The sequence below is a fragment of the Cololabis saira genome, chromosome 3, assembly GCF_033807715.1.
Source record: "Cololabis saira isolate AMF1-May2022 chromosome 3, fColSai1.1, whole genome shotgun sequence".
Taxonomy (NCBI): Eukaryota; Metazoa; Chordata; class Actinopteri; order Beloniformes; family Belonidae; genus Cololabis; species Cololabis saira.
This window is the reverse complement of record NC_084589.1, coordinates 22,701,907-22,837,009: the sequence shown is the minus strand read 5'-3', so window position 1 is coordinate 22,837,009 and position 135,103 is coordinate 22,701,907. Positions and strand designations below refer to the sequence as shown.

Genomic DNA, 135,103 nt, shown 5'->3' with positions numbered 1-135,103 from the left:
CAACGGAATCAGTAACAGTTTTCACACGATCATCTTGATTATTTTAGGTGAAAAAATACAAAAATAATCAAACAAATACAATAATTAACATAATTCTTACATATGACTCCCATCTTGCATGCAGATGATGTGATACAAAGATATTTAATTCAGTATCTAAATTTATTTGTTAACTAATTTGCATTTCACGCCTAAAACACATTCCAAATAAAGGTGGTACAGGGGACGTTTAGTTCTGATATGGATGACAGAGAGAAAATAACAATGGAATTGTGATACTGGTGATCTAAGTGACTGTAATGATGATTTGATACAAAAGCAGCATCCATAAATGGCGTCTTTGAGCGGTAATCTCCAATTTGTCTACAAAGGTTTGAGAGTGGTCCTCAAAACAATAAAAAAAATAAGAATAAAATGAATTGGCAGGGATCTACAGCATATTGTCCTTCATCATCCTCCATCACAAGATAATTATATAACATGAAGAGTCTCGAGGAATTTAATTGTATAATGGTGAAGGGTGGAACCCGAAACCAGACTGTTTTTGATCCCTCGGATGGCAGTGTATCAAGAATCGTCATTCATATAGTTGATATGGCCACATGGCAAGGGATTACCATAGGACATGCTTGTAAAGTACTATAATTCAGGTCTGGTATGGTCCAGAGGTGGTGTCCACCTTGAGCTTGTATACATCCAGAATGGACCATCAAATAGTGGAAACATATATTGTGGTCAGATCAATTGGTTTTCATCGATTGATAATTTGTCAGCATTCAGCTGTGTATATTCTGGCATTATTCAACCATAATATCTTTGTTAAACTGAGGCATGCAGGAATGCAATCAGATCAAGACCATAACTTAACTCAGAGTGATTAAGAGTCTCTTAACTAAATGTACAACAGATCAATTTAAATATCAAGCCAAGTTCTCAAAAATACAAAAAAATGCAAGTTTCCATTCTGAGATTTCCAGACCAGAGAAATATCAGCTGTCATGTTTTTGATATTTTTTGCACGTGCCAAACATTTTGATAAAATGGGACATGTTTATTTCTCCTCTTTATTCTTAATTCCTTTTACTTCTGAAATGCTTTTCTGCCAGTTTATGTTTCATGTCATAAGAGCTTTTTCATCAAAGACAGGTGCATTGTATTGTTTGCTTTCAAGTCCCACTCAGTGCAAAAATCACACTTTCCACCCACAGTCACGCTGTGTACTTTAAGCTAGTTTATGGTTGTCAAATGTGTCAAGCTTGTAAATGGGCGGATGATAACAATGAAACGAAAAACATCAAGTATTAAAATAACATCTCAGTCTAGTGGCAGTAGCTGGACCGAAAGGGGCGGATTCTGTTGGCTTTGTGCGCTACGCAAAGAATAACAGCATAGAAAGAAACAATAATTTATGGAGAGAAAGCAAATAGAGCTTGGCTCTCAAAGGTTTACATTCGTGTTTCAAACTCAAATATTTAATTGGTGTTCATAGAGTCTTGGGCAAGGCAGGAAGCCCTACCCTATTAGTTGTAGTTTTTACATAAATATTGATGGTATGGGTTTAGATAAAGGTGTGCCCTCTGCACTGTTTGTCTTACAACGCCTTTATCTTTGGCATGATAAATGCCTGAATTGCCTAATGGCTGTGTGGTTCCGGCGTGGTATATATATATATATATATATATATATATATATATATATATATATATACATACACAAGATATGTGTATGTATATATATGTATATGTATATGTATATGTATATATGTATATATAACAAGATATTAGGAGTTTTTTTCAGCCAGCAGCACTTTCAGCCACTGTAAGTAATGTAAAAAGACGTCAGTGCAGTGTTGTGGAGGTGGAACACGCCACTAATTTTACCACTGAGAGTCCGACCTGCATCAGAGTTAGCATAACATTAAACTGTGTGAACTTGCTGACCTGCAAAACTTGAGTAGGAAGCTGCTTAGAGAGAAGTGTCCTCCTGTATGTGTTTTCTACTCTAGTTTAGAAGGAAAGAAGGCTAGAGCATGTTGTGACTTTACACTTTTGAAACCAAATACCTATTAGTGCATTTATTTATTAAAATGTGAAAATGTATTTATTTATTTTCTACATTATTTATTTTAAAATATTTTTATTTGCAGCCTATGCAGACATTGTTTCCGATAATCATACATTAATCATAATCGAGGTAAAAAGTTCAATTCATCTTGATTTAGATTTTTTCCATAATTGCTCAACCCACTGATGCATTTTAGAGATGAAAATAAGGGAGAAGAAGGTGAAAGAGACAACCAATTAAGGCAATATATTACTCTTGTGGTGAAGGACAATGTAGGCTAACATGTAGTTCCATATATAGGTTAAGTAGTAGTTAAGAGATTAATAATAAGTTTGTATTTATTGTGTACCGTATGTTAATATAATTTAAGTTATGTTCAAAGATTGCAATTTAAATTGCTAATAAAATCCTGGAATATTCTGGAAGTTTTCAAAATGTTTCTTTAGTAGTTTTTGAAAACAAAGGTTTGAATCGAACTGTGTATCAGGTGAACCAATACACATGAAAGTTAGTATAAATCAATACAGATTTTTTTTTGCATTGATCATTTAGCCTATCAATTAATTAGGTTCATATTCTTGACAAATGTAGCCCTGACCCCCGTTCACCCAATCTGTTTGGTCTTATTAATGTCTCGTCCCCAGCAAAAAGTGTACATGCAGGTTATGCTGTTATATCGTCTCTACCAATGTTGAGACCAAACCTACGCCCTTGATGACACAGACAACCCGTGAGGCCAAATATGGAGAGACAAGTTGATTCACCGCGGGGATTAAACAATGAGTAAGTCAGGGACAAACACTGGTAATTTTCCTAATGTGATTCAGCTGATTACCATCAATATGAATATTCCATGTACCTAAGCTGTGTATCCTGTTGTTCTGACTCACTTGGAAGAGCAGTTTTCATTCAACCAGATTCTCCACACACTCCTACCAGCATACCTTTAGCCTGGTTGCTGCAGGATATTCTTCCAGTACAAGACATGCAGCGATGTGCTCCGGCCAAAGTGACCTGGGGTGAAAAATATCATGCTCCACACCACTGAGCCAGCAATGGTTTAATTCAGTTCCATCTACCAAGAGGATATCTCCGGCTGTGCTGTCATGTGGAGACAGATTGCACTCATCACTCTCTCCCACAAGTGTCATTGCACTGTTGTCCAGGAGATACTTCTGCCAAGTTGTACAGGAAGCATTTAAAAAGATGACCATTTCTCAGTTGAGAGATATCTTATCATTCTCCACTGAAGTTCCCACAGAGACCTGAAGTTGTGGTCATGTTCTTCTAGTACAATTAATAGTACTGGTTGGAGTCCAGAGAGTTGGGTCCAGCTAGACTCTAGAGAGTTTGCTGATCATCAGTCTATTGTCAGCTTAGGTACACTGCATTATTTTGTTCATCTGAAAGCAAAGCTACAACATTAAAGTTTAATAAAATCTTTACAAGCCAACTGCCTAAATTACAGAACATATTATTTAGATTATATTTGCCATTGTTATAGGGTTGGTAAACACTTTTTTTTTGTTAACAATTTTTTATTAATTTTATGCCAACTTTTGAAAAAAAAGGGCAGAGAGTCACAGGCACAACTCTATACATTTTGTTGTAGCAGCATGTCCACTATACATTTGAAAGATCAAACGCAAAAAACACGGGCAAAAATGTATTACAACAGTTAAAACAAAACAAAAACATATTTATGCTTGTCTGTCTCCTCCTTGACCCACATAAACGCTCTCACACAAACACACATTCACATCCACACGCACACCCTCGCATACACATCCCAATACTAGCAATTAATCAACAAAAAGAAAAAGAAAAACCCTCCCACCCCAGTGAGTGATCTGCACCATCCCCTCCCCGTTACCCCCCTTTATAGGAAAGACTTCACAGCTCTGATGGCTTCTGACCAGGATTTTAAGGTCTTTTCTTTTGCTCCATGAGACAGTGCAACAGAGAGCTCAAGGGTTAAAATATCCATCAGAGGATGCCACCAGTGATCCAGTGATAGAGTATGTGGCGGTTGGTAAACACTTTAATAGTTTCCCTATTTAAGTGCTAGTCGTGTCTTTGAAGGCAAACAAAAATGTGTCTTATTTAAGTTTACCAAAGTATAATTTGACCTTATCCACAACATGTTAAATTCAGTAATAGAATTAAACAATTAAACAGATATTTTCCCTTAATCTAAATGCAAGTAAGGCCCTCTGTTACCATTAAATGTTTAATATAAAGGTGGAAATGAAAAAAGTGATAAAGTGTTGCATATGGACAGCAGGGGTATGTAGTAAAGAATAACCATACCAACTGCCCAGCCACAGTATGCAGGTTTACAGTTCAAATCTCAGGGCCTTTACAGGTGGAGTTTGGGTTCCTCTCAAAACTTTTTCCAGGAAATGGAGCAACTTCTATAAATATCTGCCTTTACAGAGCACATGTTGATGTTTTTTGGGGCAATAAAAACAAAATTAAAGCTGCAAGCAGCGATGAACAGGGCCTCGCACTCATGGCCACAAGGACTCAAAATCATGTCCACCTACGAGTCTTTATGTCAAACCATTCAAAAGTTACTGCAGAAAATAGGAACTATAACAGATCGATCAGAAGAAGGGACGGGGCTAATTTGCACCAATGAAGGTCAAGTACTAAAAACCGAGTTTGATGACACCACCCACGACTCTCTATGTCAAACCATATAAAAGTTATGGAAGAAAATAGGGAAACCCAATCAGAAGAAGGGGCGGGGCTAATTCAGGCCAATGAAGGTCAAGGACTCAATACCGAGTCCGATGACACCACCCACATGTCTTTATCACAACCTGTTCAAAAGTTATGGCAGAGAAAAGTTTTCTAGGGGGCGCTGTTGAGCCGTTAGGCCACGCCCATTAATCCAAACCATGAAATATAAAATTTATCGCCAGGCCTGGCTTGCATGCAAAATTTGGTGACTTTTGGAGAACTATCAAATATGGACCAATCAGATGAAGGGGGGAGGGGGCACGCTTTTTGGCGTCTAGCGTCGCCACGGTAACACTTTTGAAAGAGAAAAGTAATGCTTGTTGTTGCAGGATGGAGACGCACATTTTGATGTATAACACACCTGGGTGCAATTACGGTTCAGGCCGTATTAACTGCCGAAGGAATGGCATAAATTGCGCCAAAATTACGCGATTAATTCAAAATCTTCAAAATGGCCGACTTCCTGTTCGGTTTCGGGTTTGTGGGACTTGAGGCACAAAGTTTTCTAGGGGCGCTGTTGAGCCATTTTGCCACGCCCATTAATGCAAACCATTAAATATCAAATTTTTCGCCAGGCCTGGCTTGCGTGCAAAATTTGGTGACTTTTGGGGCACGTTTAGGGGGGCAAAAAGGCCCTCATTTCGTCAGAAGAATAAAGAATAAAGAAAGAATTCCTACAGATACAATAGGGCCTTCGCACTGTAAGTGCTCGGGCCCTAAAAACCAGTATAGCCTATGACGTGTGAGAATGCATGTGTTGATTTGACTTCTAATTTAACTGAGGGAGTGAATGTGAACATGATTCTGTCAGTTGTTTCTGCATGATGCGGTGAGGGACCGCTGACCCGTTTCATGTGCACTGTTCCTCTCCCCACAATATGTACTGAAAATAAATGAATGAATCACGTTTGTGTGATTGCTGCCCTGTGTAACACGTTGAAGAAGGCACGTAAATTAACGAGTGCACCCTCATGATCTTTCCCTTTAGGTAGGACCCAGAGGTAAATACATTTAACTGATGAACAGAAGGACGTTAGGACCATGCATTCACAGAAAAATAAACCATCTCCTTCCTCACATTTATTTTACTTTCACAAAGGTCTCACGGTGTCGGGTTTACTGATGGCAACAATTCTTCTTCCTGGTTTTTACAAAGGGGATTAGCACTATCATTAGCACTGTGGTTAGCATTGTTCCCTGGCATCAAGAAGGCTTCTGCTTCCAATCACATGGAAACTGCCTGCTCACTGTGCATGCCCATATTTTCTCAAGGTACTCCTGCTTCACCCCACAGTCCAGACATATTCATATCAGGTTAATTGGCAGTTCTAAATTTGCTGCAGGTGTGAGTGAGGGAGTCTGCCTCTGTGTGTGTGTAAGCCCTGTAGTAAACTGGAAATCTGTCCAATATATAGCTGCCGCTTGCCAATGGTCCACAGGCATCTGGGACTGCTTCCAGCTCCCAAAGTGGGTAAAAAGAAGGGATGGATCGAACTCTTATTAACTATTTAAATCTTCATCTTTGTGAAAGCTCGTGATTCCATCTGCAGCTACATCACTGTGCAGTGGGAGGAATGAGTGTGTCTCACAGATAAGAGGCCCACAGGTGCAATTAGCAGGCCTGAACTGGAAAGGTTTGTTCCAATAAACCTAAGAATGGAAACATAAAAGAAACTCATAAAAATATTGGAGTGCATTCACCAAAGACGTAAATCAAGAGTATAAAATTTGAATTTGAATAAGATTCTTCATTACAGTATTGCAAATAAATGGCCCGATTCAATTCAACATTTTTCCAATCAGAGCACACGTAAAAACAAAAATAGTGGCCTCAAACCTTCTTCAAACCTGGACACAGCCACGGCCTAAAGACTGTGTGCTGCTGGCAGCCTTTTACAGTCCTGTCTACAGTCTTATTTCAGGACACAGTGAGGGACATGCACGGGCACCCTTGCAGTAGTGACTAATTGAGGATGTTGTTAAGCTGCTAAAAAAAATGGTGACAGTCTTAATCAGTATTATACTTAATATAATTTAATTATATAAAAAGTTCCAAGTCATTAAAACATCATTAAGCAGTTTACCAGGCGGTTAGGCTCACTACAGTCTGTGGTATTTATTCAGAGGGCAACCATTCCCCCTCCCACATTCGTGCATCTCTTTCAGACCAGAATTGTGTGCATTTTTGTCCTCACTTTAACAGGGACTGCAGGGGACTGTTCCACAAAAACAGGTGAGTTGCAGTTTCCACAATGGCCACAGGTTGTTTGCTGGTAAATATTGAGGATTTTCCCCTAGAATGTGTTTTTGTAAGCCAGAAATAAATCTTATTGAGAGGCCTTCATGGATATCAAGCAATTTTTTCTTAGGAACAGTGAAGTTGTTTTGGGAGAGTGGCAGGTTTGCACAAACTCCATTTAGCTGGGAGAAATAATTCACAGATATAATATACAATACAGTGGGTGTGCTGTGGGAGATAAATAAATCATATTGAAGGTTCTGAATTCATCACATAAATTACCTGGACTTTTTTTTTTTAAGAAAAAAATGCTTTTTATTTACTTGCATGTCAGTCTACCAGCTCTGACTTCCAGTTTCCAGTTTCCTGGGGTAGCATGTGTGCACGGTGGTGCAGCCATAAAATTCACATACTTCTGTCATTTTTTTTCTTTTTTTTTTCTTTTTGGGATCCATCAACAGAACAGTGCAAGGCTTTGGGTGATGGGTAGCAACCTTGAACACTCTGCGCAAGCTCATTCCTCTCTTCTCAGGAGCCATCATGTTATGTCATGCCTTCCCCCACTTTGATACAAACGACTTTGTTTGCACATGGATGTATCCCGTCCTGCTTTCCAGCACTCCCCAGGGAGAAATAGGACACAGTTTTACAGATTGACACAGTTTACAGATTGACACAAATGTTGCTTTTCCGAACTAAATCTGCACCACAAACATTTGGAGGCTTCTCCAATCTGTTGAACGGATGCAGAGCTCATCTTGAAAATGATACCGGAGGATCAGAACAGGTCTGCAGATACACATGAGTCACCTATAGGGCAGGAGCACAGCTAAACGTTGTAAAGGTTAGGGTTGACCAGTGATGCATTACCACCATCTAGTGGTCCGATAACACCTGAAAGGTTGCTGCCTCAATACTAATGAATTGCAGCACACAATCTGTTACATTCTGCCGTTTCTAAATATCTGTAAACATACAAGGAAAAGGCTTTACGTTAAATACCTACAGGCACATATTTGATTTGAATGCAAATCTCCATTCTCTATTGCTCAATATTTGTGATCAATACCAGCAGCATCAATATGATAAAATATTATCTGCTTGGAAAGGCATCTGCAGTCTCCATATTTCATTTGCTGTGCAATGACGCTGAACTCCAAATAGCACAGCTACAACTGTAGTGGATATTAATGTCATTCACTCCTTAAACAGAACCACAGGACTAGTCCGGGCATAAAGATGGGCCTTGTGGGCCAAGCAGACAGCAGGTTAATCTACCAGGGAGTGAAACAGTGCAGACCCGGAGACCTCCATGAAGATACAGGTCACTGGTGCAGTTCTTGTAAAAGCTGGAGTGTCCACCTTGCCATGACAGCGTCTGAATGGTCCATTACCTTCCAGAATCTTCCTTCAAGCCTCTGGCTCAGAGAGGCAGCTCAGACACTCAGATGAACATTTTGGACAACTTCCTGTCTGACAGTTTTCTTCACACCTAGGATTCTGCCTACTTCCTCTCAAGCTTTCAAAATTGGCCTTGAATGATGTGCGTGTCACAGGTTTAGAGGTCAATTTGGGGGTAACATCTTAAGTTATAAAACAAGACTCAAGCTGCATAAGCATATTTTCCACTTCTGCAGTTCCTGAGACTGAACTTGAAGCCTTTGTTTCAGAGGAAGTGTGCCGTCCGGACTGATGTGACAGGACATGTTCCTCTTGGCATCATCAACCTGTAGAGGGTGCCATAATTGCATTTGACAGGCAGTTCGGGCTTTTCAGAAGTTCTGTAATCCTTCACAAGTTTTGTTTGATGTGGTGATTTATTTCCAACGTAATCCTCTGACACTATATGAAAAAAAAAACTGGATACAAGCAGTCACCTTTAGACTTTTCTTTTCTTTTATCTTTGTTGTGGAAACTCACAAACACTCCACTCACCACTCACATTCACAAGTACATTCAAGGCTGACATGCTGACACCTCCTGTCTGTCTGCACATTAATCTGAGTTACATCAGGGCTTGGATGCTGTCTACACAAGCCCAGTAAGTGGCACTGCTAGATGCCAAGCCAATCACTGCTGCGTCAATCACACGTGATTATGTATATATATATATATATATATATATATATATATATATATATATATATATATATATATATATATATATATATATATATATATATATATATAACAAATTTATAACAGTTGCAAAATTTGTTCAGATTGGAGAAATTATGGCATGGACAAAGCAAGGAACTGAGAGGTTGCACAAGTTTGTATCAACTTAAGAAAATGTTTAAAAAAGAGAAGATAAGTGCCTACAAAAAAGAAGAGAAAAAGAATAGATAGAGTGGTATTTTTTGTTTGTTTTCATGTTATAAATATGTGATAGATAGATTGGTGTTCAGTAAGTCAACGTAACTGTATTGACAGAGAGGGGCAGGTATCATAAGTTTTCTTCTTCCTGCTCCTTTTCTTTCATGGTGATAATGTGTAATTGTGAAATTTTGTGAAATTTTGTACAACATTATTGAGAATATATACCATGAATGGAATAAATGAAATGAAATATATATATATATATATATATATATATATATATATATATATATATATATATATATATATATATATATATGTATATATATGTATATATATGTATGTAAGCCCAGGTGGAGCATTGCTCCAGCAACGGCCTTTGTAGGTTCAGCCACAATTTAAAAAAAAGTTCAGCCACAATGTGACAAAGAGACACAGGTGTCTCCATCCAGGATGAACTCGTCTGCACACAAGGCAGGGTGCAGTGGCTCAAAATGAACGGGGGCTTGCAGGTGGCAGCCCAGGCTGTGCCACAGGACTCATAACAGCTATTCAGTAACCAGGAAATGGCTGACAGGAGAGAAGGAAAATGGCCAACATTACAGAATGAAATTGCTCACATAAGCCTCTGAAATTGCTGACACCACAAACAGCGTACACGCTGCAGTCCAAGCAGCTGTTGGGATGTTAAGTGAAGTTCAGAATGAAAGTTTAAAGAGCCTTTCAAGCTCTCCTACTTTTTATGTTTGATTTAGACTAATCTTAAAATAGATTAAATCAACACCCCTCCTCAGTATAAAAATAATTCTGAACAATAGCACTTTTGGCAGAAATGATCCGAGGTCTACCGCTAGGCCATCACGGTGCTACACAAAGATAATTAACCATGAAAGCTCAAACACATCATGGTTAAAATCCCAGCATTCTTTTTATGCGGGACTTTAAGGGAAGTCAAAATAACCAGATAATTCTGGGAGAATAGATAAAGTCCAATCAGAAAGTTTTTGTCAGCAGTGTAGAATTTGAAAGATTCTACAAAGGCAGGCATGTGTGAAAGCACATCTGCCTTTAAAAAATAAGAAACCCTTGTCAACAGAAAATGACAAATAACAATTGACTTCATTTTCATAACAATTATAATAATAATTGTAACAGAAATGTACTGGTGGCAGATGATGCTAGTCTTCACTTCCTCATCAGAACTGCAACATTTTAGCAGGCAGCACCATCAGTCTCCAAGATCAAGGTCCCCCTGAGTGCAAGTATCAGAGCCAGCCTCAAGTATGCTGACAGAGGTGGCGATCTAGTGATTGTTAAAAACATCATAGAACAGCTGGAAACTGTTTGTGGTGACCAAAAGTACTAGTGAGATAGATCCATTTACCGAGCTACTCAGCTGAGAAATCATAAACTGCTGTAAATTAAAATTACTTGTTAGAAACCTTTAACTTGACGGATAAAATCATTTGAAAGTCACTGTCTTTGTTACCATGATTATACACACATATACTGTTGACATTTATTTCATAATTAAAGAAAAGGGAGACGACGATATGATAGCAGACACGATTAAGTTGGATTAACATGTCAGCGTCTACAACGACAACAACAATAAAGGCACCATTTTGATACCGCAGTAACTATGGAGTCACAGGCAGAAGCCTTTTCTCACTTATTCTTGCACAGACATGATTTGTTACATTTATATTCAAGCAGTTCATTTTATATATCGTTCGAGAACACAGAAATGAAGATGTTTGAAAAGCCGTTATTGCTATCTGGCAGCTTGTCCTTTATAAAGATATAGGATTAAGATATATCTACAACTGACAGTGAAACCAGAATAGGTCGACTGTTTGCATATCCACACTTTCTACAACAGAGTCATCATATATCATTGTCTTTAGCCACTTTGACTTGAATATCTTTGACAGAGTTAATTCTGCTGGGGGTCTCACCTGTCTGTCTGCACCCTGATTCAAAATGTGATATTTTATTTTGTAGTTATCACTTCATCTATGAACTACGAAGAAATAAAAAAGGACTTTCACTGAACAATAACGAATAGCATCAGATCAATAGAACGTTAGATAGAAGAAACTTGCAGACAAGCCTCAATAATAATGTGGTTATGGGCTTCATAAAAATAAAATTCATACAATTAGCAGACTGCTGAGTTTGGGTTTCTTCTGCAGCCGGAGAAGGAAAAAAAACCTTTTCTGATTAGCTCGATGGCATTAAATGTAAATATACAATAAATCTTTTGTGGTATGTCAAATTAAAATGTAATATAGGCTCCGGTGTGGAAATAACACCATAAATAGGTTCATTATTACTTAAGCCTGACAAGCAGTGCAATAATGCTGCAGCTCCGAGGCAAACAGGCAGATTTTAAGCACATAATGGACTTTTTAAAAAGGCATCATGCATTGTGGTAAAATAACAGGAAATGGGGGGAGTGGGGGGTTCTTCTTTGGGTCATTTGCAATGTTGTGAAAAGAACCAGAAGATAAAACCAGGTGAATTTGAGATAGCAAAAGATCAAGGATTTTGTAGTTACTCATTGGACACAGGGGCGAGCAGGTTTGGCTAAGAAATAAAAAATAGTAATAAAAAGGAATTTCTTAGAACAGTCAGAAAACTGTTGTCCATCATCAGTTTCGAGAAGTTGGCCTGCAGGTTGTGAACATTTCATTTGATGCTGTGGTTGTCGAGCTCTCAAATCTTATAATCAGCTGGCCGGGGAAAAGAGAAAATTAAATAATGAATAGCATCAGATCAATAGAACTTTAGATAGAAAACACTTACAGACAAGCCCCAATAATAATGTGGTTAAGAAGTCAATACAATTCACACAATTAGCAAGGTTCAGTGTTTGGTTTAGCTCGGCAGCCAGATTGCATTAAATCTAAATGTACAATACATCTTTTGTGGTATGTCAAATTAAAATGTAATACAAGCTCCCGTGTGGAAATAGCACCATAAATAGGTGCATTATTACTTAAGCCTGACAAACAGTGCAATAATGCTAGAGCTTTGAGGCAAACAGGTAGATTTTAAGCATATAATGGACTTTTTTAATAGGTATCATGCATCGTCATTGTAGGGAAAATAACAGAAAACAGAGGGGATAAATACATATTTTGAACATGTGCAATGTTGTTAAAACGAGGCTAGATGTAAAATGTGACACAAGGTGCCAAAAAGGGACAGTTCAGTTTAATGATGAAGCTGGATGGAACAACAGATAAGAGGATTATATTCCAGCAGAACCAGCTATTCCTGGTGCTCCTTGTGCAGCCGCAGGTAACGTTAAGGGTGCAGCTTTGACCCTTAGGGCGCTAGGCAAGCTCACTGCACGTCGTGGAGTGCTGGCAGTTTCAGCGCTTGGAGCATCCCTCAGCCAACAACATTGCTCCAGTCTGTAGAAAGCAGTGAGTCATTGTGTGTTACTCATCTGTTCACTAAACACAAACTACTGAAAACACAAAAGACCAACGATTTTCTAATTACTCATGTGACACATGTACAGGTAGGTTTAGCGAAGACTTTTATGAGTCACTTTAACTGAGGTGCGTGTCTTAGCTGAGTCATTTGTTTAGCCCAGCTTGGACATTAACTATGTTTACCACTCGGCCTGTAGTGTTTTTCTTTTCCAGTTAATTTGTTATAATGTGAACCAACAGGTTTGTCAAAGGTGTCACAAGTTTTGATCTCCACCATGTGGCGAAATTTACTTTTGTATGTAACTGACTTGATAATGGCCTACTCACTAGGGGCCTGATTTACTAAGATCCTAAATAATGAGTACTAAATTGCGTGTGCACTGAAAAAGTTTGCACGTGCTATTGTTGTGTGTTTTGCGGGTGATCAACTAAGAATGCTTGCGCAATTGATAACAGGTGCAAACCGCAGTATTTAAATGAGGTGTTGCGTGTCTTACGGTTTGCGCCATGGAGAGTTTGGATGGAAAGCAGGATAGTCACAAGCGCAAAATGAAATTTGACGAGTTGGAGTTAGAGATATTAGTGGAAGAGGCAAATAAACACATTCATGAACTACAGCAAAGAAATTTAAACATTACCAAAAGAAACGCAATATGGGAGAAAATCTGCGATAGAATAAATGCAGTTGGTAACACAAAAAGAACGGCAGATGAGGTTAAAAGAAGGTGGCAAGATATAAGGCGAAGAACTAAAGAAAAAGTGGCCTTTAATAAAACTTCGGCAAAGACTCTCTCTCTGCGTATTCTTTAATTTTGGCGATGTCGCCTCTGTTGTGCCGTATTCAGCACCCCTGCCGTGAAAAGCACCCCCTCGTCGACATATATTACCCACAGATCTCTTATTCACGAGTAAATGTCAAAAAGGACTAAATGCTCATGTTTAATTTACTACAAATGACAACGTACACACAATGACAAAAATTATATTCTCATTCCGTGTCACGTTCTGTTTAGCGTCCAGTTTTGTGTTAATGATTCATGTTTAAATGCGCTCATGGATTCCACAATAGTCATACTTTCCCACAATCACAGTCACAGATAACCAAAATCGGGTAAATGGTTATTGATGTCATTAATTAATAGCCTGCTTACTGTGTTGTCTTCCATAATATTTGTAAATATATATAATATAAACTCCTAAGTATGTGTTTGTGTGAGTGTGTATGAGGGGGTGCTTTTCACGGCAGGGGTGCTGAATACGGCACAACACCACAATAACAGCAGCCATCGGTGCGTAATGCTGGGCAGATTAGCACCTTCCTTTCAAACGTATTAAATACAGACGCAATCACAATCCCCGCAATTACTTTCGGGCTTGGTAAATCTCATTGCGTGTGGTAAATGAACCTATTTGCATTTTCCCCTCTCAGTATTTAGCGCTTTCTGGCGGGTACGCCCCATATTGATTATTCATCAGGGCAAAAGTACTAAATGAATAGCGTGTGCTATTTTGCTCATTTGAGAGGCGCAGTCCTCTTTGCACGCTGTTAGTAGATCAGCTTGCACATTGGTTTGCGGGTGATGTCAAGTTTGCACACGTTTTTACGCACGCAAACCTTTAGTAAATCAGGCCCTAAGTGTACAATTTTAGAAACGACAACAAGGCCTTTGGATGCACAGCACAGTGGCATTCACGGAAAAATCTTGGAGATTCAAGCAGCATGGCATTGTCAGATGCAGGTTATCAGATGCAGGTCCAGCTGTCAAGGTGAAACTGCGCGCTCAATAGAGATCACATTATTTCTATTCATTTTAGGAAGGGAAATGTACCAGGAAGATGCAAAGGTGAAATTATCGCTTGAAAAACTGACATTCAGGCTCTTGTGTCATTGGTCAGAACAGTGATGACATTTCTATGAGGCAAATGCTGTTCTGTGGAGGACAGATTTTGCATTTTTGCCAAATTAAGGTCACTATAAGTGATAACAATCCCTTTATCAACACTATGGGTCAAAGGCAGAAAGCTGGCTGTGAAGCTGGCCAGCATGAACCAGCACCATCTTGTTTGGGAAATATTATTTATTCATTTATTCTAACAGAAGTCAAGGCACACTAATCAGCCTGTGCTGTAAAAATGTAGCCTTTTCTTGAATTTTCAAATACTGCATTCCCCCGTGACGAATCTGCTCCATGGACTCCAGGTGACAGCAGGTGTTGCTGGCTGAAAACTATCTTTCTTCTCTCCTGTCACAACAGCATCTCCTGATGCTTTTGCCACCTTTGTACGCATCACAGGCTGTAATGTGAGGATTACCCTTGAAACATCTTCTATCCATCTCCTTTACTCAGACCATCTGGTTCAGGGATGGTGATGGACCCTGTCACAGCCCAGCAGTCACTGGGTTAGAAGTGGGCTACCGATGCCAATGCAGTCCCTCATTTTAGGATTACCAAACAACCTGCTATGAGAAGAAACTGTATGGGAAAAACCCACGCAGACACATGTGGAAGAAACTCTACAAAGAACGGGGCCCTGCTGGGATTTGAAAGGAAAGCTTCTAGTGGTGACGCGAGAGCGTGAACCACAGATCCTGCAGCTCCAACGTTATCTTTTGTTACACATTTGAAAGAGATGTCGTTGCCCACACGGAAAGTATGGCTGACAGTGTTCTCATGGATTTTATGTTAAACAGCACTGCTCACGCAACCAGAAAGAGTTTGCTTTTCATTCACAAGCACTGTAGGGAACAAAAACAGATTTTTAGAAAGACCCTGTCTCTTTAATGTGAGGAGGTTTGTTGTATGACTGGAACATAATTAATAAACATCCACGGGAGGGCTGAATGATCCACAATGCCGGGACTTTTATTTAACTGATTAAATATGAATTTTGTCTATTCTTTGCACTTTAAGAATCAAGATTTTGCGATGGTTACTAACTGCAAAGGTTGGAGCCCAGCTCAGATTTCTTTCCACCTGAAAACATGCGCTGGTTGACATGACTGAAGCCACGCGCTCAACTATCAGAGAAACCTTGTGGATTAACTCTTTTTAGATACATCTGAAACCAGGATCCCTCCACTGATTATTTCTTTCTATTGATAAACATACAAAAATAGATTATCTTCTGAACAACAGCCTCATATGTTCACAAGCCTGCCTGAACTTTCATGTTCAAAGCTGGTTTACCAGTATCTGAGCTGAGATATTAAATTAATCTTGGGGCATTTGATTGTGTGTTAACATTAAAGCTCTTACATTAGCCGGGGAAAGTACAAAAGAAAGTCTTTGGTGTTTGAACATTGGTTAGGTGAGAGCTGAAAACCACAGAAACACCAATTCATTTATAGATATTGTCTGGTGGAGCTTTTCTTCCTCCAGACTAAACCCAAGCAGATAATGCAGTCACCAACAAATTATAGTTATGCTTAGAATACAAACTGATACTACTATTGGTACTATACCATCACCATGTGTTGGTACAGTGGAGGTACTTTGGGTTTATAGGTCACTGCACTATTATTTGACATGAGACATCAGATGGAGGGAGGAAAACCCTGATAACATAGTTTATCATGTTTTCATGTGTAGGACAGAGAGAGAGAGGGTTCTTTACTGCATGTCACCTCCCCACCTTCTCCCTCTATATCTATCCAATAAAAGCTTAAAAGCCCCCCACAAAAATCTTAAATAACAAAAGTTACCATTCTCCATTTTTACACTGTTTGCACACAGAGGTGGTGCCTCCATTGACTTATTTGTTGTCAACAAAACCAAGATTAAAAGGCTCAGAGTCATTGCACCAGTTATGATTTGCTAAAGGTGCACCACTCCTCAGCAGCTGAGTGCATCTAACTTTGGAAAGAGTTTTGCTTTTGGTCTTTGACTGCATTCTCATTAGCAACCACAGTCGCCTCTAAAGTTCTCTACCACAGTCAACGTAATATAAGGAAATGGTTTTATCTGCAGATCCGTGGTTTGCATTTCTACACAAACTGGGTCCACTTCAACCCGTACATGACCTTTACAGTCACACTGCAGAGCCAGGCCAAGATATGATACTCAAGATAATGCTAGAGCCATTCAGATTTAAGCTAAGATACTCGGTCAGTTCATTTAAACTTTAGATTGTGTAAAGCTACATGAAGCCCATATAAAGATTTTAATGATTTATCAACAAATGACTGATGTTTTTGACCTTAAGTTGCTTAAGATGCTTGCATGAACTGTGTGGACAACGCATTTAAATATGCACCAAGTAAGTTAATAAAAAGAAATAAAAGTATTTTATACTTATACGTATAGTATAACCAGAGTGTGGTTTCTTGTAGCTGACAATCTTCTTGACAAAACTTGTGATAAAAACATCACCGCAATGTTTTTTTTTGATTCAGCATGAAACACTTGTGGCCACAGAAGCAACAGCCGGAAGATATATATAAAGATATATATCAGATACAAATATTGATATATAACCAAAAAGAAGTGGCTTTATAAAGTCTTTTTTTTCAACAGACTTGAACAGATGCAGTCTTAGCCATTTACATCCACTTGGCAAGAACATTTGCCAGCCTCTCGATCATAGACGTGCGCATGCGCGCGGTGCTCTCTAGTTTAGTTTGGGGAAGAGCGTTGCTGTGGCAACATTCTTGCTGCTAATGTTAGCTGTGGCTGCGCTTGCGACCGGGTGCTTTGCGTTTACAGTATGTGGTAGACTAAACTTGAGCTGCTTCAGTGATAAACAAAGTCCTTTCCACAAAGAGCACATATCACTCCACCTTCATCAATGGAGCGTTTAAGAAATGTAAATTCCCCTTTCACTGGACCTACAACTTTCACATGCTCCTCCATTTTCACTTCCCTTCTCCGCTACTTACCGCCATAGATATATATAAAAGCCTTTATATATATCTATGCTTACCGCCCCCTCATTCCTGTCCAGCTACAATGGGAGTCTATCAGCGTAGCTAACCACGCCCACACACAGGGACAGCCAATCAGTGTCCACTTCAAGGTGGGACTGACCTTGTTTTCCACCCAGAAATCAAGCAAAAGAAGCCCACTGCACAAACACAGATTTCATAATAAAGGCAACTCGCCAACAGAAAAAGTAAAATTAGAGATTAAAATATAGATTAAGCGATTAAAAAACATAACCTGCTAAATATGCCTGTAATTAATTAATCGCAATCAACCAACTAATTTGACACCCCTAATACATATATATATATATATATATATATATATATATATATATATATATATATATATATATATATATATAGGCGTTGAAGTGTCAAGTGTCCCCCATATTGTCCCAGGGACTAAAAAAAAGTCACCAGAGATTAAAAAAAAAACCATGTTGTACAAAAAGAAGTGTGTGTGAGTGAATAGGGTTAATGAGAAATATCAAAAATGTATGTCAACACAGCCAAGTTATTAATAAAAATAGATTTTTATGCCATTCACTTTCCTCACACACTGCTGGATATAACTGTGTTTACGTTGCTCAGACGGAGAGAGCTGAGCAAAGCTGGGTCACATGAAAAGTGTATATAGGTACAGCAGACGTCTACAGAGAACACCAGTCAGAGGTGAAGTATGCAGTCCACGCACTAATCAAATGAAGTACACAAGCTGTGGAGGACAATCTGACTTTTACCTGAACTGAAATGGCTTTATAGCAAGAGATACTTTTTTTTTTTTTTTTACACCAAGTTGGCAGCGGTGACATCAAGATCAGAGCTGATACAGTTATTCCAGTTCAGTAAATCTGTACAAGGAAACAACGGTTGAGTGTCGGCAGCAAGTAAAGCTGAACATCACGAAGGCAGCTTGCTGGGTGTTTTAACTTTGAGCCAGAGAGACTGGAGCTGCTCCAGGGGTGAACTCTCTACAGCACCCTTTAATGTACTGTAGCTTTAGGGCATTTCCCTGTGGTTCCCTTAAAAAAAACCTTACCCCTGAGGCGGGGATATCCACAGATGTCTTGAGGTCTGTACTGGTGATCTCCGTCTGGCTGACAGCAGTTTGGTCAGGGAAGTACAGGGAGAAGACAGAAAAGGCTTGGGTCACAAACATACTGAGTATTGATGCAAGTACTGAGAAGAGCTTCGTAGATATCACTCCGAACACGGGAGGAGTGATGACTGCTATTCCTCACTTACACTGGTGAGTGAATTGTCAGGCTGTAGGAATCCATTAAATCAGGGAATAACACTGACTAAGATTCAAACATCAGCAGCTGTTATGGTTATATCATGTGTAATATTTGCTATAGAGTCAAAAGATGAAGCAGCAGAAGCTTCCTGCTGACACCAGTTATGCCTGTGAATGAATAAATGTAATATTCCCAGTTACAATGTGCACCGAGACTGAAGAATATCGAAGATGAGCACAGTACATGAATGCAAACAGCACGTAAACACTAATTGATTGCTGTACATCTACTTAACAGAACACACTGAGCAAGTTTCACAGTATCCACAACAAGTCTGCAGAACAGATAAGAAAGTTGGTGTCATATTACAACAAGCTCAGCAGCCAATGAAGAACGCTGCTAGGTCGGGTCTGAGTACACCTGTATCAATGTGCACACACACTGGCAGTTTCCATGATAGGAGGGAACTTGTGAGAGCAACAACATACCAGCAGTGCAGAGAAACCACTCTGAACAACAGACCTTTTCACTGTAAGTAACTTTTCTGCCATTATTCTACATGCATGTTTCCTTCATGTCAGTTACGCGTGAACAGCAAGTTCTGTATTGTGTTGATTTTATTACTTGCAGAAGAAAAAGTTGCAAAAGTTGAAGTTTATGAAACAGTGTTACATGATCACATTTTAAGGAAATGTGTTGTGGCTACAGATGAAAAATTTCTCAAAAATCATTAATCACAGTTCTCTTAAACAGCACAGAGACCCAGATTTTCCATGGCTTCTCCTGGGTTGAAAACAGACCGCCTTAGGAGAACATTGATGAAGAAAATAATAATATGCTAAAAAACTCCCTAGACCTGGTATTTGTGCAAAAGTGACCTTTGAATCTTGACTAATTAAAGCCCTGCACCTATGAAAAGTGTGTAAACACTCCACTTACAGAGCACAGCTGGAGGAGCAGTAGGCTATAAACTTAAGTGCCTTAGTTTAAAAGCACAGAGAAACAATGTTGATTCTTTTTCCTTGTCACTAATAATCCGTGAATGATTCGGTTCCTTTAACGACAGAAAAACAAGGAACTCACTCATAAGTGAAACTTATCAAGCAAGCACACCTGTGCTTGAACCCGCAGTGAGCAGAGACAACACACTCATTTGTTAGTCAGGCTGCAGTCTCCTGCACGGTGCCGTCAACTACCGCAACTTTAACACCGTGGCATTTCTAGAAATTCTGGGGGACTGTTTTGAAAGCTGAAAAAAAGAGCAGGCACAAGTTAAGGTATTTTCCGCAGCAGCAAAAACACGACTATGAAACAAATGTCGCGGGCCATATCGTGCGCTTCAGTGAGGTGGCAGTGAAATCCCCTAGTGGGTGACAATAAAGTTCCCGACTTAATTTCACGCAGTCAGCACCAGCAATCAGCAGCAGCAGAAGAGAGTTTTTCCTGTTAACAACTCAGGACCGCAGTGGTTCCTCTGAACCTGACGCTCCAGCCACCGGTGAGTCTGTGCGTAAAGATGTTCCCCAGAAAGACGCGCTACGTGCTGTAAGAAAACCCCAACTTCTAATACACTATACTGAATACATACTGAATACAGTTTCAGAAAATTGTCTCTTTTTTGTACTTTAAATTAGTTTAGTAACTACCAGATATTCTCATAATCCATGGTTTTACCTCTGACTAGTAAATGTCAGTGTGTTGGCGTTCTAAAAAAAACCTCAAAAAACCGCACAGCCCCCAAGCTTCGCTTCCTGCAAGATTGTCATGCAGCTCAATGTACCTTTGACATGCATACATACATCTATACATGCATACATACATCTATACATGCATACATACATCTATACATGCATACATACATCTATACATACATCTATACATGCATACATACATACATACATACATACATACATACATACATACATACAGATGTTTGCAACCGTAACTGCTGTCACTCAGGTGGTTTCACAGGGTTTGTAGACGGAGGAAGAAGAAAACCAATTCTTGACAGTTTTTTTCTCAAGTGTTGTTGAATAATAATGCGTCAGTTACATACTCTTAACGTGACTGGGGTAAATGTGGTGATAGGTCACTTGATTAAACAAAGAACAACAACTTTGTCTGATAAAAATAACCTGACTTGTACCCACTCAGAGTCCCGTATGTTCCTATTCTGGTTCTTTGGGGGTTTTGGACACGTTGGAGTGTGTTTGTGTGTTCAAAGGCTGCGTAGTTGTACACCGGTTCAGAAGAAGGCAATTACAGGATGTGTGTGTGTTTTTTTTAAATAAAAGACGTCAGGGTGTCATTTTCAAGCGCACACTCACATCCTCTTAGTTGTCTCACTGTTGGCCAGACTGGTCCAACGCTGAAACTCACCCACAGACCCTTGTTCCTTTTGGACTGCTTACTGGCATGCACAACAGCAAAACATGGTGAGCTTAGCTTTTTTTTTTTTTTAATCTTTCTCTTTTTTGTTCTTCAAAAAAAAAAGCTTTCTATTTCACTCTGTGAGCAGTTCCGTGGGTTAGCAGATTCTAAACTGAATTTGCATTAACCTTGCTTAGATAAACAGCAACTTTATAGTTGGCATGGTTAAATAAACATTTGAATTAGAATATGATTTTGTTCAGTGGAGTAAAAGCATCACAGAACTGTGCACTTTCTTTTTATTCTTTCTTTCTCAAGTTTGATTTTGTTTATCTCAGTCCTCTTTTCCTGGTTGATGTCTCACAGTGATTCTGATGATGTTTAGACATGTTGTGATCGTCCCTGCTTGTGGTGACCACTGTTTGAGCAGATCATCTGTGGAAGCAGATAAGCCGTAGTCCTACCAGTGCAATGACACAGTACACCATTCAGTGTACTTTCAGTTATATTTGATTGGATGGGTTTGAAGGAGTGGTTGTGTTTTAGTCCAAAATTAACCCTGTTAAACAGGATTTAGGTGTTTTTAGGTCTGCTAACATTGCCAGACAGGTGAGAGGTTCTGCTAATCCTGTTAGCAGAAAACTGCAGTGCAGGAACTGGAACAGAAACAGACTCAGCCCCCCCACTCCCCCACCTCCACCTCCTCTTGCAACAGTATGCTGTTGTCTTGCAGCAGAGCACTATAGTTTCATTATTTGTTGATGCCTTCATTCACTGTTTAGGATCTCCTATCCATAAGACAGCTGGCGTGTTTGTTTTATGAGCATGCTGCTGGTTATTATATGTCGCAAATTAGGTTTTGGTATGAAAGAGCAAATATATTACCCAATTTGAAAAATAATACAGGCGTCAGGAGCCATTTGGATACAGAGGCAGTGGACTGGGTTGATAAATGTTTGCAAATTGGATCAGCTTATTATTTCACCCAAAGCAACTCTGAAAAGCAAATTGGATACAGAAGCGGCTTTTATTTGCAGCTTCTTAGGTCGGTTACATTTGCAGATTTACTTCAGCTATCCAAGAGGCCAGAACAGCCTAATATCTGCTCCCCAATAAACTTGCATGATTAACATCTTTTGCTCAATAAAATCGAATTGTTTCTACATGCCATTGTAGTGTGATGATAATCTTGTAGACTGGCGTGTGCAGCCCTACATGGCGGAAATTTGTCTTGGATGAGGGATGGTAGACCTCAGCTACAGTAACAGTATTTAAGGGATAGAGATTACAGTAAATTTCAATACATAAAGATGCAAAAGAAAACAACCTTATCGCAGGAAGGATGGGGGTAGGAAGATCTGGGGGTGGGGGATGTCAATTTGGCGCCTAGTAGTTTAATATCGTCTCGTAGAGCCCCATGTTATCTGCAAATTAGTGGTTTCCTCATAAGTCGTCAGCTGCGGAGGGGAAAAAAGGACACAATGGCCCAGGCTAACAAAGAGGAGGTGTCCACGGCGTAATAAGTGGCACAGAGGTCAACAGGAGAGGTCCTTTGTTCAGTATCGAACATGGCATGAGTGACTTGGGTCTTGACTCCAAGCCAACTTTAGTCTGAACAAGGAGGCTTCATCCGGGACCTCAACTAGAATAGAGGTCATTCCCATGGTTCCCCATTTAGAAATATCAGCATCTATATTGTGTTGTTAACAGCTGGGGCTTTGTTTGACGTACTGAGAACATCTGTGTTTCACATCACACTTGCTGGTGCTGGTGGCAGAGTGTTGTATGTGGGACCTGTGCCATGAGGAAGTTATGAGATCTTTTTTAAGAATAACACACACACGCACACTTGCCCACAAAATCAGCTAGTGTGTTGCTGGGATACGGCAATGGAGTGAAGTTTAATGTTTAGTCCAATCACTTGTTCACTTTCTCTTTAACACAAATAAATTGGCACAAAAGTGGAAAGTTTTCTTACTCAACCAAAATACCACTCAGGCCTTGGGTACAGTGGGGAAAATGTTGATTACACATTTGTTGCCTGCTGAGGGTGACAGATTTTTTTTTTTTTTTAACTGTTTTCTGCTGAGCACTATGGGAAATGATTTGTCATTTTAACCCTCTTGCCACCACCCATCTCAGATTACAATCTAGATTTGCATGCCTGCTTTTAAACCAGTGAAAACATACAAGAACTGGTTGGCTCAGAATGTGTAGTTTTCCACTGACTAGGAGCAAGCGATGCTAAAACTTAAAGCGCCAGCATCCCTCATTTAATAGAGAGCATCTGCCTTCCATCACAGCCCGTCTCAAAATCAAAACGACAAGATTTCACCTGCATCAATGACTGAATATTAATAGAAGATATTTTTAACTTTGGTGTCTTTCCCCCCGCAGCATTTGAAGATGATGCGATCGCTGTTCCTGTGTCTGCTGCTGCTGCCAGTTGCCGTTGGTATGTTCTCATCTTTGACGCTTGCAGCTGATACACATCTAATCAGGGTCTATGCCAGGCTGTTTTAACTACCTACATCTCTGTTTTCCTTTTTTTGTGTGTGTGGCAAGATTAATGTATGCAACTCTCTTTGCTGAGTTTCACAACAGCCTAAAAGAGTTGCAATGAAAAAGAAAATACAAAGCAAAAATAACATTAAAGGTAAAACATGTACGATGAAATAGGCAGCTGTATACCTTCAGTTGTATCTCTGTACAGAAAGAGCCACAAAATCTTCAAGATCAACTAAAAGCAAGCATCTAATTCAGTGATATCCATGCCGTGTTTGTTCTGTCCAAGTCTAATGATGTTCTGCCACAAAGTTGCAAAGTTTTATATTGAGAAAATTCCAACTTTCCGTTGGTTTTGTGAATGCATTTTAATGCTATTATTCTTATTTTTGCAGTTGCTTTGGACAACTTTGAAGGCTCAGCTTTTGGTACGTAACATATCCTGGGGTAATTTAGGGGAGAAAAGTGTCGTTTTTGTTTTTTGCTTGTCTTTTAACCTTTCATTCACCTAATTAAAATGTTGTACACAAATGCTCCCTTGCCAAGATTATGTATTATGTGTTGTTTCATATGAGTAGGAGGTCACACTTGTGTAAAACAACACCCAAATACTTTGTTTTGAAAAGAATTCTCGTGTGTGAAGCTGTCACATTGCGGCATAATCACCTGATTGGGATTATTGGAGTTTACGGTCCTCATTGTTAATAATTGTTAGACCTGTCTCCATTTACTTATTAAACAATGGCTGAAGTTAACAGAATTGGCATTGTTCCATCTCCGGTTCCACCGTTTGCATTTCTCCTTTGTGCTGTAATAGCACCTGAAGGGAAGAGCAGCATCACATCATTTGTCTTCCTTCATTTAACTTCAGGATATTCCATGCACCTCATTTCTTTTCCACAGTTTGTTTTGCCAAATAATTACGCTGATCCCACTACCCTTTTGATTTTTCTGCCAGACAAAGGTGCTACAGTAGTAACATAAATGTATTTTCCTCATAAAGCTTAAATTCCTAATAATGCAGACCTTTCAATATTGTGTGTTCAATGAAAATTCTGTGTCCTTAAGGTGAATGTATATAATCACAATAAAAATAGGAATGGTAGTTATTAAATGTGTGGGGAAGTTCTGAACATGGGAACAGGGTTTTTTTCTAAATAAACTCCTGATGATGTAGCTTCAATGTAGCCTCCGGGTCTAAAAATAGATGATCCTCCTTGGTTAATTTTCTTCCATCTTAAAATTTCCACTCCATTTATCCAAGTTCACAGCAGGATTGTGTGAGGTGACCATCACCTACAGTACAGTCATTGCATTCCTTAATTGACTTCATGAAATCCCCAGTTATTTGTGTTAATAAATGACTTGCATCAGTCTCGTCGTCCCCTTCCACTACCGTATGAAAGTACTTCCCTCTGGTCTACAGTGTTCTTGTGTCAAGCATCTGGTTTCTTCTCATTTCACAGATGAAGAGGATGATGAGGATGCTATCAGAAAAAATGGTAAGTTTATTGCCTCTCAACCCTGGATGGGACTTTTCTTTTTCTTTCTCTAAGTCAGCATTTTGCTTGAGGTGTTCCAGTCCAGTGAGATGTATGGAGTGCTGCGGCTCTTGTTGCTGCCCCCGAAACATTAAGCTCCTAATGGAATCAATAGGCTCTCCGGAGGGGCCCTGTGGATGCTGCTGAAAGGGCAATGACCATGTTGACATCTCAGCCACCCTGGTGGCCATCTAATCATCATTGGCATTCTCATTCTCTCTCTGCACCTCTCTGTCACTCCTCATCTTTGCTTTGATGGACATTTGATAGAATTAGATCTTTTTAGTGCAGTGCTGCAGCCCACCTGCTGCCGGAGAAGTAGTATAAAAGCTACAGTTCTCAGCCCTTCCCTGATTTTAGACATGAGCAGATACGCTTGGACTCAATTCCAGTTTGGTTCTCCCATGTAGTATGCAAGACTGATTACACGCATGATTTAATGAAGATGCAGAGCATGCCTGCATGAAAATAAGTTATGTGGGAGGAAATGAGTTTAACCCTCTTCTCTTCTTTCTCTCTCAATGATCAGTGGTTGTTCCCTCACATGCTGACAAAACTAAAAATGGGCCTGAATCTGCAGGTGAGATTTACAATAACGATTAATAGAAATGATGAATTTGTTGCATTAATTCAACAATGACATTACATACCATGCCACACTGAATTATTTGTATTTATTTACATGCTTAGTTACAGCCAACTCTTCATGTTTATTGTCTTTTAGATCAGGTTACCATAATAGTCGTTGCAGTTGTGGCAGTGGTGGCTCTTTTAGCCATAATTGTGATCGGTAAGTGTTCCCACACATGTACCACCTTTCAGTGCTTACTGGGAATCACTTGTCCCTGTGTACTTTGTAAAGACATTAATACCTGAGCAAATGTGAACTGTTATCTTGCAGATTCATGACCTATTTATTCCACTTTCTTTTTTCCTTCTTCTTTGCAGCCATGTTTTCACAGAAACTGTGCAGGTGTAATCAGGAACGGTAAGAGCAAGTCACTTGTTTTTTTCCTCCTTCCCACCCCTTTTTTTTTTCCTGTTTTTGCGCTTAAGAAATTCCAGTTTCTCTGAACTCTAAGTTAACCTCCAGGTGACAGAACCAGTTTCGTGGGTAACAGTCGCTCTGACGTCATTCTACTCTGTACAACTTCAACCGAGTCATCAAAACCCCAGAGAGAAACATTTGGCACCAGCACGCACCCACTTGAGCCCGTCTGGACTTGTACAACAATTAATTTTACACTCCTTGAGTCCTCCACAAGTACCAGTGAACACTCCCCACCCATCCATCAAACAATTGCTTTAAGACATTATTGGGTCTGCATGACCGAATGGGGCAAGACCCAACCTGTTCTAAGGCTTGCCTCGCAGATGGAGTCAACAACCGTCCCTGAAAACTAACCACGTAAACAAGAAACTGTGCTCATGCCGGCCGTTAGCCAACGGCAATCTGACAGCCTAAACCAGTTACACAGACACAAACTTGTAGTTTGTGGCCTCCACACAAACCGCAATTTGTTGTTGGACAGAGTTTTGAAGAGTAATGACTTTCTTTTATCCTGAAGGTGAGATTAATAAAACAAACATGACTTGATTAAGAGGGGTTATGGAGGTGAATTTAGTCTCTCTCTAGATCAGGGGTCGGCAACCCAAAATGTTGAAAGAGCCATATTGGACCAAAAACACAAAAAACAAATATGTCTGGAGCCGCAAAAAATGAAAAGTCTTTTGTATGAGCCTTACAATGAAGGCAACACATGCTGCATGTTTCTATATTAGTTAGAACTGGGGGAAGTTTTTTTTTTCATTATGCACTTCGAGAAAAAGTCGAAATGTCGAGAAAAAAGTCAAAATGTCGAGAAAAAAGTCAAAAAAGGCAAGAAAAAAGACGAAATGTTGAGAAAAAAGTTGAAATGTCAAGAAAAAAGTCGAAATGTTGAGAAAAAAGTCGAAATGTCAAGATTAATGTTGAAGTACAATCTCGAGAAAAAAGTCGAAATGTTGAGAAAAAAGTCGAAATGTTGAGAAAAAAGTCGAAATATTGAGAAAAAAGTCGAAATGTCAAGAAAAAAGTCGAAATGTTGAGAAAAAAGTCGAAATATTGAGAAAAAAGTCTAAATTTCGAGAAAAAAGTAGAAATGTCAAGATTAATGTTGAAGTACAATCTTGAGAGAAAAGTCGAAATGTCGAGAAAAAAGTTGAAATGTCGAGAAAAAAGTCAAAATGTCGAGAAAAAAATCAAAATATTGAGAAAGAAGTCGAAATTTTGAGAAAAAAGTCGAAATATCGAGATTAAAAAGGAAAGGAAAAAGTAAGAAAAAAGATGAAAAAAAGGAAAAAAAGGAAAAAAGAGGAAAAAAATTGAAAAAAACGAAGAAAGAAAAGGAAAATAGAGGGAAAAAAAGAAGAAAAAAAGGAAAAAAAAAGGGAAAAAAGGTCAAACATTTTTTTAAAAGCTCCAGGGAGCCACTAGGGCGGCGCTAAAGAGCTGCATGCGGCTCTGGAGCCGCGGGTTGCCGACCCCTGCTCTAGATCTTACGGCAGGAGGTCAGCCAGTTCGGAGCTGGCACCAAAGTCAACATGCAATAGTTAAATTCCTCCGTAGCAATACTAGCTGCGACTGCAGTCAGCTCTGCCGGTGTGTGGTGCTGAATGATCGCTCTGTCGAAGAGAGCTTTAATCACATAGTAACCCCTGGCTTAGTGGATCATCAGTTCTCTGCCACGTTTTTAAGTCCCACCTGGGGATGAGATGTGTTTTGAGGTGATGCTATTGCCGTGGCCCTGTCAAAGCTCTACACCGTGAGGCAGACGCACAGTTTCCTGAGTGCTATCACACAGCGGTGCTCCTCGTTTTTTTGTTTCTTCCCTTCTAAAAAAACTGAGAACCTAAAAATATTTGACACAGTTGATCTTTTGCCCTGTCTCACCTCACTCCTCCTGTTGCCTTTTTTCTCTTTCTCTTCAGGAATTACGCAATGCCTGAGGAACAGAACAAGAAAGGGGCCGTCTAGTTCCTGGCAGACAAGCAGCCGTATACCGTAAAGCCAAGAGCAATCAACGCGTCAGGCTATGTTATCTCCTCCTCTGACTCAGGACACCTAAACTTCTTTGCACAAGCGCCTGCTTCTCACTGCTCGTTTCATCGCTCACTCCCACTCAATCTCATATACACGTGTATCGTATGCAGTATGATTTCTGCTGTTGTGCGTTCTTGTCTTTTGTCCCAGCCGCTTGTGCTTCATATAGACGGTTTAGCCGGGGACATTTGGAACACAGTCAATCCTTTTAATTGGATTCTATTTAAGGAAACCAAATCACAGACGGTGAACATGCTTGAAGTTTTGTTTGGTAAAATGGATAATTTAGCACAGCCAGAGCCCCCCCCCCCTTATTTGTCCATCCTCCAAATCAGTCCCAGCAGCTACTGTATGCAATGGCAGTGAATTTCTTTTTGCCTCTTGATTTGGTGTTCATTGAAAAGACTTGTCCAAAATGGTTGAGAGAGACAAACCGTGCCAATCCACACTAAAGCAGCTCAGTCATTCACTATTGACGTCCTCTGTCCCCGGAAGAAGAGGTGGTGGAGAAGGAAAAGTGGAACCTGTCCCATCTTCCCAACTTCTGTAAAGTGGAAGCCATTAGAAATGGTATGCTTCCATGCAATAGTGCATATCAATCAGTCACCATGAATGTTTTCAATTCCCCCTCTCTCGCCATCAAAGGCTCAGATTCTCACATTGTCTGGATCCCTGAATATTGCAGCAAGTTAGATTGATGCTTCACAAACCAGTGGAGTGAAGGTTGGTGCGCGGTAGGGGGAAAAAAAATCAGTTTAATAAAGAGAACTGATGAGCAAAATGCCAACAAAGTCAGTTTCCTTCATGTGGAAAGAAAAACATTGTCTTAAAGATGAGGCCTTCTGTAATATTTTGAAGGAAAGGGAACATAACCACTTGAACAGCTTTTGTTGCCCTTGAGAGCAAAAAGAGAAAAGTGAACTGTGTATCAGGGTGCACCATGTCTTAAAATCTGCCTCCCCAGGTGATACAAGACAAAGTAGCAGATTACAGTTTTTGTGTTTATTTAACTGTGCATATCTGAGCACAGTGCTTGCAGCGTGTGTTATTTCTCAAATTGAAGCCTTGCTCAGTAAGCGAGGCCAAGTAAACAAGAATCTGTGAATTTGTATGTGTCACTATTTAAGGAGAGGACAAACCTTCAAAAATTGCATCACCAAAGATTTTATTTCATTATCTGTGAGATCTATATTAAAATTTGCCAATTCAGATTTTTTTTGTTTGATGAGCTCTGAGTCTCTTTAAGTGCATTTTCAAAGACATAAACTGGAATAGAAACGTGCAGAAAGCCGCCACGTATTTGGTCTGCCCAGCTCTAAACTTGTGACTAAGTGACTTTATTCCTCCCTCTTGGAAAGCCTCTCTGTTGTGACACTACTCTTTACTACCACTGTAAATGCAACACGTGTAGCTATTGAATGTTTTTTGATTGGAAAGATACGTGGAAGATATACCGTTTATTTCCATGTGGGGCTAAAGGCATATTCTTGCTTTTATTAATTATATGTATTTATATTTAGTGAGATCTGCATTTATTTTCATTGTTTCTGTTGACTAAAGAGAACATGTTTTGTTATTTTACATATACTGTAACTTAAAGTATAATGTCTGAAATGGGTGGCAGTCAGTTATTACTCAAAACCTTTTATGTAAAATATTTGTATTTTAATTTTACCTTTGAGCAAGAAATAGTAAAAAAAAAAAAAAGTATTTTCATGACATTGACAAGGGTTTCTCATAATTTGCATATAATGGATTTGATGTATTACAAAAAAAAGCGGTTGCAGTGAGTGACTCACAGATTGGCTCTGTTTGCACAGCTGCAGTCACCTTATTTTGTTCTGGTGGCAATCACAGCAGTGAAAGTGCTGTATATTGTATAGCAATGTTGAACTCAGTGTTTATTTCAAGATTAAATGTGTTTATAAAAGGTTCTTAGTTTCTTTCAGCCTGTTGTTTGCATAATTTGGGTGCCATATGGATGCAAAGATAATGTGCCAGTGGTTGCCGTATAATCTGGGGCTTTACTCACAAGCATGGAGCCACTAAGAGGCTTAGACGTTCTTGCTAAACATCTGTTTTTGTTTAGATTGAGAGTGCAAAGATTGTGCAGGAAATTACTTTTTTTTTTTTAAAATTATTTTATTTTTTTATTTGTTATAATGATGACAGTGAAAAATGTCAGAGGCTGTCAAAAAAATGAGATGTGGAGTTATTCCTCATAGCCTTCAACGACAGTCCAAAATGAGACACTGCCTACAGCAAAATACAAAGGTCATTATGATCATTCTTGTTCATGGTTGAATTAAAACATGAATCACTTTGTCATAATTTGCCAAGACAAGACTTTTTAGTATACTCTTCAATTTGAGAACAGGTTACAGGACTGAAACGATTGATGGTTGCGCTGTTCTCCTATTGTCAGGTTGCATCATGTTTTCCATATTTATTCAGTTCTTTTTTCAAAGACATTTACCAAAAAAGCACATGAGTCTGTCAAACGACATCCTGCCAGGTTTTTGCGTGCTTTTCCTCCTGATGGACTAGTCTGTTCTTGGCAGCTTTTTGGATCCATCGCTGTATACGAGTCTCATCCATGGACCACCCGATACGACCTAGAAAAATAAACCACAATTTCAGAAGCCATTGGGCTTTTATGAAAATAAATAAGAGCTAAACAAAAGTGCTTCCTTGTACTGTAAGCATGTTACAGTTTTACAGAACAAATATATTGCAAGCGCGATGCAGATTTTGGTCAGGCTGATGGGGATGGGGTGCGTCCTGCTCTCCTTATCAGTCCAGTGTCTGTGACGCATCAAGGAGACGGGGTGCCGGAACCGGATGACAGTTTGTTATACGGCCGATTGAAGAATTCTGAGTTGCTCTGCAATTTGGACAAGTTGTTGTCTCACTTGCCTGAGCCTAAGAGTAGTGAGTTGTCTAGATTGTTGTTGAAATAGATCCAATAAGGAAGCTGTGTAACCTCACATCTGCCCTTATATCCTGGTGTGAGGGTTTTTCCTTTTTCATCCTCAGCCTAGTCAAACACTCTTGTTCATTACTCAAATCCATTATCTTAAAACTTGCTTCTTACATTCACAACCTAGTCTGACTTTCACACAAACCACCTCCTCCTCGTCTCATCAGCGTGAGCTGCCACTTCATAGCTTGGCTCGTCCACCACAACGCCTGATTTGGGCCTGATTGCCAAGCATTTTTTAAACAAATCTGTTATTCTAGAATTACTTTGTATCATCATCTAAATTGATTTGTCTTATTGAGATTAGCGCTGGCTAAACAAAAGCTTTGGCTGTAAAAAATACTGACTTTGATGATCTTTTGTGGCACCTGGGCAGCCGACAGACCTTGCCACCTGCAGTCAGAGATAACAAAAGGGTGAGAATCCCGGGTGAATGTCACAAGAGATTATAAAACATCATACGGCTTTCAGTTTTACACAAACTTACAGCTAATAACCATTATCCCCATGACGAAAAGCACCGCAGCGATGATCAGGCCAGCATATCTCAGGGATGTATAATCTGGACACGTGACACACAAGTCAAAAAAATGAATCACACACTATGAGTAACAACACTTAGAAACACAGTGAAACAGGCTTCTTACCATAGGTGAAATCCTTGTCCCACTTGGGGTCTATAAAAGTAGAGAGAAAAGTATTGACTTAAGTTTGACTGTTAAACAGAGGAGGCATCTACAGGAACAAGAAAAGAGCAGATCACTGGGGAACAGCTGTCAGAGATAGTGTGACAAATCTCCCGGCTCGGCTGACACACAGTTGATGCCGTATCAAAACCTTATCTATGGCAAGCCAGAACAACATGAGGACGCAAATATCTTATCTCCTTTTGCATAAGGTACAATCAAGCATTAATCTGTTGGCGAGAGGAGAAGTGAGGCGCTCTGTTCTACCACTCTTTTTCTTTTTTTTTCTATTTTGGAGGACAGGGAATTGTGATACTGTCAGTGTCTCTAAGATAACAATAAAACAGTAATGCCTGTGGCATTTAAATATCTGTGGAGAAGGAAAAAGTTTTAGTTACCCCAGGGAACAACTATATGGGCCTTGTTTTTGCTGGTTGTCTTTGTTGTGGATCTCACTGTTGATGGTGCAAAAAAAAACAAAAAAAAAAAACAACAACCAAACAATGTTATTATTTGAGTTAAAAAGAAACAACATTTTTAGCATCTTTTTTCTTTTCCAGTTAATATTCATGAGGTGTAACAATTACAAGACATACCGGTAGGTTTATTATTTAAAAGCATCATTTCATCCATCGAAACCTTTGTTTAAAGGATTCTTGGATTGTTACTCCTCAATACGCTTGAGATGCGTTCAGATGTCTGACTTCCTTTCTATTTAAATGTCTGAATGTTTCAATGAAATGACTCTCAGGGGAAATTGAAGCTTTTTAAAGCATGTCAGCATTCATAACCCTCTCGTTCATTCTTTCCTTTCACACTGTAAACCCAAGAAAAAAACACCCTCTTTTACATTTCCCGGCAAGGGCATGACGTTAAACACTTGCTAGTTACCTTATTTCAGGCTTCTGCATTTTTGATGGGAAAGAGAGCCATGGGCTTTTTCTCACTGGTCTGGGCATGTGTTATAGTCTAGTGAGGGAGGTAATGATTTGTCTGCAGACCAAATTCAAAGACAGCACCCACTCGGTGTTCAAGCACATGAGACATACAGGTGGGGATCGTTACCTGAAGTCGATGTGGGCTTTGTCTGTGACTCCGTCATGTTCTTAGTGAGAGCTGAGAAGGAACAAAAATCATTTAAATTAGATTTATCTGAAGTTTGGTTTGGTGTGTATGGCACAAATGACACACCGATCTACCTGTTGTCTTTGTTCCTGACACGGTGGGGTGGACTGAAGTGCGGTTATTTGTGTCCTGCTTAGTGACATTTTCAGTGACGACCTTATTGGAGGTAGCGTTAGCCCCTCCGGTAGTTCCAGCTTCCAGTCTTCCTCCTGTCACATAGAGCAACTGAATAACATGGAAGTGGAAAATGCGTGGTTTTCTTAACACAAAATCATCGATAGATAGATACCGTATTTTCTGGACTATAAGCCGCTACTTTTTTCATAGGTTTTCAACCATGCAGCTTATACAAAGGTGCGGCTATTCTGTGGATTTTTCTTCCACGGCTCGGGGCACTCTAACCGGACTTATTGCAAAATAACTGCAAAGAAGTATACGCTGCTTCTTCTTTAGCAGATAGAAGTAGGTAGAAGCAGATTTCAAACAGATAAATAAATACCGTTATTTTCTCTTGGTTCTGTCCCGTTTTAATCAGCAAAGCTGCTGCCGTGTTAAAATACACTGTTAGGAAAGGATCTATTTACGTACATACATGTACATCATTTACAGTTCAAAATCCTTCTGTAGGTGTAGTAAATATCTAATCTAACAACATAAACCTCTGTGGCTTGCATATCTTTTTTTTTTAAATAGAGCGGATGCGGCTTATATGCAGGTGTGGCTTATAGTCCAGAAAATACGGTAGATAGATAGATAGATAGATAGATAGATAGATAGATAGATAGATAGATAGATAGATAGATAGATAGATAGATAGATAGATAGATAGATAGATAGATAGATAGATAGATAGATAGATAGATAGATAGATAGATAGATAGATAGAGAGACATATACAGTATGGACAGACAGAAAGATGCAGCATTGGACGAGCTTTACCAGCAGAAACGGAACCAGTATGTGCCGTACTGGAACTCACAGACATCATTTGATCTGTGGTTGTGGGATCCTCGGCCCACGACACTGAAGAAAAGAGAAGAGGAAAAAAACAAACAAAAAAAAACAAGCCAGATGAAACATTGCTATTTGCATGATGAACAAAGCACCTTGTTGTTTGTGTGTATGAGTTGTTCTAACAATGCTGCCATGTATTCCTGGCAGAGGCCAGACTTCAGAATGTGTTTGGTCATGCAGATGAGAGAGGCCTGCAGATGCAGCGAGTATGTCACAGTAGTGTTGCTGTGAGTGGGGCTGTGAGACAACCTCTGGCTACAACAGAGCCGGATTGTTGAGTGAGACGTGAGGACAGAAAGGCCATTGTCTGTTTACTCACTCGGCACCTTCCAATTAGTGCCGAAGCTCCACAAAAACTCAACTTTGTTGGGCTTAAGTTGTGATTTGAAGTACTTTAATGAACCTGTGAGTAGACTTGACTGCAGTGCGGTGTGTTATAGCTGACTTTTATTTGTATGTTTCATACAAATAACATTATATGCGTCGTGTAACTACAATATGATTGGAAATTTAGCATCTGCTTGCAAACAGCTGTAGCTTTTTCTAATTCTATTGATCTATTGCAGGGCACATCTAGAATTATTAAAATTACATAATCATACAAGTGAATATTTAATTTTCCTCTAAATATATAAATCCTCATTTTTGGCTATGTGTTCCTTTTATTAATAATATGTATTGTACCCTGTCTGTGAAAACAGTGAAACAACATTGCTATATTGTTCTTTAGTGCACTTGAGCTGATGACAAATCGTCTGGTCCCCCAGACATGTGTAAGGTAAATATAATATCAGACGAACAACAACATGATACATTACACTTTATTATTTAACTACATTATTTATTTAAGCAAGCCTAATCCCAAAGGCAGTGATACAGTGTTATAAATAACTTGGAGTCCATTATTTTACACAGAGAAAGATTATGTTGAAGACTGTTGCCTGTCCGGAGGTGTGGATAGGCGACAACAGAAACTACCTCTCAGAATCAACAGGCCTTTACTCAACATGTTAAACACTGATGTTTGTGAGATTTTTAAATTGGAAAAGACTGCACTATATGTCTTATTTGAAAAGTACACAGTAAAAAGCTTGCGGTTTGGCCATAATACTGAGTGCTATGTTTACGGGAAACCAAACACCAAACACAACAACAGTGTAATACTGTTTTTCATCTGCGGTTGAAAATATCTGGCAAAGACCAGACCATATTTTAATATTTCTGATATGCAAATTTCTTTGCAAATACAGGGTGTGCTTTATTTTCCATTATCCACATTTGCAGAGCTTTTTATTTCCAAGCAGGAAAGAAAAAGCTCTTACAATAAGTATAGCCCATCTATCTGCAGCCCAAGTATGTAACACCTCTGACGTGAAGCGTTCACAGTGAAAGATGTGATTGAAAGAACTCAACACATCGCTAAACTCGCAAACTTAAAGGAACTTGGAGCTTGTAGTAACATGCGATCATTTCAATAGATAAAAGCACTCTTCCTCTTTTAAAAGACAGAAGTTATAAAAGAAACTCCAGATATCGGAGGCTACATTTAGGTTGTAAAACGACAGCTTGCTTTTACTTCCAGTGTGTTATCACTTGTTTTTCTAAACCTTAAAAGTAGTGTTTGGGGCACTAACCAAAGTTTATAAGGTATTTTCAGGATTTTCAAATGCTCTTTATCCATCTAAATAGATACATATATATTCAGTGTAAAAAAAATTATTTCCAAATGTCTCATATTACTCATAGCTGGGTTTTGAGCTGCTATCCCGGGTTTTATTAAGAAACCAACAGGATAAAAATAGTAGACTTATAATTGTCTAATATCTTATAATCCATGTGCTTAGAGGAGTGACTGGAAACTGTGAAAAACGGTGTTTGTGGAACTGCGAAGCATCACATCTCATCTAATAATCTGCCAGACTGATGTGTGATGCAGATGAGTTCAGTTGTTCAGCACTCGTTATATGTTCACATTTCAAATTCTGCTCATATATGACCACACACTGAGCAAATTTAGTACTCATGGGCATTTCTTTGGGTACTCACCTTTAAATATGACTACAAGGAACAGAAAGGACATAGAAATCTGAAAAAATAAGGAAAAAAAACTCATTATAAGTAAAGGAAGTGCAACACAGATTCAGAATAAGTAGGGTGGCTTTAAAAACTAATTTAAGACTTCTTTGCACGGTTTGGCCAGGACATGAATACAATGTACAGTAAACGTTAATGACTCAGATGATTGAGATAGTGAGCCTGGAACACTTTGTACACTAGAAATACACCAGACAGGAAGATGTGCTCAGAGGGGTTAACGTCACACGGCCACTTCTCCTTCCGCCTTTACCACGAGGCATCGCCGTCATCACCACACTTCTCACGCAAGACAGAAAAGCAGTTCTGGTATTGAAACTTAATATATAAGAAACTTGTTTTTACCCATCAGAAATGAGTTATTAAGGCCACATATTGTGTCTGCAGTCCTCCCACATATGTCTTTTGCAGCAGTGTAGATGCAATAACAACACATTTAAAAGCTGTCACCGATTAAAAAGTGGCATTGGAACATGTGTCAAAATACTTTTTTACATAATGGAGACAATTAGCAGTACCCGGATCAGTGGCAGAACAGACTTCTTCCTCCCCCTCAAAATATTGCCTGTAGCTTGAATTGAAAACAGAAAAAAAGAGTCCAGTTTTGTGTGATTTTACAGCACTACAGAGAACAGCAACTGATGAGCAGGTGCAGCAGATGTGGACAGGGTAACGGATTGGAAGTCTAGATCGGGGACCTGGTTTGACTACACGATCTTTGACCTATCCTGGCAGCAGCTCATCCTCCCGGCTGGCAGCGGTGTGACAGGTGAGCGTCCGTGGACGTCATGAGCTTTGACAGCTCAGATTAGCAGCTCGTGCCAATCTTCATTTCACTCCAGAGCATATGTCAAGACGTGGCCCGGGTCCCCAGGGCACTGCAGGCCTTTTTCCCTGCTCCTACTCTGACTCGCCCCACTGTTTATCACATGCAGGACTCTCATTCGGTCTTCCATTTGTTTGCCATCTTCCATCAATCTCCTTTTAGTCGACTTCACCCAAACAGCCCTCAGCCTTTGGACATTTACGTGTTCAATCAGATTATTATGCTTACCTTTGTATCCATCCTGTATGATGCTGGTGCTGCCAGATGTCTGCAGAAGCTCGGCATCCACTGCGCTTTCCTCTTTCTGCCAGTTTTGAAAAGCTGATGGGGAAACTGTCAACTAACCACACCCTTGCGCTCGCCACTACAACTTCCTCATCCAATTGTTTGAACTGTGTTTCAGTCTTTCTCTCTCTGCCTCTCTCTCCCACCCATTCTTTCTCATGACATTGCCCTCGTCTGTTCGTTCTTTTTTTTCTTCAGTTTTTCACTTCTGCTAATGATCTCTGTGTGCATTTCCACCTGTCTTTCATCCGCAGAGGCCTCCATTTTATTTTATTTTTTCTGGGCAACCTGTCAAATTTACCATCCTTCTCCATGTTTACACATGCTTTTCTTTTCACTGGTCCATCAGTCCCCGGGATCGACGCTGCTGACTTACAAACGTGAATGAACCGTTTTACACCGAGGCCAAGTCGGTGTCTTTATTCATTACATTTTTATATATTTTTCAAATACTTTCTCAAGGCTACGGAGAGGAGGTTCTGACTGTGACTCGACAGCGTTCTCCAGTTGAGAAGCACAAACCCAAACTGTCACAGCAGACAAAGCCTGCAATTTGTTCAGACAAACAGATGAATTGCTGTCTTTGTCCACAGCACTGGGGGTGTTTTTGAATCAGCGTGTCAACATTCACGTGCTTTTAAGTATTTGCATTAATACAGCGTACCGTATTTAGATTTATAATACAGCTGAGTTTCCCAAAAAGACATTTCAATTAAAAGGTAGCCGAGGCTACAAAAGTGTAGAAAAACTTGATGAAAGAAGAAGGAAAAAGAATAACGTGTGGAACAAGGAGGAGGTTAATGGGCCGCAGGTCAGTAAGAGGCAGGAGTAAACACTGGGAACAGTTCAACACTTTGTGAAAGACCATGTGGGCAAATAGTTCAATGATTTCAGAATAATGTTCTTAGTGTGAACGTGCAGCTGTCGTGGTCTTGGGATCTTGATTTGGCTTGAGTTTGGGTTTATTGGTGCTCCTTTGCTTTTGGACTCCCGTTTTGCCTGATTTCCTGTTTACCTTCTAAGGTGTTTTACCGAGCCTGGAAGAATGGTCTGCGCCAGCTTCACTTTGGCAAAGTTCCCCTTGCCAACTGAGTGACCTTTATTGATCTCTTCTCTGGTCCACACCTGCGTATCCTCACTTTATCTGTGTGTTAATCTCATGTCTTTCCTCTTTTCCTTGCCAGCACTTTGCTGTATTTCTGTCGCGCTTCCTGTGTTCCCGTCCCCTTGTGTTGACTTTCATCTTGTTTGTGTTTCCTGGAGTTACTTATAATCCTGCTTTGGCAGCATATTTTGTTAAACAAATGCACTTTATGTTTAATTCTGCCTCCTCTTTTCCTTTTTTTCGGATCTCTGTTTAAAACCTGACAGTAACAAAACTGTGGAGATGCAGAGAAATGTTTGCGCACAACTTATGAGGTTGTGATGACGTTTGATGGTCAAATTAATTTCTTTAATTCTTTCCTTGCAGTTCAAAAGTTGTGGACACCTCAGTCTTGTTACTGGGATGTGTGACCTGCACATCTGTGAGGGCACCAGTAATGGTGAACAATGCTCCCAGGTTTTGGAGCAACATCCAAAGTCTTTTTTAAGAAATCCTTCCTCATTTCACCACTCAGCGGGTTGCTTAATAAGAGTCCCGCTGTGAAACGGACCTGCTTGTACACCCTGGAGTATTTGGCAGATCATGAAACAAATAATCCAGCTACTGTGGCTCCGAACTGGTAAGCAGCTTCAATCCTTTATTTAGCATTAATATGAAAAACATTGAGCTTTCAAGACTACACCAGTTGGTCTCCCCTGGACCCAAACCCTTACACAGTTCAACACTTTATGTTACTCCATATTTTTAGATAAACAGAAACTGTGTCATTTGAAATGTGTTTAAATTAAAAAAAGACATAGAACCCATGTTTAAAAGAGATTCAATGGCAATAAATGAAATCAAATATTAGAAAATCCTCCTCCTCCTTCATCAATGTTGCCACCAGAAAGAAATACCAGGCACATTTTGTTATTCTGAGTCATATTTAAGTGCACAACATGCAATATCAAATAAAAGAGTGTAACAGTTTGACAAAGACTGGACAAGTGCAAATAGTAGGAAAGTGGTCTAATAGTGAAACCTTCCAATGAAACCACATGTTGTTTTGTTTTTTAACACTTATCACTCATTAGCCCTTTTCTGTCATGCAAGCTGCTGCAGCGTGATCTGGTCAGGAACAATGCCGTCGTATGTAACAGCCAGTATGTTCCCAGTTCAAACATGAACAAACTCAATAATTCATAGTGTTTTGACAACTTGGTAGTCTTTCATTATGACCATTGTATTTGATCAGCGTGACTCTTTTATTCATTGTGCAGGGTCAATTACATCCAGATTACACTCAACTGGAGAGCAGAACCGCAGCTTGAGTCAGAACAACTTCCAGTAAAATCCTGTTGTGTAATTTGTGAAACTTTGTTTTTTTTTTTGGTTCAATGTGAAAAATCTGGGTAATACGAGCAACATTTGCACGTATTGGAGTTTCATTTGTATTTGTTTCCCACAGGTAGACGACCTGTTAAAGTTATGGGGATTTAAAGTGGTGGTATTTTATCATACAGAAGGATGTTGAAACTTTCCTGGAGAAGAGGTAATTATAGCTCTTATTTATTTTTCTTTTGACTAAATTGTGAACTCTTACTGTTTGTCTGTTTGCGCTACCTCGAGAGTCTCCAACAAATCAAAATGTTCATGAGGCAATGAGGAAAAATAGAAGTTGACGTGCAGTACTGAGCTGTCAAGCCTTTAGTTTAGCAGATTACCATTGCTGCCTGAGCTGAAATGATGCATTATGAACAGGCTTTGGTATGAAAACAGCAGTCAGTTAGACAGGAACTTAAACAATTGTTCAGTAATGAAACAAACATACCTTGACAGCTCATGATGGAGAATAGCAGGCCTTACTGAGGGGAGCACAGCTCAGTGAAACAGCCCTATTTATCTGCAGGCAGTCAGGCCTCACTGACAAGCCTGAATTTTGTAGCTGTGACGAATTAAAATATAATTTTGCATTCTGTAGGTAACGATTTCAATAGAATTTGTGCACCACAGTTTTTTAGGGGAATTACAATACATCCTCTAAAGCAAAATATAGCCATTGTTTTAGTGAAAAACAAAGACTTTAGATCTGCGTGATATGGCTGAACTATTTGCAGTCTGTAATGTGCTGGCGTATTCCTGCTTTGTGTGTTCCACTTGGGAGATGGAAGATAGCCCATGCCACTGACTTTGAGATCAGTGATGCAAAATTTAAGGCTGAATTATGCTTCTGCGTCAAAATGACGCCGTGCCTACGGCGTGTGGTTTGGATCGACGCAGAGGACACGCCGTCACCTGCGCCGTCACTGACGTGCACCTCCTGAAAATTGTAACTACGCGTCGAGGAGACGCCGTCCACACGCAGACAGAGAGGGCTGTGATTGGTTCGTTTGAAAGCGAAGCATTTCCGGTTTCCGGTTTGAATCAGTAGTGAACTTCCAGGGCTCTTTTCTTCGTTTATATGTGATTTTTTTTGTTTTTGTTTTTTGCACAATAGTTGTCCTTATCTCTTTGATTTACTGTGACCGGAAAAAGTCGGATAAACCATTCAGAAAAAGATCGCTAACTAGTGGCCGCGGGGGGTACTGCACCGCGACCAAATGGAGAGACGGAGAAGTCCGAAGGGTTCAGCACGGCGTCACGGCTGCGGCGTGTGCTCTGCGTTGGTGTGACGCAGAAGCATATTTCAGCCTTTAGTCTCAGAAAGTTTTTTTTTTTTTTTTTAAATAACTTTTTATTTTTTTTATTTTAACATGAAATTCACTTACTTTTGTTTTCCCATTTCCTAATTTCCTTGTAATTTCTTTTGAACTTCTCTCAATAAAGACGATTAAGAGTTATCATAGCCTGTGCAGTCAAGGACTTCTTTTAAATGCTTCTGTTTGAAGTAGAGAAGAAAGACGGTTGTGTAACACGCGGCACAGCTGAGCCGATGCGCTTCTGGTCTCAGTCACTCCCTCTCTCTCTGCCCGCCCTCTCCAACCCTCCTCCCCCCAGAAAAATCCTCACGGATGTTTAGAGCTGAACTTTTACTCCAGAGAGAAAACAGGATTAAAGCCAGGACCTAGATATGGTTTTCCCCTCCTGAAGTCATAAGGACGCTAAATACCACTCAACATGATGCCACTTCAGGGATTCCCTCCGACCGGCCGGGAGAGCTGAACACTTTTGTAATAGAAGGGAGGATTGAGGGGGTGGGGGAGTAGGGCCCTGTCATCAGGTTCTCATCTGGATACATGTGGGGAAATGTTGATGTCAGATGGGTCAAAAGGATGATTTATGCTCGGATGCCCCTGTGAGCATGTGTTGCTTCTGCTTCAGTGGCAACCACACACATGTCATTCCTGTTTTGTGTCTATCCAACTAATTCATGTCTACCTGCAGGCCAGCGGGGGTGTACTGGCGGGGGTTTTAGAGTTGGCTGTGCAGAGCAACCATGACTTGGCTCCGAAGTCGGGGAGATCTCAGAGAAAGAAGGAAATAAACCTTAAAATATTATATAAAGAACTGAACTGAGAGATAAAAGCTAATATTGATTCTGACTTTCCTGGCTGCGTGAGGTTACCAGGACTTTCACAATCCTTTCCTTCGGTTCACTCAGCCAGTCTTTCATGCTTCTATTCAAGTTTGCTTTTTAAAACTGAGTTATATATTAAGTCAACTGACTCCTTTAAAAATAATGAAATAATAATAGAATTATCAGAGAATACACAATGAAATGTAAAAACACTACATTCAGCTCTTTTCGGTGTCGTTTCAATTAGACTATTAAATTTAACTGACATGGAACAAAATAGTACTAAATATTAGCTCTGCAATCCTGTACATAGTTACTAGACTGCTGAGTCAAAAAGGCCTTTGTTTGACCTTATCCTCCCACTCTAGACCAACTCTCCTCGCAGTTCAAAGGGTAGATCATAATCCCTCTGCGGTCGCTGCACATCCATGTGATGCCCCGCTCTCACGACGCCCTGTCAAGAGGCAGATTGCACACAGATCATCTTTAAGTTCACGATGAAGCTACAGTTAATCGTGTGTGTTCGTCAGAATCGTGCTATGACCTGAGGGCTTGATATTATTTTTAGTTTTTACAGACCTGAGGGTAGATCGGTGAGCTCCAGTCACTCTTTTGTTGAGGCGATCGGGGGTCAAACAAAACTGGAGGGAAAGGGAGAGAGGAGCGCCCAGTGTCCTGGTACACCCTCTCATCCCTTACATCTTCATAAATATGGTTCATAGGGAGGTGAAGGACATCTTGAAAAGCACATGGAACACATGATCAAAACATACAGTATATGTGGATGATTCAATCTTCTGGTAATCTCTAATGGAAGAAAATATCAATATCACAATTATATGAATAATTTCATTTCATTTTTTATTTATTCCATATCATGGAAATAGTTCATATGTTCCATTCCATGATGGAAAAGGGGCAAGAAGAAGAAAGCCTTATATACCAAGCCCCTTTCTCAAAAAAAATAAAACAATTCATATGAAGATGGTCTGTCCGTCTGTTCAACAATCACTACTTATATAATACCAAAAAAAAAGAAATAATGAAAAAACAAAACAAAAAAATAAGAAAACATACACACTAACTCACCAACAATATAAAAACCAAAACAACAAAATATATTTTACCCGTTAAATTCATATTGTCTAATTGTGTGGTCTTTATACAATTTCTTGAACTGGTGAATATTTTTACAATCTTTTAAATCAGTTGTTAAGGAGTTCCATAATTTTACACCACATACTGAAATACACATTTGTTTTAAAGTGGTGCGTGCAAACGGATGTTTAAAATCAAATTTCCTCCTATGGTTCTTATCTTCTGAACTAAACACAAAAAAACGTTGAATATTTTCAGGCAATATTCTGCTTTTTGCCTTGAACATAACCAATAAAGTCTGTAACTCAATAATATCTTTAAGTTTAATTAATCCTGCATTGATAAAAAGTCCATTGGTGTGTAATCCCTCACTAAACTGTCTTAGTTGGCCCTTATTGGCTCATATGTGGGATATGTGGGACTGTTGCCCCCGAGTTAGTGTATATTTGTGTCTCACCAAGGCCCCGTCTTTCCTCAGGGAGGGGACTGAGAGAAGACTTGAAGTCACCAGCGGGATAATGACGATGGGATTCCTCCTGAGAGTAGTAAACCAGAAGAGAGAGCATCTGATCAGGTTTTACATCATGCAACTTCCTCCAAATGGCAATTCCATATGTTTCCATGTGTTGTTAGCACAGAAGGGGAGTGCTGTGAATCCTTGTAGAGTTGGTTCATTTAAAATATTTTCCCATCAGTCATTAGCAGGAAGAAACCATCCCGATAAGACGGGCTTGCCTTATTTCATTTATCTCAGAAATCCTGCTATGGCTTCCTGCCACCTTCCCCGAACAGCAGAGGTAAACACAATTCCTGTCTGCAGTTTTAACTTCAACTCCAAACAAAAAGAAGAGATAGAGTCTGGGTAAGGGTGAATCACAGGGATGTGTCTGGCATATCTAAAGTAAGAGGGGGATTGTTTAAAGAATCAAATGCTGTGCTTTTCAATACTACATTGTTGCGGTATATTGATATTTGTGGACAGGACATCTCACAATCTGGCCAAATCAAAAACAATTTCAAGTCAACACCACATACCACTTGAGGTAAATATTTCTAGTTAAATTAGGGTGAGGTGAGACTCGCCTCCACCCGTGTTTGTGGATTGATTCTCTTCTGACAGCACAGCGTTATCTGTTTTCTTTTACATCCCTAAACAGTTTTTCTTCAAGGTTCAAATCCTTGTTGGCCTTTTTAAAAGTACAAAATGATAATTTCTCCTAGATCAATGTGCATTTTGAATGCTAATTGTGAAGTATTGATCTATGCTCCATTTCCACGCACAGCTGAAGGTTTCATTAGTTTATCTATCCATTTTCCTCGTTATAACTGAATTCTCCACTTCCTCCTCTGTCAGATAACCTCACCGTCGACTAACCCCTCTCCTCCAGTCATCTGTTTGCTCAACCATCTCAACATTTCTGCATATTTTTAGCTGCCCTTTTCTGCACCCCCCCCTCCCCACAATTTTTTACCGCTGCATAGCTCTCGTAGACGTTGCTGTCCGTTTCAGATCCAGAATCGATGAGGAGCGTGCGCTGGGCCGTAGTGTTGATCTTTTCTCTGCTCTCATACTTATTGGAGTTTCTTACAGTTGATTGACTTGACCTGCGTGGAGGAAGGATGTGTTATCAGCTACGCTGGAATTCTGCTCATAATTAGTGTCCAGCGTGAATTAAGAGAGATGCAATGCACTCGCTGGAACTTGTTTCCTGCATTCACTTAGCTGTTGATACTAATCTATTATGTGTTTCCTGGATTATTTCCTGGACGTTGATGACTCTAACTTGCATAAACATTGACTTTGTCTTTTCTTTTTTATTGGGCAGCATGGCTGTTTTATTACTGGAATATCCATGAATGAGACCTTAGACTTGCTAACATGGATTTTTTTCTCTGTGTATCTTTATTACTTCAACTCATCTAAGCCTTGACTCACCCATCCTCTTCATTCTTCTGCCGGTCCACCACGCTGCCCTCTCCTGCCCCAGCTGAGGGTACGCAAACAAGTGGAAAGAGGCTTAGAAAATTATAACTCATAGAGGAGACTGAAAAAAATTAAAAATAAAGAAGCACAGAAAAATATCAGAGAACTCAAAAAGACTGGAGACTGTGCTGAATGAAAGCCTTGCGAGCTGTGAAAGAAGTATTATGTACAAAAAGAAACATTGCTTAAGAGGTAGAAAAAAATAAAATGCAATAAAGATTGAGAGGGAGACCTTGACAGTGAGGCTGAAAAATAAATACAAACAGACAAAAGGAGACATGGAGGAAGGACACAAAGCTAGCTAATGAGATAAAAGATATAGATGCAACTGGGAAGTGACAGCTTTGAGCGGTTAATTCTGGGGAAATGTAGAGGCTAAGAGGATGAGCAAAAGCAGAAGAGACAGGAGAGAGGAACAGAAAGAGAGACATGTAGAAATGAGGTGCTGAGCTGACGATTACTTCATGGTTCAAAGTAATCTCATTAGTGTTCTGTTGGGAAACCGGAACATTATAAAGACCGAAAGTGATGGAGAGAGCACGTTCACATCCATAAATGAAAAGATAATCATGGTTACTTGTCTGATCTCTCCTCTTTTTCCACTGCAGTCCCAAGTAGCAGCCCAGCAAGTTCAACACAAGCAAGGCTCCGAATACAACAAGGAAGATTACAGTCAAATAGGCCGGCGGTCCAGTTCCACCTAGTTTGCAATACATTAAAAACATCATCTCAGTGCAGACTGGTTAAAGAGAGAGAAATGTGGAAATTTGTTCAAATAATGAGTTTCTCATTGTCTTCATGCTTGGAAACTTGGTGCCATGAGAAACTGCTACCATTACTACAGCCTTGGAGGTGCATACATTAACACAATTTAGCCGAAGGAGGCTAACATCTCTGCAAACTGCAATTTCCAACTTTCTTTTTCAGAGACTTTTTCCAGAGATGTGGTAAAAGACTCACCATCAGAGTCTTTATCTAATGGGACCTCTTCTATTTCTGGCCTCTCTATGGAGGAAGATAAAGAAAAACAGAAATACATTCAAATACAATGTATTAAAGGCAGTTTGACGCTTGCCCTGATCAGATCTCTTACTGTAGAGCTAAGGTTACACCAAACTGACCCTTGGTGGTGATGGTTAGTACTGCATTGTCGTCAGCATAGCCACTCTCTCCTATTGCATTGAGAGCATTGATGGAGAAGCTGTAGGTGGTGTCAGGCTGCAGACCAGTCACAGTGAAGTTTGCTGCATCTGAGGGAACAACATCCACATACAGGGAGCTGGCAGACTGGCGCCAGTGATATCTGTCAACCAAAAAGCAATGTCAAGAGCTACTCTTTTATTATGAAAGTGTGCCATCCTCAACTCTTTTATAGGCTTTCCACCTTATACGAAATCTCTGTCGCAAACCACCATCAAAGCCAGGGATCCACTCCAGAGTGACGCTGTCATGGGTGACGCTGACTTGGCCAAACGACGACGGAGGGTCTGGATGATCTGAGAGTGAAAGAAGACAAGATAGGTCGGAAAAGGAAAAGCATTATATGAGATTTGAACACATTCACTCAACAGGGAGATATCTTAAAAAAGATTTAGCTGCTAAAAAATGCAGATGTGTGCCATTATGTAGTTTAGTGATTATAAATGCAGGAGCTGATGCAGCCCTGCAGTCGATAGGGCTGTGCTCTGTCTTCACTTCCCTCTTGACTATGGAGCTGTTAAAATATACTAAATGGTTGTAAATGTCAGAGCGGTGCAGATGTTCCTTGGTGTAAAGAGATGAGGAAGAAAAAAAGATAGGTATCATCACTTTTACGACATAGTTGTGTTTGAAAGTAGAATTATTTTGTAACATTTAATTTTGGACATGTAATAAATGTTAACCTCAGAGAAAAATGTGTGATGATTTGTTGATGGGCTTTTTTTTTAGTATATAATGATCAGATTTCATATTTCATATTTTAATATGCACCAATATCATCAACATGTCATCTTACTGATGATGTGGATTTCTTTATAATCAGGATTTCTTCTTATACTTGTTTGTTTGGGGGCTTTGGCTGATTGCTGTATGAGCAGAGAGCCTGGCGTGCCAAATATGTATCCATACGAATGCAATGAAAGATTGCCTCTTGATGACTTCAGTGTCAGTTCTGAGAACAGAGGATGCTGTCCAGAGCCTCAATCTGACACAAAGCACTACTTCTGTTAGGGTAGGGGAGGGAAATTAGACTGTTTTGCATCTGGAGCGTAAAAAAAAAAAAGGATGGAGGTTTGGGGGGCATGGGGAGAGGTAGCTGAGGAGAGAAAGTTGAGTAGCAACATAAGAAGCAGATGCTCCACTCATGTATGGCTCCTGGCAGCAGTCCAGTTGCAAAGTAAATAATCCCCATACTATCAGCTCAGCTCATAAGATTTCAGGGCAAAGAGGTCAGCTCTATATGGATCTTGTCTTTCTGAAATCCAAAAGGCACCATTCTAAGAGGGGGAGAGAGAAAAAAACCTGTCCCTTTCGGGCTCCAAAATGATAAGGAAGCATTTAAAATGTATTATCACTGTGTCAGATTAATTCAGAATTTTCACTGCTCCGTAAAAAGATGAGGGAAAAAACAGGGCCAATATTGGATTGTATTTTATGATTGGATTGTATTTTATGGGTTTTATAGTAATTATTAAATGTGTCCACTGATGGTTGCTGGCATTTGCTGAGAGCTGGACGTGGTCGATTATAGTGGTGGGGCGCGGATACATTGGTAGCTCGAAGGAAGAAAAGTCTAAGTATGCCAGGACAGTAAAGCGTATCAGAGCGGTATTATCTGAGGAAGAAGTAAAGTTGTGCCACAGGCTAGACGATAAGGTAGAGATAGAGCAGCGGAAAAAAGTTCTCTTAAAGGACTGACTCTCAGGAGCAACTACTATCTACAGTGTGCTAAATCCAGGATTTAAATCTGGTTCTCCCAAACTAGTGCAATATTTCAGAAAAAAAAAGAAGCTCGTACTGCCTTTGGACATGGCAGAACAAACTCAGTTATTTTGAAATGCTGCCAAATTAGAACCAAAGGAAAAATTAGTGCTCTATTGCCAAGTATGTGATATGAATAATCCCTACATGCTGAATGCCATAAAAACTGACTTTGATCTTTTGCCATTTATTTAATGCACTTATTGGGGGAGATTTGTCCACTAGAGGGCAAAAATAGATCAAAAGAAACTGCAGATCTGGCAAACATACACACCTAGGTTGATGAATGACCACTTACACACTTATCGTTTACCTTTGGTGCAGTCTTCTGACTCTGGGCTTTTATTTTTTTCTTCTATTTCTTATCAGTCTTTTATCAGCTTATCTGGTGTGTTGATAAAAGCAACAAAACCACAAGTAGTTTGTGGTGGCCAGATAATCAACACAGCAACAGAGCAACTGGCTGATTGTTCTTATTATCTCGTGAAAACTGGATATTTTAGGGATACCAGGTTTTTGCAGGACACCACAAGACAGGCTGCTGTAGAGAGAACCACTGTCACCTCAAGACACACACCCATACTTAAGAATGGAAATATATGCAGAGACAGTACTTGTGCTGACGAGCTGGATGTCTAACTTGTCCTCCCCGAGTGAGTTGTGAGCGGTGCAGCTGAAGATAGCATAGTCCAGACCTGCGCTCACGTTTACTACTCGCAGTGTGCTGATGTGGAAGGAGCCCTCCCTCACTATATCGTGTTCATACCTGCGGCACAAGCACACACACACACGCACAAATTGGAAAAAGGATAAATACAGTAAGCATGAGGGAAGTATTAAAATGAAACAAAGATAGTGTATATTTATTTTTTTCTTAAAAAAAATAATCATACTTATATTGGAACCTAACCTAAGTGACCTAACGATAAAAATCCAGCCTTCAAATGCAAAAAAAAACCATGGCTGTTGAGCTGAATGGGGACTGGAGCTCTAATATTTCAGCTCCAGAGAAGAATATAGGAAGGAATATGGGAATTTAAAATAGGAATTTCATTTCTTAAATCCAAACAAAACAGCTTAATGGCTACTTAAGATTAAGCTGCCAACTCAACATCCAGAAGATCAACAAGCATGTCTGTGTTTATTGTAAGGTAAATCAGAGTAATGCTTCTGACTCTGCTAAAACTCACCTAAAGGTATTTGTAGTGACTATCTTTAGACTTTAGACTCTTTCTTCTTTTAACCAAACATCTTACTCACTTCATGAATGGTAATGACGACAGGAGATTTTTTACGCGTTGAGTACGTCAACAGAACCGCCAACAGAATGGTAAAACGCTGTGTTGCTCCACCGTCACTCGTTTATTCTTTTTAACTGACATAAAAACACACTATCAGCTGCTACGGAAGCCCCACTGGCCCAAACTACCGAAACCGTTAAGGCAAAACAAATATCAGTAGTGAAATTTAGGTCTTAATCACTAAACTATAAAATAATAACTCTCAAAACTTAAACTGAAATATATTCCTTCTCTGTGAACAACAAGGCATATTATGCAATAAAAGAGTTAACTATAAAGTAAATTATAAGCTATACATGGCGCTTACAGTATTAACTACAGTTACGCTAAAATTCACGCTGAAATTGGCTAATGTTATTTGCCCCTAGCGTCATGAGTTTACATCAGATAAACTGTAAATGGGGCAGCTGGAGGGTCCCAGGGAGCAACAGTAACTACAGGGGAGGAAACTTAACCGATTGGTCAATCGCGAGGATTTGTCAATACATAACGCTGAAACTGGAGTGGAATTTGTTAATACACATAAAGGTAAACTGCTTCTTTTTGACCTGGGGTTTTCCAAATCCATGAGTCTGCCATTTTTTTCCCAGGAGAAGTCCACGCGAGGAACGCCCTCTGCCTGACACACCAGCTCAGCTGTGGCGGTGCCATCCCCTCTGCTCGCTACCTTCCTCCACTGGGCTCCCTTCTGAAGCTGTGGCTGGACTGCAAAAGAGCAGATGGACACGGAGATAAATCATGCAGAAATGAAAAAAAAGTGTGGGTGTCCTCACGAATAAGTTAAACAAGTCTTATGAATATTTAGTTTCTGACGCTGAAAATAACAGCCGAAAACTCACACTGCACTACAAGCTTCACATCCACACTGGCAGGGAGTCCCATGCCATTATTGGCCGTGCACTGGTAAAGACCAGCATGGGCACGAGTCACATCAAGGATGGTCAGAAGGCTTGATTCGTCTTCCTGGCTCTCCTCTCCCATCTCCACCTCCTCCTCTCCCTGTGGAAGACAGAGTGAGGGGAAATGAGCAGAAGACAACCGCCATCGCTCAACGCCCGCTCCCCTCCTCCTGTGGGACGACTTTCTACCTGCTTTTGCTTAGTTGAGAGCGAGACGGGTAGAAAGATGGTGAGGGCTGAGGTCTGCATGGGGAAGGGCATTCAGTGGCACGAGTTGTAAGAGACAGAGAAGGATAATGCCAAAGGCTGTAAAGCCACGAGAAAAGGAAAAAGTAGCGGCCATGCAGGTAGAAAGCATAATGCTCTCTACTGCCAGGGGGTGGGCTAGACCGCAGAAAGCATCAGTAGATACTGAGACCACGCCACATTGATGAATGTGCCCTTTAGTCACGCAGCAGTAATGAAAGCTATTTCTCTGGATTTGGGCTGAGTGTGAAGCAGGGAGAGGTGGGGTGGACGGATAGTTAGAGCCAGTGAAATATGGCATGTGTGCATTTGCAAAGGCCAATGATGAACGATAAGAACAGAGAAAATAATAGAAAGGAAGCCAGATGAAGGAAATATAATATAGGCAATGACTAGTTGTGTGTATTTGTGTGTGTGTGTTTGTGTGTGTGTGTGTGTATAGCTCTCACCAGCCACTTCCAAGAGAACATGTCAGATATAATGGGGTTGGCATCTGCCACACATATCAGGTCCGCCGTTCCACCCAGGTTAACAAACACTGAGGGTTTCTCTGCTCTAACACTGGGAGAGTCTGAGAATAAGTTCAGAAGATGAAGCTATGTCAGAACTAATGTCAGCGTGAGACAAGCCATCCATTAAAAAGTATTGCTGTAATTGCTCTTGCACTTGTTTGCCTTTCACAGTGTTCATAACCCCATTGAAATCAGTCTCTCAGCTTGGAATACAATGCTATTAACGCCTCTATATGTTAGAGCAGAGACACTTCTGCAACCAAATTGAAAAGTGGTCATATGACCCATGAAGCCCTTTAATGAGAACACATCTACATTCTGATTATGGTACAGTGACCAATTTGCCCTCCTTTGTTTCTTCTCTCTCATCAGTCTATCTCTCCTCCCACTCAGCGGTGCTCCACTTCTTCTTTTTATTTTTTCCTCGGTCTCCGCCTGCCTCGCAAGCTTTTTATACTTCCCGCGGGTGCCATGTACATACAACCGTAAGGCCATTAGTGCCTACTTGTCTGAACCTATGTTCACTGCTGAAGAACAGTGGCTGGAAACAGTAGCAAGACACAGACCTCTGGGTTAGTAAAATCCACTCATGTTGGTCCCCTAACCAAGACCGACATTGTTAAGTGGCGTACACTGCCACACATGAAAGCTGCTACAATCCTCCATACATAATGAATATCTACAACTGTCAAGCCCAGTCAGTTCGGGATGGCAGAATCCATTAGGCATGTACCATGGGCTTTGGTGAATCAGGCAGACCTACATTTTCAGCACTCGCATTATTAAATCATCAGTATTGAGGCAGAGGGCCTGGAGCTTGAGGCAGGGCCTGAGGCAGCAGGGGAAGTGGACAGCTTTGCGTGGAGGCCGAAAGAAGGTTCGGCGGCGGAGAGCTGAAAGTCAATGTTTTCGTCTGATACTCTCCGGCTTTAGAGAAATTCAAAATCACGCAGTTAGTAGCCGACTGATAGAAATTCAATGCACAAACTAGACTGTTATGAGCAATATATTCGGGTTCAACGGTGTAGGTGACTTGTGATTCACTGGGCCTCCAGGTATACCTGTAAACAGTGGTGGACAGTAACGGAGTAAATTTACTTGAGTACTGTACTTAAGTACATATCCAGAGGATTTGTACTTTACTTGAGTATTAGATTTCTTTGGTACTTTTTACTCTTACTTGAATACATTTCCAAGACAAATATTTTTACTTTCACTCAAGTAAATTTCTAGGAAGGCTGAAAAGTACTTGTTACTTTCAGGTCTGCTCTTTTTTCTTCTTCCCTAAAATCCTATTGGACACAAGCTGTTTTTGTCAAAGGAGGAGACCTATCACAGTGCACGCTCTCCACTGGGATGTACGTAAAGCGGAAATACGTCAAGCCTCCTCAAAACGATACCGCCAAAGTAGCCTGCGTTTGTCAAGACAGAGTCGCAACAATTAATTTAGAAAAAATATAGTAATTTACTGATGTGGAAAATAAGAAATTTACTCTTACTCTTACCATACTTTTACTTAAAGTAAATTTAAAAGCATTTACTTTTGGATATTTAAGTACCTTTAAAAGCAAGTACTTTTCTACTCTTACTCGAGTAATATTTTGACTGAGCTACTTTTACTTGTAACGGAGTAAATTTTGACCAGTATATTTGTACTCTTACTCAAGTACTGGGGTCGAGTACTCTGTCCACCTCTGCCTGTAAATCTGCCATATTAAGGCTAAAGAAAATAAAAATAAACAAGAATATGTTGCAGGCAATTGTTATAACACAAGAAGCATTTCTGTGTTGGGTCTCCCTACCACTCGTATAGCACCTGTTTTTCTCTGCTGTCATGTTTTCCCCTCCTCAAGTACTCTGTGGTACTTTTAATAATCCTTATTAACTATTAGCCAGCTCTCAAGAGTAGCTCCTCAGAGTGTGTGTGGATCTACTCATCCACTGTCGGTGTGCAGGCTCTTACAACGAACATCCAGCATGATAGATGTTTGGTTGACACCTTCATCATTTTCACACTTGACAGTGTAAACTCCTGCGTGTTTCCTTGTGACATTCCTAATCTCCAGAGAGTGGTCATCCAACTGCCGGCAGTGCAGATCTTCCTCTGTACAAAACACACAGAGAGAGAGACACACACACACACACACACACACACACACACACACACACACACACACACACACACACACACACACACACACACACACACACACACACACACACACACACACACACACACACACACACACACACACACACATGCAAACCAGTTGTAAATTAAGTATTCATTACATGCTCATCAACTGCATGTCCTCTGGCCACTGGTCTCCAAGTGACATCTAATCTTGCATTATTGATCGGTCTGGCTGGATTCCCACATCAACCCAACAATAGGCTGCATGACAGACACTTTATGTTCAGCAGCACCCAGATTGCAAGTCGAGGGTTTTCTCCGTCTAAAAATACAGTTATGTTATGTGGTTTGCATAACTGAGCTAGCGGAGTTAACAGAAAAATGGTGTGGGTGCGGCGGGGCTCTGATGGCACCGACCTGGAGGAGAAGCCAGGTTTAGAGCCGTTGTGTTGTATTCAGGCAGACAGCAATCCTCATTTAGACTGCATACATTACAGCTGTAATGAGAATCACATTTGGCAGGGTCCCATGCTGGCTAACCTGCCATGTTTTATTCAGACCCTGAATGGCAGAGCTGAGTGCTGACTTGCTGGCTCAGCTAAACTAGGACCTGGTTTATAGAGCCATCACACAGCCCTGGATCACCTTTGACCAGCATGTGCTTGGGGTCCCGCCAGAAGCAGGACAGCTCCTCTGGGTTAGCTGAGACCAGCAGCTGGATGGTTGCTGTGTCATCCTCCACCACCTGGACCTCTGTGGGCTGCTCAGGGCGGAATTCTGGGGGGTCTGAGACAAGAAAATACAACATCTGGTTGGATTTACACAAAAAGTCAGAGGTGTCAAGTAACGAAGTACAAATACTTCGTTACCTTACTTAAGTAGAAATTTTGGTTATCTATACTTCACTGGAGTAATTATTTTTCAGACGACTTTTTACTTTTACTCCTTACATTTTCACACAATTATCTGTACTTTTTACTCCTTACATTTTAAAAACAGCCTCGTTACTCTATTTCATTTCGGCCTTTAAACAAAAACTATCTAGTTAAATTGCGCCATCTGGATAGAGTGAATTTGGTTGTGGTTGTGGCTCAGATTGTCAGAGTTTGACACTTCCTCCCAGTTTGAGTTTCAGTTCTGTCCCTCCTGTTTCCCATTTGCCCTGATTGTGTCTGCACCTGTGTCTCGTCGTGTCTCGTTATCCCCTGTGTATATCTGGTCTTGTCATTCCTTTGTTCCCTGTCGGTCCGTACTGGTTCTTCCTCCATGTCTCCTTGTAGTTTTTCCTTATCCTGGGTTTTTGTTGATCTTGCTCTGCAGCGCTTTTAGTTCTTGTTTTTTGTTTGTTTTTTGTTTGTTTGCTTTTTGTTGAGAACTCCGGCCTCCTACTCTGCTCTCCTGCGCTTGGGTCCTCAGCTAACCCTTCACAACACAGATGTTCTTGTCCAGTTTTGTTCTTACATCCGTTCCCTCAGAATCCTGCAACTAAACTTGGATGTACATTCCAATAAAGGTTAGGATAAATGATAACATGCCTCTGAAGTTTGACTTTTTGCACCATTACAATACTTATAAGCAACTAGTCATCATATCTCCTGCTCTCTGAAACACATGTTAATGCTCAATAGTACACATATATGGTTCTTTAATATATTTGCATTATACTAAGATGCATTCATTTTCAATGGCTTTTGTCCTTAATGGCTTTTATCCCCTTACATTACTTTTACTTTTATACTTTAAGTAGTTTTGAAACCAGTACTTTTATACCTTTACTTGAGTAAAAAACTTGAGTTGATACTTCAACTTCTACAGGAGTATTTTTAAACTCTAGTATCTATACTTCTACCTGAGTAATGAATGTGAATACCTTTGACACCTCTGCAAAAAGTACACATGCAGAGGCACAATACAAAGTAAAGAAGTATGCAGGAGCGAACAGAACCAACAAGAGTGAACAAAAAAAATTAAAACTCGCAAAGTATGTTGAGCATGAAAGCACTAAGAGACACTAATGAGAGTCAAACCAGTTGAAGGTTGACATCCCACCAATAATTCCACATCCAACCAGCCTCACACACTCAGACGATGGGGGAGTAAGACAGTGCGGGAGGCAGAGGGACAGGCATTAAAATGACGACTGACAGTGCTGTTGTCCAACTGCAGGTCTGCACAAACACACAGTGACATTCCTTCATGCTCATACACAGTAGCGAGCTTTGAAGCAGAGGCTGACTGCCGCCTGTGAAATGGCATCAAAGACAAATATGGCCACACAGCAAAGCAAATGCACAATTAGGACACACTGCCGCAGAGCTCAACAGACACACAAATCACAACAAAGCTTCCCTGTAAACAAAAAAGAAACAGAATACACACACACATACACCTACTGCAAAAGCACACTGCCTGAGCAGTTTTCATCTGAGCCATTAGTGATCCTCTTTTATGCATCATTTGAAAATTATGAAAACCACATCTCTTGGTCATGTACAAAAAAAACTACAACAAATGAGTAAAAAATGAAAGAAAGAATTATTCGCCCCCTACTTACAAAGCACAGTGAGTTGGTAGAAAGTGCTGGTCCCCTCTGCTAACTCTGGGTTGTAGGACTGGCAGATCACCTTTTGGTTGTTGTGCTGGGAGCTCACATTCAGGGACAGAGTGCTGTGCACTGAAATACCATCGAACACGTCCTTCTTGACTGTCTGCTCCACTCCCTGGAAACTAGGACGCAGATGACACCCAGTAAATCCGTTTATTACAGGATTACAACTTTAACATGCAAATTGAGTCATTAAAAAGGATAAAATTCTGTTATTCAGCCTAATTTTTGACAGTGAAATATAATCATCACTATATAATTCTTCTTTGTCTGCTCTTTCACAAAATGTGGTCATGAAGCACAAATAAAGAATATTGGACACCAAGGAAACTAAAATGTTTTTTCTTTTGCTGTGCTTTTTGTATATACAGAATTCTTTGAGCTTGCTGCCACGCCAGACCTGACTGGGCCCAAAGTCCAGGAGACGTCTGCTTTTGGGTTACTGCTTCCAGACAGGCACTCTAGCGTTAGTATCTGACCTCGACGGAGCTCCTCCTGCTCGGCTGTGATCTTCATACTCACCGCTGTAACTGTGAAGTAAACAAGAAAATCAGACATTTACTAACTGGTTATATCAGGATGAAAAGCATGAAATGCTGCAGTTAAATATCAGCGTCACTGAATTTAAATCAAATTAATTTTCTTATATTAATATTGAAACACATCTCTCAGCTGACTGTTAATAAAGTTTAAGTGGGACTTCTGTTTCAGAGCTGCAGTTTTACTCACAGTGAACTAAGAGCTTAGTGTCCGCAGAGATAGTCTGCTTGGCCTTATTTTTGGCATCACAGCGGTAGGTAGCCATGTTGTCGCTTGCTGTCAGGACCAGGGTCAGTTCTCGAGCTACAGCCATATTGGAGGATGTCTGCCTCTGCTCGGGAGTCACTTCCTTTCCGTTCTAAACCAGAAATGAACAGTCCAGAGCAGCGTGTGCGTGCATGATACAACAGACAGAACGTCGGGCATGTGCAGCAGACCGTCACCTTGAACCAAGTCAGAGTTGCAGCGGGATTCCCTCCGGTGGAGTGACATGTTAGCGTGGCCTTTGCTCCTGCACGAAGGGGAACGTCTTCAGGCGGAGCGTCAAGCCATATTCTTTGAGGAGGGTCTGTTGTAAAAGAATGGACAGGGAGACGATTAATAAAAAGTCTTGCATGAAAAAATGGTCTCAGTACCTATTTGTGAAAAACTGACTTTAAGGTGGAAGTGAATCTAAATGTGACTTAAGGGACTTTCTGTGGGGTTATAAAGGACACGTGCAAACACAAATTAGGTTAACTTTACATAAGCTTATGGCAAAGCAAAGTAGGAATAACAACCTAAAAATGTGTAGTTCTATCTTCAAGTTTAAGGAAATGTTTAAAGAAAATACTGTAAATAAATATAAAACACTATAATTATAAAGTATACTATCTAAAACATTCTAGAATGTGAAACAACAATTTTATATTTTGTCTCACTTATTTTTGTCTTCTTTATGTATTGTTTGTTTCCACGGAGTAAAGTTAATGTCTCATATTTATGCTGATCATAAGAAAAAAGGGTAGGCACTATAAGCTACGGCTTCTGCCTACACCTTTTCGGCAAAAGAAATGTTTTTTTTTTTTACCTTTTCATCTTGTTCTGCAAAAAAGTGTGTACAAGCCGAAATAAAGAAAAATTCAAAGAATGTTTTCTCTTTTTGGCCCAATGTGTTCACTGCAGAGGTAAAACACTTTCAAACAGGAACTTTATCATCTTATAAAGTCAACAGAAATGCACATATCAATGTGCTACAAAATTACATCAAGACTAAAGATCAAGTAAAATCGAAATATCTAACCTATTTATCATGTAAAGCACCTTGAATTGCCTTCTTGCTGAAATGTGCTATACCAATAAACTTGCCTTGCCTAAAAGCATTTTTTAAAGAAGGCCACTGTCCTTCATTCTGTATTTAGAACAGCTCTCACAATAAAAATCTGAATCTGATATAATTTCAAACCTAATTTTGATATGTGCAGAAAACATTTCCCTTTACACCAGTAGAACAAGAGTGACGGTTTTTGTTGTTTTAGAGTTGTAACTACAGCTGCCCTCGTGAATTACGTGAATTACAAATATGTGCTTCAATATGAAAACGCTGTTAAAATCCAATTCTATTTGAAGAATGATTCGTTTGCACTCATTTCCTAAAGTACAAGAGTCGACTGGACTTGGGCTCACTTACAATAGACGCTGATCTTTTCTGCCGTGATTTTGGAGAAGCGCGTGCCCTTGTTAAAAGCCTCACAGGTTAGCTTCAGCCCGTTGTCCTCCCTGGAGACCCGATGGGTCACATTGGACATGGTTGTCATCCCACCATTGTCTCCCTACAGACACACAGACAGTTCACTAGCAGGTCAGACAGGTTTGGAATTCAACCTCAGCTGTCGGAGACACAGAGAGACAGAAAATCAGAGAAAAACAATCCTCGCAGGTGTGTCTTGGTGAATACAGATGGCAAATTAGCTGCTGTAATAACTGATGTTTTGCATGCTCCGTGATAAATAAGCATATTCATCCGACTCTCCTGCTTTTCACCCTGTTGTAAATTGAGCACAGATCATTTCACACCTGCCTGATAGTGGTCATGCCTATGCAGCACATCTGGTTATTAAAATAATGATTGTGGTGATTACGGTTAAAGCCACAGTCAGAAAGACTAACAGAAACACCGAACAGGAGCGTCAGTCTTTATTAACCTCACACTGTTCCACATGCATTAAAGCTCACATACAGCACACTGAGTGCCTTGTGTAAGATCAAATGAAAATGCTGCTGCCAGATGAATAAAGAGCTTGTTTAATAATACTCATCTTCAGTGTCAGCTTTTATTCACTTTGATCTTATTAACATACACAAAAGAGAAGAGCTGCAGAATACTCTTTTTGGAATCGGCTGACTCATTTGCGAAGCTGCGGCGGGCCTATTCAGGGACCGCTCACGGTCATGCTGTTTGCTTTCATCTATAAAGGTTCATGCGAGGTCAAATTTCATATTGAGGCATTTTAATAGCTTTTTGTTAGTACCCTAATGGGAAGCTTGGGGAAAGGGAGATGTTTTTTCTGTGCTGACATTCATACTTTTTTAATGTTTACCAAAGAAGGAGCACAAACAGCCGATTTCAACATTTTGTTCAAACTGACTGGCACAGTCACCCACGTTAAGCCTGGTTAGCATCAACCACGCTTTGCCTTCGTTGTTTCTTGGCTTTGTTCAATAAATGTCAGCCCTGATATAGGGCTGGGCGATATATCGAGATTTTAATATATATCGATATATTTTCAAACGCGATATAGTACGAGACAATATCGTTTATATCGATTTAAAAAAAAAAAATAAAAATTATGATTTGGATATAGCTTATTTTGTGACAAATTGACTTGAATGTTTTATTTGAGATTTGCACAAATGTTTTGTTATTTGCACAACTATCAACCTCAGTGGAAAAGTCTGCCTGTTACTGTCTACACTGTATTAATTGCACAGTGTATTTTAATTTAATTGTTATGCAGGAAAGGGATATTTGTTTTATTTTATTCAAGAAGCATTTTTATTCTATATATGCAGGCAGTTTATTTTTATTTCATTTGTTTTATACATGTTGATATTGTGCAGACCTCTGTTAATAAAGGTACCTGTGTGACATTTGGCACGAGGCTTTGTATTAAAACTGACTGTTTTTTTAAGGGTTTGCCTCAGAAAAAAATGAAGCTAACAGAGATGCTATGCTATAATGCTTTGGGGGAAACCCCAATTATGGCACAGAAAAAATATCGATATATATCGAGTATCGCCATTCAGCTAGAAAATATCGAGATATGACTTTTGGTCCATATCGCCCAGCCCTACCCTGATATAAATTGTGTGCCGTGTGATCCCACCTCCTCTATAATGACAACAGAGTTGTTGAGCTCCTTGTACCCCAACCACCAGCGAATGTGGACAGGAGGATTACTTGAGGTGGCGTAGCAGCTCAGGCTCAACTCTTGCCCCTCGATGGCATCGAATGAGCCCGACAGCGTCAGCTCTGCAGGATCAACTGATGAAGACAAGTCAGTAAAAATACAGCCCCGCGAATAGCACATTCAACAGATACCTATTCTGATCTTGGTGGCAGCGCAACTATTTTAGGATGTGAAACGCAGCGCTGTATCAAGGGTGAGAGTGAAAATCACTTTGAGCGGCATCTTGTTTTCTCAGGGGGGTTTCATCGTGGTTTCTTAAGTCTGCTTTGTTTTAACCAGAGGGAGAGACATGGGTACAATAACTGCAGGCGATATGATGCAGTTGCATAAAGCCTTCAGGGGAATACAAAGGCTGGGGACTGAGCTGACAGACTTAGTGAAGGAGGAGGGGTCATGCATGTAACTCTTTTGCACATTTGTGTTCATCTCACATGAGACGACACCACATACAGAGAAATTAGTCAGGTCCTGTCTGGTGAAAAAAAAAAGAAGCATATCCATATTTCTCCAGGGAGTCTTACTTTTAGCCCTGCAGCTTCTTGCAACACCTACGGCGCAGTCAGGCAGTCAGCAGTTCATTTTCACCATCCCTGAATGTGCGACTCGAAGTCATGGCATCAGTCTGTGTGACCCGGCGTAGCTTCAACCACACTCACAATGCAGTGACGTCTGGAAGGGCCAGCCCTGCTTGTATTTCTGTGGCGCATCAGTCAGGCAGCATTTAAAGTCCTAATCTATTTATAATTTTGCTAATACTTAGAATTATAATGAAAATTAACTCCAGTCTTATTCTGCTGTCTGGTTCAGTAATGGAAATCAAAACACACTGAAGCTGATCTTTATTAATTCCATATTTGTTTCATAGTTGCTGAAATAAACATTTCATATTCAGAGAGAAAAGTATAATCTATTAACCATGCCTGTTACCGTTGCACAAAGTGTAGCCTTTGGTGCCTCAGGATTGTGCACTGAAGCAGTTCAGCTAAATTAATGTAACAGCTGTGAAAGAGCATGCAGTGATACTTATCTGGAGGCAGTCAGAAATACGGGCTTCAGCCATAATAACCATTAGTTTCATTAATGATATTAACATTAGAATTTTTCCTCAGACTGAAAAACGTATTATTATTCCTACTTCCTCGTGTTGATATCTTTAATAATCCATAATCGCCAATTACTGCCGGGGTTTTCTGTGCGTGAATGTGTATTTCAGCTCTTTGCATTCAGCATTGTTTTCACTCACAGAACACGGTTAATTTATGCGTGGCGGACAGAGGAGACTGGGAGGCCATGTTGAAGCTTTCACAGCACAGCTCTGCCTGGTTGTCAGCAGGGGTGATCATCAGTCTGAAGATAATCCTGGACTTCTGTGCCACAACATCCTCTTCCCAGGTTTTGGAAAGAAGCTCTCCATCCTGACATACGGATGAACAAGCAAAACTCAAAAAGGCTGGGAAATGTTGGAATTGTACATGTTTCTGCATGGTGCAGTTGATAAGAAGCAACAAAGCAATAGCTCATTTTTCCAGTTTGTCAGTGTGTTACAAAGCTTCTTTTAAAGATAACATGCCTTGGTCCACTGCATATTGGCCCGGGGGTTTCCACCATTAGACACACACTCCAACACAAGCACTCTTCCTGCTTTGACTCCATCTCTGTTCAAACCCAGTATTAATGGAGGCTCAGGTGGATCTGTCAGGAAATGAGAATCAAAGATAAAAATGGTTTAGGGAAAGACGACACGGTGGACAAACACAATGAATATGAAAAGGACAAAATGGGATGTGCTTATTCTGAGAATAAAAATGATTGAGTGACAGTCAATAAGACGACTTTAAAAGAAACAATAAGAACACTTTTGGCAATGGAGTGGGAAGTATTCCTATTTGCTAAGACAGGGCCAATAAATTGGTCACATTCAACATGAGTATGGGCAAGATGTCCAGATCTGATGAAAGCATTAAGTATTAAGGGAGCTCTGAGCTGGATCCAGTCCATAAAGCAAAATAGCAGATGTTCAAACAGTAATAAGGCTACGTGAAATATGAATAAATTACAGCCTCCTTGAATAAAATATATCCAGTAAAATGAATTAGAAGAGGACGGGCCTTTTGTTATTGCTGCAATCAGTTTCAGAAAGCATACTGCAGACCCAGGGCCAGCATGACAAATTGCCACCTTGCAAACAATCTGGCTCGCTGAAATAGCCAGCATGCTGGCTTTGATGGGCTGGCAGACTGACTAAGTCTGCAGCGGTGGTCCCAAGTTCTGCAACATTAGCACTTCAGCTGAGAGCCAGTGTTGTTTAATACAGAGAGAGATGAAGGGAGGAGTGCTCACAATTATAGGTGACTGTAAAAACACCCATTGAGGCATTTCATTTTTAAAAGCTTACAACAGATAGAGACAACATTAGGTGTCCAGTCAGTCTGTAAATAATTTGGCAGTTGAACTGGAAGGAGTGTCAGCAGGCTGCTCAATTTTCATCAACAATATGATTTAGTTCTTTCTTTTTTCTTTGGGAAAGCCAAGAGCGTAAGTTCTACAAAATCAGCAAATCACTTTCTACAGCTGATCAACAGGGCATAAAATTCCCAACCTACTGCAGTAATCAGGGGCTGCGGTGTTACACTGGCCATGCATTAAGCAACAATAGCTTTCACTGTTGCATTACCAGACAACAGGAAAAAAAGGACATCAAATGCAGTAAGAGGCAGAGAGAGTGTGCCAACTAACCTCCATGTGCCGCGGCTACAATTTCATTATATAATGTCACACAGTTTTTGAAAATAGCATGGAAGAAAAAGCAAGAGAAACTGGCTTCATTTTCTGCCTCTGTGCGTTCTACATTTAATTTGAGCTGATGAGCACAAACATTGCTGAGCTAGTTATGCAGGATTTATTATCATTAAGTGAGGTGGCCCCAGCCTATTAGTTATTCTCATATTGTTAAAACTCTTTGCCAAAAGCCTTGCTAGTGTTGCTAGTTGGTCTATTGATTTGTTACCTTTGATAAACATTTGGGCAATAATTAAGTCTGTACATCATTTCAGGATTTTTTTCAAAGAATGAACAGAGAAAACAATAAATCTAACTTAAAACAAATTTAAATATAGATCAGTGTGTAAGGAAACAGTTTCCTTCTTTGTCTATAATAACCAACTGTAGCCACCCATGTGCAATAAACCTGTCTCTTTATACGTGCAATAACCAGTAAATACCTCAAATACCTCAAGTATTTTTGAAAATATTTGTACATTTTTTGTAAATATTATCCATTTTTTTTGGTGTTTACTATTTTTTTCTCCTCTTGTACATACTCTTTTTTACTTTTTATATTGCTCTTTTTATTATTTAACCACTTATTGGTTATTTCTATTTTAAATCTTTTTGTATAAAGTGTGTGTGTGTGTTTTGGCTGCTGCACGACTGAATTTCTCCTCTGGGGGATAAAATAAAAGTCTTCTATTCTATTCTATTCTATTCTATTCTATTCTATTCTATTCTATTCTATTCTATTCTATTCTATTCTATTCTATTTGGTCTTGCTATGGGCTCCTCTTTTCTTTAGTGCATATGTTTTAATGAGAAAAGGGGTGTGGACTGCCAGATGACAGCCAGGACAAGACACTCACAGTACACACTCATGGTCACTGTGGTCACCACAGGCCTGGAGATGGCGACGTTCACGGCACGACACTCCAACGGTCTTCCATCGTCGGAGCGCACGGCGGTGACCCTTTTATACATAACAGACACCAGAAAGGACAGGAATAAAAGACAAAGATAACGCTGACATTTACAAAATGCATCTTGTTATTGTTACACTGAGTTGGTGGTGGAAAAATAATTAGAGCATTGAGCTTAAATTGAAGTAAATGCTGATATGTTAATATATAGATGTAGTCGTGTGAAAAATAAATACCTAGAATATTAATGAAGGAATGGGAAGAAACATGGCCAGGCAAGTTTATTTGTATAGCACATTTTAGCAACAAGGAAATTCACAGTGCTTTACAGCTGGCTTTTTGTACACAACTTGCATATGCATGATCATAATAAAAGCCCCCCATGCGACAGCTGTAATATCATAGATGACTTCATCAGAACGTTAATTACAAACTGTGAACACCCAAAACAGATCAAACCTTTAAAAAAACTGTTTCAATGAATGATGTAAGATGGATTTAAATCACATTACTGCTGCACAAGACATTAATTCACATCGTCATGTTTTCTTTACTGCAGAAGGTCCATGTGGCTAAACACATCCATTAATGGTAGCTGTCTGGGACAAAGGTGAACTGGTGTAAATATTATTAATACTACCTTCTTAAAACCTCTGTAAAACTTATGAAATTTGAATTTTCTGAATGTAGCATAAAGGAATTTATGTCTCTTTGACTCGGTAGGTCCCCCTACAGGCATGGAGGTTAACAGCACTGGCCAAGAATTAGTCTTCTGCTTGGCCACGCTCTTGTGGGGCGAATATACTTGCTGATCAAAACGCCTACACAACCGCATCATGGCAGACGCGCATATCTTGCTTATTTCACGCGTCCACATGCGCGTTCTCCAAGAAACACTGAACGCAACGCGACCTGCAGTTCTCGCTTTGCCCACGAGTGGCGCTGGTCCCGGTCAGATACCAGCTGACCACAAGTGACCAGACGCGGAGGTCGGAAACTGGCGGAATGTTTTGAATAGAGGCTGAGCAGAAGCTGTTATCCTCACATTTATGATGTGAAATCGCCACCGCACAGTGACAAACACGCGGGTCAAAACAGTGGGCGGCAAATCAACACAGTCCTGGGTGCAGATATGGAGACATGCGAACAGAAGTGGAAACAACTGCGTAATCGTTATGTCCGTGCTCGTCGAAAGATGCAGGGCAAACACAGTGGTGTGTTTTGTCCACCGATGATCGTGTGAGCTGGATACAGAGGTTCTTCAGTCATCGCTCAACCGACACCGACTTTGCTCCAGATATTTCGGTAAATGAATCTCCTGGCGACATGAGCGTGCACGCTCCAAGCTTGTAACTGGGTCCTACAGCTCGTCCTTGTTGCCACGTAGCGCAGGATGACAGCCAGCTCTCTGCTGCCGTCTCAGACTCGCCGTGTGTGGTTTTGAGCTGAATTAGCGGGACAATCCCATGTAACAAATCATCAAACGAAACGGAGGAAATGCAGAAATATTGCCACTGTTTCTCATCATCAGTTGCTGCATCGGCAAGACAAAGAGCTCTCCAGTCTACCGACAGCTCTGGCTGAACGGCCCGACAAACCATGAACCACGCCGCTTTCTTTACCGAGATCACAAGCTGAACAGTGCAGTGATCTCCTCTTCATCCAGTGTTGTCTTGTTCATTTATCCGTTATTCCACCAGCTGGTTTATTAGACTACTACGAAATATTTTGTTACTTTTCTAACTATGGCTCTGCATACTGCCCCCAACCGGTTACCTCCGGTACGACATGCTGTCCTTGCGTGGTGCGGGGACGAGGTCCGTTCACAACGCAGCTGGTTGTGAGCGCGAACGGACGATATTCATTGTTCACTGTAGCTCTATGAGCTAGTTACATCATTGTTGATGCATGACATAATGGCATACAGTGATGTGCAAGACATGACCTGATTGAGAGTCCAAACATACTTTAGGTGGTCTTTACCAGTGGCAGGAGAGTGAGAGAGCTGGATGAAACTTTCTAAAAGTTATCAAATATTCCTTCAAATGAAAGTGAAAGTGACATTTAAACATGAAAAAACCTAATTTGTGCTGCTTCAATGTAGATGGTGAAAATTGGCTGCATGAATGGCTCTCATTCTGAAGAGCTGTTAGCCTAGCTCCCTTTGAGAGTTCCTCCTTAATTTTCTAAACTGAGAACGCTGTGACCGCTGTCTACTGAAGGCAAGACACCAAACACTCATAAATACTTCACAGAACCCCACTTAGAGAGAGAGAGGGGAAAAAAGATAAGCTTACATCCAGTAAAGTTAATGAGAACGAAGACAAGTTTCAGGCATTTAGATTTGAATGATGTCAGACGAGCTTATAGAAATTCACATAATTTGGACTTAAACAGTCTAATCATATCTGAATTGTATTAAGTCCAATGGGCTTCCTCGGGAAACCTGGAAGGAAAGTAGATAATAGATTTACAAGACCACCTGAATATTTCAATCTAAACACACAACAATGATACTGATGTATTTTAAATGTATAAATGTTTAAAAAAAAGAAACGGAAAGGACCTTTAGAGAGGACCTCTCTCTCTGGTCAGCTGACCGGCTGCAAATGGAAAAAGTGCAGGCAGCTACTAATTTGTTTAAGGACTGCCACTCTAGCCAGTAGGCAGGCAGTATAAAACTGTGTTGCATGGTGATGGACACAAGCAAGGGATGAAAGGCTTGGGCTATCAACTAGGCATTTCAAGGAGTTCAGAAGCTGTGTGGGAGAGAATAATTTGCTTCGGTGTAGACTTGGCACACTGAACAAAATGTTGCACAACACTGAAGGAAACAGACAAAAAGCTTGAAATGTATATGCCTACTTTCTGTTAAGTATGCTTAGTTACTTAGTTACGATCTGGCAAGCCACTTGCCAGAGGACAATGTCATTAAATTGAGATAATTCACTTTGTGATAAAGACAGAAAGCTGCACAGTGGATTTGTTCTACGCCTCCTTTACTTCTCATCTTCTACATGAAACTACAGAATAATACCAGCTGTAGAAATCACGTGAGGTCCACTACCGGCATGCTCAGTGTGATCATGAGGAATGGGCATCAATACGGCGTTAAGACCTCAGCTTTGCTGCAGCAGCACTGAAAAAAAATTGCAGCTCCTCTGTACAAATGTTATCTCAAAATATGACAAGAGGGCCATTATCTTTGACACAGAGGAGACACACAAGATTAAAGTAATCTCTTGCCCTGTTTAATGTATAGGCACCTGGTGAACTGGCGAGGATCAAATCTGTCTCACCATGGGAATGTAATTTTGTGCTTTTGACAGAAGCTAATTCAATCGTGCCGTGCCAAGCAGCAGTTCGCTGTGCACGGAAATTTATTGTACTCTGTAAGACAGAAGGAGAAAATAAGAGCACGTTGGGAAACAAGAAACCAAGGCGGACTTGGACAGAGTGAGCGAGCTGGTGGTCTAGAGTAAGTCTGGCAGGCAGTGGAACACATACGTTATTTCAGCACGTGTGCTCTGAAGCTTATCCTTTGAGCCAGACGTGATAGAAGACTCCACACCTGTCAGCTTGACTCCATCTAAAAGAGAGGAAAGCAAAACAATAGGGGGAAGATTATTGTGTGCATTTGTAAATACTGACATACATAGATATGTTTAGTGGTGCGCCATACGATAATTTATAGTGCTATTCCAGCCTGTCTATAAACTGAAGTCAAATCACTGTTAAACTGAAATATTGCCAGAGCAGGATTGTATTTCACTGAATGCAATTAAGATGCACATGTACAGTTAAAGAAGAATATATTTATCTTACACCAGCAGCACAACTCTGGAGCCTAATTCACACTAAGAAAACAAACAGAACATATCTCAGCACAACATAGTTTGTAGTTGTTTATGTGGACACCTATCCGAGCTGTGATTCACTCCGTCTGTGTGTTTGTAAAGTCTGAGGAAATTGGAAATTCAAATGCTCAGTTTATATCCTCCCACACACACACACACAAGTCTGTTTCTTTCAACTCCACAAAACAAGAAGTCTTTACTGAAACTGCATCGTATCCTCTGTAAAAGTTTTGTTTTTACATATTTAGGTTATCGAGCTCCTAGTGAAATGTCAAAAATACCGTCACCCTTCCTTTCTAGTCCGTCAGCTTGACCATCACTGTTAAATGCAAAGAAACTGAGAGGGCAAACTCACCTTTATACAGAGTGATTTGGGCTTCAGGCTTTGCATCGGGGGCAACGCAGGTAACGACGTAGGTCTTCCCTGCCACCCAAGCTGCCGTTGTATCCATGGCGAAGAACGGCTTGGATGGAGGAACTGCATGCGTGGAAGAACAGCTTATGTTTTACACTCATCACAACTTACTGTAACAGTAAAGTTTGATTGCGCGTTGTGTTTGAATACAAATTGTTGACATGAGGAGATTACAGAGAGGAGACACAGATGAAACTGTTCCACTACTAATCTCTCACAGAAAACACCAAACACTTCTCTCGTCAGATCAGACCCCCCCCCCCCCCCCCCCCAGCTAAATGTGCGTTTCTGGTCTGATCAAAGCAGTCTTCACTTCTCTGCTGTTCTACTCTACAATCCTTTTATCTGACCATGAATAGGGATTCCAGAAAAAAACAACAGAAAACAAAGCAACATAACTTTTTATACAAGCGAGCAAAAATGATTTGGCGGTGAAATGAGAAAACTATCACAAACCAATTATCCAAGTGATCCAGCAGATCTGTTACTTCCTACCAAGATGATCGATTACGTCATGCTCAAAAATGACAGGCAATTGTGCCACGTTTAATGAGAGGCTGAGGATATATATTTGAAGACAATAGTAGCAGTGAAAGTGGGTTTTTATTCCATCATCAGAGATCAAGTGGAGAGGCTAGAGAGAAGGACCAGTGAGTTGGAAAGTCCAGGAAGGATAGCAGTAAATGAAAGACCAGCTTGAGAGGGAAATATGGACATATATCAGGAATGAAAAGTGAGTACAGACCAACTGCAGCGGATAACAGGAGAAGGGAGACAGCTGTTGTTGCATTTTGAAATAAATTGACTGTACAGCTAAACAGCTGGACCACAATCAAGCAAATCATCCAGCCATTCAACAACTCCTCTGCACCTACTTTAGCACGTCCGGTCAAGCCTCCACCACTAGGAGGAGCTGTTGCAGTGTGCAGAGTTGCACAGTGGCTCTGGTCTGCTATTGAGACAGATGAGATGTGGCTGCAGCTTCAAACTGATTTAAAAGAAGCAATTGAATCTGTGTGGACTGTGATGGGTTACCCAGAGCACTGCAGAGGCGCACGCTGCAATAATGAGATGCATTTGTTTGTTTTCCCCCCCTCTTTCCTGAGAAGATGACTGGGCCATGCATCTATTGACAGCCCTGCACTCTCAATCTTCTCAAGCCCACACAATTCACATAGGCGCATCACTTGTTGTGCTCGAGGAGTGTCTGGCAGCCTAACCAATCCTAAAATAAGAATAATGATATGTCCACAAATGAGGCAGGCAGGTATCTAATTTTTTTCTTCGCTCACTCATGCTGGCCTGTTCTTCGTATCTCTCATTCACTCCATCATTCCTCCCGAGCAACCTGAGCCCACCCTCCTCCCCTAAACACTATCCTTCTTGACCACTGCAGCTAAACTGCAGAAGTGCGGAGGAAGGTGTGTTCCAGCTTGGACAGGGACTTACAGCCTGCCATCCATCACATCCACTCAGGCAAACCATGTGACCCGTTCAGCCCAGTCAGAATAAACTTAGACATCCACATCTGCACATATACAAATTTGAATAAATTATACATTAAAAAAACATTAAAAAAACACATGCATCCAGAACAAAGAAGAGAAAGCCAATGTGTTTTTTCCTGACTAACTAACTTTTTGCTTCTCCCATTCCAACTTTTTCGTTGAGGTACATATAGGAACATAAAAATAGGTAGGCAAGGACTTGATCCTGCATTTCAGACAGCAAACAGTGAGCTGCAAAATTCAATTCATTACACAAATACAGACAGATGGATGGATAAGGCGGATAAGAAGCAGATTAGCAGACAGACATCAATATGCATAAGCATCTCTCTGCACCTATCTTTCTATTTCATTCACATTACTCTATTCGTCTCTGGGTACAAACACCTGAAGAAGAGCTCAGGTATATGGTGTATGCAGAACTGCATGGCCAACTGCCCTGACAAAGGCCAGCAGAACACACAAAACAGGAAACAGTATGTGTGGTCTAACCGTGACACGCAGTACTGACCACATGAGTAATATTGACCTGGTGTCTCATAACTTAACACTTTTATCTCTCAGGAATAAAAAAAAGAAAACAAATGCACGCATCAATGAATATGTGAATGCTCAAGAGTGTGCTTTTATTTGTGCATCAAAACACATACTTACCCTGGCACACATGTGAACACTGTCGGTCTCAGGTGTGTGATCTCTCGCAATGAAGGCAACTGAAACACCATCCTTATTTCAGATCCCCCCCCCCCCAACCCCTTTTTTCTCTATGCACTTTTGTTGGTACCTCTATCACCCCTCGCAGCCAAGTGCTCCTTATTTTGACTATATTATGTACATGTTACGTTCATATCTGTGAACACCCCCCTCCCATTTGGCCACTTGCTTAGAACAATGTAACACACACACACACAAGTTCTGAACTAAACCAAACTGTAAATTTACCCTAATTATACACTCAAAATGGAATTAAAAGCAGCCCCTTAAGTGTCTCATTTTATTATTAAGCAGAACGTCCCCTAAAGACACTGACTCTCTAACGTCGGTCTGGCTCTCTAATATGCACACCGTCACACTAGTGTATAACACGCCGCCCCCTGATGAGGTTATATCTTGGGCAAGTGTAAGAACTTTTCATGAACAAGGATGAATAAAGTCACCATGTTCTTCGTTGCTTGTGCCCCCATTTTAAAGTTGTTCCATTATTCATAACAAGGAATAAGACAATGAAGGCTCATTATATACTCTTCAAGTGTTAAACTAATTAGCCACCGCCAAAACCTCACCATAGCCCTGGTTTCTAAGATTCAATTCAATTCAATTTTATTTATATAGCGTCTAATACAACAAAAGTTGTCTCTAGACGCTTTCCAGAGACCCAGAACATGACCCCCGAGCAATTATTACATAAACAATGGCAGGTAAAAACTCCCATAGTGGGAGAAAAGCCTTTCTGTCCAGAAAATGTCCTCCTTGAAATGGTTCTCACACACACATGCTGTCTGTGTGAGACCCAACTGGATGAGTAATTCTGTTTAAAACCAAAATACGTAAAAAAAAAACTAAAAAACCAACAACATTTCTGAACAGTTGCAGGAGCCATCTGCACAGACGTACAGTGTGATGACGGAGAGAGTTGTTCATTAATAGGATTAAATGCTAAGGCTAATGGTATAAACGGAAACACGGGATGTGTCAGGTATGTGACAGGCCCGGTGTGGGGTAAGTTTTAGCAAAAGAAGGGGTTTCAGAAGAGGGGGAGAGGTTGTTATTGTCATGGATTACTCACTGCCACTTGATCTGCCTATAGCAGTAATCCCCTCTCTAAGCTCTGCGGGAAGGCAAAAACACACAGGAGTTATGTTACACCAATGGAAATGTCTTAAAAAACATCACTCTATAAACCCATGGAGGGGCTTATTGACATTTCTCTCTCTATCCCCGCTATTTACTGCCTGTGATAATCCGCCTTGAATTAGCCAGTGATGATATCAATGTTATAACCAGCAATTTCGCTTTTGTTTTGAAATTCCTCCCCTATCTCCTGCGGTAGCTCCTCATAAAGAGTTTATGGTGTTTTGATTTGATGCAGAGCTTAATGGGGTATGGCCATGGTAGAATGGCCAGGGGTGCGCGGGGTCTTGGGAGCTGTAGTCGCCTGATGGAGAAGTCCATGGAAAACCTATCAGAGACAGTGCTCTTCAAAAAGGATGCACCGTTTCCAGTCCCAGTTCAGCACTAACCGAAGATTGAATTCATCAGCTCATTATCAAGCCCCAGATTACTCTCATATTTTGATTCACTGAAAATGTTGGAGTGGAACAAATGATCCTTTGGGATCAGGGCTGCAGACTGCTTTTTAGGTTTGCTCCTTCATTCTTTAGCCTTTGCAACTGTCCATCTAAAGCACAACTGAAAAACACCTGCCACTGTGTGTGGGCAGGACGTGAATCAGAGCATATAAAAAATATTCCTGATTCTGTATGAACATAATTCCCACCTATTTTGACCTTTCTGACAAGGCCAAAGGCAATCGTGATGGCTTTGTGCATGTGGGTGCACATGCAATTGGCATCTGAGAGGTAATAAATGTGGGAGTTGAGCCTGCTGTGGCTGCAGGTGTAGGCCTGCTGTAGGACATGAAACTGTTGCAGTGGAGAATAAAGAGTAGTCATTTAAAGGAGACGCCTGCAGCCTCTGCCTCTCCCTGCCCCACACCACCCACCATCCCTCCCGCCAGCCCATAGATGTCAGAAAAACCTGCTCTCTTCCCAGAGGAGAGTGAGGCTGCTCAAATTGCCACAGCAACACCACTCTTCAAATCCACCCCCTCCTCCACGTGCGCCAAAGAATAAACTTCAGCCAGACAGAGGGACAAATTGTGTGACGGTGAGAATGGGGGTGTGGGGGTGTGGTAAATAAACTGTGCCTGCAGAAGAAAGCTTCTTTGAGAGTCCTTTCCTTACCACATATGGGCTTGCTCCCATAAGCAAAAAGGATGGCAAAGAGTAATATAGTCTGTTACTAAATGGCAACAGGAGGTCTTACTACGTAAATATAGTTTCACAGTTACACATATTTCCGTCCATATCAGAAAGCAATTTTTTAGTTACCTTTGTAATATTTAATTCTTGTGTAAGGACACAAATAACCGTGGGGTTAGCCTGAGAATCCAGGCTGCGCTCTTACGTTACATTTTGCAGCTGCTGGTTAAAGTCCTCGACCTACAGGATCATATACGAAAAGCAAAGTACCTGCTAAGAAGACAAATATTCTCTGAAAAGTTTTACGAAATATTTTCAGAAAATCATTGTAATCCACTGTACCAAGGACAAACAAAATGTATTCCCTTTTTCAAATGCAACCCTTTTATCTTGAACATAGGAAAGATGTTTATCAATGGAAATGAATATTTAACAGCTCTTTATATGCTGATTACTGGTCAAAAGGTCATGTAAGTTACTGCAGTACAGAGGATGTTTAATGTGCCTTATTATACACATAATTACTTCTATAAAATGCTTACTAGCCTCATCTCCGACATTAACAAACATTAGTTTTAGTTCTCACTTTGCATGATGACCCAGGCTATGTTGGAGATGATAGCGTCACTGGTCTCGGACGGGCCAGCTTGACATTCGTAGGGGGCTTCATCTTCCAGTTGGGCATTTTCAATCTTGAGATGATATTGTCCTGAAACAGAGATACAAAAAATGTTTTAAATGGAAAAACACTTGTTGTGATAAAGAAGTATGAACCAGCTACTGTATATCATATGCATAGAATTACTGAACACAGGTATAGATCTTTGGGTACACACAAATGTTGCATTAAACACATCAAACACATCCCACCAATTAAAATTACACACTGACAAAGAAAGGATTTTGATCATAATGTTGGTCTTACAGGCCTTTACTTTTGATGTACTTCTTTCTGTTTTCCTTTTGTCGTGATGATAACTGAAGCAAGTTTTAAAGTGTATGATAAGAAAAGTAACAATATTCAGTATGGTATCAGTCAATATTTGTGGGTGTTTGATTTCACTATGAACTAGTGAGACAGGAACAGGAAAATTGTGTAAATATCTTTATTTTTTGCACGTCAGTGAAAATGCAGACATTTTCGTTGACATGCAAGTTGTTGTGTCATAGCATTTTGTTTCGGTAAGAGTTTCCAATGTGGTAAATGAAATCCAAGCCCTGATTCAAAACACCAACTGAATAAATTGTCTATTAATTGATGCCACATAGAGCGCCTCAGTCTGCAGCCCTCCTCTGATAGTCTGGCATGGAAAGGGGCTTGATTTGTTTGATGCATTGCCATAACCTATGGGGATTAGATGATGCTCACTGTTGGCTTTCTAGCTCCTGAGGGCTCACAGCCGACTGACATGTGGAAAATAGTATCTTGGTCTGACAACCACTCAGACCTAAAAATGCACATGTCAAGTAACCAGGGAAGATAATTAACACCAACCAGAAGCAATTTTCACATCTAAGTTGTCACTGAGTGCAGAGAGAGAGATATTGAAGCTAGTAACAACATTTCTCTTTTATTAAATTATTCACAAATAGTGCAATCAAGTAGCAAAGAGCATGTGTTAGGACTTTTAAGACTTTGGGATACAGCATATCCACATAACAATTTTTGCCTGCAGTAAAATAAATCTTCCCTTATGCAAATCCACATTCTCGCACCATACCCAAGACTGAAGGGAAATTGTTGAGAAGTAGCTTAAAAGTTGGAGAGCCATGTAAAAAAGGAATGTTTTATTTCTGCATAAATATGTCTTAAAACATAGTTAGATTTGCACGACCTGAAAGGAGAAATAAGGAACCAATTGAAAAATATATGTGCCTTTTATTTACTGAGAAAAATAACATAATTTTACAGTTTATACCTGGCTAAAGTATCTGAACTTTATTTTAAGGAGACTGGATTTATTATGATATAACATAACATATCTGGTAACTGTTGATGATTTCGGCACAAGTTTATATCGTCAAACCGAACACTTACTTCAGGACTTTCAACGATGACTTTCAGTTGATTTAAAAGGGACTTATTATGGCATCTAATACCTATTTTAAACAGGCCTTGAATGTCTTAAAAACAAGCTTTTGATTGTTTTTTTTCTAAATAAATTAGAAATTCAGTCTCTAAGCCATGTCTTTATCTTCCCAGTTTCTAACCTCCTTCTCTATGCAGGATTCTGAGTGGGCGGGGCGGCTATGATAATGAGGCTCTGTGCTGATTGGCTGCCTGAATGACGCGATACACCGCTACGAAAAAATGGCGGAAGATCCGGCCGGCGGAGTTAGTTGTGGGCGTGGTTTCACGCATCGCTCCTGTCGTGATGTCACGACAGGAGTAGAATCTGAACGGCTCGTAGAAGCCATGTGACACTGGATGGCTCATCCGGGCGGCTGTACAGACACTGCAGAATTTGGTTGCTTTCCTCCTTCTCTGAGTTGGCAGGCTGAGGGGAGACCATTTTATATATGTTAAAGCAAAAAAAAAAAAATGTGTTTTTCATAATAGGTCCCCTTTAATGTCAAACTTATGATTTGGCCATTTCAACACAGCAACTTCATTTATTTTTTTTCTTTCTTGAACAACTTGTATGTACTGTTGGCATGTACAGTAGTATGGGCTACTTTCTCCTGAAATTTGGCCAAATGATAAGTGCGCAATTAGCACCTTATCTCATTTTAATGGGTTTCTTCCTGTTAAAGGGAGCTTTCGTTTCAACAGTTGCCTGGTGCCTGCTCAGGATTGGGGATTGTAGCAAAGGAAAGCTTTGATGCTATCTGTTGTTCTCTCTCTCTCTCACTCTCCACGGACTCTTTGAGATGTGGCATGGCTGAGTATTGAAACACCAACCTTTTGGTTGGAGATCTACGGCCCTTCCAGACTGAGGAGAGCACTGATGGATGTAGAAGAAACGGATTCTGGATGCCATCGGATAGGCATACATCTAATCAAAGAAATGACGCATGTTGTACATTCAGAGTGCCAACCTGAATGTAGTATAAACAAAAGACATCCAAAATGGCATACAGTGAAGTAGGAATGCCGGTGAACAACCGTGGCTGGTTTTGCAGTAAAAAAAAAGATCTTTTAGCAACTTTGGACCCATCTTGGTTTCCAAGCTTGGTTCTTGGACACTCCTGCATGGAGTAATTTCAAAAAGGACTACCCCAGCCACACTGCGATTGCACCAATCCTTTCCACCGTTCTGCACTGGTGGGAAAGGCAGTGAATGAAAGGTGTCCCTCACTCATTGTAAAATTCAAAATGAATTTTCCATCAATAGAGTTGTCATAGAGAGTGAAACAGATGCAAGCCACTTAACACCTAATCTGTCACAATTAGGATGGTACCGGTAGTTTTCTCTTCAAGCAAATCATATCTGTTATAAACTAAAATGTTGATATCATTGGTCCAAAAAGCACCCAAATAGCTTTCAGTTTTATCCCTGTGATGTTTCAGTAACTACAACTGTGCAACAAAGTTCATTTTGAAGAGCAGTGGCTTTCTCGCTGCAGCCCTGCTAAGCATACAGTATTCGTTCTGTGTTTTTCTGATGGTGCTCTAATTAAAATAACGTTAGCCAATAATGAAAGATGGCTTGATTTTCTCAGAAGTTACCCTAGATTCTGGATCCTGGAATCTTTGCCGGCCAAAGAACAAATATAATTTGTGAGCAATATGTTAAAAAGGGAACAGTCATGTTCTAAGATAAATCCTTAAAATGAATAAATAAACTAGCCTTCAGCATTTCTTCAGCAGACCTGGAGACAGGTATATATATATATATATATGTATATATATATATATATATATATATATATATATATATATATATATATATATATATATATATATATATATATATATATATACACACACAGATCAGGAGATACGAAGACGCTAATTTAGAGGGTGGATGGGACAAATACTGTGATCTGTGAAGGTAATCCGTTTCCTTTCACTGCAGCCTTCAGGAGAAATTCAGGATACACTGGAGGGAGGTTCAAATGATATAAATGAAGAGACATTTAAGATTTAAAATGATCTGGCTCTGAAAAACAAACCAGTTCTTAAAAAGTTCAAAAGTTGAAGAAGCTCTGAACTGGTTCCAGCAGTACCACCTGGCCAGAAAGCTTTCACACTGTCAATCGTTTATTGGTTCTCCTTCACACGAGCTACAAACTAGCTCATAAAAAGCTGTAATTATTTCCCAAAGCAAGAATGAAGTGTCCACAGAGAATGCACAATACAACAGCTGTGAACCTCCTGAAGGTTCCTCTTTGTCCCTTTTTATGTATTTTCTGCATCTGTATGAGAGTTAAATAAAAAGAACATTTGAAAACTTTCATTTTCACAATGAAAAGTGAAAAAAAAATCCCACATTGTCAAAACGTCATCAGTAAATGAATGTTTTTCTAATACTTGGTTGGTATAAATTATGAAAAATAAGTAGAACTTGAGGTATGTTCATTAATAATTAAATTATAAGTCTGACTGCCTGGATGAAGGCCAGATGCTACAATTAAATTACAGCTTGTGGACCAATAATTCAAAATGTATTACAAAACAAAAAACATATCTCATGCTCTACTACCCTGAACAAGCTGTTTTTTAAATCAGTTTTATGTATGTTTGTCTTCACAATAAGAGTTCTTAAACACCACTGCTGCAGTGATGAAGACTCATGTCAGTCCATATTTACATTATTTCTGGAGCCCAGGGAAACTAAGCCTGATGCTTTTAACATAAGTGCATTTTGAAATCAATGCCAGCCTCTTGTGTTTGTGAATATGTTATATCAGGCTTTTTTAAAGCACCAATAAACATTGCTGATGGTGACAATCAGTGAGAACTGGTAGCCAATCAAGTGTAGTCAAGTGTCATCCTAAATGATTTTGCTTTTTCTGTGCAGTCTTAAGTGATTGCATATATCAGTCTGTATTCTGCAGTTTCTTTCCCAAAGTGCACCTGCACTGATGGATATTTTATTCATGAGTGAATGCATGAGTGTTTGGCACCATGTGTGCTTGCAGTCCTCATATTTGAGTGTGCTGGTTCTTGTTTTGGTGTTCCGGATGTAAAAGGTATCATAATGATTATTTTTTACTTATCCTGCTGTAACGTTTGTTCAATGTCTAACCATTTAATTGGATTTTGTGTTCTGTGTTACAAACATTTGTTTATGTAAATGCTGCCCACTAACGAGGACTTGAGAACATGTGTGTATGGACCATGCCTCCGTCAGCATGCTTGTGTCATTGGCGGTCTCCCACAGTGTGAGACAGTGAAGTGCGGCTTTTCTTGTTGCGGGCTGATCAGGAACAGATGCTCTTCTTCTACTCAGGTTTGCTGTCTAATTGGCCACTTCCTTTTATAGACTGTCGTGCATATTCTTTATACTCTATCACGTTCCACTGATCATCTGACACTTGTGTTGCTTCCATTTGTATTTTGTGTTTGTTTCACAATGAGTGACATGATAAGGGGGATGTGTAATATACTGTTCATTTTTACATGAATGTAACTTTTCCAAATATCATCACCATGTTCTGCCACATGCTGCAGCTTCATGTTACCACAACTGAATGTTGCTACTAGTTTGTATGTTGACCCATTCTACTAGTACCATCTAACTTACTTTTATCTTTTTGTGGTGCTTTTATATAACACACTTATATACCTCAGATAGGACTACAGACCATATTGCGTGACAATTCCTGTTTACCTCTCTTTCCGAACATGCTGTAGCGTGGAAAGCCTGGCAGGCTGCTCTGAGGTCCCAAGAGGAGGCCATCTTTCACCCACTGCACAGTCCCTGAGGCCCGCAGCACCTCACACTTCAGCACAGCTGTGGCTCCCATCGACACAGTAAGGTTCCTGGGCTCAGACCTGAAGGCCTGCTGGGCCTGCGCGCCTGGAGACATGAGAGGCAGAAGGAGGGAAGAAGTTGGAGCAGAGCACGAAAGGGGTGTGATGGGTGTTAATGTAAAGTGATGGAAAGGAATGGAGACTCAGGCTGTGTGAAAAGTGTTATCAAAGAAATGAATGGAGAAAGATAGCATGACATGAACACCCACCACAGGGAAACAGTGCTGTGGTCTTTTGTCTGAAAAAGCACCCCACTGTGTGTGGCCACATTATTCATCCTGGCATATGTGTTATTGATGGGAAACTGCCGTGATACGGCCCTGAAAATGAGTCAATAAAGTAATTACTGCAAATTAAATCCCCCCGTCAGCCATGCAGATAGAATATAGGGAGGAGTTAAAAAAAAAAGGCATGGAGTATCAGACCTTGTTCACCTGTGGTTTTTCTTCAGTGTCAATGTACCGCTAGCTAATTCCCCCAGGGAAGAGTAATGATTATCACTTTAATCCCTGTTGTTTGTCATAGGTGCAGTTGGCCATCCTTCAGCCAGGCTGTGAGGGGACATTCTTTGGTTCAGTGCGCTTGAATCAGGACGGTAAACTTAAAATAGGCAAGCCATCCATGCATAACACTGGGGCTAGGATTATATGATTATTATACACAGGAGTTTATGAATAAATTCATTTCTAGGAGCCCATTGCAAAAGCTTATTCCAATTAGTGCCTAATATCAAAGCATGAGTCTTGTTTAAATAAGGCCCCACAGAGAGGCCAGTCTGATTCCATTGGGTTGCTTAAAACTTGACCTTCATTGAAGCAATGACCAAGTTGTTTGTGAAGTGCATGCTCTGTTGCATCTGACAACATGAGTGAGAGGCAGAACGCTCAGATCAAGGCAGAACCAGTCACCTCACGTCAAATATGAAGGGCAAGATTGGCCATTACAGAGGATGCATACAAACAACCAAACAGGATAATTTGCATACATTTTACATATACTAACACTGGAAAATCTTTCACAGTGGCTGTTTTTTTCCTCTCATATATAAAAATACAATGTATAAACATGTACAGATAATGCTCCAATTCCCTATCCTAAAGTGAACAATTCTTATGAGTTGAATATGCAATCACCATTTTTTTTACTGTAGTTCAAAAGCTTAGGGAGCACAACCTCTTTTACATTTTAGCTTGTGGTGATTGGTGTCATCTAAAAAGATCCAACTTTAAATATTTTTTGGTAAACAGTACTTTTATAAGATGAGCCTTCTCCTGTGTAAAGGTCACAGTCCCACCTCTTGTTTTTTCCCTCAGGTTCCATCCTTGCTCCTGGGTTTCCTTTACCAACCCTATGTGGTTTTGGTCTATTCAATCTTGTTTTCCCAATAAAGTAGACCTAGAAGTACCTACTTTGTGGTCATGTTGACAGATGGTCAAATTTGGTATATGCAAACGGGAGACCCAGTGATTACTGTGGTAACTGGGAGCATTGATACTACTAATATCATTATCTCAATAGCATACGTGCATTTCACTTCTTTAATCCTTCTGAAAATGGGGGCACGGTGGCCCAGCTGGTAGTGCAGCCGTCTCACAGCAAGATCATCCTGGGTTCGATTCCCGCCGGGGACGCTGTGGGTGCTGAAGTGCGTATTAGTTCCCCCATGACTTCAGTGCCCACACCCTGGGTGGGGTTGGCGAAAGGGCCTTTCTGTGTGGAGTTTGCATGTTCTCCCCGTGTTCCCTTGGGTAGCAATGTGAAATACCTCTCACAAAAACATGCACACAGTCCTGGGCTATACATGCCCCCTCTGGCCAACCGGGGTGCCAGATGGGGTGGGGAGGATCTGGCCGGAAAAACGTGATCCTTCCACGCGCCACGTCTGGCCGGAGAAGCCCCACCATGTCTGGTGAAAAGATGCAGCCTGCTCACTCCTCAGGTTAAGGAGGAGACCTGAGCTCAGTGCAGGGCCCTCCCGGGGTTGGTAGAGGATGGCAATGCCCAGGACTGTTACTTAGGTAGGAGCACTGGGTGATAAAATGGGGGAAAAAACCGGGATAAAAAAAAAAAAAAAAAAAAAAAAATCCTTTTGAAATTCTCCCTTACACTTTTTCTGAATTCATATTCATGTTTTACAGAGAGGTCAAGTGGAAAACAGTCATTCTTCTGTTTATTGGTTCTTCCGTCTTCTGTCTGTATTTGTCACTCCCTCTTCTTGCTCTAGAGGCCTGTTCCCTGTGTTTTGTGGCTTGGATGCATGTAGTGCTTTTGCACTAGTTAATTGAAGTTTACTTTTCATTACTTCAGCCAGGCAATGCCTTTGCATTTCTGTCCTCCCTCTCTTTTAAATGAGCGTGACAACTTCATTTTACCCTTAAGACAGTTGTACCAGAAAAGTAAAAGTAGAGGTTGAAGTGTATTCAATGTTTCCTATTTTTGGTCACAAACAACGTCTCTCTCTATCTGTGATGTTGTTGAATTGTAAAGTTTATATGTCTTTACAGTATCTGAGTTAGTTGAGATAAAGGAAAATTATTAGCTACTGCCATTGGCTATCTTACTAAAAAGCCCAGCTGAGGCCTAAGTATTGTTTTATGACCACATTTTAGTATCATATTAATTACAAATTCACCTGACATGGGACAACAAAACTCTTTAATTTGATGTACAATTTATGTAATTGAAAATATTAAAGTCCACATGCACTCTGCATTTCTACATTTTTTCCCTGCACCATATTCTTTTTTAGCAGCTAAATCCTGTAAGACCAATATGAGAAACTTACAAGAAAAGAACATGAAAGAACAGGGTGAAGTATGTCTACTTTAGTGAAAGGATTGATAAACAATTTGTGTGGTTAATGATGTGAAAGATGAAGGAGACGGAGCCAATTTTCAACTATGAGAATTAACTTGGAATAAGTCATATGCCTCTGATAGATTTTAGGTTCATATGAATGGGCAGCTTCCTGTAGGCTCACCACCCACAGGAAGGACCATGACAGGCTGGTGCAATGTGGTCTGGAGCTACCCAGGGTGAGAGGTGGCGAGCTGGTGTGGGCTTGTTTATATCCCCCCAGCTCAGCCACAATGTGTTGGAGTTTACACCGGTGAACGAGAGGGTGGCTTCCCTGCACCTTTAGGTCAGGAAAAGGTCTCTCACTGCTGTTTGTGCCTACAGGCCAAACAGCAGTATCGAGTACCCGGCCTTCTTGGAGTCCCTGGGAGGAGTACTTGATAGAAGTGGGAACTATATTGTTCTACTGGGGGACTTCAACACTCACATGGGCAATGACAGTGTTACCTGGAGAGGCGTGATTGGAATGAACGGCCTCCTCGATCTGAACCCGAGTGGTGCTCTGTTATTAGACTTCTGCGCCAGTCACAGTTTGGCCATAAAGAACACCATGTTCAAGCATAAGAGTGTCCATCAGTGCACATGGCACAAGGACACCCTAGGCTGGAAGTCAATGATCGACTTTGTTGTTGTTTCATCTGATCTTTGGATGTATGTCTTGGACTCGGGTAAAGAGAGGGGTTCAGCTGTCAACTGATCACCATCTGGTGGTGAGTTGGATATGCTGGTGGAGGAAGAAGTTGGACAGTCCGGGCAGACCCAAACGTATTGTGAGCGTCTGTTGGGAACCTCTGACTGAGCCCTTTGTCAGGTAAGTCTTCAACTCTCATCTCCGAGAGAACTTCTCAAGTAAAGGATGCCGTCAGACTGAAGAAAGAGTCCTACCGTGCTATGTTAGCCTGTGAGACTCCTACCACAGTAGAGATACTGGCAGGACAAGTAAGCTGCAGCTCGGGCAGTCCTGAAGGCAAAAACTCGGGTCTGGGAGGAGTTCGTGAGGCCATTGAGGAAGAAATTTAGCCCCGAAGAAATTCTGGCAAACCGTTCTGCGCCTCAGAAAGGGGAAGCAGTACTCTGCCAACACCGTTTACGGTGCAGGTGGGGAACTGTTGACCTCGACTGGGGACGTCAGATGGTGGAAAGGAATACTTCAAGAATCTCCTCAATCCGACTGACATGCCTTCCATTGAGGAAGCAGAGACTGTGGACTCAGGGATGTGCTCATCCATCACCCAAGCCGAGGTCACTGAGGTAGTTCGTAAGCTCCTCAGTGGCCGGGCACTGGGGGTGGATGAGATCCTCCCTGAGTACTCCAAGTCTCTGGATGTCGTGGGGCTGTCTTGGTTGACACGCCTCTGCGACATTGCATGGAGGAAGGGGACAGTAATGCTGGAGTGGCAAACCGGGGTGGTGGTCCCTCTTTTTAAAAAGGTGGGCCGTAGAATGTGTTCCAACTATAGGGGGATCACACTTCTCAGCCTCCCCGGGAAAGTCTACGCCAAGGTACTGGAGAGTATAATAAGGCCGATAGTCGAACCTCGGATTCAAGAGGAACAAGGCGGTTTTCGTCCTGGTCGTGGAACACTGGGCCAGCTCTATACTCTCCACAGGGTGCTTGAAGGTTCATGGGAATATGACCAACCAGTCCACATGTGCTTTGTGGATCTGGAGAAGGCATTTGACCGTGTCCCTTGTGCCATTCTGTCCATTCTCAGTGAGTATGATGTCCGGAGCCCTCTGTTAAGGGCTGTTCGGTTTGTATGATCGGAGCAGGAGTTTGGTTCACATTGCCGGCAGTAAGTCAGACTTGTTCCCAGTGCATGTTGGACTCCGGCAGGGCTGCCCTTTGTCACCGGTCCTGTTCATGATTTTTATGGACAGGATTTCTAGGCGTAGCCAGGGACTAGAGGGGATCCGGTTTGGGAACCACAGAATTGTATCCCTGCTTTTTGCAGATGATGTTGTCCTGTTGGCTTCATCAAACCGGGACCTTCAACATGTGCTGGGGCGGTTTGAAGCCGGGTGCAACGCGGCAGGGATGAGAATCAGCACCTCCAAAACTGAAGCCATGTTTCTCCACCGGTAAAGGGTGGCATGCCTTCTCCAGGTGGGTCCTGCCTCAAGTGGAGGAGTTCAAGTATCTCGGGGTCTTGTTCACAAGTGAGGGAAAGATGGAGCGTGAGATTGACAGACGGATTGGTGCAGCATCCACAGTTATGTGGTTGGTGTACTGGACCGTGGTGGTGAAGAAAGAGCTGAGTCGAAAGGTGAAACTCTTGATTTACCGGTCAATCTACACTCCCACCCTCACCTATGGTCGTGAACATTGGGTAATGACCGAAAGGACAAGATCGCAGATACAAGTGGCCGAGATGAGTTTTCTCCGCAGGGTGGCTGGACGCTCCCTTAGAGATAGGGTAAGAAGCTCAGTCACTCGAGAGGAGCTCGGAGTCGAGCCGCTGCTCCTTCACATTGAGAGGAGTCAGCTGAGGTGGCTTTGGCATCTGTATTGGATCCCTCCTGGACGCCTCCCTAGAGAGGTGTTCCAGGTATGTCCCACCAGGAGGAGACCCCGGGGAAGACCCAGGACATGCTGGAGAGACTATGTCTCTCGGCTGGCCTGGGAATGTCTCGGACTCCCCTTGGAAGAGCTGGAGGAAGTGTCTGGGTGAGGGAAGTCTGGGCATCTGTCTGGGCATGCTAAGACTGCTGCCCCCGCGACCTGGTTTAGGATAAGCAGTAAAAAATTGATGGATGGATGGATGGATGAATGGGCAGACTTACTCCTAAATAAGAGTTGGTCATGGTGTTTCACAGGCCTTAGGCCAGTACTTTTCAATCTCTACATGCTTCCATTAGTTACAATTATTTTTTATTACTATGCAGATGATACTCAACTATACCTATCCATGAAGCCAGATGAGACCAGTAAACCCATTGGATTACAAACATGTCTAAATGACATATGAACCTGGATGACTGCAAATTTCTTGTTACTAAACTCAGACAATTGCCTTGGTAATGGAGCACTTCAGAGATAGACTGTCTTTCCATTTAGTAACTCTAAATGACATTACTTTGGCATCTAGTACTACTGCCAGGAAACTTGGAATTATTTTTGACCGGGACTTGTCGTTAATAGTCACGTAAATCAACTTTCTAGACAGCTCTCTTTCAGCTTCATAATATTTTAAAAATAAGGAAAAACTAATCAGAGTGTTGAAAAAAAAAAACTAGTCGATACATTTTCTTCAAGATTGGATTATTCCAATTCCTTATGAGAAGCATGTCCTAAAATGACTGATCAGCCTACTACTGATCCAAAATGCTGCAACCAGAGTTCCACATGAGGATTGGCGGAAGAGATCATATTTTCTCTATCTTTGCTTCCTGTAGAAAGTGACTTGGCTGTTTTCCTATGTGGTAAGTCGGTTTAGGTAGAAGTGTCTGCCAAATATAATGTAAAAGTTAGAAGAGGGATGAAGCTTCTCATGCCTGACATTGGTAAAGTAGATGAGGTATATCCATACCAACACAAACACCTTTTCCTCTGGTGCTACATTGCTAATCACTCAAGGTAGCCCTTAATAGCCTCGTTCCCTCTTATCTTAATGAACTTATACTATAGTACTATATCATCCCAAAAGAGCACTTTACTGCAGGTTCTTCTGGTTTGAGTTTCCAATAATAGAATCATTTTGATAAAGCTTATAGGATAACTTCTGGATAACTTCATTGATGACATGTCCATGATCTTCTTGCATATATGTCTTTATTAGTGTCTCTCTTTTCTGTCATCTCGAACCCCCAACGAATCCAGACAGATTGATGCTATCCCTGAACCTGGTCCTCGAATCCCGAGCCTGCTGATTTTTTTCTTTTTTTTTACTCTGTTAACTAGGTATTGTCTTCTCTACTGTTGCCTCATAGTTGCCATTAGTGGGGAGTTGCACCAAAGTGAAGATCCAATGCCGTCTGTTGGGTTCCTTAGCTGTGTTGTTTTTTATTAATTGAATTTTGGAAAATAGGAATTAATTGGAATAAATCGCATTACGCACAAATTACAATGACTTTCACTCAGTTGGAATAAGATTTGGATATAATTGGATTACAGATTCTATTTAACTTTGTAAACTTTGATTGCTTTCTGTATAAAGTGCCTTGAGGTGACTTTGTTGTAAATGGGTGCTATACAAGTAAAGTAAAAGTGAATTGAATTGCTATTATAATGCATATTATACATATTGTATGTTGCTGAAATCTTAGAGTAAATGCAACCCTTCAGTAGGTTTTCCTACCTGACCAATATCACCCTCTCTCGCCTGACATTGGTCAGAGGATGGGACTGCAGGTCAGCATTGCAGCTCTGAAAGCTCTGGCCTGGAAACATGTACAGAAGAGAAAAAGAGGGACAGACCAGCACAACCAACTACAAGAACAAGGGAGTACAATTATGGTAATGAGGTACTTCTTATTAATAACTAGATTAAGATGGAGAAAATACAGATGGTGATAATATGGGGCTCAAAGAAAAATGGGAATTGGAAGCGAACATTATAATAACCGATGACCAATGGGAGGAAACATTTAAAGCAGGACATAGATTGACTAATGGCGCTTTTCCACTAGTACCTACTCTGCGCGCTTCTACTCGCCACACCCCCGTCTTGCACTTTTACACTATGGGTCGAGGCGGGTGGAGACGTGCCGAGTAGTTACTTTTTCTGTACCTATTCTGCCGAGGTTCTAAGCGTGCTGAGTCAGCCCTGTATCTGACGTCATCACAATACACTCCACCGATTGGTCGGGGGGCGGGGCCATCAGACGTTTGAATCCGGAAGTGGGAATCAGCGCGAGAGCAACTCGCGGCTTCCTCATTTTATCCGACAGGCAATGGCAGTGCAAAAGTCTGTTTCGTGATCCAATTCTGAGGTGCAGATGTTCATAAATCTGGTGGCTGAGGAGAGAATTAAAAAGGGATCTAGAGGGGGCGATAAGGAACGACCAGATCCACCAGGCGCTCGGTCACTTGCGGCTCCCAGCTGATTTCTCAGGAGCGCCGACACAAACAAAATTGAAAAAAAAGCATTGTCGCTTGAAGCTTCTTTCATTCTCATTTTTTAACTTGATATTGAACCCAAGCCACAGACCCAGCACCACATATATCATCTCCTCCATGTTCTACATCTTTTGTGTTGTTGTCTTCTCCGTTTATATCACACAATCAAATACGTCACAGCAGCTTCGCTCCAACCCCACCCACTTCTCATCTGGGTGTTTAAAAACAAACAAGGACGAGGCGAGTGGAGGCGGGACGAGGCGTACCGAGTCGAGGCGCGCTGAGTAGGTACTAGTGGAAAAGCGCAATAATAGCCCATTATGGAGGGAATTTGACTGGAAAGGTAAGATGCAGTACTTTGACGCCCCTGTCATCACATCAAAATACAGCAACATGTCTGAACTGTGTTGAACTTGTGAACTTGTGAGAGGCTGTGGTCTGATTGGGGACCTTGCACATATATTTTGGGACTGCCCAAAGCTCACTGATTTCTGGAAGAAGGTTGAATTAGAGATTCTGCATGTTGATTTTACTATGGGGCCAGTCCTAGTCATACTAGGTATACTTCCAGATGATATGATGGAGAGAGATCTGGGTTATCTACTGAGAATTCTGCTTTTAGTGGGCAAAAAAATGATAACAGTCAACTGGCTGAAACCACAGTCCCCAAGCATAACACACTGGAGAGAGAGGATAGGACATGTGTATATGATGGAGAAAATTACAGCAAGATTGAGGCTAAAAACTAACCAGTTCAGTGATCGCTGGTCGCTAGTAACAGAAGCATTAACAAATCTATGAACACCTCCTGTTAACCTTTTGTATTTCTTATTTCTCTCTCTCATCTTTTATTTTTTGTTTATTATTAGGGCCCGAGCACTTACAGTGCGAAGGCCCTATTGTATCTGTAGGAATTCTTTCTTTCTTTCTTTTCCTTCTGACAAAAGGAGGGCCTTTTTGCCCCCCTAAACGTGCCCAAAAAGTCACCAAATTTTGCACGCAAGCCACTCCTGGCAAAAATTTTGATATTTAATGGTTTGCATTAATGGACATGGCAAGATGGCTGAACAGCGCCCCCTAGAAAACTTTGTGCCTCAAGCCCCACGATACGGTTTGAAGTACATGCACGAAAATCGCTACACACCTGTATCATGTCGCAACTTAAAGAAAGACTCTTGGCGCCATGGCCAAAATTGAACAGGAAGTCGGCCATTTTGAATTAATCGTGTCATTTTGGCGAAATTTATGCCATTTCTTCAGCCGCTTCAGAGCCCAAACCATAACGTGCACCCAGGTGTGTTATACATCAGAATGTGCGTATCCATCCTGCGACAACGCACATTACTTTTCTCAGTCAAAAGCATTACTGTGGCGACGCTAGACGCCAAAAAGCGCGCCCCCCCTTCATCTGATTGGTCAATAGTGTCAAGGTTTGACATTCCCCCCAGCTTCCAGTTTCTGTTTTGCCCCGCCTGTGTCCCATCTGCCCTGATTGTCTGCACCTGTGTCTCGTCGTGTCTCGTTATCCCCTGTGTATATCTGGTCTTGTCTTTCCCTTGTTCTCTGTCGGACCGTACTGTTTTGTTCCTCATGTTTCCTGCCACATTTTGCCTCCCCAAGTTTTTGATCCCCGTTTAGTTTGTTTTGATCCTGCTCTGCAGCGCTTTGTTTTTACCTTTGTTGGAATAAATCCTGTTTTTTGCCGACTCCTGCCTCCCGCCTCCTGCTCTCCTGCGTTTGGGTCCACACCTTACCCCAAGACGTGACACATAGTTCCTACTTTCTGCCATAACTTTTGAACGGGTTGTGATAAAGACACGCCCCTTCTTCTGATTGGTCGATATGTGATTGTTCCTATTTTCTGCCATAACTTTTGAATGGTTTGACATAAAGAGTTGTGGGTGGTGTCATCGGACTCGGTTTTGAGTCCTTGAACATAATTGGTACAAATTATCCCCGCCCCTTCATCTGATTGGTCGATATCTGATAGTTCCTACTTTCTGCCATAAGTTTTGAATGGGCTGTGATAAAGACATATGGCTGGTGTCATTGGAATCGGTATTGAGTACTTGACCTTCATTGGCCTGAATTAGCCCCGTCCCTTCTTCTGATTGGTCGATATTTGATAGATCCTATTTTCTGCCATAACTTTTAAATAGTTTGACATAAAAACTCGTGGGTGGTGTCATCAGACTCGGTTTTGAGTCCTTGAACATAATTGCTGCAAATAAGCCCCGCCCCTTCATCCGATATGTGATAGTTATGATTTTCTGCCATAACTATTGAATGGTTTGATATAGAGAGTCGTGGGTGGTGTCATCTGCTAAATGCCCAGGCCTGAAGACATCTATCGTATTTTCACGACCATTCGGCGCACCGTGTGAAAAGGCGCACCCTCAGTTTTGTGTGTCATTTTTGGATTTTAAACATACATACGGCGCTGCGACCCAAAAGGCGCAGTCTACACAGATGGAGCTGCACACACGCGCGCCGCAAAACACACACGCGCTGCAGAACACACACACACAAGTGTGCTTATTTAAAAATAGAGCGGGAGCAAAACTTAGTTTGATATTAAAATAAATAAATTAAAAAAAAACACTGGGTGGCCGCACATAAACCTGTCTCAGCCATTCGATCATCTCTTCATCCATCCAGCCCTTTTCATTCGCCTTTATAATGACTCCGGCTGGAAAAGTCTCTTTAGGCAACGTTTTTCTTTTAAAAATCCCCATAGCCGGCAGTTTCAGTCCATCAGCGTGGCAGCCAAGCACAACAGTAAATAAACTTTTCATACCCCGTTGTTCGGATCGCGACCGCAGGGGACCCGGTCCGCCTCCCGTCCGCTCCCCCGCGGGTGGTCCCGAGTCCCGGTCCGCTCCCCCGCGGTGGACACGGTCGTCCGCTCCCCCGCGGTGGACCCGGTCGTCCGCTCCCCCGCGGTGGACCCGGTCTGCTCCCCGGCGCTAGTCCCCGTTAACTCCACCGTGTGATTTACCGGGATGTGGAACGTGAGCGGCACCTCGTCCATGTCGGATGTGTCGGCTGCAGAATGAGCGGAAGCTCTCCATCTTTTCCATATAATCCGCCGGGCGCTGCTGCTGCGCTGGCACCGTTTCATGAAGCGAAAGCACCAAGACGGACCTCCATGAAAATGTTCAATTTTCATTTCTTCCGCCAGCGCTACTGCTTTCAGTCGGACTCAGCCGCAACTCACGGGTGCTTCACACGCCCCCTTCTCCCTTTACCGTTCTCATGGTGGTGGTAAAAATGTATGTGCGCCTTATGGTCACGAAAATACGGTACATGCAAGTCATACAAGCGCTTCCACTGCAGCACGCCTGAACGTGCACAAGGGTGCGAGGCCCGTTCATCGTTATTTATTTCTTTTATTTCATTGTACACGATTGCACCTGTTCTGAGAGTATCTGTTAACATGGATAAAGAGTGTTTGTGTTCAATAAAAATTAAGTTAAAGGGGACCTATTATGGCATCTAATACCTATTTTAAACAGGCTTTGAATGTCTTAAAAACAAGCTTTTGATTGTTTTTGCTAAATAAATTAGAAATTCAGCCTCTGAGGAATGTCTTTAGCATCCCAGTCTCTAACCTCATTCTCTATGCGGGATTCTGAGTGGGCGGGGAGGCTATGATAATGAGGCACCGTGCTGATTGGCTGCCTGAATGACGCGATAGACGGCTACGAAAAAATGGCGGAAGCTCCGGCCGGCGGAGTTGTTGTTGTTGTTCCGGTCAGAGTTAGTTGTGGGCGTGGTTTCACGCATCGGAGGCCATCCGATGCAAATTGCATTTTGGTTACGTAACGAAAGTGAGCAGAATCTGAACGGCTCGTAGAAGCCACATCAGACTGGATGGCTCATCCGGGCGGGCTGTACAGACACTGCAGAATTTGGTTGCTTTCCTCCTTCTCTGAGTTGGCAGGCTGAGGGGAGAGCACTTTATAATGTATATGTTAAAGCAAGAAAAAAACATGTTTTTCATTATAGGTCCCCTTTAAAAAAAAAAGATGGAGAAAATAAAGAGAAGAAGACAAGAGAAAAGGGGGTATGGCGCAGCTCAGTGGATCATGTTGGTGTCCACCTGCAGTGTAGGACTATATCAGTATATCTACAACACTGTTCTAGTCCTGTCCTGTAGCTGCAGCAATGACTACTGGCCCTAAAGGCTGGAATATATATTTGCTGTTTCACTCTGCGTTTGCGTCTGTTCGCACACACAACCAGCTGCGTTGTGAACGGACCTCACTTGCGCACCACGCGAGTAGAGCCTGTCACAGAGTAACCGGTTGGGGGCAGTATACAGAGCTAGACTTGAAAAAAGAATCAAATATTTAGTAGTAGTATAATAAAACAGATGGTGGAACAATGGAGAAATAAACAAAGCAGCAAGACTGGATGAAGACGAGATCACTGCATTGCTTTGCTTATGATTTCAGCAAAGGAAACAGTGTTATCAGAGATGGTACTGTATGTCAGGCCGTTAAAACAAGGCGATGTGGAGAGTGGAAAGCTCTCATGTTTATACTAGCAGAAATATTGCTAGATGCATATATAACCCTTCTATAACCCTTTAAAAACTGATCTTTTTTCTGAGGCTTTTTAACTGTGTTTGGAACATGTAAATATGACTTATATACAGTAGTATTGTAGCCCGGGTGCTGCTGGGTAATTTGATGTGCCGCACCGCTTTATTGTTTCACGCTTAAGTCCATTCACCATCGGCCCCCAATTGGGGGCCTCTCGGGCTCAAGGGGATGTCTCAGCACGGAGTTTCTCTTTTATGCTTTTTGGGCTGCACTACGGCTTGTCCTCATGTCATTCAATCAGGACTCACTGACGTTACAGTTGTCGCAGGTGTTAGAGCGGGTCGTCCAATGATCCAAAGATTGGTGGTTTGAACCCTACTCCCCCCAGTCATCTGTTGTTGTATCCATGGGCAAGACACTTTATCCTCCTTCCCTTCAGTGAGGTGTGTGAATGTGTATGAATTTCCCGGTGGTGGTCGGAGAGGCAGCCACGTTTCTGTCAGCCTGCCCCAGGGCAGCTGTGGCTACACATGTAGTTTACCATCACCAAGTATGAATGAGGAGTGAATGAATAATATACGTCCATTGTAAAGTAACCTTGGGTTCCTTGAAAGGCCCTATATAAATGCAAGTTGTTGTTATTATTATTAATATATTTGAAACAAATTTTTACATAAATTGCAATTCATTTAAAATAAAAACATCACAAAAAAACTAAAATCAGGATTTTCATTGGCCCCTCTCCCTACTCGGGCTCTGGGTAGTCAGGTCCAGTTTTCCCCCCACTACCACACCCATGCATACACTTTCCGTGTTTTTTGGAGTATGTGCACAACAACGTGTCAAATGAATGCAGAATAGACGTGTTAGCAATGATGCGGTCGCGTATGCGTTGTCAACTGCAAGTATAGAGTTTAAACTAACTATTAAGCCATTTTCACATAGAGGGCACATCCGCCGCCGGCTTTCCCATTCATTGTGTATGTGCTGCCTCCGCGCAAGGGCGCGGTGTGTGCCGCCGCTGAGTTTGCGCGTCGGCAAAGGGCGCAGGTGGACGCACACCGCTGAGCTGCCGCCGGGTTACCGCGCAAGACGCCCCAAGCTGCTGCTGCGAATTGAAAATGTTTTAATTTCACCGTGCGCCCTGTGACGGCATCTCGGCGGTGTCCAATAGGAGAGAAGGTGCTGGAGGGAGAAAAGAAAAGTTGCAGCTTGTAGATCAGAGACGATCAAGATGGAAGAAAGAATGATCTTGGCTGTGAGTCTGTGTGAGGAGCTGTGGGATGAGACTGCAGGCGTATCAGGACATCAATAAAAAGGGACAAAAGTGGAGAGAAATCTCCCAGAATTTGGACATACCTGGTGTGTTTAAAAGTGGTAGAAATGTGAATAAACAATATTCTTTTGCTCTTTTAACAATAAAATGTTAATTTGAAATAAAATATAGCATTTCCATGCCTCATATCAGGATCAATTGAATAATTTATCAATATATGGTTATGAAACTTTTTTTCGGTCGCCAAGCAACTTGCAACAAATATGTACGCCAGGGTTCTCCAACCCTGGTCCTGGAGAGAAACTATCCAGCATGCATGTTTTAGATGTCTCCCTGCATGAACACACCTGATTCTAATCAAGGGTTGTCATTAACTTGTCGTCAAGGTCTGGGCATTTCTGTTGCTGACACAGCTCCTTGTATCATGGTGTGCTGAAGCAGGGAAAGATCTAAAACATGGTGGATAGGTGCTCTCCAGGACCGGAGTTGGAGACCCATGCGCGCCCTGCTCTGCCCCGACTCTGCGCAGAGTCTGCGCCGAGTCTGCGGCCATTCGCCGCCGACTCTGCGCCCACTTGCAGTCACTTGCGCCCACCTTGCGCCCACTCGCCGCCGGCTCTGCACCCACCTGCGCCGACTCTGCGCCACCCCGGCGGTGTTGCCGCGTTCTATTTGAAAATGGCTTTAGGGATGTAACGGTACAAAAATGTCCCAGTTCCGTACGTACCTCGATATGGTGGTCACGGTTCGGTACAACAGGAAAAAAGCAACAAAAAGTTAGTGTAAGATGATCTATTTTCATTTATTTTGAACAGACTGCCAAATATAGAAAGTTGAAAATAAATAGAGTAATATTAAGCAAATTATATATAATAGGGGCTTCTTATGAACAGCAGGGATACGTTGTTGCACACACGTCTTTTTCCTTGCGCCAGTGATTGGCATGTCGTGGTGATGCCGTCTTATGTGCGTTAGCATATTTGATGTATTGCCAGTAGCACCTCAGTGAAACAACGGCAAGAGATGTCCGGTCCACCCAAATTGAAAGTTGGTTCCATAGTAATTGGTGCCTGATAGCAGAAGGTCCGTCCTCCAAATCTACATTTGGATACTCTAAGAACTATGAGTAAACCTGCACTCTGAGAAATGGAAAGCTCTATTAGGAACATAAGGCATTGTCAGGTCTTGCAAATATTGCAGAGCTAGGCTGTTTTGGACTTTATACGCAAGATATAACATTTTTTATTGGATTCTGAGTTTTACGGGAGCTGATGGAAGGTGGCTAACATAGGAGACGTGGTCTCTCTTGCTGATTCCTGTCAGCACTCACGCTGCTGCATTTTGGATCTAATAATACATTACAATAATCTAGTCTAGAAATTAGAAATGCATGAAATAGTTTCAGATTCAGATTAAACGATGTGCCCGAAGTAACAAATTCCTGTATCAAACTTTTTTTTGCTGTGAATGAACCCGTTGTTACACAAGGTTCTGTTTATGGGATGAATGGGGCCTTAAACTAAAATAACCTACTTATGTTTCTAACTTGTGACCCATTTGCTCAGATGCTACAAAGACACAGGAATTTAGTGTAAATACAGGAGCAATTCTGAAATAAATATTTGATTATCAACTGACCAAATTAATATAAAATGGTATTTGATCCAGATGAAGAAGAAAACCTATATATAATACACAGGAGGTATTAACTTAAACTGAAAATTACATTTCACGGTTTCTATGATTCATTTGAATAGCCTGAACATAGATGGAAGTTGAAAAGGCCATGGTTACTGTGATGAAAGCTCCTTGGTGACATTTGACTATCTTACCCCAGATGAGACACAGAAAGGGTAGACTCGAAGAAGAAGCAATCCATACTGACAAGAACTCCATTTCACTAATGACACCTGACCTTCCAAAACCCTGGTAGAAAAAAACAAAAAACAGACATATTAAACTTAATGTAGCAAATGTAAGCTTCAAGTCAACAAGTGAGCAGGAGTAAAACATTTGTGCGAAACATTTTTTAGAAACATGTTGCTCGCATGACAAACCTTTTTTTTTTCTTCAATTTGAACTATATTATTGAACACTGACATGTAATTTCTGCCATTTTAAATTACAGGTGATGGCAAATAAAATTGTACATTTCTTTTTCCCTTTTCAATTATTGCTTCTTTATTGTTTTAATTTTGCAAAGTCACTTACTGGAAATATGGTTTTGCGCAAATCACAGTCTACAAGATGTAAAATATCACACAATTATTACCCAAAACTTTTACGTCAAGCAGTTTTACATAACTTTATTAATTGTTTTACTTCTGAGTATAATCTTAAATCAAAATTAACATGACATTACATCACAGAAGACAGACATGACCAGACTCACACACACTCACTCATAATTGAGAATCAATGAACTTGACATACATGTTTTGTGGGTTGTGGGAGGAAGCCGGAGTACCCGGAGAAAACCAATGCAAGCATATCCAACATCCCAACTCCAAACAAAAAAAGGCTGCATTTACACCACATGATTTGAAACTCAGTTTGCCAGACACCGAGTTGTGCCGAATTTCTGGAGATGTTTGCTAACTCTCCATTCAAGCTATGACCAATGGGAGAGCACAGCATGGGGTGAGGTCACCAAGGGGAAAAGAAAACTGACGTATGAGAAGGGGAAACGCTGTAAATGTTAAAGGAGAAACCACGGCATACAATCAATGAACAAGAAACTACTTTTTCATTATGAAAGGTGTTTCAGTCATCTTTGATCCACCTGTCTGTGTGGATGTCTGCTATATGCTTGCTGACATCCTGCTGACATCCTGCTTTGCCACTGTTTGGCTTAAGGTTTTTCTCCCACCAGGGGAGTTTCTTACCTGCCATTGTTTATGTTATGTTTATGTAATAATTGCTCGGGGGTCATGTTCTGGGTCTCTGGAAAGCGCCTAGAGACAACTTCTGTTGTAATTGATGCTATGTAAATAAAATTGAATTGAAATTGAATTGAATTTGACTGTGTAGCGCAGACACCTCTGCTGTCTGGCTAAGCTGATCAATTACTTTACCAGTGTTCTTTGTATTTTCGTTTTGCTTTCTGCGCAAACAGCCTGCATGTCTGTTTCTTGGATCATTTTTAAATAATCAACTACTGCTGTGTGCATATTTGTTAGGGTGGCAAAATTTAACTTTCCATGCCATCTTCTAACTTTTCACGTCATCCATTTTCTTTATTTTGATATTGATCAGTAGAGTTTCATACTTCATGTCAAATACAATATTCATGTCTGAATAAGTATTCCTCATCTTTAAAATGCATTTAGTGTACCTGCAATCTGCATTTTGTATCATAAATGTAGTCAATACGTTTGTCTCTACTTGCGCTTTGTGGACCATGTGGACCACAAAGGACATGTGAGAGACCAAGACAAAAGCCGCATGTAGTGTTTTCCCTTTTTCTGGCAACACCGGATTGGATGGGAGACGAGCTTCCAGAACCACTCAACCACAGAGCGGCAAAGTCTAAACCACGTCCTCTCCACCTATAGTATAAATGTTTTTTTAGCCATGCGTTCTGGGTCTTTTTTCTTTCGGATTTCATCTGATGATCCATCAGTGTTAGACCCTTGATATCAAGTATTCTGTACAATAAAGGCTTCTGGTGAATTTTGATCAAATCAGTTCCTCCTTCCAATTTTTGAACACGTGATCAGATTTTTCTTTAAATAGAATTCTGACATAGTTGACCCTTAATTTTTCTTTTTGTTGAAAAAAACATAGTTTTGAAGACGGGTCCTGGGTTGCTGTCAGATTGCCGTGTGTCTCCCTCTCCCTCCCATCGCCAATTAGTCGTTAATCACATTTTTTTCAAGACTCCCTCTAACAAAACAGTGAGTCATGTAGTCTGAACATTACAACAATCTGTAAATGTTGAACGTTGCGTGATGTGAGAGGAATTGAATGCTGCATTCCATTTGTAATTTGTAATCTGTAGTAGAAATTACTGAGTTCCTGGGCCTCATGTACAAAGAGGGCATGGATTTCAATGTGAAACTGTGCGTTGAATTTATACGTACGCAAAAAAAAATTCAGATGTACAAAACTGTGCATACGCCCAAATCCACGCAGGTTGCTCTGTACATCCCAATCAGCGTGGATTTGAGCGCACATGCGGGAGCACAACACTCCGCCCTGTCTCCTCCCTCAAATACACACATTTGAATACGATAATGAAGATAATTATCCATTAAAAACCACTCATCTTAAAGGGAAATTTGCAAAAACAGGTAAAACAAATTAAAAAAAACATGGGCTGTGAGCTGGAGATAGTCCTGTCAAAAGTTGAGCGCTGGAAAAAATAATTTATTTGGGGCATTTCTTCCGATTTCAGCTGCATTGCATTATAGGTAATGTTGTTCTTTGCTTTGTGTTGCGTTCTGTGAAGAGTTGTGGTTTTATTATGATCGTACGGGTTTGTGAATGTTTATGGGCAGCGTTAGTGCATCATTACACTCTGCTTTTCTTGTTTGTATTTTAAGAACCGGCATCATAACTTAAGTTGGTGGATGAAAAACGGCTCCTCGTTCCGCTTTATTGTCACGCGTATTATATACTGACGGATTAAGACCAATGTACGTATAACAATGTGAACAACATAAACTTATATTTAAAACGAGAAGCATCACGATCTGATTCCTCCGCTGCAGAAATAAAGAGAAATTAAAGCTGCAAGCAGCGATGAACGGGCCCTCGCACTCACGGCCACCGCCCCCCATAGGCATATCAGAAAAGACACCACCCACGACTTCCTATGTCAAACCATTCAAAAGTTATAGCAGAAAATCGGGACAACCAATCAGAAGAAGGGGCGGGGCTAATTAAGGCCAACGAAGCTTAAGGACTCATTACAGAGTCCCATGACACCACCCACAACTTCCTATGGCAAACCATTCAAAAGTTATGGCAGAAAAAGTATTCTAGGGGGCGCTGTTGAGCCGTTAGGCAACGCCCATTAATGCAAACCATGAAATATCAAATTTATCGCCAAGTCTGGCTTGCATACAAAATTTGGTGACTTTTGGAGACCTATCAAATATGGACCAATCACATGAAGGGGGGGTGCGCTTGTTGGCGACTAGCGTCGCCACGGTAACACTTTTCAAAGAGAAAAGTAATGCGTGTAGTCGCAGGATGGAGCCACACATTTTGATGTATAACACATCTGGGTTCACAATACGGTTCGGGCTGAATTAACTCTCGAAGGAATGGCATATATTGCTCCAAAATTACGCAATTAATTCAGAATGTTCAAAATGGCCGACTTCCTGTTCGGTTTCGGCCATGGCGCCAAGAGACTTTTCTTTTAGTTGCGACATGTTACAGGAGTGTACCAATTTTCGTTCATGTATGTCAAACCGTATTATGGGGCTTGAGGCGCAAAGTTTTTTATGTCTGAACCAACCAGATGAAGGGTGGGCGCGCTTTTTGGCGTCTAGCGTCGCCACGGTAACGCTTTTGAAAGAGAAAAGTAATGCGTGGTGTCGGAGGATGGAGACGAACATTTTGATGTATAACACACCTCGGTGCACGTTACGGTTCGGGCTGAATTAACTGCCGAAGGAATGGCATAAATTGCGCCAAAGTGACACGATTAATTCAAAATGGCCGACTTCCTGTTCGGTTTCGGCCATGACGCCAAGAGACTTTTCTTTAAGTTGTCCCATGATACAGGTGTGTACCGATTTTCGTGCATGTACGTCAAACCGTATCGTGGGGCTTGAGGCACAAAGTTTTCCGGGGGGCGCTGTTGAGCCATTTTGCCACGCCCATTAATGCAAACCATTAAATATCTAATTTTTCGCCAGGCCTGACTTGCATGCAAAATTTGGTGACTTTTGGAGAACTATCAAATATGGACCAATCAGATTTCAAAATGGCCGACTTCCTGTTCGGTTTCGGCCATGGCTCCAAGAGACTTTTCTTTAAGCTGTGCCATGATACAGGTGTATAGCGATTTTGGTGCATGTACGTCAAACCGTATTGTGGGGCTTGAGGCACAAAGTTTTCCGGGGGGCGCTGTTGAGCCATTTTGCCACGCCCATTAATGCAAACCATGAAATATCACATTTATCGCCAGTCCTGGCTTGCATGCCAAATTTGGTGCCTTTTGGGGAACTATCAAATATGGACCAATCAGATGAAGGGGGGGTGTGCTTGTTGGCGTCTAGCGTCGCCACGGTAACACTTTTGAAAGAGAAAAGTAATGCGTGTAGTCGCAGGATGGAGACGCACATTTTGATGTATAACACATCTGGGTTCACGATACGGTTCGGGCCGTATTAATTCTCGAAGGAATGGCATATATTGCTCCAAAATTACGCGATTAATTCAGAATGTTCAAAATAGCCGACTTCCTGTTCGGTTTCGGCCGTGGCGCCAAGAGACTTTTCTTTAAGTTGCGACATGATACAGGTGTGTAGCGATTTTCGTTCATGTACGTCAAACCGTATTGAGGGGCTTGAGGCGCAAAGTTTTTTCTGTCTGAACCAATCAGATGAAGGGTGGGCGCGCCTTTCGGTGTCTAGCGTCGCCACGGTAACGCTTTTGAAAGAGAAAAGTAATGCGTGGTGTCGGAGGATGGAGACGCACATTTTGATGTATAACACACCTGGGTGCACGTTACGGTTCGGGCCGTATTAACTGCCGAAGGAAGGCATAAATTTCGCCAAAATGACACGATTAATTCAAAATGGCCGACTTCCTGTTCGGTTTCTCGACATGACGCCCAGAGACTTTTCTTTAAGTTGGGCCATGATACAGGTGTGTACCGATTTTCGTGCATGTACGACAAACCGCATTGTGGGGCTTGAGGCACAAAGTTTTCCGGGGGGCGCTGTTGAGCCATTTTGCCACGCCCATTAATGTAAACCATTAAATATCAAATTTTTCGCCAGGCCTGACTTGCATGCAAAATGTGGTGACTTTTTGGGCACGTTTAGGGGGGCAAAAAGGCCTTCCTTTTGTCAGAAAAATAATACAAAGAATTCCTACAGATACAATAGGGCCTTCGCACTGAAGGTGCTCGGGCCCTAATAAAGTTGTTCCAACGGGATTATCGAGGTGCAAACGTGAGAAATAAAGAGCAAAGTCGCTGTAACTCGGAGTGTTGCATCCGCAGGAGGAGAGACCGGTCTAGATCCCGGACTCCATCACCGGAGAAACACTTTCTGGAGTCCTGCAGCACCTACAGCCGACTCCATATCAGACTCTGAAAGTTGCCTAAACATTCAATAAAAACTTCTTTCATCATCGCTGAATCACATCAGTTCGTACCAACCTTTCCGTGACATCTTAGTTTTATTTTAAAAGACAACTTTACAGAACTGGTTTATTGCTGCAAAATGTATTTTAATGTGTTTCTGTCCAGACACAGTTATGGGATGTTTTAGGATCTGGCTTTAATCTCCAGTATTCGTCCCATACGGTCGTCATGGTGACAGACAGATGTCCGACCTGCAGCTCCAGCTGAAGCATCATGTTGGTCTGAACCGGAGCAGCTGGTCCAGTTCAGGGCAGAGATCCAGAAGGATCTTCTTGGTACCTAGATGGTCCAGTCTTCACCCCTTAACCAGCAGATCCAGACTAAACCAGCTGATGGTCCAGTCTTAGTCCTGGACCAGCAGGTCCAGACTAAACCAGCTGATGGTCCAATGTTAGTCCTGGGCCAGCAGATCTGTGTGATCTGATGCATCAGCAGGTTCCTCTAACGGAGCCAAAGCTGCCATCGGGATTTGCGGGTTCCATCGTTGAGCTCCTGCCTTTAGTTGTATGTTCAGATCATGTGGTTGATTGTGAGATTGTTGCAGTTCCACACTGTAAACTTATCTGGTGATGTGGGGACTGTCGTGTCCTTCACGTGGCCGTGAACTTATTGTTGACGTCACGTTTCCTCATATTCTGCACTTCACTGCATCACCAGTGAGAGTCGCCAACGGACAAAACCTCAGAAAAGTGCGTACGCCAGCCTTGGTGTGTGCGTGAAAGACCGCAACTTTCTACGTTCAAATCATTCTTTGTACACCTGGCTATATCCGACCGTGAGCGTAGAAAGTGGCGTACGCACGTTTTTTGTGCGCCGCACGTTTTTTGTGCGCCGCACGTTTTGTACATGAGGCCCCTGGTCATAAATTTCACCTGCAGCATCTTCTCAAGTTGGAATTAAGAGCATGAGATATACCTTACCTGGCCTGAACTCAACATAGCTGCTGCTCACATTGACAAAATAAACACATGGGTAGTTTTACGGTTTTTAACAGTTAATCACATCAATTTAGACATACACATGGTATTGTTTACTTTTTATCAGTGAACACAATGCTACACTGTTTGTATGTGCTAAATGATGCATACAAAGTGACAAATTAATTTAAATGTTTGAAAGCACATTGGAAATTAAAATCTGTTTTAAAAAATTAAATTCTATAATGTTTTTAATGAATACAAAATAGTCTCTATAGCTATGACAAACAGAGATTTAGTATATACTAGTTACCTAACCATTATAATAATAACATTGTATTAACCAAGATAAGTATTTATAGATAAATGCATAATGAAACAGCTGATCAGAACATTCTAAGTAGTTGGATGTATTTAGCTATTTAAGGGTCTAACTATGTCAAACACCATTGACACAGTCATCAATTCTAATTACAGTTTCAGTTAGTCTCTGCAGGCTATGTTTCCTGGATGTAGGCAAGTTTCCAAGTTGATCATCTTTAGGATCATGCAATGCTCTAAATGTCAACACAAATATCAGCACGTCTGTGTGTTTAGCACCCAAAATTGTGGGCACAGACTGACTTATTTGATCTGGAAGAGCGCTATGTGGATTTTAAACTAGTGCTTAATCACTTCAATTTATCTTCTGCAGGAGTGGAACAACACAATAGTGATTTACTTAATTGAAAACTAAATATTTTCTCATCTGAATAGTCAAAATGAATTCGAGGCAACTGCTTTTTGACGCCCCCCTCACCCCCCCCCCCCACCCCAGTCGATTAGTTGCACTCCAACAGGCTTTGATAAGATTTAACTCTCACTCAATTATGTTTCACTCTAAAATATTTGTGTATTTCAGAGACCCCCGTACACTCTTTGAACACACAAGGCCAATTACTTCCCTCTTCAATGAATAAAAAATGATTTTGTGAGGTTAAAAAATCCCATCTCCTGCTCATCTCTGCCTGATGAGGATAAGCACAAAGACAAACATTTGTTTCTCCCAAATGCTGATATTTCTTTTGTCGTGGACATCACAATGTATATACTTTTATATCTTTAGACAGTAAGCATGTGATTTGCTTCTTTTACTAATTTACGATTAAAAGAAAGCAAATTGTGAATATATGCCCTTGGGATTATTTGAAACATGAAGTATTTGCTGTGAGGAAGAAAAATGTTAGTCCAACATGAAAAAGGTTGCTGCTGGCCTCATGAGTCACCGTTTTCATCGAGACTCTTAATGAAAGCAGGCACAGCCTGCCTCACCTCCCCACATTCCCATTATCTTGTTAAACAACCTCCTTAACTGCTTTAAAAATACAACCAGTCCCAAGAATGCTCATTAAAGGGTGTACATTTGTTTTTTTTTTGTATTTAAAAATGTATTTAATTGTGCAGCATTTAGGGAATAACTATGTAATTCAAAATAAAGCATTTGAAAAAAGTACTAAAGTATTTAAATATAATAGCTATATTTTATCACAGCAGTTCTCACTGCAACAGTTTTTTTTAACCTTCTCCACCGGGTTCATGCAAACGCAAATGCAAATGACAAAGTTTGATATGATATGTTATTAGCTTTCAGCTTAAAAACCTGCCACGCTCCCCGCAAGGACATTCAAGGTCACTGAACCATTCGGCCTTACTGCAAAAGCTACATTCATTTTTTTTAAATAGAATCTTTCATAACATCATCAAACAACTCAATACACTCAATCCTAGGCCAATTTAACACAAAATCCGAAGAAATCAGTCAGTTTGCGTAAAATGTTCAATTTGTTTCAGTTTCAGCCTACATGCAGGCATCCAAATCAGACGAAGTCCATCATCTTATTGCCAACCCAATCCCACCAGTTTCTTGTGAGTCCAATTATTGCAGTTTGTGTGTGCCATGTCTGCATTAACCACTGTGGCTTCAACACTGAACTGCTATGTTTACTAGATTATCAACAGAATCTAATCACAGTTCCAATCACTTTTTATATGCAGTCTTGTCAGGTGTGTTGAGATGTCCACAGCACAGACAGTAAAAAGTGAAAATGGTTAAATCGTCTCAGCTCAGTCAATCCACAGCTCCAGGACAATTTCAGTGAACTCAAAGGAACCAAATTTGATTTCCAGTTCCTTCAGCTTGAGGAGTTCAAGTTTATGGGAATGCAATGGCTTTGCTCCACATGCCTGATCTCCCCTGGAAAAAGTTTAGATAGAAAGGTATGAGCTCCTTTCAACCCTCACCATCTCAAGTACTAGAGTGCACATAAGAAAAAGCATGAGGCAGGTACGCAGTCACACACAGAGAGGGTGTTCCTCTATTTAAAAAAAAAGCCAAGAATCTTTGAACAGATATGTGAATTTGCATGACAGAAAAAGAGCAATGGCTTACCTGTGGAGTGACGCCGAGGCTCAGGAGCATCTCTTTTGTCTCCCTGAACTACAGATGGCTCTCTGAACACGAGTGAGCAACGGAGTTGTAAAAGAATGCCGATGGGACTCCCTCTTCTCTCACTCCTTCGTCTGAGACTGAGGCATACAGATAAAGAGAAGGAGAGAATCTGTAGCAGACTAAAGAATAAGGGAAGGTGTGTGTGTGTGCATATATATATATATATATATATATATATATATATATATATATATATATATACACACACACACATACATAGCCCTTGAAAGGGGTCAACCAGCACTACATCTGATATAAAAAAAAAAAAGTTTTTACAACTGACTACTCAAAAGTAGTAGGAGCACTTGTTTCAGTCGAGTTCTATGGATATATGTAAAAGTTTGATAAAGCTCCACTGAATTGTTATGTTTCTTACTATTCTGTCTTCCCGTAGAGTATTCATGGATCCCATTATTTAGTATCGCACTGTAGTAGATTGGAACCACCAGAGCAGCCCTCAAAGATGCAGATGAAAAACTGATATCTTCACCGGTTTCAGTTTGTAACATTTATTCTCATAAATAATGAATGGACTAAAGACTATCCATATAACTGTACTGTATTTCCTTTACTCAATGTAGCTGATCTGGTGCAATGCAGATCTGGGGACAGAGACAGACCAACCGATCCTCTTTGAACACCAGAATTTATTTTTTCAAATATTGTCCTACTGCTCCTTTTGTAAGTTATATACTTCCCACTGAATGGTGGCTGGAGAATACCACCATTTGTTCAATGAAACATACTGAAAGCACTCATAGCAAGCAACTTAAAGGTCATGTTTATTTTGCTTGTCCATGTATGTTTCGGTTGATCTTCTGGTAGTTTGCACTTACGATGTACTTGGCTCTCTGCAGACTATGAGAATCAGCTTCTTTCTCAGTATAAACAGTAGAAATATTTCACTACTCCATTTGTTATTCCACTGGGGGTCAGCCACGCAGATATAAAACACCCACCACTGTTAGTCAGAAAAGTGGCAAGAAATGCTCATATTTTTTCGCAGGACACTGACTAAACTAGATTGAAGGACTTTATCCTTATAGTATAGCGTATTGGTGCGCAATGTTATTGTGTGATATCTAGTCTGAGTATGTCATTTATATATATGGGCAGTGTGCTAGTGTATAGCAATGTGAGTGGATTTGTGTTGCCCAGATGTTAGCAGCTGGGTTGTGTGGTATAAGTTGGCTCCACATAGAGTCATTGAAGCCTAGCAGTCCTGGGCTTGAAGGTTAATTCCCGTGCCTGGGGGGCCATGCAGGTGGGAAGCAGGAGGAAAGAATGGAAGAAGGTGGAAGATGAGGAGGAGCAGAGGTGGGTGGGAGGAATGGGAGGTGAGGGGGCTGTGAAGCTGAGCACTCTGTTCACATAAACAGCACTGTCAGCAAGAGTGAAGCAGCCCCACTCCCAGACGGGGGTGGGGGGGCCGACTGCGAGGTGGTGTTGGTGGGGAGGGGGGATGGAAATGGACAGAGGACCTGAAGATGAATGGCAAGAGAGGAGATGCAGGGAAGAAGAAAATACAGTAGCAGGGTGAACATTCACGTCAGCAGGTTAGACAGGCATTCGGGGAGATGAAGAGGATACCAACGAGTAAGGTAATGGAGCGCGAGAAACGGCTGCAGGATGGACACAGAAAGCTGCTGTAAAATGGGCTGCAGAGTGATGAATAGAAGACAAAGGGGGAGCGGAGATGTGTGGAAGAAAGGCTGACACAAAGAGTTGTTTTGAAAGCCAACAGGAAGTCTACTGACTCAGACCAGTGTGTCAGGGAAAGTGAGGAAGAAGATTAATCAAAGAAAGCAATAACCACAATGGCCAAAAGCAGCACAATACATGGAAAAAGGGAAAGATAGGGTCATGTTCAGGGAACTCATTCAGTGATGTTGACTAGGAGCCAGACAGTGTGTGATATTTTCAATTGTTTTTAAGGTCTTGAGCATACAATGCAAGAGTGTGAAATATTTGTGCAAAAGGGACAGTATCAGGATTTCAGGTTCCAGATTTAACAAAGCAGCACTCAGTAAATGCTTCAGCATTAACTGCAGCCATCTGACCTGCTGGCCTACTCGGAGCTCAGACTTCTGCTGCTTGCTACAACACAGTCGCCATATCAGTGATGCTTCTGTGTTCTAAATGTGAGGACAAGGTCATGTTTTGTTTTGTTTTTTTTCTTTAGCCAATCTGGCTTGAAGGCAGTCACACACTGCAAGGATACACCACCAGAAAACAAGAGATGACCACTGCAAGCGTCATGAGAGAAACACTAAAAAAGAGCGAATGGAAACGTTCTGCATTCTGACAGCAATAGTTGTTTAATCCCATCCAGCAGCATTTTCTCCTAAAAGTCTGTTATCATGTTATCATGAAGTCTGAACAGAGTTGCAAGGTTGCAAGTATCTATGATGAAACTGAACTATGTCTTTGTAAATACAAAAGGTTAAGACAGATTTAGAGAAAAAAAACCAACAACAATAATTGCATACACACAACACCCCTTGATGTTCCCATAAATCTCCATCCCCACGTATGTCGCTGTTTATGTTGGCATCAGCATGAAGATCAGAGCTGTGTGTGCAAATGTATCTGCATGTGCTGGGAGGGATGGAGAGGCTTGAGACAACCAGCTGTGGTGTCCAGATTGAGGAGGGATTATTTCCCAAATCTCCCCCATTTTCCTCATCTGTGTAACAAGCTCCTACATAACCATGTTAATTCCCAGATCTTGCGACTTTGATTCCGCCAGTAATAACAGAGACTGTTGACCGATCAAAGAGGCATTATTGATGAGATTCTTTGCAGAGCTTTGTCTTGGTAAGGTAAAATATTTGGATGCAAAAAAACAAGTGTCAGTGGCTGTATATCATGGTAATTAAATTGCAGTTTCTTTTAGATAGACAACAACGATAAGTATGAGTGCTGCAGCGAAATGAATAAATCATTGACTGAATAAATTACTGTAAATTTTCTGTAGATTTATATCACCATATATTCATTGTAAATTACAGTTTTCTCAGAGATTTACACTTTATGTTAATGCTGTTGATTATCCAGTGTCGGAAGAGAACTTGACACGGATAAAGGTGTGTACTTGTAGGCACTTGTTTGTCTGCTATAGTTTGCAGGAATGCAGAAAGTTCCAGCTATTCACTCAGTACATGCACCAACAGAAGGTCAAATTGTTGCCTTAATCCGACTGATATCTAATTTTTAAAAGCCACGTATACACTTTAGCCACTGTAGTCGAAGCGATCTGAAGCTCTTGTGATTGAGCTTTTATTGCCAGATAATGCTACCTAATCCGAGTTATTTCGGCATGTATACCAACCCACGCTTAGCCGAGCTAGTGACTGCCCCGGGACTCCACTTCCGGAAGTGACAAGCCGCTGGAGCGGGAATAATAACAGTCACGGCATCACAACAATACGGTAACACAAGAAGAAAGAGGGAGACTTTGGGTGCATCTTACCTGCAACATGATCCGGCTTAGTATGTACAAAATTTACAGAGCTGCTGCATCATTAGCTTCCACTTTTTCACATGTTGTTGTCCTCCTTTGCGCTTGTTTACTAATTCTCATGCATTTATACTCAGATTTCTCTGAAACTCCAGTTTAATCTTTAGCTAGATTGTTGCTAATAGCTTGATTTAGATGTGCATGTAACCACACTGACTAACAGAACATTCTGTTTATATTTCAAATACTATATGCTGCAGACAGTGTAAGGTTGGTTTTAAATAATTGACCAAGAAGCACTCTGTTAGACAAACTACTCTCATTTTTACACCTGTTCTGCATGTCGGTTGATGTGGCATGTGACACCAGAGCCCACATCATTTATTTCGGGCTTCTAGCACCCCCCCTTATTAAATGTCTGGAAATCAGTGGATGAGACAATGTGTGAATGTAGCAACTAATCACTTTAGTGCGAGGGAGCAAGTAAGGGAATGTGGAGATGCATATTCTGGTAAAAGTTGCTGGTCAATTAATTTTTCTGCTTACCTGTATGTTTCCTTCCACTCGCTTGTCGATATTGTTGATATGTTCAAATACATGTCGTATTGATATTACTGCACTAAAGAAACAAAGTCATCAAAGGAGCCTCATCTGTCATTCTTGACATGTTCATGCAGTAAAAGAAACACAGTGATTTCCAGTTGCTATATGCTGTCGTTCCACATCATGCCCTGCATACTGGGTTCTCTGGACAAACATTTCTGCAAACCCCCTCCCCTTTCACTCCCCTGTATTTCACTCAGTGAGAGGGCATCTGCAGCACAAAATCCGGAGTTGTGAAGTACATGTGTGAAAAGCAACTGATGACAAACATTGGACCAAGCTGTCAGCACATTCCCCTGAACATGTTAATGGGTGAAAAACAGCATAATGAAGTACCCAAAGTCATCTTTATTCAGTGAGCAAAGTGCTATGGTGGTTAGTACAATCACCTAACAGCCAAATGTCTGAAGCTTGGTTGGGGCGTTTCTGGATTATTATTTACATGTTTTCCCTTTGCATGTGTGGTTGTCTTTCAGGTAATCTGGCTTCCTCCCACAGCCCAAAAACAACCAGTTTTGGTTAATTCAGCATTGACCACAGACACGAGTGTGAAAGGATATGACTGTGCTTCCATGTCAGCCCAGTGAGGATTTGCAACCTTCCCAGTTCTCCTGTCAAACATGGATAAGACAAAACAGTATAAAATTATACCATGCAAACTGTTTCCAAATTACCACATGTAACTAAACAAATAGTTTAAACATGTTAATTTGAAACTCTTTCATTCACCTGGTCCCTATCTTATCATTATCTGTCAAAACTATGGCAAAATGCAGAAGCAGTGGATAAAAAACAAAGTGTACTCTAAGAGTTAGCTTGTCCAACCACCTTTCACAGTAAAAAACAAAAGTAATTGTTTTCTGTAAAGCTAATGGGCCAAAATTCATCCACAATGTGTGAGCCACTCTTCTTCGCTATGTTACTTTTTAGATTACTTTTGATAATTTTGATAACTTTCTTTTTCAGCCTTGCTGTTTTCTGGTGATTTTTTGGGATTATTGTCCCATTATGCATGATCTAATTTCAGCCAAGCGTTAGGCGTCAGACAGATGGCCTAACAATTGACTCTACAATACTTTGGTATACAGAGAAGTCAAGCTCAACCTAATAGGTGTCCAGGTACAGTAACTGGCCTTTAAAAAGCTCAAATCATCACATTGCAATCACTGTTCTTGATGGTTGTTATGAGGAGTTAAAGCTCATGGGGATTGCATTTGGTGAAAACAAAAATCACCCTGCTATATCTTACGACTTTGCTACAGAAGTTTTGCCTCACTGCCACGTTCTATTCAGAGAGAATATTTTTTTTTCTCATGGCAAATCTTCCAAACAAGCATAGCATTTAAAGACAAACTGTAGCATTGATGCTAACTAAGGCCTGCAGAGTGTCACATGTGGCAAAAACATTTTCAAAGCAAAATAGATAATAGGTTAAAGATTAAACTGAACAAACAGAGGCTTCAGTCTAAACTTGTTCATAGGGTGATAATGTGCTGGAGCCCATCCCAGATCTCTTGGTGTGAAAGATCAGGGTTGCACACTAGAGAGGTCACCAGTCCATCGCAAGTCCATATGTAGAAAAACAGCCACAGACACTGAAACAACAACAACTGAAACAATAAGTGTGAGCACTTCTAGGCTATTTAGAATCACAAACTAACCTGACATACCAGTTTTTGGACTGTGGGAGGAAGTATCTGGAGAACATCCACACAAAACGATTATTATTTTACCATCACTGTGCATTGCAGGGAGAAACAATATAGTAGCATTATAACATTTATATGTGCAGTTTACCAGTTTAGCTTATAGTAGATTGCATTACTTCTGTAAACAACTAGAGGATCCTGAATCATTATTTGAATTAAAATAAAATCTACATTTACTCTGTCACAATATAGCATATTCCACTGTAGAGTAATATCCTGTTAAGAAAAAGAAAAAGAGAGTACAATTACTGTAAAGGTATTCACAGACTACAGTACCAGTGATTGCAACATGGCAAGGAAGAGGCAAAGTTAAAAAGTAAAGAAACAACCAGACTTTTTTCTTTTCCTTTTACAGATTCCTTTGTGAAGTCATGAGGTCACAGGCTGGACAGGATCACTGAAACAATATTATTAGGTCACTGAGGGAAGAGAAGCAGGGTCAGATAATAAGACTCAATCTGGCTGAGTGAAAATGGATGGGAAGGAAAGTGCTGACGTCTCCCTCGCTCTGGCTCATCTGATTCCCAGCACTTACTCTGTGGCACTGATATTCATACAGAGCCGTCGGTGCACGGCCCACAAACTTTCACATTCATTGTCTCCACTGCCCCGATGTATCTCCCCACTGTGGGGGATGGACAACTATGGTGATAGGAGGGTAGGAGTGCGGAAGAAAGATGAAGGGATGGTATGAAATTTAAGGTCAGAAAAGACATTTGCTGCATCCAGTCTTGTGTGTCACATTCACTTATCTTAGCCACATAATCCATGTGCAATAATAACACAATCAAATATATGTGCATGCAAGCATGCCCACACAAACACACGCACACTTACAGACAAACCAAGACAGCACCAGGGCATTCTATCACACGCAATTCAATATAAAGATACACAGCGCTAAGGCAATAACTTGATCCTGGTGAGAGATGTTATAGGCTTTGACAGGCAGGGCAGAGCCACATGAGCCAGGCTGTTCTTCCAGTGTCACTAACATAACAGAAAGATTAGAGGATGAAACTGAGCTGAATCTGTTCAAGCTAAAATGGGGCAAAAACACGGCATGGAAAGAAACAATACTGAATGGATCTAAAGCATGCCTCTAACCAAAGCTATTAAGCCATAAAAGACCACTTTATAATAGAACCCTTATGTTCTATTATAGAGGCTCTGCTGTAAAGAAATAACACCTACATTTACACTCTTCTATTCACATGCAGGTATATGCACCCTCACCGCCCTCCTCCAAACACCCCTGTGTTTCTAAATAATCCATCAAAGAAAGTCGACAGACTGCAGTCATTCCTCCACCAACTTCAACTGTAATTCTCACCACCATGGCTTTAATATGCCAAGCTCAGTTTAGGTGTAATGTTCTTCCCCCCCTCATCCTCAAAGCAATAGTAGCAGCATAGAGGTGACAATTTTGCAATTTGTATTTCAGGATAAAGGGATTTCTTTTTTGAAGGAGTCCAGGAGTTTTCACAGAAGTGATTCAATTGCTCAAATTTCATTTGACATCATTTGTAATTGTTTGTCAGTGAGGATGTTTGCCAGAGGAGTTGTGTCATCTTAACCCAATCACTCAAAGCATTTCCGCTTTTGCAAAATCGGCTATGGTTATTGTTGTAAATATGGTTTAGAGTGAGGGACAAACATTTTGCAGAGATGATTTGTACCGTTTCTTATCCCGTGTTTCTGTTCACACAATTTACATAAACCATGTGTCTACACAAGAACCCTGCCTATGCCTTTTCCTGTACAGAAATAGGTACAATGTGTGATGAGGATTGGCTCACATATCGTTCAATCCATGCATTCATATGTTCCTAGAGCAATTTATTGAACACTCTCACCAGTCAAATGAGAGTCGTGCCCTGGCACGACTGATACCCCCACCCCCGACTCTCAGCTGTCCAGCACTCATATTACACTGTTCTCAATCATCCTTTAGCACAATTGCAGCTCGTACATACATTATTACATCATCACATTAAGCACCCCAGTGATTTGTCAAAGCATGTGCAGCCTCAGAGATTCAGCACCATGGACAACAGCAAAGAATATGATGTATATGATGACAAAGACCTTTTGGCTTTTCAAAGTTTCTCTAGTCAGATACAGCCCCCTTACATGTTTGAATTTCTAGATTACGCCACTGGGTTGTTAAATGAACATCATGTGAAGGCACACATGTCCTCTTTAACATGTGCAACCGTTATGTGCCAAAACAAACAATCCAACTATGCGAGAAACCAGGAATCATGCCAAGTTTGAGCATAGCAAACTCACATTAGTCAAACAAACCAGGCTCTTGGGTACAGTTGTGCTTGGACATGGTATGGATTTAGATGTAAAGACTATCATTCTATCATTGGTTGTAACTAAAGTAGGGGGTTGCCAGTTTTGTGCCAACCTAGTTATCCACATTAGAGACTGTATCAAGATAAGCAGGAGTGCATACTCTTTCAGAAGACACCGATTCACATTTCAGCACTGATAAATTACTTAGTTACTCATAATGTTTACCTTTGAAAGCAAACTTTTTTTTTCTTTTGTGAAAATTTGTCATAACGTAGACAAACCAGCATGTAGTTGATTAAATTTTCATTTAGTGTTAGAAGCAAAAGAAAAGAAACCTACTTCGACACCAAGTTTTGTTATAATGACTGATAGACTGCATATCATGCTGTTGTTAAGTCACGCTTAACACTTGTCACGTTAACTGGACACAAAACATACAGCTTACAGAGCATCTGCACATAGTGTTTTATTCATCCACCTTTACATTGCAAATGACAGCCTATTAATGTTGTTAATGGACGCTGTTAATCATTTCCCTTAAAGGGAAAATAAAAATCATCCTATTCATAACGATGATGATAATGCATTGCATTTATATAGTGCTTTTAAGCTACCAGGCTGGACATGCAGTCTGCCATAAACGGTTTCTGGCAGACTCGGTGTGAAAGCAATTGTATCCCATCTCTATAAATCACTGATAATGGCCCGCCATCAAATGTTGGTTTGTTGTTGTTTCTGTTTCAAAATTATTTCTATATTATTCAAATTCTTTCTCTCAAAGTCTGCTTGAAAGAGTTTAACTCAGATTATATGTCTAGCCCTCTCCCAACTCTTTACCTAAGACCCCACCCCACCAATCAGCTTTAACATATAAATTGAGTAGTAACACTCATCTTGATATGAGGCGATGCAATACAATGCTCAGACAATCTGCTTTCAGACATTCACTCACTGCTTGCCACCTAGCTTGGTAAATTTGCAAACCAGTTCAACCTCCTTAGTTCACAGGCAGGAAATCAATGGGCCCCACAAAAATTGCTTAGGAAGACCTCAAAGTGCACTACAAAGAGTATGAGGTGTTCTAAGCTGCTCAGATCAAAATCTGATGGAATCTCACTGCATCTTTGGGAAGCAAAACCAATCCATGAGGATCCCACCTCACAGGGCTCAAAGGATCAACATCTACGCTGCAGGACACCCTCTTTGGCCTTTGTTCACCTCTTGACGGGTCGGAGCTCTTTTGGCAGCCTAATCAATATTACATCTGTGGCTTAATGTTATGGTCGATTAGTGTATAAATAAACAGAACTGAATTGAATTTACTACATATACTAACTTGGCTATTACTGTGTAGTTGGTTTTCTTCCCCAACAGTTGACATGCAGTGACAGGCTGTATTTTACTCCTACTCTCTCTTACCCAAAACAATAACCACATTTTGCAAAAAGAAAATATTGTCACAATAAAACTTGATGCAAAATTTCATGTAGCTTGATATTTTTTAATTGTCAGAGAAGTGATGTGACGGCAAATTCAAAACGTGTTTTTTATATTTCAAATCTCAAAACCAATCACAAGAAAGAGCGCAGTGAAGGAGTGAAAATACATAAGAAAATGCTGTAAGATAGGGGTTGATCTGAGGTCTCTGGCACAGCCACTCACTGATTTAAAACATTACAAGACTTTTGTGAAAGTTCAAAATGTTCTTATTATTTAATGTTTCTTGCAAGCGCTACAGTTTTCCGACATGGATCAGTGCAGCTATAGCTTGGTTTGAAGTGAGATTGCCTTCACTCTCTCCGTACTGCCTGGAGATGTACATCTGATTCAGCACATGCAGTGTGCCCTCATTCGAAAAGGCTCAAACTGGTTCTCATGGTTAGAAACGCACACAGGCCCGAATACATCTGCCAACAGATGGGCTTAAGGCTTTGTTGAAGGGTAGTTTGTCAGGCTGGCTGTCCCATTTTCACAAAATCCACTTTAATTAACATATCAGATCCCAAAATGAGGCTAAACCTCCTCCATGCAAACTTTAAGCTGCCCAATCTGAACTGACCAACCACAGAGCCCACATGATGAGGCTTGCCAACTGAAATACAATGATAATCCAGTTATACCTGCTTATACAGCAGACAGCTAAAAGCATTGATCTGACAGGGCCTCTCTGGAGTGCCAGAGCCTGCATTTTGATTTGAGCAGAGTTTTGATTTACTTGTAACTACAGCTGAGTCTGGTAGGATTACTTTGGTCATTTTGACTGCAGTATCTGGCATGCTGTCTATTTGATGTTTTTTAATAACATAAATACATGAAATGCTAATTTTTTGCAGAACATCTGCTGGATTTGATTATTTTCTGACGATGTCTGCCTGTAACCTTTCTCTTAATATATTATAACCCATTTCCACCCCTACCCTTGCAACACCTCATTCCTCACATGGTACATATTTCCCCCCTTCTTTCAAGTTAACTCCTAAAGCATTCCACCAGTCGCTCTACTGCGCTCCCGCCCTCCCGCCAAGTATCTATCTTGATCTGAAGGTGTCACTGGAGAAATGGCAGGGCAACTGTGGGTCCCTCAACCTAGACTCCCTTTAAGGACCACCAGGGAAAGTTGAACAGGCCAACAGATGGAGGCTATTGTGTGAGGGGAGGGTGTGGAAGAAGAACCACACAAGACACGGGGAGTGGGGAGACTGTGCGCGTGTGTGCATGTGTTCCCAGTGTGTTTGTGCATATGTATATGAAGTCTACATTTGTTGTTTTTTTTTTTTTGTTTGTGCATGTGTTTAATTCTTTGTGCTTGTGCTGGAGGGGGGAAAAAGGGAGGGGAAGAGGGAGGGGAGGGGGGGGGGGGGCACGCTGGTTTAACACAAGATGTTTGAAAGCTGTTGGCCTGACAGCATGTCACAAGGCTGCTTGGTTAATAGAGTCTCCTGGAATGTCCTTTCCTGCAGGTTTAATGAACCCCAAGCCAAAAGGTCTAATGAAGCGTGCTCAGTTTGCCAAAACAGTCCCTCGGCTTGACCTCCATTGACCCGTGCCTCTCTGCACTACTTGAGAGTGAGTCTCCATGGTGACCGGCCTAAAGAGTCTACTGGGGCAAGGTTCCCAAAGGGAACAAAGGAGGCGCTAACATAGAGACAAGCAAACTGATAAGTTATAGGACATCAGCACATGTGCCTGCATATGTAAGTGCTTTTTAAGTTTTTAGGATTTTAATGTTGAATATTTCAACTGCTATTTGTTAAACTTACACATTAATAAATAGATAAATAAATAAGAACCAGATAGCAAAGAGATGCTGATTTCCGGCCAAGAAAAAAAAATTTTCTTTACAAGCTCCGTTACCTCGTCAGCATCCAAAAAAGGCCACAAATAATTGCACATACAAAAGTGCATGTTGTTTTTCATCGCAGTTTAACTATCCCTCTTTCAGGCCAAGCAAGATAATTATTATTCAATATAATCTAATATAGAAAAAGCTGTGTGTGTTAAGGGGGATGACAGTGCTGTGTGCTCATGTGCATGTGAGTTAAGTATGAGTTAAGGACTAATAAAGTGCAAAGCATCTAATTAAAAAGTCTGTGTTTATGCTCTATAGCAGTGGTATGAAGTCAGCAGGCATAATACAGGGTGGTATACCAGGTCACTATGCTCTCATTTAAATAACTACAGACAAAAAATGATGAGAGAGTAGGGGGTAATCAACTTCAGAAGAAAACCTTTCTTAATTGCAAAACTGTGGAAAAAAAACAACTAGTAAAGACAAAGTGAAACTGGTTGATTAAAGCAGCAATGAACAATGCTTAAAATCGCAACGTGTTACGTCGACCTCATTTCACATTTCAAAGATTCAGTGTCAATGTTAAATACTAATGATTTGATCAAATATCCTTTCTTTTTGTTAATTTATGTATCGTCATATATACTCTCTCATATATATATACTGTACAATATACTGTATAAATAAATTATACTGTGTATGTGTGTATTTATTGTTTTCGACAGGATCTCAACAATGTGTGAAATCAGTAGGGGATAAAAATGCTCAGAAAAGAAACAGTTTCTAGCCAGAAAAACATTTGATTAATGCTTTTTTTTGGTAAAAGAACAACAAGAACGGACGTGCAATGCTTATTTTCCATTGCCACCCATATAAAGAAACAAACTGCACAGGGATGGTTGGATTTTTCTAATTATTATATCCTGATACCCTTCCACCACTAAGCAACACACACACCCCTTTAAGAAAACAGGGTGGAAAAGCCTGAATAGGCAATCACAGCCCCACATTCCTGAATTCAGCACTCTAATGGTTCTATTCATTATAATCCTTATTAAAATAAACACATACAGACAGGGTGACACAATAACTAACAAACCAGGCTGTACAAACTATCATAATCAATAGAAATTAAACATGCCAAGACCTCTGCATCACCTATGTAGCCCGTCTCTCTCTTTCTCTACACTTTTCTCACAGACAAGGATATACACCGGCTTTCACACACACACACTGAAATAAAATAATCAAGGTTATGTAAATGAGTGTGCAGGCTGCATAAACAGTGCAAATGTTAAAAACATTATGGCCTAAACGTGCCTATGCATTTCTAATGTTGCAAGGTGGTTAGCGGGGCGCTGTGTCAGAGGGTGGTTAGGGTCCATTTTCAGAAAAGTGAGACCACATACACTCACTCACACACACACACACACACACACACACACACACACACACACACACACACACACACACACACACACACACACACACACACACACACACACACACACACACACACACACACACAGACACACACACACACACACACACACATAAAATGCACATATATATATTTATTTATTGATTTTTTTTAAAGAGAAGTATATTATTACATACATAATACATCAGGTATTTAAAGCCTACTCTGCTTAATTTGTGCAATATCATTATTTATGTACTTTTTTGTGAGTGCAGTAAGGATGAGTCTAAATATTACACAGAGTATAGAGCAGCGGTGGACATTTAATATGAGTTTCCTGTGTAAATGTGAGAAAAACTGGAGGGGTTCCTGAGTGCTACCAGCTGACATTCCCGTGTAATCCAAAGACTAATTGATTAAAGGGCTGTTGAGTTTTTGTGTGTGTGTGAGTGGCAAATACATGCCAGATGGGCAAAGGACTGCACCTCAATTACAGGGAATGGGGTGCTATTTATCAGCCCCACCTCTTTAACACGTATGCTATACGTTTAAATCTTCCCAGGCTGGAAACACTCTCAAAGAAACATTCCAAATATTTAAACTGAAGAACCCTTAGAGACCAAAGACCTGGGGCTAAAATGTTGGACGTCGTGATTCTTATCAGTGTCTTACCGCAAAATTCCTATCCCATCTCAAAACATCATGTGTAAATCTACCACGTGTGTGTGATCAGGGCATCAGTCTGGGAGTAAATTCAGCCAGCTAAGGCGTGGTCAAGTATCAAACTGCATTTTTCCTTCCAATTCAATACACCGACAAAATACAACAATAAAAACACAATCCATACTTGCTCATTATGAGTTGTAGTACGATTACCTCAGGGTAAAACCTGGCTTACCTTAGGGCCTTGACACCAACAACATACTCACAGAACTGGAGTTACAGTATGTCCAGTAACTACCATTGCCTCCCAATGAAAGGGTCTGTGAGCTACAACAACATTAAGGTAAAACATCACACTGTATCCTTCAAAAAAGAAAAAAAAGCCTAAGTATTAATTTGCCGTAATAAATAGTTTTAACAAAGTAAAAACATAAACATGCATAGTAGAGATTGCTTAAAATGTCCATATACATAACACATTATACTGCTCCTGACCACACTTGTAGTACTTGCCACTGACTCAAGGCATAATTACTGTATAAAGACTTGTGACTTGTTTGAACTTGATTCGGACTTGTGCATTAGCTGTATTTGAACGCGTAAATCAGAGTGAACCCTCAGATTTTTCTTCTTTTATTCCATCTAAAACACCATCATGATTTGGCATAAAATAATATCTACATTAATTTCAAGACTACTATGATATACAGTACTGGTGACCTGTTCAGATAAAAACCTGGCCGTCTTTACGGCCAGGTTTTTATCTGAAGTGGAAAATGACATGACTATAATTTGTGCCTACAGTTATTTTGTTTTCACATGAATAGTTGCTTTTTACACTTGTACAACATCATAGAAGATTAACTGGATTAATGTTTTTAGCATCACTGCACAGAATCTAATGAACAATTTAATAAGTATGAAATATAAATATAAATTAGGTCTGCATGTTCTCACTGTGCCTGTGTGGGTTTTCTTAAGCTACTTCAACTTCCTCCCACAAAAACATGCATGTTAAGTTGAAGGTGATCATGAATTGCATGACTTTGAGTGTTTATGGTTAATACCTTATGATGGACTGCTAGTCTGTCTATATGGTACGCGATTTGCTCCATGAGGGATGCGCTCTAGACCCCACCACCCACCACCCATGACCCTGAGCAGGATGAAGCAGTACAGTATATGCCTTGGATGGATGAATATATGAATTCTGGAAAAAAATGTTTTTAGATCCTCAAGACTGCAAAATATCTTGTGTAGAATCCGGAAAACCTTTATGAACAACACACTCTTCAAATCAAAGACAAAAAAGGGAAAAGTAAGGAATAATTTGCCAGCCTACTACTCTAGTTTATTAGCTCAGATATGAGCTTCCACCAACAACAGAACAATCACTGAATTGGGAAAAACCTAATATATCAATATAATCTGCTGATCAGTTGATGCCAGACGGCAACTGCCTTTCACCTATCAATTTGATGCAAATTAAGTTACTTTGGAAGCTGAGCTCTTTATTAAAGCGATCTAAGATGCTTTTGTTGATTTTCATTTCTGATGGTGCCCCATTGGTGTGGAGGTTGAGTTTCTTTTATGACACCTACTTCAATGTCTTGGCTTAGCCGTGCTCATGTTTCCTTTTCCTAATTTTTCCATGATCGATGTGTTTAGTCTCTTTGTTGCCTCTGCCATGACGTTCACCATGCCATTTTGATCCAGCCCATACTTTGGGTGATTTTTGTTTTTACCACAAAGAACCACAGGAGCTAGATGACACAGCCCCCCTTCCCTAGATGAATCCCTAGGCCACGGGCCATATCACAGTTAAAACCAGGAGTATAACAGGACCTTAGAGGGAGATGTCTGTTTAGGAGAGGGGTGCCATCAATCAAACTGTGTTTTTGGTCCAAAAAGTATAACTGTTTGTAAATGTGGGTTTCTGTAAAGAAAAAGTAAGCTGTGGCCTCTCTTGCAGCCACAAGTGTAGCAAGCACCAAATTTGAAAATTAGCATGCGCAATTGTGCAATTGTGTTCTCATCAAAGCCATTCAGCACACGAGTCAATTAAGACCCATGACTGCTGCTGGGACCTTTGATGTTGGACTGAATGCTAATTAAATACATAAAAATGTATTTATTTATTCTCACTTGTGTTAAAAGAGGCTCTATTGGTTGGTTGACTTCTGTTTTGAAGCATGAAGTTACAATATCTTCTGAGACATGACAAACAATCTGTGTAGAGGATTTACAAAATGACAGCAAAAACTGCTCATACCCAGTGGATAGCGACATGTCAATCCGGAAGTAAGGAAGTCCATCTGTTATACACCAGCTAAGTGTAACAGCCACAATTACATATCATATGTCCATTTCTCAGCCACCAGGAGTCAAGCCCTAACTGAATATTTCATTCCACAGCGTTAGCCAGATATTCAATTTTCTAAATCTAACCACATAGGATATTTTATTTCCCAACCTGAACCAGGTATTTGATTTCCGAGACCAAACGGGATATTTCATTTTTAAAATGGAAAGCAAGTAATTTTTAGGTGCATATACGTCCCGCTCGATGCTGGAGCCAATATATTCCTGCTTCTAACTGATTGTATCAAAAACAAGAATTGGTTTCTCTCCGAAATATTTTTCTGTCTTTCATTGTTTGTCTGTGTTGGCAGACAAGACTATACACAAGTCTTTCTATTTTTGTAGTCTATATAATAACAAATATAAAATTGCCAAAAAGCATCCTCTCCGCAGTTACTTTTACTTCTATAAAAACCTTGAAGGAAGCAGCTTTTTACATTCTTGCCTATGCAGGACATAGATTGGTCATTTCTGTCCATCTTTCTGCAATGAAATAATTTAGAAATCTTGATAATATAGAATGTTGGACTATTGCAGTTGGTTTAGGCCACACCAGCATTTAATCTTATGCCAATTCAGATTTTTGGAGCCCTACTTAAAAAGATAAATGGTGTAACCATCCTCAGAGAGGTAAATACCTTGTACTAATATGGTAGTTTCATATTTATAACAATGAAACATGACCTGCCAAAACAGTTCAGGGAAAGCTGTTAATAGTTGTTTTGGAGATTTCTTTTATGGTTTTATGGAATCCAAGCTAAGAGCATTTAATGATTTCTGAATTTCTGCACCAAAGTTAGGTGCCTAGCAGCATTTTATTGTAGTGAGAAAGTGGTTCCTGGCCTGATGTTAGATCAATCAAGGCCACCAAATTAAACTAATTGCACTATGCCTGCCCAGTGGACCCTGTCTGGGACTCGGGAGAGTAGGGACGTGAGAGAAGTCGAATACATTACTGAATTCAACTAATTGCTCACACCTGTGAGCTCTGAAGGAAATTTCATGGAAAGATTAAAAGAATGACTAAAAACATTCAACAGAATGTAAAGTTTACAGATCAAGCACTGACATGGACACCTAACTCATCAATAAAACTGTTGAAATGCGTGCGTTAACTCTTTTCACTTATGGTATATCATGCATTATTTAGTGTTTTCTCAAAACACATATGCTGAATGTTGTCTTCACATTGAATGTGAAACAGAAGAGAGAATCTTGGCAAAGGAGAGGAAGGTGAGCTGAATAAAATGAGAAGAGAAGCAGTGTGCTGAGATAACTGTTGTCTGACCAGAGGCTTCCTGGGTAGAGAAGAGATGATCTCCGAGTTTCACAGCGTGAACTCCACACACCCATCACCACACAAACAGCATGAGTCCTGTGCACTGCATGTGTGGGTCTTGTGGCTCCCACACACATACACCATCACCCATGCCTTGGAGACATACACGCACACGCTGAACGAAGCACATGGACAAATCATCACTCCAAGGAAGATGAGGAATTTTGACCGATATGGTATCCACAGCGTTCTCATTATAATCACCAGATTTGTCTTGATCCAGAGGCAAAACTAAGATCCACAATGATTCTTTTCATCTTCACAACTTTTTTCCACCCACATTATCATTTTTAGCATGATGCTGTTGCTTGTAGTCCAGTGGAAACTTCAAATCAGATGCATAAAACAGCTACCAAACTGTCATTTACAGATATTATACCATGTCGTACCAGATACCCAAGCAAGCGAGCTATATCTGCCTCAAAATGATTAAGCAGAAAATTAACTGTGTTTTACCAAGCAAGAAACAACCATTGCTCCTGTGGACTTAACTTCCCCCTGGTTGTAGTATAAAAAAGTGCAGTGAATATGTGCTTACACAACTTTTAGTATAAGCAGCCCATTTGTTCAAGTTTACTGTGGAACCTGACTTTTTCCATTAACTTAGACTTAATAAATCTGCTCAGTACAATACATATCTATGCTCTCCTTGTTCAAGTGTGTAATTATAGGTCTTGTCTATTGCAAAGCGCACAACTTCTATCTTCTTCTAACGTCTTCTTCTTGGCAAAGTTAGCAAATCACTCATGGGGTTAAGATGTACTACCTGATGAACAAGGCATAACAAAAAAGAACAGAAGATTTTTGAAGGAAGTGAATTCACTGTGTCTTCACATACTTTATAAAAGAACAAGGGCACAAAGACAACCCCTTAAGGCCCATTGTTTTGGAAGAGTATGGCCCTAGCATCCCTCCCCAGGATGTTGGGGGAATAGAGCACAGTCTGGCTAATATTTAACTAATGACTGAGGTTTCCACACTCTCCTCTCACCAACTGCCAGACCTGAGCCATCTCTGCAGTGAACATCACTGAAGTGTGGCTGTGTGAAATAGAATGTGGAAGGATGGGGCTCTGCACAGTATCAGGGGAGAGGGATATGGGAAAGAAATAACTGTTGGAAAGTCCATAAAGAAGCTGTGATTGAGGGAGAGATGGATGCACAATGTTGTGTGGGAGGCCAACAAGTCCAGCAGTCTGAGAGAATACCATATGCTACCTTGAGGCAGGCGAAGTCTAGCAAAAGGCGTTGGAGACAGAGAGTTGGACAAGAATGACTGGTTTCCATCAGCACTGGTGTTATATGTGTCTGGCCTTCACATTTCTCATCAAGGTTCTCAGTTATTCCCCAGCCTCCTTTACAGATAGAGGCTATGATACTATCAAAGAGAAACAAGAGAGGCTGCTGAAAGAGGCGAAGGAAGGAGGAGTATAAGAACGAGTGAAAAGCAATAATTAGATAATGAGGTCCATGTTTGTCAATTGAGAGGAACAGAAGAGGAAGAAAAGAAATCTGTAAGGGCAAAATAAGAACAGTTTGAGGAAATTATGGGAAAGTAAAGGAAAAGGGGAAGAGTGGGGAGTAGATGGATATAAAAGATGCAGCAGGGCTGATTATTGTTATGGTGCCACAAATGTGGACTGAAGCCCCTTGTGCTCCCAGGCAAATGTAGTATTCGTCACTTTAATAATTAATCACCCTGGGAGCACATCATCGGAGCCATGCATTGACCCATTTTTCTACCATTTTTCTCAACAGTAACATGCCCACAGAGCCCTTTTGCTTCTGTACCTTCAGTGAGGTGGGGGGGTGGGGGGGTGGGGGGGGGGTGCAGGCTCAAGTCCTTTGGGTCAAGCCTGGTCATTGATTAAACACATTTCTCAGGAGAAATAAAAGTAAACTTGCTGTTCTTCTTAAAGGCTAGAAACCATGCAGAGAAAGAGAATAGCGGCCTCGACTGTGGTGCAATGGGTCTTGCTGACTGTCTGTCCCGGTGAAATATGGAGCCCATATGTGGGACGGCCAACTGAAGGAGGAATCCAACAGAGTTCCTTCAAGCTTTGATGCTCATCACCACAAAAGCAGATGGCGGTGTCCTGGACCATTTTTTTTTCTTCCCACCAAACAACCCCCCATCTTTTTTTATCCAATTTTATCCGGCCTATTAGCCCCCTGTCTGTCATGGTCTAGCAGCCTATGCTTTAGGCCCCAGGGGGCTTCCAGAGCTGTGGAATGAAGTCAAGCTTCCCCATTGACACAGGTCCCTTTGGATAGCTTTGAATAGAAGTCAACTGAGTGAAAAGGCTTGTTTTAAAAGACAAAATAGAATAAGGTGTGGGGAGGATCAATACTGCAGGTTTGTTTGGACTTGAAATGCTTTGCTCTCTCTGTGCTCTGACAAAGTACCACTGACTGCGGGTGGTAGAGGTTTTTTTTAATTTCTTTCTTTTTTTGTATATTTGGTAAAAAGGAACAAAGACTGTTTAATGGGAGGGAAAATGTCATGCATCTGTCTAAAAGAGATTATGTACAAAGCATCCAGATAACCAACTGTGTATTTCACATCTACTCTCCAACCTTCCCAATCTCAACCTGTGTGATTCTTAAGGCTGGATTATGGTTCAGAGCACACGCCGCTGCCGTGACGCCGTCGGGAATCCTTCGCACTTCTCCAACACTCCATTTTGCCGCGGTGCAATACCCCCCACGAGCGCTAGGGGGTGCGATCTTTTCCTGAATGGTTTATCCGACTTTTCCGGTCACAGTGAATCAAAGAGATAAGGACAACTATTGTGCAAAAAAACAAAATAAAATGAACAATGAACAAAAATCACATACACGAAGAAAAGAGTGCTGAAAGTTCACGACTGCTTCACGAATCGGAACCGGAAATGCGTTGCTACCAAGCGAACCAATCACAGCCCTCTCGGTCTGCGTTTGGTCTGCGTTGGTCTGCGTTGGTCTGCGTTGGTCTGCGTTGGTCTGCGACCTCTTGACGCGTAGTTACAATTTGTGGGAAGTGCGCATCAGGCACGGGGTGGCGTGCGGCGCAACCTGCGGCGTAGGCTCGGCGTCGATTTGTTGCAGAAACATAATCCAGCCTTTACTCTCAAGCAATTTCTTAAAGGATATCAAGGACACAATGTAAATAAGTGTGAGAGTTCAACTGTAATAATCTGACAGTCCTCCTGCACCAGACTGCTCAGTCTCAGCCTCTCTGTGGCACAGGCCAATTAAGTGTTTTATTCAGAGCTGAGGAGGAACACCCTAATTGATTACATGATGATAGTCAATTCAATTATCAATTTGGACACAAAAAGCTTAGCAGAGATGTAAACCCATGAAATGCTGAGTTATTCGGTGACTTGGCAGCACAATTGCTGCGTATGTTTAAATGCAGGGCAAAAGGAAAAGTTAGAAAAGCAGTGGAAAAGAGGCAGGAAGACTGACACTGCAGCTGCTGGGATGTTGTTTACTTGCAGTCTGACTTGCACCTCCTCTCTGGCTCTGGCTTCTTTCACCTCAACACAGAGAATTTCCACTGCCACATCGAAGCATACACTGACAGACAGAAAGAAGGCACACTCACAAAGACATGTAGATCGATATACCACAATACCCATTCATATGAAAACATTAAGCATATAAAATGCATACAGAAAATAAACGTAGCCTAATTAAAGCAAACAGAAACTAAGATGTTTCCTCTCTCTCACTCATAGGTCTAAATACACATGAATACAACAAACTATCTATTACAGTAGCAGCGATTTAAATACATAAAAGATACTCATCAAACATTTGATTTTGCTTTATTTACACTTCCACAGAGTGCTACCTTTTTCAATCAGGCTGGAAAGACACTCAGTGAATAGCATGACACCTGACTGTGAGGTAATTCCCGTAAGTGCCTGTGAGCCTTTTTGGTCATGGTTCTGATCAACACCTCAGTTACTGGACAACAAACAAGACTGATAGTGATCCGTACCTGTATTCACTATTGTCTTTAAATGTGCTAATTTCACTGGACAACACATTAACTACTTTGTGGACGTTTGTGCACGGTAAAACTTATAAATATGTAAATGTTGCTGGACTCATAATGAGTTTACACACATTAGAAACAAACTCATTAAACAATCACACAAGCACATTAGTAAGTCACACCGAACACTGGTGTAAACAGGTATCAGCTTTCATTATTTTCATTTACTCATTAAATAGCGAAGAAGACAATTAGTGAAATTACCTTAAAATAGTTTGGTACTGTTTAAAGCTTCCAAAAAAGTCACACTCCCAAATGCTCAAAGAATAAACAGTTCCTTTTAATTACTGTTGAAGCACTTTAATTTACCATGTATGCCAATCATATTTAAAATTCACAAGTATATTACTAAATAATATGGGAGTAATATGAGCAATTATTTAGGAATAAAAGAGATATATTCACTTTGACTAAGGGAACAGTGTCTTAACGATTGTACAGAGACAAATATGTGCTGATTATTTGAGGATGATTATATAATCACGTTTGAGTACCCTACAGAGAGACTGTATCCTGATATTTACATATATGCACAGTCTGGATCTTCATTAAAAAAAGAAAGAAATTCCCTTGGTACTGTATAAAGAACAATAAAATCAAAGCAATAAAATGTTTTTGCCCCACACCAAATGGAGCTTTTATTGCACAGACAAGCAAACCAAGGAGCTGCAGACCTCATGTTTGAACATTTGAAAGGCACAAAGCTGCTATAGAAGAAATTGGATTCTCACACATTCTCACTCTGCACATGCAATAGCACATTACCCAGGTCACACAGTAGCCTTTATTAACATCTGTTGACTGAAACATGCCAGTTGACAGAGAAAAAACACTTTGAAGTCATTACAGATCCCTACTAGGCTCTGATGAATGATCTAGTACTGCTCTGGCTGTAAACAATTGCTAAAAGGAAGTAGTGAAAGAATGCACAGACGGATTGGGAGGGCATGGTCCCTGTGTTCAACAATCTAAAAAAAATGTTTTAGAGTCAGAAATTGCGCTGTGGAGACGTCTCCATCAGTCTAACGTGGTTCTTCCTCACCCAGCATCCACTTTTAAGGATGCTCTGCATGCATGAGGGTGGGTATGTATGGGTGCTCGCAGTGGTTGCATAGATACAAGGGACAGCAAGTGGTCCTCCCAGATGGTCTATTCCCACTACTGGCATGACCTTTCAGCCTTTATCGTTGCGGAACATCAGGCCTTGACATCATCTACAGTTTCTTGGTCCAAGCCTGAGGACCACTGAGCTGATTTTATGAGAATGGCAGTCCGCCCCAGTGCAGGGAGCAAAAGAGAAGACCTCACTTAAAGCCAATGCTTAGAAACATGGGGGAAAGCAAATGCTCACTATATTATTTTTTCAACAACTTTTTCTGCAACTTCAAGTCATACTTATCCATGAATACTTATTCACATACTGAGGCACAATTAGCCCAGCATTGCTTCTTCCTCCTCTGTGGATAGTGGCTGGTCCAGAGCATCAGCTTTATTGAAGAATCCCCTTCAATGAGAGAGAGCGAAAGTTATCAAGAACAGTTGCACAGACTCTTAGAAGGAAATTTACAGAGGAAAAGATACCAGGACATGTCAAACCACAGCTTTCTTAATCAAACCGTTGCCAACTTTTAAATACAGTCCACTTTTCTGGTCTGTACAAAGTCAACTGTGAGGGGAAATTAAACAAAGCAAGTTGTGATGTTAGATGCAGGAGGATATGATAAGTAACCAGAGTAGTGAATAACTATTGCTTGAGAGGTGAAAAGATGTTTAAAACGAGCTCTCTGCATAGGGTGAATTTTAGGATTTGTTCGGCTGCAGGTTTCTTCACAACAGCACCTTGTGACTTTCCAGATATCTAGGAAGCAATTTTTCAAAGAGATTGGTGTGTGTTAGTCAATGTCAGAATCAAAGCAAACAGAAGTATTTTTTTCTCCTTTGACCTAGATATGAGGCATAACTGAACAAAAACATGAAAGACACTGATGCCCCAATGGAGCCAGGGTCACGTGCAACCTGAACAGAGGAGCACCGGCACAATCAGCTGAGCAGAAAATACTATTAACAAAACGCACATTCCATAAAGACACACATTGTACATGTGCTTACGAAAATTCATGCAATGTCACACACTTTCAAAAATGTTCATATGATAAACACATGCTGAAAAGAACAGGGCCTCTGGCATGGGAATTCTGTTCGACACACCTGCTACATTTCCCATGGCAAACCTGACCCTTTTACGTACGTGCAGACAATCCAGTATTTATAATGATGAAGCACGCAATGACATTTGTGCAAACGCTGAACCTTAAAATTATTTACTGGACAAAGATACACAGTTTTACATCCATTGTTGTTGCTCTGCATCAACCACAGGCACACATTATTCAAACACAAAAAGTGTGATCTAAAATAATCAGTAATAAATCTTCATTTTAGAGACTCAAGTTTGTCTCCTCTGTAGCACCAGTCTGGCACTTGGGAACAGGGGTTCAAGTCTCTTGCAAGTCGAACACTGACCTAACACTTAACGATTTTACAAGCAATTTTAAAGTCCCAGACAAAAATCATTAAGAGTCCTGCTTGAGTTACTGCATGCTCCTGTGATCTCAGTAGACGGATGCAAGGTGACAGTCGAAGCGATCTTGAGGCAGTCTCTTCCAGATGTTAGGATAATGTCAAAATCTTGATTCTTGTCCCATGGCATAATATGACACTGTTGTTTTTATTTTAGTCAGTCTCACTTAGAATACCTCAGATTTAGACAATAAGAATATTCAGTCAAGAAAAAAACTGCAGGATTAGGGTTAGGAAAAGCTTCTGGTTTGGTATCAAACACAGCCTTCACAATCTTTAAAGTTACTCACTTTGTGATGAGAGACATAGTGGTGCCCAGCTTCTCTGGATGAGAAAGATTAAGGGATACCTGTCCTTGGTTTCCAGGACTTCATATATAAATGTTCCCTTGTATCTTGGCTGCCTGTAACTTTTACATATTTTAAAGTTACACAACCAACCCAACAACGAACCATGAACAGCTTTATCTATGATCATGCCAAGATCACACCTTTCTTTTAAACAGTTAAAAAAAAAACGTTTTAAAAAGATTATGGTTTGTGGTGTGTGTTCTGTGTTCCTGTGTTTTCTGATACCAAGAAAAGCCCCCCACCCCAGTGAAAAAAGATGTGAATTGAAAAAATACTCAATTATTGAAACAGGTTTAAACAATTTCCAGAACAAAGGACACAGATTCACAAAAGGGCAAATTTACAGACAGAAACTTGGATTCCCTAGAAACAATACTGGACTTGCACCAGTACTGAAGATACTCTTTCACCTTCAGCCAGATGGTTCATAAATTCTGTCCGCCAATACCACACTTCTGTCCTTTTCTCAGCTTTTGTCTTTCCAACAGCCTCTAATTTCCCTCTGATGGCGGGTAATAGCTAAGTGCTGTCATTTCAGGGCCCCAACCAATTGTGCTGTCACAAAAAAACAAAACGTTTTTACTCCAAAAATGAGTGACAAGCTTTGGTCAGGCTCCTATAACTACTCCTCATGACCACTGAAATCTTTTTAGGTACATTTCTTGTCGGAGGTGACAAGCCAGCTTGGAGAAGAAAGCCATTACTGGAGAACAAAGGTATCCAGCAGCCGCCTGCCGGTATAGATTGAAACCAAATACAATGGCTCCAAGCAAAGTAGACTGCTCTGGGAAATGTAGGAGTGCTATTTCCTTGCTTTGCTGGTCATTGTAATGAAGTTTTTCCTTATCTTTTATTTTAAATGACTGCTTTTTTCAGAATTTCAGTGTGTTTTTCTTTCCCATCATTCAATTCAATTTTTAGAGTCTATCAAAGAACTATGTGTTTTATAATTGTATACATCAGTTTTGCAATGTTTAACAAAAATTTTCCAAATGAACATAAAAAATGGTTCCTCACATACTTAGTAATTTCAACCATCCTCTCTTCCTCCCCTCAAATCAAACAATGAAGCCTGGGAGTTTGACCACATGGTTCAGGCCTGAGCTACAACGCACAAGGACAAGGGAGGATGAGGAAACTTGTGGGTGTTCAGAGGAATAAAAGTCCCTTTCTTCTCTACCCTAGCCTCTTTCTTTGAGCCAGAACAGAGGGTTGCCACGGCGATGAGGTTGGTCCGTCTCCCACGGCGTGGTCTGGGAAGACCAGCAGCTTGCTCTGACATTTACTCAGCCTGTAGGAAACAGAGACGATAAAGCAGGGAAGCTAACAGACATGCACACACAGCACGGGAAGAGAGAGGATGAAGCATTTGAAAATGGAAGCAGCATAAAAACGGATGGATTAAACAATAACACCTGAAAAATGTGAGGGTTGAAACACATGGAGAATTGGCTTTCACTATCTATACATAAACCTTTTAGCTTCTTTTCGTTGTTCATTCATCCTCAACTTATTTCCCTGGCTTCGTTTTACTTTATTTTTTTCATCTTGTTAGTGAGTCAGTAATCCAAAACATATTTCCATGCTAATCACATACACAGCCCAACTCATGTACATAACCAATGCAAAGACATGAGGACAAAGATTTGAGACAACAATACACACACAAGCACATACAAACAAAACCATAGCAATCCCTCCGAGATGCAAACTAGCAAGATGCCAACAAGTTTAGCAGCCAAATCTGGGAAACTTGGCCAGAGATTCTACACAGCTTCTGTTTCATGTCTCAGCACCAGAAAAGTTGACCCAACAAAAATATCTTTTGAGCAGACTCCTTCGTGGTCCTTACCCAGTATGTCCAAGGGCATGCTTGAAACCTTGTGCATCCTTGTTATTGTGTGCAGGTTCATTTTTTAAAAGGTTTCTTGGTTCTGGGCCTTGAATTCACCAGAAGTCGGAGCTCTGTTTTGATGTTTGAAACCCTACGATGACAAAACACCTTTTTTCCCTTTTTGTAATGGTCAAAAAGTGTTCAAATTCTGACGGTTTCTAATTAAATGGAGTGAGCCAGAAGATATATCAGCAAATAAGAGAGAAATTGAAGTAAGCATGAAATAATTGGCGTAATCTCAGTAAAATAATAATAAAAAAGACATATAAAATATAAAATAAATGCTCTTATAAACATGTTTTCCTCTTATGGATCAGTTAGCATACAATCCCCAAGAGGTGGTGAGAATCATGTTACATACAGCCCACTGCTGATTGTAGTGGCACCATTTTATAGGATATATCCATATGCGTGACTAGAGGAAACTTCATGGAAGCCTATGCTAATGTGCACTGAAATACACAAAGCCCTCAGTTGTCTGTTGTGAATGAGCTCTGTATTCCTCAGTACTGGTGATTCAGTGGAAATCTTCACTTTTAGCCTCCATCTGATTCAGCAGAACCTCATTAAAAACAACAACTTTGGGAATAGTTTGTAATACCATTATTCAGATGAACAAAAGCAAATTTCTCCCAACACGATAACAAACATTTTCTGCTTAGTCATGGTATAAATATCTTAGCCCCGTTTCCGGTTGAGCTCGGCAGTAGTGCACTCAGTGCCGGTTGTGGTGCTGCAACATGAGTGACATTTCAAAAGCTCAACAGTGGCATTCCTTAAAAATGAGATAAAAATGCCACATCAATGACAATGCTGTGAACAGTCTAAGAACTGCTCTCTGTCCGTATCCATGCAGTAGGACAACAGTGACAATAACAGTCTCTGGGTTGCCAGGAGCAACTGTGTCACCATATTCAAAAAGCAAACTGTTCCGTTCTTTGCTTTAGATTCCATGATCAATGAACTGAAAGAACTGTACAACTGAGGCTGATGCCCGCCCATAAACTCTTGCCCTCTAACAATATCCATACATTTTAAATGCTTTCTAAGACCTAAGGTTTTTTTTTTTTTTTAGAAAGCTTAAAGGTTTTCACTTAGACTTTTTCCTCATCTCATATATCTCATATATTAAACCTTTGGTTATAACTGTCTCCATTCATACATTTTTTCTTCAAAATGTTAAAGTCATGTTAAAGTCATTCCAGACTTGAAATATACAGTAGATGCGGAGTAGCGGAACATATCAGAGCCGGGCCAGGGAGCGGGGCATATGACCGGGCCCTTTGCAGCCTGGAGCCAGTTAAATAGCACTAACATCGTCTCCCGTTCGTCCGGACCACTCCACTTTTGGAGGCTCATCCCTTTTCAAGGTGCTTTTAGTTTCATTCTGACACCATGTTACGTCGGTTACTCTAAGCTTAACTATCTTAAAATAACGAGATAGAGAGAGTGACTTGCTGTTAAAGGAGCATGAGGCTCCTTTTAAGAAATGAGACTCATTAGCGCCACCCTTCACCACGACAGCCGTCGGGGGTACTGCAGCCAACAGCGAAGCCGGCACGGGAGAACGGGGAGAACGCACATGCAGCGTCATGTGACGTAACATCCGCAGGACAGCGCGGGAAATTCGGGCCCGGAATTGCAGCGCATTTTGCAGCACACAGCCTGTTCAAGGCAACGGAGAGATACACTAGAGGGCTCATTCGTTTTGGTTTGGAACGCTTCATCTGACATTATTACTAGAAAACTTAAAACGTATAAGAATTTTTTTCATAAATCCTGCCTCAATCCTGCCTCAAGCTCCTTTAACCGTTTACTTCAACGTCCTTAGCAACAGTGACCAATGACAACACACCCGGGTCCCTATACATACTAACCACCAGCCAGAGCATGTGAGCGGAGTGGAGCGGCGAGAATTTCCGCTCCTCGCTCACAAAGGTTGTCACCGCTCCGCTCCGCCCTCAAAGTCGCAAAATGCCGCTCCAGCCATAACCGCTCCGCGCTCCAGTAACACTGCACCCCGCTCCGCTCCGCGCAGCGCTCCACGCTCCGCTCCAAAAATGTTTGCATGCATATAAAATGCACATGTTTACCTGAAGCCTTAGATCTAACCAGAGGTGGATGAGAGAGAGAGAGAGAGACTCAGCAAAGTTACGTTCCTTGCAGCCAGTCACGGAGCCGAGAGGAACAATTACGCAGAGCCGACATAGTTTTAAAGTCCAAAAAATAGATATTTACTGACAAGAAAAAATAAGAAAATAATTTCACCTAACGGAATTATCTGGTTTAATACACTTTTGTTTATTAACCTTTCCCGAAACAATTTTTCATTCACTGTGTGTTCGGGTGTGTGTGTGTGAGACGTGTGGGTGCAGCGGAGGAGAGAGAGGGAGATGCAGGTGTGCGCGTGTGGAAGACCGGTACACGTGTTCAGTTACTTTTCAGTGTGTCCTCCGTTAGTTTCAGTCGTCGGCCCTCGCGCGTTTTGTTTGCTCTTATTACATGTTTGTAATAAATGTGCGAGGTTGCACGGACAGCATTTTTCCTCCGTCCTTTTTTCCCTTCACTTTCCCCGGACTCCTAACGACGGTTACCAGCAACGAGCCAGAGACCGAATTAAAATACCAGCTCTCCCAACTACGGTTCAGAGATAGGACTGGAAAAGAAGAAAGGTAACGGGTAGTTTGTGGAGAGGTGGGATATGTTTGGACACGCATCGGGGCCGTGAGGGGTAACGGAGCGAAACTGGAGCGGGATGACGCCCCGCTCCAGCCAATCATCCTAGAAAAAAAACTCCCGCTCTGCGCTCCTTTCAAAATTCGCCGCTCCGCTCCGCCGCTCGCTCACGCTCCGCTCCGCTCACATGCTCTGCCACCAGCCCTGTGATTGGCTGAGACATAACCAGGCTTTTACTGTACTGTAACATGTTGGATTAACTTTACACAACAACAAAGTCCAACAAACCACAAAAACAACAAAAACATAGCCTAATAAAACGAATACATTTCAGACACAATTTCAACGCATTTGTAGGAATTCAGCACCACAGATCCCAGATCACTCTGAAATCACCATCTGACTTCCACTTCAACTAATGACAGTAGTGTAGTAAAATTGGCACGGCGGCCCATAAATTCACATACAAGTTAAAATTCATTTTGAAGTATTGTGGCCTACTCACCACTACTTGAAGGTACTCTGCGAGCCTTAAACTCCGCGAACTCGCCCGGGGGGCCGGGGATGAAACAACGTCGGGTTCATTTCCCACAGGAGGAGGATTAAGGCGAACAAAATATGCGTCTAGCTTGGGCAATTTGGCTTATTCTTGCTCCCTTTTTTCTTTTTCTTTGCGTTTTATCGCTCCACTTTTGTGTTTATAACTCCCGCTCATGTTTAGGCTGTAGGATTACTGTGCTCTATTGACAAGTGATCGATAATGACGTGTGACGTTGATAGACGGCTGTTGATGACGAACCATTTTACTCAAAATACATTTGGAGATTCACTTGCAATTTTTGTTTTAATGTTAACTGTGAGTGTGAAAATCTCAGCACAACATATTACACAATCTCTCTAGGTCGTCCTCAGACGAGCCGTCCATCGTTGTCTCCAGTCATCCCGATTCTCCGTACATCTTTCCAGTTCGCTGGTACTCTGGGCCCCTGCATCCTTCTTGAGTATGTCCACACTCAAGAAGGATATTATACAATGCTTTATATCTAAAAGTGGTGCCACACTTTACCGGCCCGGGGCTGGTACTCCCCCCAGTCCCCCCCGAAGCCCCCCCCGTGTAGATGCGCATATACAGTATGTTGTATTACGTTGTAATGGATACAATAAAGTTCTTTCTTTCCACTGTCCCCTCCTGCCTCATGCATGATCAGGTATGAAAATGAATTCACTTAAAGATTAGACATGATGTGCTTATTTGATTAGCCAGACAACTCGTTCACAATTGGCATTGTATAAATATAATCATATTGAATTTGATTGGCAAGGTCTTATCCACAGGGCGGATCTGCCTGCTTGCTGCCTACGATAATAACTGACAGGAGTTGCTTTCCTTTCTGTGATTTCTGCCTATACATCAAGCTTTGGGAATGTTATTGCTCAAATGTTCAATGCCTCTATCAAATGTCTGTAAGGTGTGATGCAGTAAACTATTATTATGATGCCCATAGGTGGGAATTAATTTGAGAAGAACTCTAGGAAGGCGGGTGATATCCATTTGTGTGATATGCCTAACATATCATGTCTGGTTCTGCTGGTATTCTACTACCAAGCTTAAAACAGCCCAAGACTGCATTTCGTTATCAGCGATATAATACGAACACCACAAAAAAATCTCATGAGAGGGTCCCATGGGGTCAGCAGACCTGGGTATTTATGGTTTTACCACAAAAAAAGAGGAGAAGAAGAAGAGTTGAACAGGAGTTTACCAGTGAATGTGGCTTTCAAAAAAACAAAGAGAGATTGAAAGGACATTTTACTGTAAATGGGATTATATACTTGTGTAAAGAAAAAATGAAACTATATAAGGATATTTAAGGAAACCATTATGGTCCCTGGATGTTTGTAGCTTGTCAGCTGACCAATGACAGTCACCAATACGTAAATACATCAGTAATGTCAATCTGAGGCATTTGACTAAGTTTTTTTTTTTTTTTTGTGAAATGCACAACTGTTACATTGAGAGCTAACAGCTTCCTGCGGACTCCACTGAAGGTTGCGCCTTTTATTGATAAATTCAGTGGTAACATTATTAGTATTATTGATACCATTGCTCCCACCAATGTGAAAGTGATCACTGCTAAAAAGAAACATCCAGGGAGAAATCCTGCACGGGTCAGAACTGAAAAAAGAGAAAAAAGAAAAAAGAAAAAAGTGTCAAAAAGATGAACGCAGGTGGCGGAATACTTAATGACAGATTCATTATGACATCTATAAAGAGAGATTAAGCATATATAATACAGAACTGAGGAATGTAAGACAAACCTTTTTTTCTGATATCATTGCCAAAAACAACAACAATGCATGCTTTCTGTTCATTACAGTGGACAGGCTAACAAATCCCCCAGAGTCAGTGGACCCTGAACTACTATCCGATCATGCCTGCAATGAGTTTGCCTCTTTCTTTACTGACAAGATTCAGAAAATCGGACAGTCAGTCCGTGCTCCTATGCTAGACGCAGGTTATGTGACATATCTGTGTCCAATCAGAGAAACCATGACACATTTCTGTCCAGTCACCCACAAGAACCTGGATGTGGTCATACACCACCTGACAGGGTTTTTAAAAGTGTTGCACATTGTACTGTATGTCCTCAGAGCTTCTAGACATTGTAAATACGTATCTGCTTACAGGTATCTTTCCTCAGTGCCTAAAAAAAGCCATCATTAAGCCACTTTGACAGTCTAGATAGGTCACTTATGAACAGCTATAGGCCCGTATCAAACCACCCCTTTCTTAGTAAAATCATAGAAAAAGCTGTTTTTCAACAGCTGTATAATTTCCTAACAATTAATGACTATTTTGATGTTTTCCAGTCAGGTTTCCACCCTCATCACAGCACTGAGACTGCTCCATAATGACATCCACTCCAATTTTACTTTGATCTCGATGACTAAGTTTACATGCAGTCAAAATTCGGGTTACGGTCAATATTCCAGTTACTGAAACATTCTGAATATTCCGTTTACATGCGTGAGCAAACAGGGTTATCCCTGTATACATGGTAATTAATCATTTGGGATATCTCGATCAAACCAGCGACGCACGGAGAACGTCATGCCGTCATTTCCGCTTCTTCTTCTTGTATCCAAATTAAAAAACAACAACAATTAAAGCTGCAAGCAGCGATGAACGGACGTGTGCAATTTTCACCAATAAAGGTCAAGGACTCAAAACTAACCAATCAAAAGTTACGGCAAAAAATAGGAACTATCAAATATCGACCAATGAGAAGAAGGGGCGGGGCTAATTTGCACCAATTATGGTCAAGGACTCAAAACCATGTCCGATGACACCACCCATGACTCTTTATGTCAAACCATTCAAAAGTTATGGCAGAAAGTAGGAACTATCAAATATGGACCAATCAGATGAAGGGGGGGCGCGCTTTTTGGCATCTATCGTCGCCACGGTAACGCTTTTGACTGAGAAAAGTAATGCCCATCGTCACAGGATCGAGACGCACATTCTGATGTATAACACACCTGGGTGCACGTTACGGTTCGGGCGAGGAAATGGCCGAAAAAATGGCATAAATTGCACCAAAATTACACAATTAATTCAAAATGGACGACTTCCTGTTTGGTTTCGGCCATGGCACTAAGAGACTTTTCTTTAAGTTGTGACATGATACAGGTGTGTACCGATTTTCGTGCATGTACGTCAAACTTGCTTGAGTCACAAAGTTTTCTAGGGGGCGCTGTTG

General features: G+C 40.9%; 2 protein-coding genes across 3 annotated transcripts; both read right to left on the bottom strand.

Annotated features, from left to right (window-relative positions):
* Positions 1-30,607: 30,607 nt before the first annotated feature.
* Positions 30,608-37,575, bottom strand: fxyd5 (FXYD domain containing ion transport regulator 5). 2 transcript variants are annotated; one of them, XM_061716602.1, is made up of 10 exons: positions 37,424-37,569; positions 36,322-36,361; positions 34,201-34,284; positions 33,336-33,470; positions 33,202-33,252; positions 32,535-32,591; positions 32,098-32,127; positions 31,938-32,012; positions 31,798-31,843; positions 30,610-31,085 (listed from the first exon to the last, which is right to left on the bottom strand). In XM_061716602.1, exons 1-10 carry the CDS (start codon positions 37,478-37,480, stop codon positions 31,061-31,063), a joined length of 600 nt encoding a protein of 199 aa, XP_061572586.1. In that variant the 5' UTR covers positions 37,481-37,569; the 3' UTR covers positions 30,610-31,060. The 2 variants fall into 2 exon arrangements, with proteins under 2 accessions (XP_061572587.1, XP_061572586.1); XM_061716603.1 differs by lacking the exon at positions 32,535-32,591 and having other exon boundaries at positions 30,608-31,085; positions 37,424-37,575.
* A 3,438-nt stretch (positions 37,576-41,013) lies between these two features.
* nphs1 (NPHS1 adhesion molecule, nephrin) lies at positions 41,014-89,126 on the bottom strand. The gene is made up of 28 exons (XM_061717927.1): positions 88,913-89,126; positions 78,038-78,226; positions 72,847-72,969; positions 67,712-67,834; positions 67,007-67,088; positions 63,446-63,549; positions 61,381-61,502; positions 61,054-61,225; positions 59,727-59,884; positions 58,031-58,172; positions 56,805-56,929; positions 56,551-56,719; positions 56,222-56,351; positions 55,771-55,943; positions 53,862-54,002; positions 53,046-53,186; positions 51,020-51,141; positions 50,265-50,424; positions 49,974-50,130; positions 48,739-48,890; positions 46,548-46,659; positions 46,285-46,466; positions 46,124-46,168; positions 45,116-45,167; positions 44,652-44,784; positions 43,637-43,715; positions 42,661-42,818; positions 41,014-42,535 (listed from the first exon to the last, which is right to left on the bottom strand). Exons 1-28 carry the CDS (start codon positions 89,124-89,126, stop codon positions 42,446-42,448), a joined length of 3,750 nt encoding a protein of 1,249 aa, XP_061573911.1. The 3' UTR covers positions 41,014-42,445.
* Positions 89,127-135,103: the final 45,977 nt, after the last annotated feature.

What these genes read in the sequence shown, in the direction of transcription:
- fxyd5 (XM_061716602.1), bottom strand. Translation starts at nt 37,480, where the DNA reads ATGCCGAGCTTCTGCAGACATCTGGCAGCACCAGCATCATACAGGATG. An exon ending in CCTTGTAGTCATATTTAAAG is followed by an intron (nt 34,285 to 36,321) that starts GTGAGTACCCAA and finishes TCTTTTCTTCAG; the next exon opens with TGTCGTGGGCCGAGGATCCC. An exon ending in TACTGGTTCCGTTTCTGCTG is followed by an intron (nt 33,471 to 34,200) that starts GTAAAGCTCGTC and finishes TCTATGTGACAG; the next exon opens with GAGGAAGACTGGAAGCTGGA.
- nphs1 (XM_061717927.1), bottom strand. Translation starts at nt 89,126, where the DNA reads ATGGACGAGGTGCCGCTCACGTTCCACATCCCGGTAAATCACACGGTG. An exon ending in CATCCAGCTCGTCAGCACAA is followed by an intron (nt 46,660 to 48,738) that starts GTACTGTCTCTG and finishes TTTCACTCTCAG; the next exon opens with ATCATCCAGACCCTCCGTCG. An exon ending in GCTCACCGATCTACCCTCAG is followed by an intron (nt 42,536 to 42,660) that starts GTCTGTAAAAAC and finishes GCCTCTTGACAG; the next exon opens with GGCGTCGTGAGAGCGGGGCA.